Below are 139,090 nucleotides of genomic sequence, written 5' to 3'. Positions count from 1 at the left end.
TGGGCACCTGGTTCCCGGCCTGACATTTCCTCCTCCTTGACAAAGGGGAGTGTAAGAAGTGCACGCCCCCCAGCTCCCAGGACAGAGGGGGATAAAGTGTGGGTACCTGGTGGGGTAGGCCCCAGCTGCACAATGGACATCGGCCTCAATGATTGTGTGTGCGTGTGCGTGTGTGTGTGTGTGTGTGCGTGCGTGTCCGTGTGTGTGTGTGTGTGTGTGTGTGTGTGTGTGTGTCTGTGTCCATGTCCATCCTAGGACTTGAACTCAAGGCCTGGGCATTATCTCTGAGCTTTTGTGCTCAAGGATAGTGCTCTACCACTTGAACCATAGCTCCACATCTGGCTTTTGGCTGGTTAATTGGAGATAAGAGTCTCTTAGATTTTCCTGCCTCAGCTGGCTCTGAACTGCATTCCTCAGGTATCAGCATCCTCCATACAAGGATTATAGGTGTGATCCGCCAGCCCCTGGCTTCACAATGGTTATTATTCTTTCTTTTTTTCTTTTTTTCTGGTAGTGGCTTGAACTCAGGGCCTGGCTGCTGTCCCTGAGATCTCTTATGCTCAAAGCACCAGTCTGAGCTACAGCTCCGCTTCCAGTTTTCTGGTAATTAGTTGGAAATAAGAGTCTCATGGACTTTTCTGCCCAAGCTGGCCTTGAACTGTGATCCTCAGATCTCAGCCTCCTGAGTAGTTGGGATTACAGATGTGAGCCACCACTGCCCAGCTTCACAATCATTTTTATCCCTGTTCCCCAAGCACCACTTGAACCTGAGATTCTGGGGTTCCCTGACCCTGGTCTCCCATTTCTTCCCCAGCAGTCTCCAGGAACTGTTACCTCCTCCCTAGGAATGTTTCTGGAAGTTCTGCCGGCAGGGGACAGCTGCCTGTGCTGTGACCTGCTGCAGGCTGGCCAGAAGCCTGGGGAACTCGGGAACCTGTACCGTGCCCAGCACCTCCTCCCAGGGGCATTGCTCACGGAGCTTCCAGGGGCCCAGGGCTGCCCACTACACCTCAATCTCAGAGCCCAGGAAGCCCTGAGAGCGTCCTGCTGTGTCTTCCTGCAGTGAGATTCAAGTTCCATCCTGTGCCCTCCTCAGTGGCCCAGCCTGCTGCCCAGGCGCCTGCCTGTGTGCACGGGCATATTTCAAGGTTTCAGCTTTATTAAAGGAGTGGCTGTAGCGCTGGAAGCCGCCTGCTCTCCGTGGTCAATTCTGCCTCTGGAGGCGATAAATCTCCAGGCCTATGATTTGTGACTCTGCGCTCCCAATAAATTAAATCTTTCCCCATGAAAAGGTTGGCGCTCCCAGCTCAACTTTAGGTCACTGTGTTTGTGCAAAGAGTGCATGGGAAGCGGGGGCAAAGCCAGCTCCCCCCGCCCCCCCACCCCGCACCCTCCTAGCCGCCCCCCTGCTCCAGCCTGCACCCGAGACTGGCCCAGCGCTGAGGACAGAGGGGACACCTCCGTGGCCACCCAACCCCCGCCAGGTCCACAGCCCACTCTCACCTCCAGTGGAGGTTTGGGTTCTAAGTCTGAAAGTTCCAGAAACCACTGGGGCTGGAGCCAGCATGGGGCTGGAGCCACGCTGTCTGTAGGACAGCCCCAGGACGTGGCCAAAATGTGTGCTTACTGGTGACATCTGTGCTTACTGGTGACATGTGCCAGGAGCTGGGCGTCCTCGCTGAGCCTGGAGCCTTGCTTCCCAACTGTGAATGAATGGAAGACAGAGCTGCTCAGGCAGGCTCCTCGCTGGCTCTGTGGCGGGCCCCGTGGCTGGCACTGAAGCTGCACGGAGGTGAGCGCCAGGGCAGTCAATGCCTGGCTCTGTGAATGGGCTTGGAAACTGGAACATAAGACCATCCAGACCTATGAACAGAGCAGGACCAGCGCCGGTGCTCAGATCTGTAATCCAAACTCCTCAGGAGGCTGCGATCTGAGGACTGCAGGTCGGACACAGCCTGGGCTTGAGGGTCCATGAGACTCTCGTCTCCACAATTAACTACCCCAAAGCCAGAAGGACCATCAGTCCTGGGCAAAAAAGCTAAGGGACGGCACCCAGTCAAGTCCCAGTGTTGGCACCAAAGTAAAAGAGAGCTGAGCGGAGTTTGGAGGAGAATTTCAGACTCCTGGTCTTCCTGCCAGTCTCACTTCCACGCTGCACTGTGGGCATTGCCCAGTAGTGCCCCTTAGGGCTGGGGAGCCAGTGCCCGGCCATGTTCTGGCTTCTGGAGAGGGGCTGGTGGGGGCAACATGGCTGCAGTCACCTTTCATGGAATCACGAATGCTGCTGCGAGTCACCGTCCGGAAGTAAAAGGCACAAAGTCTGCCTTTTGGAACAAAAAGGTTTCTGGCCCTAGTTAACTCTGGATCCCAGGAAGTGCCCGGAAGCCCTGCGCACACAGCAGAAGCTTCAGTCTAAGGAAGCGGAGGTCTGGCCTGGGAGCCAAAGTCAACACACTGCCTCCACCAGCTCGGGTTTCAGGTGCGGACCCGGCCAGGGTGCAGAGCCCACATTCCTGCCGGCCAGGGGCTTAGGCGCTGGCACGGGAGACAAAAGCCTGAACCCCCGCTTCCGCAGACTCAGGTTGCAAAGCCATTACACTGATGAAGCAAATCTTTCCCAAAGCTCTGGAAGCTTTTTGGCTGATTGCATGCAGCAGAGCCCCTCCGGCAGCCCCTGGAAGTCCCATCTATTTTCTCTCTTGAGCTTTGGTCGGGAGGGGTGGGAGGCGGCTCAGGTGAGCCTGGGCTGGGAGGGCAGGGACAGAGGAGGTTGGCAGAGCTGTCCTTGCCAGAGATGGTGGGCATCTGTCCTCACAAGGTCAAAGCACCGGCCATCCTTGTGTACCTCCCCTCCCCCCCCAACACTCTGTGTTGAGTTCGGGGAGGAGAGAGGGCAAGGCCAGGTGAGGGGCTGGGCTCTCCTTGGGTTTGAATTCTAGGGAACTCTAGGGAGTTGCCAGGGTTTGGGGGGGGGGCGGGCAAGGCCCCTGCCTGGCTTCTGCTGCCCTGTCATCTTGCTGGGGGAGAGGTGCCATCGTGTCGTCCGGCCCTCCCACCCCGGCCTGACAGCTGGCATCCCAGCCCTGGGCCAGCTTTGGGGACTTGGTGTGCGCCCCTCTCCTCCCCGCCCCCCACTCCTGCCTCCGCCCTTGCTTTCTCTTTTTCTTTTTTCTTTTCTTTTTTTAATGTCTAAGACCAAGATGGGAACTTGGCACCTGATGTTTTTGTTCATTGGCTGGCGCTTCACTAACTGAGCCACACCTCCAACGAACCCTATCCCCTCCTACCCCTCTCCACCCGCCCCCAAGACCTGGTTCCCTTCTGAAATGCCAGGTTTCGCACCTGCCGTCTTCTCTGCCCACAATTAATTAATTAACTGTGCCAGTACTGGAGCTTGAACTCAGGGCCTGGGCACTGTCCGTTAGCTTTTTCTACTCAAGATTGGCAGTCTACCACTTGAGCCACAGCTCCATTTCTGGCTTTTAACTGGTTAATTGGATTAGAATTTCATCGATTTTCCTATCCAGGCTGGCTTTGAACCGTGATCTTTAGAGCTCAGGCTCCTGGATTGCAGCCAGGGTTACGGGCGTGAGCCGGGTCTGCCACCATCTCAGGGCAGGACTGCCCCGGTACCTCAACCCCCAACAGCTCGCCTAGCTGCAGCCGCAGAGGCCCCTTTTCGAGATAGGGTACAGTTCTGGGGGTCAGGACGTGGGCACGTCTTTTGGGGGTACCATTCCAGCTACAGGTGCGCTGCCTGGTGAGGCTGAGCCTCCCTGCCTCCTCTGCTCCACCTGTGAGACGGAGCAATGTGTGAGTGGTAGGCAGTGCAAGGCGCTGGCGGGCTGCACTGGGGGCTCCAGGGGACCCCGCCTGCCCCCGACAGCCAGAGCATCTCCTGCTGCTCTTCCTGGCTGGTCTCTGCCACAGAGATGCCCTCTGGGTGCCCTGTGCCCTGCTGGAGAGCGCTTCTCATCCTGGGTCCCAGCTGGCTCATCTTCCCCATTCCTCACAAAGTGGCAGACCCTGGACCGCCACCCCAGGTACCACTCGCCCCTCGGGGCCCAGAGCAGGACTCAGGCAGCACCGGGGTGTCCACTCAGGCTCGCAGGCTGAGCCCTGCTCCAACCGTTCACCCCCTTTTCTTTTTTGCTGGCCCTGGGGCTTGAATTCAAGGCCTGGGCGCTGTCCCTGAGCTTTTGTGTTCCAAGCTAGTGCTCTACTACTTGAGCCACAGCTCCACTTCCAGCTTTTTGATAACTGATTGGAGATAAGAGTCTCACGGCCTTTACCTGCCTGGTTTGGCTTTGACCTGCAATCCTCAGCTCTCAGCTCCTGAGCAGCGGGGGTGACAGGCGTGAGCCGCCACGGCCCGCTGCCCCCTCCCCCCCCCCCCCCCGTTCTCGCTGTGCCCGGAGGAGGGGCTTTTGTTCTGCCCATCCACACTGTGCGCGGTGCCACTTCAGAGGCATCGGTCGCTTCCTAGGAAGGACAAAGGCAAAACCCATGTTCCCGCCTCACCTCTGCGCGGTGCCCCCTGCCCGGACCCCAGCGCGGATCCCCACAGTCCTAGCCCCAAGGCCAGCCAGCCCCTCACCCCACACTGCCAGCCTCCTAAGCGACCCTGCTCTGGGGTCCCCTCTTACACTGGGCATACTGGGCTCTTGGCTGTGAGGCCGCCTGCTCCAGTGGGCAGGGTCCGGGCTGCCCCTTCCCCGCCCACAGTCCCGGTGACCCTGCCAACCCCCCCCAAAACAGGCTGCAGAGGGCAGACTCTGGATTCCAGAGGCCCATGCATGCCAAGTACAGAAGGGGGGGGCCCCCCACTCCACCAGGTGGAGCTCATCTGCTTGGTGTCCAATCTGGCCAGGGATGGGTGCTGGGGGGCATGAGGTCCCAGCGGACTCTGCCAGGCCCCTCAGTGCCAGGCCCTGGGCTCAGCACTCCCGCCGCGGGATGGGGAGGCCTCGGGGAGGGGGGGGGCGTGCTCTGGAGCGGCATTGAGTTACCCAGGACCGAAACCAGACTCCAAAGCCTGCCTGTGCCCGGGTGGGGGCAGGGCCATCCCGCGACTTCACTGGAGTACTGTCTGGAGACCCCGGAGGGGGTTACAGCTCCCAGCTCCCAACCCGCTAATGAGTTCAGGCACAGGTGGCAAAGGTGAGCTGGAGGCCGGACTCTGGGCAGCCCCGGCCCCCGCCAGGCTCGAGAGGCTCCCAGGGCTGCACTGCCTGGCAGGGCTGGCGGGGCCCAGGCCCAGCTTGCCGGCGATGCTCACAGCAGCCCGTAGGGCTGGCAGTCCAGGAATGCGGGGCAAAGGGAGATGAGGCCTTGGCGGGCCCCACACTGGACCGGCCACGGTGGGGTGTGGTCCCCAAGGAGGGACCCCCGGCCGAGGACATTCACTCAACTGTGTCTTCTCAAGACACAGAAGCTCTTTTGGTTGCCCAAGCTGGCATAAGACTCCTAAGCTCAAGTGATTGTACCACCTCAGCCTCCCAAGCTGAGACTACAGGAATATGTGCCCAAGCCCAGCTTAGAGGACATTGAAACCGAGGCTCTGATAAAGCAGCATAGCTGCTCCTGTGAAGTCAGAGGAAAGGCGGTCCAGCCAGCAAGCATGGCAAGGCGAAGGTGTGAGGAACTAGACACGCAGAGGGTCAGGGACAGGGGAGGGGGGCGGGGAGGGGGAGAGGGGAGGGGAACAGGGGAGGGGGACAGGGGAGGGGGGCGGGGAGGGGGACAGGGAAAGAGGAACAGAGGAGGGGGAATGGGGGGGAGGGGGGACAGTGGAAGGGGCCCAGAGCAGGGGCATGGACAGGGAGGGGTGGGGCTGCTCTGGGGTAGCAGGCTCTCAGAGTGGAGGAAAGCAGCCGGGTGGGCACGGGGGGTGGTCTGAGCTGAGCAGGCGTAGGTGGGCAAGGTGACTCTGTTCCTGCCTAACGTGGGCATCCGGGGCTCTGTGGAGACGTGTTCAGACTAAAGTAGACTCTGGTTGTTTTTGTCAGGACTGGGGCTTGAACTCAGGGCCTGGGCGCTGTCCCTTAGCTTTTTTGTTCAAGGCTGGCACTCTACCAGCTTGAGCCACAATCCCATTTCTGGCTCTTGGAGATAAACATCTCACCGACTTCCCTGCCCAGGCTGGCTTTGAGCCGTGATCCTCAGGTCTCAGCCTCTCGAATGGCTAGGTTGGCAGGCGACACTGCTTCCCAGAGGAGGAAATCAAAGGTCAGTCAGGTCCCAGGTGGCACAGCTGACGGGGGCCGAGCCGGGTCCAACCTGGGCTGACTTGTCCTGACCACTGCAGCCAAGGCCCACCCCGCCACGGTCCCGCCCCAGCCAGGACCCAGCCAGTGACCCTGCGAGGGCCTCGTGCCAGGCTGGACAGCCTCTGCTGCCCCCTGGCTGCCAACCCGGCCAGGGGACATCAGGCTGACCATCTATTACCTTGAGGCTGTGTCTGGGCCCAACCTGGGAGTTTGCAAACAGGTTCACCAAATTGTCAATTAAGTGAAAATCAATGCCAAGCCATTCATCAAGGGCTGCTGGGGCCGCACACAGGCCGCCATCGACCAGGGCCCCCGGGGAGCGATCGAGGCCAAGTGCAGCCCATCTGCTGTGTCAGGGCAGCCACCATGATCCATCATTTGGAATGGCTGCTGGGGCCACCCACGGGGCCCGGCCTGGCCTGTGGGGAGTGCCCGGGTGGGCACTGGGCCCTGGCCCCCTCAGAGCTCTGGCCCAAAGGGTGGAGCCCCTTGCTCAGCGCTCCGGGACCCCTCACTGGGAACCAGGGCCACCTGGGGCAGGACACACCCCTACAGAGGCTGCCTCACCCCCTCAGCTCCCCTCCTCCCACCTCAACAGTGAACCCCTTCTCCTGGCCACTGTGCACGCTGACCTCCACCTAGCCACGGCCACTGTGCATGCTGACCTCCGTCTGGCCGTGGGCACTGTGCACGCTGACCTCCGCCTGGCTGCGAGCACTGGGCACGCTGACCTCCACCTGGCCGCTGGCCCTGGACGCCCTGACCTCTGTCTGGCCATGGGCACTGTGCGTGCTGACCTCCACCTGGCCATGGGCACTGGACGCCCCTACCTCTGCCTGGTCGAGGGCACTGTGCGTGCTGACCTCCACCTGGCCATGGGCACTGGACGCCCCAACCTCCGCCTGGCCATGGGCACTAGGCGTGCTGACCTCTGTTGCCTTCGACAAGCTCCACCTCCTCCAGCCCAGCCTAGCTCTCTGCGGCCTCCCCTCTGCGGGGACAAAGTCCTGCGTGGCACCTGCTAGAGGCTCTGTCCAGGACAGCAGGCTGGGAACACTTCCCAGAAGTCACAGTGTCTCCACTCAGACCCCCAGGAACTTTGCCCACTGGGGAAACCTGCGGGCCACAAGAACACCCCAATTTCTACACAACATGTAGTCTGCTACCTCTATGCCAAGGGAATAAACTGTCCTGTGCCTCCTGAAGGCGGCCAGGCAGCAGCGCCCTCCCGGGTCTGGGCCAGGCCGCGCACCTGGACCTTCCTGCAGGAAGGCCTCTGGAGCTGTGGCACCGTGGCCTAAAAGGTAACAGGGCCCCTCTGGGCACCGGGCTGGGAGGGGACAGACCCATCGGGTTGACTGGGCACTGCTGGAAGCTCCAGCACTTCTGAGCTCTGAGACCAACAAGGGTGATGATAGCCAGAGCCCCGTCTTCTCACCACCACCCTGCGCCACAGCCCCAAACCTCCAGCTAGACATTGGCCAAGCCCATGGATCAAGGGCCTTTGGCTTACTGACACCCACTGACTCTACAGTTGCACCTCTGAAGGTCAGTGCACAGGCAGCCAGCCCTGACACTCAGCATGGCTGGTACAGTGGACAAGGAAGAGCCATGCACAGGGAGGTGCTATGCACAAGGAAGTACTGCCCACAAGGAGGTACTGTGCACAAGGAGGTACTGTGCATAAGGAGGTACTGTGCACAAGGAGGTACTGTGCACAAGAAAGCAGACAAGACTGCTTACCCTTGCCTCATGGGTTGAGATATCAGCTGCTGTGGAGAAGAGCTTTCTGGGGAGTATCATTTGCTCATTCTTCCATCGAGACACACAGACACACAGACACAGACACAGACACACACACACACACACACACACACACACACACACACTTAGCTGGGCACTGGTAGCTCATGCCTATAATCCTAGCTACTAAGGAGGGTGAGATCTGAGGATTGAGGTTCAAAGCCAGCTAGCAGGGAAAGTCTTTGAGATTCGTATCTCCAATCAGCCACCAAAAAAACTGCAAATGAAGCTATGGCTCAAGTGGTAGCACACTAGCCTTGAGCAAAAAATGCTCAGGGTAGTGCCCAGGCCCAGAGTTCAAGCCCCAGGACTGGCACACACACACACACACACACACACACACACACACACACAAAATGTTTGCTAAAGCTGGTGCCAATGACTCATGCCTATAATCCTAGTTGCTCAGGAAGATCTGAGGATTGAGGTTCAAAGCTAGCCAGCAGGATAGTCCTGGAGATTCTTTTTTTGTTTTCGGGTCCGGTCATGGGGCCTGAACTCTGGGCCTGGGCGCTGTCCCTCAACTCTTCAGCTCAAGGCTGGCGCTTTACCACTTGAGCCACAGCACCACTTCCGGCTTTTTTTCCCCTGCTTATGTGGTGCTGAGGAATCGAACTCAGGGCCTCATGCATGCAAGGCAAGCGCTCTACCACTGAGCCACCTTCCCCCAGCCCCAGTCCTGGAGATTCTTATCTCCACTTTACCACCAAATGCCACAAGTGGAGCTGAGGCTCAAGTAGCAGAATGCCAGCCTTGGGTGGAAAAAGCTAAGCAAGAGCATGAGGCCCTGAGTTCAAGCCCCAGTACTGACACACGCAGGCACGCACACACACATGACTGTAACAATAGAATTCCACAACTGGCAAATGTCTTCCAATAATGAGGGCGGCATGGAAGCGAGAGAATTCTCCACCCCAGATCTAAGAAATGCTGAAAGACTCCTCCAGGCACCAAGAACCCCATGTTAGTGGGAGGGCGCACCTACAAGGAACCAACAACCCTGCAAACAGGGAAATATAAAATGCTGACTTTCCTGCTACATATAAAAAAAAGAATGTTCAAGGAAAAGTAGGCACGGCCATGCGTGTGGCGTGTGATGCATGACACGTGACGCGTGACGGAAGGGGCCGTGTGCATGCTCCGGCGCCGCTTCAGGGGAGGGGTGGACCGGAAAGCTCAAGACGCCGATTCTAAAGCAACCGCTAAAAGCACAGAAGCGGACGAAGAGATGAAGCAAATTCATACAAGTTCTCACTCCCGAAAAGTTAGAGAAAGAGCGAAAGGGAACACACAAGCACAGAACCATAGATAAGCCGAGGAGCCAGGCGCCCGCCTGACCCGCACGGAGCAAGTTGCTGGACCTTGCGGCTCCTCCAGGAGCCTCTTCCAGTCGGGGAACAGCGGATGCAGATGTGAGGAGGGGTGGGGGGGAGCAGGAAAGCAGCTCCTGGGGAGGGTAGGTGGCCCGCGTGGGGTCTGTGGCCGGAAAGACAGCAGGTGGGGGCAGGCTGCTGAGCAGGACCTGCAGGGATTCCAGAGGACACGCAGAGGACAGAGGAGCCATCAAGGGCCTCCTGCCACATCCAATCCACTGAGGACATGCGTGTGTGCGTGCGTAGGGTAGGGTGTCCACGGAGGGGTTGGCAGCCATTAAGAAATGACTCTTGATTCCAACCACGGAACTACTGAGGGGGAGAAAGGATGGGGAGAGGGAGGAGGAAGATGGCAAATAATAGCTAAAGACAGGGCCGTGACATCTGGGCTTGGCAGGAGTCTCAGTGAAAGCCGCTGATCAGCTGGGGGCGGGGAGGGGCGGGCAGGAGGGGGCTGTTGTGAGCAAGGTCTAGCCTGTGCGCATTGGAGCTTCTTGGTACAATTAGCACACCATGGAGAAGATGGACAGAATGCCTAGCAGGCTCTGTGGCGGGAGGGGCTCTGGAGGGTGAGGGGGTGACACGGGGTGCACTCCTTTGCAGACAGGGAAATAGATGAGTGGCATCTGTCTGCTACAACCATTTTTGAACGCGGGGATGGGCTTTTATGGAAAGCCTAAAAACCTCTCTTGTGCAACAACCGTTGCTAATAAACATAATTATTTAGGGCTGGGAAGGTGGCTCAGTGGTAGAGCGCTTGCCTCTCATGCATGAGGCCCTGCGTTCGATTCCTCAACACCACATAAGCAGAAAAAACTGGAAATGGCACTGTGGCTCAAGTGGTGGTAGAGCACTGTCCTTGAGCTGAAGAGCTGAGGGACAGCGCCCAGGCCCAGAGTTCAGCCCCCACAACCAACCAAAAAAAATTATTTTATAAAAAAGAAGGAATAATTCTTTAAAAAGATTACAGCTGGTGCTGATGGCTCACACCTGTAATCCTAGCTACTCAGGAGGCTGAGATCTGAGGATCATAGTTCAAAGCCAGTCTAGGCAGGAAAGTCTGTGAGTTGTTTTTTGTTTTTGTCGGTTATAGGGCTTCAACTCAGAGCCTGGGCACTGTCCCTGAGCTTTATCACTCAAGGCAAGCGCTCTACAACTTTGAGCTACAGCGCTATTTCTGATTTTCTGGGGGTTAATTGGAGATGAGAGTCTCACGGACTTTCCTGCTTGGGCCGGGTTTGAACCTCTATCCTCAGATCTCAGCCTCCTGAGTAGCTAGGATCACAGGCATGAGCCACTGGCGCCCAGCTTGTGAGACGCTCATATCCAAAGAACCACCAGAAAACCAGAAGTGGAGCTGGGTTAAAGTGGTGGAGTACCAGCCTTGAGTAGAAAAGCAGAGAGACAGATCCCAGGCCGTGAGTTCAAGCCCCAGTATGGGCTCACACACGGAGTGAGTACAAAACAGGGAAAAAAGCAACCATGTGGTGTAGCATGATCATAACCCAGAACACATCTGAGTACATGTGTACTACTCATGCTCACACATGACCACACAGCACACCACACACACACACACACACACACCACACCACACATACACAGCACACCACCCCTACACACAGAGCACACCACACACACACACAGAGCATACCACACACACACACCACACACACACACACTCACGCATACTACACACACACACAGAGCACACCACATACACACACCACACACACACACACACACCACACACACACACACTCACACATACTACACACACACACAGAGCACACCACACACACACACCACACACACACACACTCACGCATACTACACACACACACAGAGCACACCACACACACACACCACACACACACACACTCACGCATACTACACACACACACAGAGCACACCACACACACACACCACACACACACACACTCACGCATACTACACACACACACACACTCACACACTCACACACACACACAGAGCACACCACACACACACACACAGAGCACACCACACACACACACACACACACACACTCACGCATACTACACACACACACAGAGCACAACACACACACAGCACACACACACACACACCACACCACACACACACACACACACACACACCACACCACACACACATGCACACACACTACACACACAGCACACCACACACACGTATACACACACGCACACACACCACACATGCACATGCACACACACCACACACACAGCACACCACACACACACACAGAGCATACCACACACACACACAGAGCACACCACACACACACACCACACACACACACACTCACGCATACTACACACACACACAGAGCACAACACACACACAGCACACACACACACACACCACACCACACATACACACACACACACACCACACCACACACACATGCACACACACTACACACAGCACACCACACACACGTATACACACACGCACACACACCACACATGCACATGCACACACACCACACACACAGCACACCACACACACATGCACACACATCCACACCCACACACGCACACACACCACACACACACACTTCTCACCTGCCTTGCAGAAGAGGGCTGGAGACAGGGTGCTTAGGGCTGACACAAGGCTCTGGGGGACCATTCTTTCCTCCCCCCTGTGGGGTGACCCCATCCCAGAGCGGTGGGGGTTGGGACCAACCCTTGGGTCCCCGCTGGGAGTGACGGCCCAGCGCAGACCCCTCCATGACCTCTGGCCTCCGGGGTGCTGGGAGGGGCTGGGCCTCCGCACAGGGCATGTAAACAAAAGGCCTTTGCCCCATGCGTGCAGGGCACACACGCCAACGGTCTCTACCACACCTCCACCCAGGACCCTGCTGTCTCAGGAACAAATTAGAATCTTCCTGGAATGCTCATAAATCTTCCATTCTTGTCAAACCCAGAGGAAGCGGAGGGAGAGGAAGAAGGGGGCGGGGCAGGAGCAAGGTCCCTCGCTAATTCTTCCAAACTGCTGTTTATTGAAATGAGGCACCAGGGATAAACGGGAGCCGGATCGATGAGGGTCTGTCTAATATAATCAGCGTGGCCGCCAGCGCTGCCTTCCAGGGGATGGTGGAGGAGAGGCGGGAAGAGCAGGCTGGGGTCCCCAGCTCCGGAGGGAGCCGGAGCCGTCCCTGCCATCCCTGCACCTGAGGGGACTCCCTGGGCTGGGCGGGGCGGGGGGGGGGGGGAGGGAGGGAGGGAGGGAAGGAGGGGGAAGGGGGAGGGGGGCAGGTGTGCTCTGCACACCAAAGGCTGCCTGGTGGGGGAAGGGGGCTCTCTCTGTCTGCAGGTGTCCCCCTTCTGAGGACCCAAGGTGGTGTCCAGGTTCAGAGACCAGCTGGTGGAGAGAGGCCCAGCCCAGGCCTCTGCCTTCCCCATCTGTGATCTCCAGCTCCAGTGGCTGGGGAGAGTGGAGGCTGGTCTGGGTGTGAGGCTGAGGCTGGGTCTAGGGTAGAGGCTGAGTCTGGAGCGGAGGCTGGGTTTGGAGCAGAGGCTGGGTTTGGAGCGGAGGCTGGGTCTAAAGAGGAGACTGGGATCTGGAATGGAGGCTGGGCTGGGTCTGGAGTAGGGGCTGGCTGGGGTGGAGGCTGGGCTGAGTCTGGAATGGAGGCTGGGTCTGGAGTGGAGGCTGAGTCGGGAGCAGAGGCTGGGCTGGATCTGGAGGAGAGGCTGGGTTTGGAGCGGAGGCTGGGCTGGGTCTGGAGAGGAGGCTGGGATCTGAAACGGAGGCTGGGCTGGGTCTGGAGCGGAGGCTGGCTGTGGCCACACTGTGCGCAGTGCTTTCTGTTCACCCCAGCTTGACTGGGCCATGAGAGGCAGAGGGCTGGGCTGGACCACAGCCTGGCACCAGGAGCAACTACAGCGACTCCACGGAGGTCCCTGCTCCCTGGCTGGGCACCTTTCCTGTACCCACACAGCTTCACCTCCACACTACAGCAGCTAGCCTCCATCCACGGCCAGCCTCCATCCACGGCCAGCCTGCACTCCACAGCCAGCCTCCACTCTACAGCCAGCCTCCATCCACAGCCATTCTGTAACCCACGGCCAGCCTGCACCCCACAGCCAGCCCCCTCCCCCAGCCAGCCTCCACCCCAGCCAGCCCCCTCCCCACAGCCAGCCTCCATCCAAAGCCAGCCCCCACCCCACAGCCAGCCCCCTCCCCCAGCCATCCTCCACCCCAGCCAGCCCCCTCCCCACAGCCAACCTCCACCCCCAGCCAGCTCCCTCCCCCAGCCAGCCTCCACCCCAGCCAGCCCCCTCCCCACAGCCAGCCTCCATCCAAAGCCTGCCCCCACCCCACAGCCAGCCCCCTCCCCCAGCCAGCCTCCACCCCAGCCAGCCCCCTCCCCACAGCCAGCCTCCATCCAAAGCCTGCCCCCACCCCACAGCCAGCCCCCTCCCCCAGCCAGCCCCCACCCACACTGTCACACAGCACCCCGCCGTGTCAGGCCCCTCCACTGCCTCTGTGGGGCAGGACGGCCTTAGCCCCGGGGAGCCCTTGCTGCCATCTGAGGGACCAGGCCTTCCACCACCTGCCCACTGTGGGGAATCACCTGGCAGAGGGTGGAAGTGCAGACGCCCTGGAACTCTGCCCCAGACAGCCAGCCGGCCCTGCCCTGCCTGGCCCTGCCCCACCTCTGAGCCTGGGTGGAGGGAGCAGCGAGGGAGCAAACTAGGGGTGGGAGGAGGTCTCCCTGAATAGATTTGATACTCTTGGATAGGCCCGGCCACCTTGACCTTTGCACTCTATCCAGCACCCCTGGAGGCCGCAACCTTCCAGTGAGGGACACAGGCCACCTGAGCTGCCTCCTCCTCTCCCAGGGGACCTCCCCATCAGGGCGTCCTGGGAGACTTGGGGCTCAGCTTCATGGGGTGATATGTGCCCTGTACAGCCAGAAGGTACCCTGACTTCCTGATGGTCCTGCTTCTGAGCCCTCTTCCTTAGCTTTCAAAGTTGTCTTAAAATAGTGAGAAGGTATCAGCGAGGAATACAGGTTCATAACTGTTGTCCTAGCTACTCAGGAGGCTGAGATCTGAGGATCACGGTTCAAAGCCAGCCCGGGCAGGAAAGGCTATGAGACTTTTATCTCCACTTACTCTCCAGGAAATCAGAAGTGGCACTGTAGCTCACAGTGGTATTGTGCTAGCCTTGAGCAAAAGAGCTCAGGGACAGCACCCACGCCCTGAGTTCAAGCCCCATGACCAAAAAACATTTTTTTAAGTTGTCTAAAAAAAGTTATTTATGGCTGGGAAGGTGGCTCAGTGGCAGAGTGCTTGCCTAGCATGCATGAAGCCCTGGGTTCAACTCCTCAGTACTGCATACACAAAGGTGGAGCTGTGGCTCAAGGGGTAGAGTGCTAGCCTTGAGAAAAGCAGCTCAGGGACAGTGCTCAGGCCCTGAGTTCCAGCCCCAGGACTGCTAGAAAAAAGAAAAAGAAGAAAAAAAAAGAAAAGCTATTTATGAGCAATGGCCACAGCTAGTCCCAAAATATCAGTGTGTGTGTGTGAGAGAGAGAGAGAGAGAGAGAGAGAGAGAGAGAGAGAGAGAGAGGAGGAGGGGGCCCTGCTTTCAGTACCGCTGGGCAGCATTACGGGTGGGCAGGTACGAGGCGCTGGGCGCAGCAATAAAGTGATCTACTATCATAGACACAGCAGCGGAATTCATCAATGTTTTGAAAAATAGGCCCACGTGCTGGCATGTGGCTGAGCGGCGGGAGGCTCAGCCTGGCCCTGTCTTCCTCAGAAAGACTGGGGAAATAGATGTCAGTGCGGCAGCCCTGTGTGCTCCATCCCCGGGGGGAAAACCCGGGGAGGGGAACTTCATCTCGCAGCCGCTGGCCTCCGTCCTGGCCTCCGTCAGGTGACAGGGCACACTGCAGTACGGCGGGCATGCCCACTGCCCCCTGGAAAACAGGGCACGGTCCTCTGGTGTGCACACCGCCCGCTTGGCTGGGGCCCGACCAGGCCCCGCTGCGGGCCTCAGTGCTAAGCAGAAGCAGGTTTCCCACGTCACTGCAGTGACAGGAAGCAGTGGCAGCCACTGAGGCCAGATGCCCGGCGTCCGCCAGCTCCCCTGGCCTTGTCTGTCTCTGCCAGCACCTTGCCCACGCCAGGTCAGGCATGCTGTCCCTCCAGAGCCACCAGCATGGGGACATCAGGACCCACCTGGACGCCCTGGCTCCTGACAGGCACCTCTAGGCCTCTCTGCCCGGGAGCCTGGGCCCTGGAGGCCCCTTTCCCAGCTGCCACCTCCCATCCTGGGAAAAGCCAGGGCTGACTCACAAACAAATCACTGAGCTAGGTCCCCACGGCTCAAGTCTATAATCCCAGCTACTCAGGAAGCTGAGATCTGAGGATTGCGATGCAAAGCCAGCCCTGGCAGGAAAGTACATGAGATTTTTTTTATTTTCAGTTAAATACACACACACACACACACACACACACACACACACAGAGGAAGTGGGAGCTATGATTTAAGTAGTAGCGCCAGACTTGAGTGATAAAACAAAGGGGCTGTGCACAGGGGCTGAGAGTTCAAGCCCAGGACCAGTAAAAAGAGAGAGAGAAAAAAATGGAAGTGGTGCTGTGGCTCAAGTGAGAGTGCTAGCCTTGAGGAGCTGAGGGACAGTGCCCAGGCCCAGAGTTCAAACCCCATGACCGACCAAAAACAAAAACAAAACTCCCCATGGAGTTCCTGTTGTGCCAAGGCTCCGGGGGCACAGCCGGGACCCCGGGGCCCTGTGGCAGTTTGTCTGTCCAGTCGGTCCTGTTTGTAGCCAGCCAGAGGAGGGCAGATGTGGCAGGCCGGGGCCTTGTCAGGACGATGCTGTGAGAAGCTGCTGTGCCTGCAGGTTGCGGGGCGGTGGCAGCAGGACTGGGTCTAAGGCGCCCGGCTGCCTGGTACTCAGGGGAATGTGGCGCTGTCCCTCACGAGCCCACCCCGGCCAGAGTGCTGTGCTGTCCCATGCTGCCACCTTCGGTAGCGCACCCTTGGAGTTGTGCTTCTGTCCCCTCCTGGAGACCCCCGCAGCCTCCGCTCACCCTCCAGGACCCTCTCTGGGCCCAGGGCGCCAGGATTGCACGGCAGGAGAAAGCATTACCCACGTACACAGTGGGGAGGTCGCGGTGCAGCCTGGGACTAACGAGGTATTTGCTCGTATGTCTTGTGAAAAGGCCTAGGCCTTTCCTGGGCTGCAGGGAAGCTCTGGAGGACTGGGAGGCATCGGTCCCGGGACCCCAGCACTGCATGTGCCAGGACCCTCCCCAAGGAGCCCGGGCAGGGCAGCTGGTGGGTGAGGCCCTGGGTGGGCTCCCTGGGGGCCGCCCCCTCCCCCACCGGGAGCCCGAAGAGCGGCCCAGGCCAAGAGGAAATCAAAAGCAAATTATTTTCGGGATTATGGCTCTCGAGCCCCAGCGAGATATTACCCATTTTTCATAGCAGACAAAAACATTTTCTAAAGGATCCATTTTGCCTGGAGACGTCGCCTTCTCTCAAGCCACAATCCATCATATTTCCCCATTTGCAATTTCTTGGTGTCTGAGTGTTTTAAGTTTCCTATGAATTATTTTATAAAGCTTTCTTTCTTCCTGCTGGAATAAAGTGGTTTGTCCTGCAGGGAGGGACTGGACGGACAGCATCGGGCTGTGGCGGGGGGCAGAGGGAGCCTCAGTCGGCATCTGCCCGGTACCGGGGGGCCGAGGGGCCCAGCGGAGACAAAGACAGGCAGCAGGAAGGAGAGAGGGGTCGGGACCGGGGTGCAGTGGGCACCGCCTGGGGGAGGCGGGCACCCAGGAAAGTTCGTGAGGAGATTTATTCCGACGTGCTGCTAAGGCTGAATCATCCTTCAAGAGGTGGTGTGTATAAAAATCCCCGGCCTGGTGATTGGTGTGTCACGGTGATTTGTGGCTTCTCCTGGAGGTAATGGGGAGCAACTGGGCCGGCGTGAGGCAGCCGGACAGATTGCTGAGCCGAGCGGGAGGGAGGCCGGAGCGGCTGAGATTTATTGACCTCGACCCATGGAGGTCTCTTCAGCGCTTTTAATCTGGCTTTCCACTGTCACCAGCGGGAGAGACGCCCCACCGGCTCCTGGGGGCCTGTGATGGGGAGGACTGGGAACAGGGTGCTGGAGCCCCAACCATCTGTCCCCCGGGGCTCTGCCCCCCGGGGGGGGGGGACCCAATCTGGACGGCCCCGGGCTGCCGCTTTACAAAATTAAAAAAAAAATACAGCTTTATTGAGATGTCACTTGTCACACACAGGCCGCCCCTCGACAGTGCAGTTCCAGGCTGGGCAGAGTTCAGGCTGGAGCACGGCTTGGCGTGTGCTGAGCCCTGGCTCCACCCCAGCCACACACACTCCCACAAAAGTGTGCAAGTCAGAATTCACTTCAAAAAAGTTTTAGTATATTCAGGGACTTTCAAAACACCCGCAAGACAGGCGCAGCAGCTCGGCCGGAAGCCACTCAGGAGCCAAGGCTGGAGGAACAGGAGCTCCAAGCCAGAGGGACATCATCGGGAGACTCCTTCTCAAAAGCAGACAAAATGGCCAGGCGCCGGTGGCTCACGCTTGTCATCCTAGCTACTCTGAGGACCGTGGTTCAAAGCCAGCCTGGGCAGGAAAGTCTGTAAGACTCTTACCTCCAATAAACCACTCAGAAAACTAGAAGTGGTGCTGTGGCTCAAGTGGTAGAGTGCGTGCCTTGAGCTGAAGGCTGAGGGACAGTGCCCAGGCCCAGAGTTCAAGCCCCATGATGGACAAAAACAAAACAAAACAGACAAAACAAAACAAAGTTGCCAGGGGCCAGGAGTGCTCGCCTGTAATCCTAGCTAATTGGGAGTCAGGACCACCACTCAAAGCCAGCTCAGGCAGAAAATTCATATGAGCCACCCCAGGTCCACCAAGAGAAAGCGAAGCTGGCGATGCAGGCATGATGTTCCTGCTACGGCAGGAAGCTAAAGCAGAGGCTGGCCTGAGCAAAGATGGAGACCTTAAGGTGGGTGCTTGAGTCTCACACCTAGAATCCCAGCTACTCAGGAGGCTGAGATCCAAAGATCGAGGCTCAAGTCTAGCCTGGGTAGGAAAGTCCCTGAGACTGTTATCTCCAATGAACCAGCAACAAGCTGGACGTGTAGCAGCTGTGGCTCAGTGGTAGAGCACCGGCTTAGTAAATGCGAAGCCTTAAATTCAGACCCCAGGAGGGGAGGGGGGAGGAAAAAAGGAAGGAAAAGAAAAGACAAAAAGGAAAGGAAGAAGAAAAGGAACCAGGAACCAATGGCTGTAATCCTGGCTGCTCTGGAGGCTGAGACCTGGAGGACTGAGGTTTGAAACCAGCCTTAGCAGAAAAGTCCAAGAGATGCCATTCCAATCGACCAGCAAAATACTGGGCTGGAGGCATGGTTCAAGTAATAGTGTACTAAGCTGGGCATTGGTGGCCCAGGCCTGTAATCCTGGCTACTCAGGAGGCTGAGATCTAAGGACTGCAGTTTGAAGCCAGCCCTGGCAGGAAGATCTGTGAGACTTATCTTCAATTAACCATCAAAAAGCCAGAAGTAGAGCTGTGGCTCAAGTGGTAGAGCCTTAGCCTTGAGCAAAACAAAACAGCTAAGAGACAGCGCCCAGAGCCTGAGTTCAAGCCCCAGGACTGGAAAGACAGGAAGTAGTCATGTGCCGGCATGAGAAGAAAACAGCCCTGACGGTTTTGCTGTCACCTGCTCTCCACCCCTCCCACAGGCCATGTTCTGTCCCTGCAGGCTGGCCTCTCTGAGCCTTCTGTAAATGGAGTGGCACAGTGTGTGGCCTTCCACGTTCTCTGTCATCTTTCCCTCACCTTCGTCCTTTCCGTCGCTGGGCATAGTCCGTAGGCTGGCTAGAACAGATTTTTGCAGGGCAGTATTGGGATTTGAATTCAGGGCCTTGTGCTTGCTAATCAAGCGACCCTGCCACTTAACCACGTCCTCAGTGCCTTTTGGTTTTGTTTTTCACTTGCATGTGTGCTTGGCTGGCCTGGACCTCTCTGGACCTTCCTGTTTATACTTCCTGTGTAGCTGAGATGACAGGGTGTGTCATCACATCCAGTCACTGGTTGAGAGGCAGTTCTTCCCAGCTCCCAACTCCTCCATTCCACAGGACAAGATGGTGCTGCGTGCTCAGCACACCTTGGCTTTGCAGCCTCCATCCGACAGGGGCTTCTGCGGGGCTGCTGCGGGCCGCTGAGCCAGGGAGCTGTCCAGGGTCCTGAAGCAGGCAGGGTTCAGAGCCACAGACGCCCTGCTCGCCCCCTTTCAGCAGCCTCTCTGGGCATTTGCCAGGCAGCCCTCGGGATCTGTGCTGGAGACCAGGGAGGGACGCTGGCCCTGCCAGGCCTGACCCCTCAGAATCCTCCTGCGTCCAGGGGCTCTGGCTTTGGGGCAGGCGGCTTGTGGTGGAGGGCGATGTTGGGTGGTATGTGTGGCCCCCACTCCCAGCCTGAGGTCTGACATGCTGTTGCTGGCTCTGAGCCATTTGAAGGGGTCTCTGTGCTGTGTGACCCCTCTTAGCATGAGGAGCGGCCCTATCAGGGTGAGGGCAGTCCTCCCTCCTTCCCTCCCTCCCTTCCTCCCTCCCTCCCTCCTTTCCTTCCTTTCTCCTTCCTACCCTCCCTCCCTCTCATGCCCCCTCTCTCCTTCTTCCTTTCTTTGCAGGTACTGGGTCTTGAACTCAAGGCCTTACCCTCTCATTTGACTTTTCCGATCAAGATTGTCATTCTGCCAGTTGAGCTACACCTTCACTTCCAGACTTTTGCTGTTAATTGGAGGTGAGTCCCTCAGATTGTTCTGTCCAGGCTGGCTTTGAACTGCCATCCTCAGAGCTCAGCCTCCTGAGTAGCTGGGATTACAGGTGTGAGCCACTGGAGCCCAGCAAGTGGCGTTGGTCCTGGTCCCATGCAGAAGTTGAGGGCTGCAGCGCCGACCTGGCCAGGGAGGGGTGGGCAGGGGGGGCCTTTGCTGAGAGCCACAGAACTGCCAAGCCTTTCTACATTTTTTAAATTTTTTATTGTTTTTTCCAGTCCTGGGGGCTTGAACTCGGGGCCTGGGCACTGTCCTAAGCTTCTTTTGCTTAAGACTAGCACTCTACCACTGGAGCCACAGCATCCCTTCTGGCTTTTTCTGTGTATGTGGTGCTGAGGAGTGGAGCCCAGGGCTTCATGTGTGCTAGGCAAGCACTCTACCACGGAGCCACCTTCCCAGCCCAAACTGCCGAGCCTTTGCGTGTTGGTGGTCCGGGGTGAGTGGTGAAGGAGGCTGGCGCTGGCTTGGGGATCGCTGGCGGGAAACTATCCCCCCCCATAGTGCTCTCCAGGCCTCCCTCCGCCTTGCCTCTGTTCTTCCACCCCTGCCTGAAGATAAGCACAGCCAAGCCCTGGTCCCTGCATAGCCTGAGTAGACTGAGCCCTGGTCCCTTCAGAGAGTGATCCATGCTCTCTCCTTCAGACTGGGCCCTGAGCCCAGAGCCTATTCCGGTGTTAAGTCCTGATCCTAGAGGAGGAGGTAGTGTGCAGACTCCCGGCCTAAGCGTGGTCCCTCTGCTTCTGGAACAACGCAAGCCTCTCTCTGGTGTCCTCAAGGCCACTGGTGTCCTTCCCCAGCACCCACTGACGGAGGGCGGTGGGGATGGCATGCCAGGTGGCTGCAGCCGTATTTGGGGAGCCTGGCACCCCAGGCTTTCCGGGAAGGATGGGGGCAATCCGCCCACCTTCATGGTGTTTAAAAATCATTCACAATTCCAGCTAAAGCCGGAGCTGGGCAGCTGGGAGGGAGCAACAGAAAATGTGTGCTTCTTCCCAGCGGCTTTCTAGGGGTTTGCCAGCTTGCAGGGCGCACAGGGGTGCTCACCGCAATCTAAGCTGAGCTGACACCTGGAAATTAAACCTCCTGGAGCCTGGGCTGCAATCTGGGAAAGCTGGGCCTCCCCGCCCGCCCCCCCCCCCCCCCGCCCTGTCCAGCCTCTTTTTAAGTATGCAAATAGTGACACCTTGCTAAGTGGTCAGTAGGATTGATCTGCTGTTAGCGTCGCCTGGGGAAATAAAATTAAAACGGAATCTGGTGCTTACTGGGCAGTCCCCCCCGCAGTGCTCCCCAGAGCCCTGGGCTGGGCTACTTGGCTACTTGGACATGCTCCAGGCAGATGCAGCTCCTGACCCAGACTCACCTCCCTCATTGGAGCAGCCCTGACCTTGAGAACTTCTGGAGAATGCAGGCTTCGGGCTGGGCTGGCAGCTGGGGCGTGCCAGCTGGGTCCTTGTGACCTTGGGGGGCCTCTTGCTCCTCCCAGTACTCCCCCTCCCTCCTCCCCGCCCTCCAGGCTGTCATTCAGCAATAAAGCCAAGGCTCCTGGAGATCCATCCCTCCCAGACTGTCCCCTGCACCCCAGGCTCAGACCAGGGTGACAGGAACGCAGAGCTCTGACAGACCCTGGGGAGGGGGGTTCTGGGCGGCCTGGATTCTCCCTCACTTGCTAAGAGCCCCTGTCCAGGGCATTGGATCACTCATCCCTTTACCGGGGTCCCCACTCTGCCTGCCTAGCTCTGGCTCCCTGGGGCCCTCACATCCTGGGGCTGGGAGAGGGGGAAGAGAGGAGGGGAGGGGCCTGGGAACCCCATGGGACTGGCCTGGTTGGTGGGATTTCAGGTGGGGGATACTTGTGGCCCCAGGGCCACCCTTTGGGATGGGGTACAGTCTCCCCCAAGCCCCCAGGAGGCTCAAGGTGGAGTCCAAACCAGGATACAGCTCCCCAAGGACATCTCAAGGTGTCAGTGGAGGAGACTGCGCACAGGCGCACAGGTCTGCACCCTCGTGGACAAGGCTGGTCTCTCCAAGCCACCTGGTCTCAGCACCCCCCCCCCATCCAGCACCCTGGCGCCGGAAGGCCAGAAACCCCCACCCTCATTTTTTTATTTGAAGCTATAATGTTAATTATGATACTTGATTCTTACCATAATTAAACTGATTCATCCCCAACAATCAAGGCTACACTGCATAATGTATTTAATTAGTCAGCTCTCCTGTGCATGCTGGTCAGACAGTACTGGCAAGTCCTTGGTGTAATACACTTAATTCTGAGATAAATCATTGTTTGGATTGACGTGTGTGGGCTGGCTCTGTGAGGGGGAGCAGGGGTGCCGTGGGGTGGGCCTCCCCATGCCCTCCTAGGGCTCTTAGCCCATCCTTCACAGGGTCCTTCCAGGAATGGAGGAAACGGACTGCCGAGGACCTGAGGGGAGAGGCCAAGGCTAGGCCTGGAAGCTGGGCTGCGCCCTGTGGCTCTTGGTGGGCTGAAGCTGGGTCCTGTGGTCCCCACAGTCGGCACGGCTCCGGGGCCCTATTTTGTGGGGGTGGGTGTTGGGGAGACCCGAGTCCCAGCTCTGCCCTCCCCCTGCGCTGCCCAGCTCCAGCGCCGTGCGCCACCTGCCTCTGTGAGTTGGTGCAGCCAGCACTGGCGGCCATCCTCACTGAGAGCTCCCCTTCCCCGCTACCCAGAGAAGGCCGCCGTCCGCTCCGGACCCCTCAGCGCCCCTGCGGGCTCACCATGCACCCTGGGACTGGCAGGGAGATGGTCGTGTCTTTGGTGGCACAGAGGCAGGTACTGCCGGCGGCCAACAGCGGACAGCAGCGACTGGGAACAGCCCGCTCCCCTCGTGCAGCCTCCCCTGGCCCGGTTCCCTTGCTAGCCCCGTCCCAGCGCTCAGCCAGTGCCCCCTGCCCAGGAGTCTCTCTTGCCACCCTGCCCGGCATCCGAGCTCCACGGGACACGTGCTTGATGGCAGAGCGAAGCAGCCACCGCACTCCAGCCACCTGGGTCTCACAGAGGGGCGAGTGCGGCGCAGGGACCTTCCTGGCCTTGTATCCGGGCTCTTTATCCCTGCAGAGGAATCCCTGGGCCAGGAGGGCTCTGGACTGCACCCTTGGCCTCCGGGGAGAGGGGCAGAGGAAGGGAGGAGCCGCCTGCTGGCTCTGGTTACTGCGGCTCCAACACCATCTGCCGCCCCTGGGTGGCCCAGCCTCCTGCATAATTCAGGCACCTAAGAGAGGCCCTGGGAACGGACTGACAGGCAGAATGGCCGGATCCGGTGTCACGACACTGGACACTGCTGCACGGGACACACGTCCTTTTGCCCTTCTTCCCTGGGGTGGGAGCTGTGTGGGTGGTCTCCTGTCCTGGCCCACAGGGGCTTCGGGAGTGGGTTTCCAAGGAGGGGCCCTGGCGGGGGTGGCCTTGATGGGGTCACCACGCTCCCCACCCTCGGGCCTCGGTCTCCTCATGGGTGAAGGAACCCAGAGCCCTGCTTGTCCCCTTGAGGTGGCATGGGTCTAAAGCGGAAGTGGCCTGTGGAGGCCCAGCGTTGAGGTCAGCTAGGTGGCCCCAACCAGGTTCTTAGAGGAGCGGCGCTGCCCCTCCATCCAAGCGAGGGAAGTGCACACTGCAGAGTCCCTGAGCCGGCGCCTCCCTGGGAGGGTGACAGGAGGGACTTCTGCTGAAGGGCGCCTCAGCCCTCCTCCCCCTCCCCCCAGCCTGAACCTGGGCAGCTGCGGGAGGGGCACCGACCCCTCCCTGCGGGCAAGCAGAGGTCATGTGCCTCCGGACGCTTCCCTCCGCCTGCGTGACACCTGTGGACCGGGAAACCTGAGCCCTCTGCTGTGTGCCTGCGTGGCTGCTTTTTTAAGAAAAGAGGGAGCCCTCTCCATAAATAATTGATGGGCGCCGGCCAGCATTGGACCTGGAGGACATCTGGCAGGTGGAGAGGTTTTGGCTCAGCTGGCAGGGACCCATCCAACCTGCTCCGTGGGTCCCTATCCCTCTGGGTGCGGCTCCCAGTCTGGAGGTGTCTGGAACAGGGGCCTGCACAGCAGGGTGGCCGCTGATGTTAGGGCTCACACCCCCCCCATATGCAGGCAGTTCTGTCCCCAGGCACCCCACACACCACAGATGGACACATGTGCCCACAGACATACACACTCACCACACAGCATACACAGACGTTTGCACACAGTGGACTACGCATGCGCATGGTTGCTTACATGTAAGTGTGTGTGCACACCCCACAGGCTCCCATCATGTACGCAGGCATAAGACGAGTGGGTGGGGCTGGGAAGGTGGCTCAGTGGTAGAGCGCTTGCCTTGCATGCTCGAGGCCCTGGGTTCGATTCCTCAGCACCACATAAGAAAAAAGCTGGAAGTGGTGCTGTGGCTCAAGTGGTAGAGCGCTAGCCTTGAGCTGAAGAGCTGAGGGACAGCGCCCAGGCCCAGAGTTCAGGCCCCACGACCAGAAACCCCCCCCCCAAAAAAAAAAGAAAAAGAAAGACGCGTGGGTGTTCGCATGCCAGACTGCATACACATGCACACACACAAAGGCACACACCACACAGGACTTCCCATGGGAAAGCCCTTCGAGGTAAGGAAGGGGGGAGCCAACAGTGGTGCCCCGCCACGGGGCCCTGGAGCTGCAGAAGCGGCTGCCCTTCCCTGGGGCCTGGGGTGACCCGGCGGGGGCTGCCGGCCACAGTGATGGGGTGCTGCCGACCCCGGGCGGGCAGCCTCACCCACTGGTCCATGGCGGCACAGGGAAATCCCTTCGGCCCAGCGCTGCTTCGGGGCACAGAGCAGACTCCCTCACACCCTCTCTGTTCATTCTACACAGCCTGCCCCAGCTCCATTTCCAGCCGAGCAGGGCGCTGGCCTGCACTGCTGCAAGCTGTCCTCTGCTGCAAGGGGTCCTCTGTGGGCTGCGGGGGGGCTGTGACCCCCCATTTTCCTAGCCATCAGCCATGCACAGTGAGGACCCACGGCCAGCCCGGGCCCCGCGGGCTCCGTAGTCAGTGCGCCAGGCATTGCTCATCCTGGCACGAGCCAGAGGGGTCAGGGTTGTCCAGGCATTCCTCATCCTGGCGCGAGCCAGAGGGGTCAGGGTCACTGCTTTTGTGTAGCCCTTTTGCTGGAATGGCCACCACAGATCTGCCCCAGGGTGGCCGGGATGAGTGCAGCACAGTCAGGAGCAACCCCCCCCCCTCCCTGTGCCTCGGAGTCTGGATGGCCCCCAGAGGTCACCTGGGACAGTAGAGACAGGTAAATGCATCTTAAATCTTTCCAGTTTTACAGCCTGGACTTTACAGGCTTCCAGACGCCCCTCCAGGGGCGGGCGGGGGAGGGTGCTTTATGAGGGAGGGGCAGGCCCCAGGCACGCAGGCCTGCTCACCCCAACCCAAGCCAGAGATCCTTCCACAGCCCCCGGGGAGCCTCTGGCCGTGAGCAATGAGGTTTGGTGGCCCCGGGGACGGCGCCCTCGCACATAGAATAGTGATTGCGGCCCTCCTCATTGATCTCCCTGAGTTTTTAAAGGAAATTTTATTTGTTTGGGTTTTCTAGTCGTTAAGTTAAAACCAGAAAAATAGAGCAAAATCGATAGGAACAGACCAGTCCACATTACCATGTAAAGCAGGCAGAGTGGGGGAGGGTAAGGGCTCACCCTGGGGATGAGGGCAGCGGAGGGACATCTGGGGGTCTCCTCGGCCTCCAGGGAGCAGGGGCCAAGGGTGGGCCGGGGCAGAGGCTGGAGTGTGGAATGGAAACAGAGACCTCAAAGTCCAGCTCTTAGCCGGGCGCCGGTGGCTCACGCCTGTCATCCTAGCTACTCAGGAGGCTGAGATCTGAGGATCGTGGTTCAAAGCCAGCCGGGGCAGGAAGGTCTGTGAGACTCTTATCTCCAATGAACCATCAGGAAACTGGAAGTGGCGCAGTGGCTCCAGTGGTAGAGCACATGCCTTGAGCTGAAGAGCCCAAGGACCATGCCCAGGCCCAGAGTTCAAGTCCCACGACCGACAAAAAAAAAAAAGTCCAGCTCCCAGGTCCACTGTTGTCCCTCAAGTCCTGGCACACTGGAAATCATCTCAGAGTGCGGGGACTCAGCTCTAGGTCAAGGTGGATGATGGGAGCCCACCTCTGCCTCCCAAGTGGAGATACAGGCTCCAGTGGGAGCGGTGGGCCCACCAGCTCCTTCTCCTCCAGAGAGATGAGGTTGTGTCCCTTCCTGGGAGGGAGGACTGGCCCTGGGCTGCAGGCCCATGGTGGGGGAGGGGGGAGGCTGATCATCGCTAGCCCTAGGTAAGAAAGAACCCAGCTCCGGTGGGAACCACTGGGCCTCTTGGCTTGTGCCTCCTGGATGTTCGGTGTGCCCGGGCCCTGCGCTGTGTGCCCGCGTCTGGCTCACTTCCCTGAGCAGAAGCTTCTCAAGTGTCATCCAGTTTTAGCACGAATTTGTGCTCCATTCCCTTTTATGACCAAATACTGTTCGTCTGGGTGGATATGCTGGAAAGCACAGTTGGTGGACCCTTGGTGGTGGGCTCTCTGGTGGGTGTCACTCGAGCTTGCCGGGAGCTCCCTGTGCGGTGTGTGTGCACCTCTGTGCACACGCACACACTCCTTGGATCTGACCATGCGAGATCTCCTTTGTGTTTGAGGAGCCAGCAGATTGTTTTCCAAAGCCCAGCCTCTGATTTTATTTCAAGTTTAGTAATTATTATTGTTGCTGTTAATTATTATTTAGTAGAAGTAGCAGTGAGGCACGACGGAACTTTCCCATGCCACACAGGTGCTCGGCCTGTAAGAAAGAAGGCCTCAACATGTGGCCTAGTCCAGCCTGGGACTCATGAGCCTCCTCCCGCCTCAGCCTCCACAGTGCCAGGACTACAGATGTGTGCTCTCATGCCCAGCTTGTTTTCTATTTTATTTTCTATTTTTATTTTATTTTTGGTGCCAGTTCTGGGGCTTAAACTCAAGAGTCTGGGCGCTGTCCCTGAGCTTCTTTTGCTCAAGGCTAGTGCTCTACCTCTTGAGTCACAGCACCAATTCCAGCCTTTTCTGAGTAGTTTATCAGAGATAAGAGACTTTCCTGCCCAGGCTGGCTCCATCCGTAGATCTCGGCCTCCTGCGTAGCAGGCTCATTTTCTATTTTAAAAGCTGCTTCTGTCATCTTCCTCAATCAAGGAAGAGGTGTTTCCTTGGGGAGAAGGCCGGGACGCCGGTGGCTGTGGGAAGGAGGGCGTGCCTGGTAGTGGAGAACGACTCTGCACCCAGCATTCCCCGGGGTGCTCCCCAGGTGACCTTGGGGAGGGGCCAGCTGAGTGCAATGCCTGCTGCTGCCTGCCCATGCTGGCCGTCCTGGCCACCGAGCACCAGCGTGGCACGGCCAGGCACTCTGCACTCTGGGGACGGCAGAGGGGCCGTGGGAAGCCCCTGGCCGGGCACACGGTGCCCCCTTGCTCCCCTGGCAGCTGGGCAGCCTCGAGCTTTCAGAAAATGACCCACGAAATAAATCCCCACCCCCAGCCTCCCACCTAGCGGCTACCGAGCCCAGAGGTTATCACTGCTGGCCTGTCCATCGGGAAAACCCCGTCCACCCCAGCCCGGCAGCAGCATGAGGGGCCCAGATGCACCTGGAGGGCCTGGAACCCCGCTTCCTCCCACAGGAATGGGTTTGGCCGGGGTGCACACCATGCCGGCAGCACCCACTCAGGACAGCCTCCTTCCCCACCCCAGCCCCCACCACTCACCCGTCACAACATAGAGGTGTTTGGCACTGGAATCCCACGGAAATTAAATCCATTACCCAGTCTAATAAAGAACTCCAGGTTTTTAATTAAACTAAGCTTAATTAAATGGCGAGTGTGCAGCTCTGTCGATGTCCTGATCGGGCCCTGGGGGCTCGGAGCAGCTGAGCGGTCCAGGCTGGCTGCCGGCCGAGGGGATGGATGGGCCTGCGGGGGCCGGGCCTCACAGCCTGTCCCCAACCCTTGAGCCCCGGTGTGGACAGACCCCAGCTCCCCACCAACAGGCAGACAGCGCCGGGCTCCAGGCCACAGAGACGCCGGGAGGGCCTTGAGCATGTTGGGGTCTGGCCTCCCTCCCCTGCAGGAGGAGGAACCTCTGGAGTCTGGTTTCCAGAGTCTACTCCTGTGGTCCTGGCGCAGCCCGGGCTTCAGTTTGCTCTCCGCCCTCAGCACGGTTTCAGTCGTGGTGGGAGAGGTGGAGGCCGAGGTGATGCGTTTTCATAGCGACCTAGCAGGGGCTCTGGAGAGAAACCGTCCACATCCCGCTGGACGCTCACGCTGCCCCGGGGGCTGGGCGGGCAGACTTGCAGGTAGCCCGGCAGCGGGCATTGTCGGGGTGCTCCTGAGAATGGTGAAGGGCTCAGGGGCACTTGACGGGAGAGTCTGGGCAGAGGCCTTGTGCGGGCAGCAAACAGACTGGGTTGGAGTCCTGGTGATTAGGAAACTGCATGGTGTCTGTGCAAACCATTCCACGTAAAATAGCCCTGTCTACCACGTCCAGCCACGTCCTGGTGTGTAAAGAGCTCAGCTGGTGTCCTCGGAGGTGGAAGAAACCCAGGGAAAGCCAGTTAGACCCAGAGCCCTCAGTGGGCCCCCTCCATGGCTGGGCCCCTGCCCTGGTCTGGAATCAGTGAATATCAGAGGCGTGCATCCAGGCCCTTCCTCACTGAAGCCCTAGCTGCGACCCAAGCAGACTCACCACCTCCAGGACCAGGAAAGACTTCAGGCCTCCAGCAGCACCAAAAAGGCAGAATGGCCCCAGCCTGGCAGCCATGGCTCTGCAAGCCATGAGGTTCTGTGTTCCAATGTACAGTGCCCCATGGCTCGCTAGGGGTACCAGTGTGCCACCTAGGGTCTTGTGATGGCCCCCAGTGGGGCCCTAGCCCTTCCCCTGCCCAGTCTCAGACTTGTGGCATCCAAGCAAGAGCTAGACCTAGCTACTCAGGAAGCTGAGATCTGAGGATGGTTTAAAGCCAGCCCAGGTAGGAAAGCCCATGAGACTCTTATCTCTAATTAACCACTAGGAAACTAGAAATGGTCCGATGGCTCCAAATGGTAGTGTTACCCTTGAGCAAAAGAGCTCAGGGACAGCACTCAGGCCCTGAGTTCATGCTCCAGGACCAACAAAAACAAGCAAACAAACAACAACAACAACACACACACACACACACACACACACACACACACACACACACACACACACACAAACAGTTGGTCTGCAGTGTATGGACCTAACCTGATGGGTGTGTGTTAAGGGAAGCCGTGCATCAGGAGCCTCCTGCCCCAGATGTGAGAATCAAATGCATAATAAAAAAAAATAGAACCTTCACTGCGATTGTCTGATCTATATTTATTTCATAACATGCAGAATTAATAAGACACCAGATTTAAGGCTACCATGGCAACCGAATGCAAAGAGGCTTGTCCCAGGAAATAGATGAATTCATAAATAACTCCAAGTGCTGGTAGCAACAGTCGAAGGACCTCTTGCCATGCAAGTCTCCACCCCTTCCCACAGGTCTCCCAGCTTGTGCCAAGCTATGGCTCTGTGCTCCGGGGCTGAGCTCACCGGGAGCCCGCATGCGATGGGCGAGAACAGAGGCTGTCAGATTAGCCTCTGTAGGACCGGATCTGCACACAAGTCACTGCTGGGGACAGAAGGAGGCACACGGTGAGCCCCTTACTGTCAGAGAGTGCCAGCAGCCAGGGGACCAAGCCTTTTGCTTTTCTGCCTTTCTGGGCAGCAGGACAATTCACATAAGGAGGCATTCATTCATGCAGATAGCTACTCATATGACAATTGTCTGACAGCCAGGAGCCAGTGGCTCCCTCCTATAATCCCAGCTCCTCAGAAGGATGAGATCTGAGGATCATGGTTCAAAGCCATCCCAGGCAGGAAAGGCTGTGAGACTCTTATCTCCAATAAACCACTCAGAAAACCAGAAGTGGCGCTGTGGCTGTAGTGGGAAAGTGCTAGCCTTGAGCTAAAGAGCTCAAGGACCACACCCAGGCCCAGAGTTCAAGCCCCTCCACTGGCAAAAAAAGAAAAAAGAAAAGAAAGAAAGAAAGAGGAAAAAAAGAAAAGAAAAAGAAAGCCTCTCAATTTTTTAAAGTGTGCAACGCATTGGATGCCTGTAATCCTAGCTACTCAGGAGGCTGAGATCTGAGGATCACAGTTCAAAGCCAGGCAGGTTAGAAAAGTCCATAAGATTTTATCTCCAATTAACCATCAATAAAGGCCAGAAGTGGAGCTGTGGCTCAAATGTTAGAGTGGCAGCCTTCAGCACAAATGTCAGGGACGTTGCCCAGGTCCTGAGTCTAAGCCCCAGGACTGGAACACACACAAAACCCTTTGCCATTGTCTTGACTTTCTATTATTATTATTTTGGTGGGGGAGGCATTCTTGGGGCATGAACTGAGCTTCTTTTGCTCAAGGCTAGCGATCTACCACTTGAGCCACAGCTCCACTTCCGGCTTTTTGGTGATTAAGTAGAGATGTCTCCCAGATTTTCCTGTCTGGGGTGGCTGTAAACTGTGATTCTCACCTCTCAGCCTCCTGAGTAGCCAGGATTACAGGGGGGAGCCAACAGCACCCGGCTCCTGAAATGTTTTAACTGGGCTATGGACGTCTGAGGCAGATCTACCATGGAGCCACGTGAGCCCCATCTGCCCAGGGGCCTCTGACTTGGGCTGCTCAGCTGGCCAGCTGGGGGTAGAGGTAGCCAGGGTGGGGCTGCCTAAGCCACAGCTGAACCCACAGCTAAACAGTCCTGAGGCTGTGGGAGTCCTGTCCACATTGCCTCCCTCTCCCTCCTCACCCCCCCCCCCACCCCGCCGCTGCCCTGGCGACCTCGGAAGGGACAAAGCACAACCAGCAGAAGGCGGGTCAGCCACACTCATGGAATTAGGGGAGGAGAGGCTCCATGAGACAGCCAGCACATGCTGTCCAAGTGCAGGCCTTGTCCATGCACCGAATTCTGGCTCAATTTCCATCCCCTCACCTGGGGAGAAGGGTCCCCTCCCCCTCTACAACCCCCTCCCCCGACCTTTCCCTCTCGCCCCCTCCCCTCAATTCTCTAAAGTCCCTCCCAGCCTGGGTGCAGTGCACAAAGCCCCTGCCAGCCTGGCGGGGGGGGGGGGGGGGGGGGGAGGGCGAGGAGAGGTCCTCTAGGTGTGTGTTTCTGTAAGAAGTCCTGCAGCCCACACGTGACAGCTCTCTCTCTGTAAACTCAGGGCCTCAAGCTTGCTAGTCAGGCCTCTGGCACTCAAGGGACACCCAGCCCAACAGCTCTCTCGTTTCAGGAGCAGGAGCTAGAGAGGAGTGCCGGACACCCCCCCCCCCCCCCCCACCTACCATCTGCTCGGCTAGCACCAGGGCCGGACCGAATAGCAAGGTCGCCCCCTTGTGGCACCAGTGCAGGGCCATGCCAGCCCCACACACTCACACACAAACACGCACATGTGTGCACATGAGCACAGGGTGGTGGGTCAGGTGCTCTGGGCCTGACAACCCCAGAGCAGGCTGGCTGCAGGGCAGGACACAGAGCTGGTGCTGCCCAGCACACCCTACACCCCACCCCAACACCAGCTCCACCCAGGGACCCCAAGGACGGAGGGGCTCAGTGGTTTGTGGCACACCAACAGTAGGGTTCCTAATGCTTCAAGGGGCTCCTATACCACTATACCCCATCTTTCTGAGGCCCCAGGCCAGGCTTGATGTGTCTGGCAAGAACTGAAGGTCCATTTCATGCTCAGCTGACTCTAGGTGGAAACTAAAACACGTAGAGAACTGGGATGAACAGGAATGACTGGGGTGAGCCAGAGCTGAACTAAGTCAAGCCTTGCTGAGCTTAGCGAGACAGGACGCAGGAGCTGCCTCCATCCACGCAGTCAGGGTGACAGCCACAGCTGCTCAGCTCTCCACAGGATGCATGCATGCACCCGCATCCAACGCAGATGCGTGCCAATCCCAGGCTCAGAGTGCCCCCTGCTGGCCTCCTCATGCACCTGCTGGGCTGCTAAGCCCAGGCCTCCGGTTGTACACGTGAGCGAGTCCCCGGGCAGGGGGTCCCTGAGAGGGTCTCTGGGTGGATCCCTGGGTCTTTGAGTCAGTGTCTCGCTGACTATAAGCTCAGGGCTGCGAGGCCCCTTCCAGGGGTCAGGACACACGCCTCACTGCACAATGGGAGCTGGGAACGTGCTTGTCCCAGGAGCATTTCTCCACCAGGAGTAGAACCAGAGTGGGACTAAAGCGCAGTGACAGGGCAGCACTGGCACCGCTGTCACTCCACCCCAAGGGCCCTGCCGGCTCCGTGCTCTCCTCCATCCTCGGGCCCACCCGGAAGACCCCAGCCCCGACAAGACTTCCTGGCCTCCTCTGCTCACCTGCCCTGGGCTGTGGCGCTGCTCCCTTGCCTGCCCCCACCCCGCCCTCTTTTCTGGGTGTTGCTCCTCCCTGGCCCCTGTGCCCTGGGGTGGCTTCCATACTGACCCCCCACCCACATGTTCCCCTCCTGAGCTGTCCAAGAGGCAGGGCCAGCTCAGCTTCTGTGTCTAGGAGTCCAGCCCTTACAGTGGGGACAAGAGTATTGTCAAGCGCTCCATTCAAATTCTTGAGAGCAAGTCTGGGTGCATCCAATGAGTATGGGAACAGACAGAACCCAGGCCCTGTCAAACAGTGCTCAAGGCCGGCGTCGGTGGCTCACGCCTGTGTTCCCAGCTACCAGAGAGGCTGAGATCTGAGGATTGCAATTCAAAGCCAGGCTGGGCAGAAGTCTGTGAATCTCTTGTTGTTGTTGTTGGTCATGGGGCTTGAACTCTGGGCCTGGGTATGGTCCCTCAGCTCTTCAGCTCAAGGGACTTGAGCTACAGCACTACTTCCAGTTTTCTGCTGGCTAATAGAAGAGTCTCACGGATTTTCCTGCCCGGGCTGGCTTAGAACTGAGATCCTCAGTTCTCAGCCTCCAGAGCAACTAGGATTACAGGCGTGAGTCACCAGCGCCCAGCTTTGTGAAACTCTTATCTCTAATTAACCACCAGAAAACTGAAAGTGGTAGAGTACTAGCCTTGAACAGAAAGTTCAGGGGCAGGGCCCTGAGTTAAAGCCCCAAGACTGGGAAAAAATTAAAAAGAAAGAAAGAAAAGAAAAGGTGCTCATGACCAGTGGATGGAAGAAGGCGAATGGACAGAAAGCTCCCATGCGCCCCGGGGAAATGCAGCGTGTCTGGCCCTCAGGCCACAGGCTTCCTACAGAAGGGCTTGAGCTGAGGTGCAAAGGGTGGGAAGGAGGCGTTGACTGAGGTGCGGGGGAGTGGAAGCCGTGAGCAAGCCTGGAGGCGCTGGGAAGTGTGACTCCTGCTGGCAGCCAGAGGCTGCTTGGTGTCCTGGCATCAGGGTCACGGACAGCAAGCAGGCAGAGCTCACATCTCCAGAGAACAGGGAAGGAGTTGAGTTCCACTGTGGGTTTGGCTTGCTCGGGAGAAGGAGGAGCTGGAGAGTGTCTGGAGGCCTGGGGGTGGCAGGTGGGATATGGGGAGGAGAGCTGCGAACAGCACGCACCTGAGTGGGTGTTTACAGGAGGGTAGGCGGACTGGCCAAGCTGAAGTCTGGCCACGCCGTTGTGGTGTAGTGTCTGCCAGCGGGGACAGTAGCCTCGTCCTGTCTGCTCACCTGGGGAGGCCATGCAGAGGTACAAACAGGTGAGAAAGGTCCACGTGAGGCTCCCACGTACCCCCAGCCCAGCAGGCATCATGGGGAGCCCAGGGCCACCCCCCACCCAGTGAGGAGGCCGCGTTGCTCCTCCAACAGTGCTGTCTGCTTGTCTGCTGCCTGCTTGGAAAGGCCAGCTGAGGGGAAGTCCCTCGGGCTGGCTGGCTCTCTGAATGTCACCTTTGACCTGGGGCGGGGGGCGCAGGGCATGATGGTAGATCTCAGGACAGAACCTGCCTGCCCGGCTGGCCTGTGGGCGGGCAGACATCATCAGGCCCAGCTATGGGCCACAAATACTGGCCGCAGCTCCCGTCAGCCCGGTAGAGCCATCTGGGTCCCCACATCCACCCAGGGCATTATGGGAAAAGGGCACGGCCGCAGGTGTTCGCCCCAGAATTACTTGTAAGGACAAAATGCTGGCCCAGGCTCACATGTCTGGCCGCAGAAGAACAATGAGCTGGAAGAGGGGACTTCCCACAGTGGATACAGGGTGGCCATTTAACATTAGATTCATGAAAGGTGTTCACAGACACAGAACTTGTGCATTCTGTAAAGTTGGGCAGGAGACCCGGGAGAATGCAAACCTAGTTAGGACGGTGGCCCTAGCTGATAATTAATGAAGCCTCTGCTGTCCACCTGCTGCCGTTCAGGCTTGGCCCGGCCCCGTCTGCCTGGGTCCCAGGGCAGCGGGGCACTCGGGGGCTACACATCTCCACCGGCGATTCCACTGAGACCCCCCGCTGGGATGCGGGATGGGGGGAGTGTCCCAGGGCAGAGGGCCAGGCCGAGGCCAGCAGCCCTCACTGAGCTCCTACGTGACTCAACTGCAATCCGCTCCTCTGTCTCTGCCTCTCTCCATCATCTGTCTGTCTGTCTGTCTGTCTGTCTGCTTGTCTTATCCCTTCCTCAAGGTCCAATAATGCCTCTGGTTGAATCTGAATAACTAGGTTTTACCAGAAGAGACCAAACGATCGCCAGCATTGCTCCTACAGTGAGGCTCGTGGCTGCCAGTCTCGTCTGGGGGCTGTTGAACCTTGCTTGGGTGGGGGTGCCCTCTGCATTGGGCTTGGGTGCGGGTTCTCATTGTTCTGGAAAAGGCCAGGAGGAATGGGGCCTCTGTAACCAAGCCAAAGCCAGGCAGCCTTTGTTCCTGACAGGGCCTTTCAGGTCTGGCTGGGTCCCGTGGATGAATGGAGCCCACCCTGCTCCAGGACAGTGGTGGGTGTGGATGGAGGCCATAGCCCAATTACTGGACTCTGTCTCTCGGGGGAGACACAGGTTTCGCCCCCCAGGGGAAAAGGTTTCTGCTGAGAGCAGTGTAGGCCGGGGTTCGAGTCAGCGGCACAGCGTTTGTCAGCCCACACTTGTGACCCCGGGTTTGATCTCCAACACTGCGAACGAAAGAGGAAAACGCTGGTCCCTATGGCCCCTACGCCCTCAGGCTGCCACTCTGGGCCGCAGGACCTGCCTTGGCCGCCCTTGGGGTGCATGTTCGTGGGAATTCATCATTACCCGGCCTGCACATTATTCTGGGGCTGATTAAATTAGCGAATGCAATCACAATCTGAAGCAAGTTAATTGAGAGAATTTATTTGGGCCTGACAGTTTTATGCATGTTTGATTAAGTATTATAAGGTTTGTTTTTGATTTTGCATAATTTAACTTTAAATCCTGCACTGGGGGGGCCCATCAACCATTAACGACCAAAATAAACCTCTTTTAAGATGCATCCATTTATGATTTATTTCTGAATGCAATATCTTCCAGATTTCTTTCCCCCGGTGCTGTTGCCAAAGTGACAAATATGTTTAAAGTAACATTTTGAGGCATCCCATCCACCCTGTAAATCTTCTGGAATGGATACAATTCATTAGAAGTTTTGAAAGAAGTACAAGTTAGCATTTATACTGCAACAAGTGACATATAAATGCCCATGTTTGTCTTCTGAGCATGTCATAAAATACACCCGCCGTGGGCTCCGATCACCCACGCTCCAGGATAATGATGAGCTTGCTCACAAATCCTCACTGCTGTCAAACGCAGAACAGCTCCATCAACAGTTCAGGTTGTCTTTTGTGAAATTAGCACAGCCCAGGCTGGGAAAGAGGACAAAGGCAGCCCTAAGAGCCAGCCCTACCCTCTCAGGTCTGGAGTGCTAGAAGGGCACAACCATCAAGCAGTCAAGGCCCGGGTGCCCTGGAAAAGGCCAGAGCCACCGACATGAAGATGAGCAAGAAGACCCCTTCCCCGTATTAGAAATCAAGGGGCTCCATTCACGAGCCCCATGCATGGCCGGCTCTCAGGGAGCATCTGCTTCCTGGTGGCATTTACTGAGCAGTGATTGTGCCCCAAACCTTGGCTGAGGACTTGAGCAAGCTACCATCCCTCGGAGCCCCTGTAAAGTGGACGCAGGAGCGGCATGTGCCGGTGGGACAGGCGCCCTCCTCCTGTCAAGATGACTGCTGACAAATCAAGGCTGCTGCTAAGCACCCAGCATATGGTGGCTTCAAACAGGAATGCATTGGACTGGGGTGTGGCTCTATGGTACAGGCTGTCTAGAATGTGCAACCCTCTGGTTAGAGGGGGGAAAGGGAAGAAGAAAGGGACAGAAAAGAAGAGGAGGAGGAAAGGAGGGCAGGGCTGGAAGGGGGCTTAGTGGCAGAGTGCTTGCCTAGCATGCATGAAGTTCTGGGTTCGATTCCTCAGTACCACAAAGCAGAAAAAGCCGGAAGTGGCACTGTGGCTCAAGTGGTAGAGAGCTAGCCTTGAGCAAAAGAAGCTCAGGGACAGTGCTCAGGCCCTGAGTTCAAGCCCCAGGAGTTGGGGGTGGGGGTGGCAAGGATGGTTCAAGCCTGCTCAGGCTGCTATAATGAAGCACTCAGACCAAGCAGAAGCAACAGTAGACAGCTACTCTCTCACAGTCTTGGAAGCTCAAGTCTGAGGCCAAGGTATCATGGGACTCTTTTTGTTTTCTGTGTCTTCGTGGGGCATCTTCTGCTTGTGTCTGTGTCCTGACCTCTTCAGCTTGGATTAGGACCTACCCTAGTGAACTACTTTACCTGAGTGGCCTCGTTAAAGATCCTCTCTCCAGTCATGTACTGACATCCTGGGGCCCAAGGGACACGAATCAACCTGACAACAATTCATTTTCCTGCCAGTTTTCTAAGACAAGATCTGAAGAGTGAGCCTTGTCTAGTTTGAGGTCTGGACTAGGGTCCCTCATGAAGCTACCGGCAGGGAATTTGGGGCCATAGGAAGGCTGAGCTGGAGAGCTTGTGGGTGACTCACTGCAGGTCACAAGCTGGGAAGCTTCACGGGACTGCTCCTAAACTTGTAATTTCCCATTCTCTTTTGGTTGGTGGGGGGTGGAGTGGGGGTGGTTGTCATCATGGGGCTTGAACTCAGGGCCTGGGCACTGTCCTGGAGCTCTTTTTGTTTAAGGCTAGTGCTCTACCACTTTGAGCCACAGCACCACTTCCCATTTTTCTGGAGGTTAATTGGAGATAAGAGTCTCACACATTTTCCTGGGTTGGCCTCAAACTGGGATCCTCAGGTCTCAGCCTCCTGAGTAGCTAGAATTACAGGCATGAGCCACTGGCACATGACCATTCTTTTCTTTTCTTTTTTTTTTTGTCAGTCCTGGGGCTTGAACTCTGGGCCTGGGCTCTGTCCCTCAGCTCTTCAGCTCAAAGCTAGTGCTCCACCACTTGAGCCATAGCACCACTTCCAGCTTTTTCTGCTTATGTGGTGCTGAGGTATCGAACCCAGGGCCTCATGCATGTAAGGCAAGCACTCTACCACTGAGCCACCTTCCCAGCACCCCCCCTTTTTTTTGTCAGTCATGGGGCTTGAACTCTGGGCCTGGGTGCTGTCCCTGAGCTCTTCAGCTCAAGGTGAGCACTCTACCATTTGAGCCACAGCACACCTGGCCATTCTTAAGTCTATTAATTCCTGTAAGCCGCAGGCCTACAAAACCTGCTGCAGGGCTGGGAAGGCGGCTCAGTGGTAGAGTGCTTGCCCAGCATGCATGAGGCCCTGGGTTCGATTCCTCAGCACCACATAAACAGAAAAAGCCAGAAGGGGCACTGTGGCCCAAGTCGTAGAGTGTTAGCCTTGAGCAAAAGAAACTGAGGGATAGTGTCCAGGCCGAGTTCAAGGCCCAGGACTGGGAAAGAAACAAAAAACCCAGGGCGGTGTGCCACCTGCAGCTCAGCAGACCCTGACAGTCAGCTGACCACGGGGCACTGGAACTGTATTCACATGGATCCTGGGGTTCTGGCTTCCGATGTGCTCATCTGAGAGAAAGGCCACCTCTGGCCTTGGTTCTGGATGTTGGCCTACACAAAGACCACGAGCATGGCAAGGCACCATTCCCCTCCTGACACCTGACATCACAGGATGGCACGCACCCTGAAGCGGGAAGTCAGTGCTGGGTTCTCAAGCTCACACCTCTGCCTCTGCTCTCCCAAGCAGCCTGAACCTGGGCCGGAGCCAGGGCTGGGCCGATGGATGGTTATGTAGCCTGCACTGTGACATGGAGTGGAGCCTAAAGGTCTGTGTGTCTCCTCAGGACATCGACAAGGGACAGCCAGGTATGGAGTCGTGTGACACGTGACCTGTCCTCCCCGGCCCGGGGAGACTCGGCATCGGCTGCCATGAGAGGCGAGCCGTGAGCTGCGATTCCCGCGTGGTACCGGGGTTCGAACTTAGGGCTCACCACCTGACCACACTCCCAGGCCTCCGCGAAGCTTTCGGCTCCGATGTGAGCCTGTGACGGCCTCACAACCCACAGCTTGGGAAGTGGACAGACGGACGCCAAGGAAGGAAGACACCTGTATCTTCGGGAGCAATTTGCCGCGGAGCGCGGGGCCAGGGGCGCGGGGCGTAGGGGCGCGGGGGCGTAGGGGCGCGGGGGCCGCAGGGCGCGGGGCCGCGGGGCCAGGGGCGCGGGGCCGCGGGGCCAGGGGCGCGGGGGCGCGGGACCAGGGGCGCGGGGCCAGGGGCGCGGGGGCGCAGGGGCCAGGGGCGCGGGGGCGCGGGGCCAGGGGCCGCGGGGCGTAGGGGCGCGGGGCGCAGGGGCGCAGGGGCTTGGAGGCTTGGGGGCGCGGGGCGCAGGGGCGCGGGGCCGGGGGCTTGGGGGCGCGGGGCCGCCCAAAGCGGCTCGGCGGGCTCCCCGCTGCCCTCCTCCACAGGGCCCGGGCCCGGCTGGCCTGCACGGGGTGACGGGCGGAGGGCCAGGGGGACAGCGGGGACAACTGCGAAGAGCCAGCCGCTCCCGGACCCGGCTCTCCTCCCTTCGGTCCTCCAGCCACCGACTTCCTGCTGGAAGCCCGACCTTGACGCCCGGGCCGGGGCGCCCCAGGCCCCCACTTTCTTCTGGGGGTCCGGGCCTGCGGGCGCCCGGCTCTGCACAACGGCTCCCCGTCCCACGGGTCCGCCCCACGGGTCCGCCCCTCCAGCACCCGCACGGGCTCGCAGGTCGTGCCCGGACCGCAGCGCAGCGCCTTCCGGGCGGAGGCCACCCCGCACTCGCCGCGCCGCCCACGCGCGCCGGGCGGGGCAGCCTGCGCCTGCGCGGGCTAGGGCAGGTACCCGAGGTAGCCAGGGCGATGACGTCATGGACGCTCGCAGCGCGCGCACGTACGCGCGCTCGACCCGGGCCGGCGTCGAGTTCCGGTCCGGGCACTGCGAGGCCCGCTCTACGGTGGTCGCGGAGGGACAGCGCTACGGCACCCACGCTGGGCCAAACGCCGCCGCCGGCCGAGCCCCGGCAGCGCCCTCGGCTCCGCGCCGGCCCCGGCCAGCGGGGCGCGAGGCCGCGCCGGGCCCTCCGCTCCTCGGCAGCATGCAGCCGCTCAGCTCTCGCGGCTCCGGGGCACGGAGTCGCCCGCGGGCCGGGCCCCCGGCGCCGCCGGCCCGCCGTGTGGTCCGGGACGCGGGCGCTGCTGCGCAGCGGGCACCGGGTGAGCGGCCGGGGCGGGCGGGGGCCGGCCCGGAAGCGGTGCCCGTGGGCGCCCGGGCCGCGGCCCGGGGCCCGCGCGGCGCGGACAGAGCGGGGGCCCGCGGCCTGCGAGCCGCTCGTGTGAGCGAAGCCGGGCGCCGCGTGCGGAGCGCGGGCGCGGGGACGCGCGGCCCGGGTGACCCGCGCGCGGCCGGCCCGCGGCGCGGCCCCCCGGCCCCGAGCGCCCCCGTGCGGGCCCTGGGTTGACGGGCGCGCGACCCCGGCGCGCAGCCCGCGGCGGCCGGGCCCGGCCGCGCAGGTTCCCTTCCCTCCGAGGCCCCCTGGGCCCCTGGGCCGGCCTTCAGCCGGGCGGGGGAGCTGGCCCGAAGTCCACGGCCGCCGAGCAGCCACGTTCCCCCGCCGGCGACCCGGGCTCCTCCGCCCGCGGACCCGCCCTGAGCCCTCGTCGTTTCCAGCCGCCGGTTATGTGGCAAGCCGAGTAGGGGAAGCGAAATCCACCGCCAGGAGAGAGAAATGGGGGCCGCAGCGCCGCGGTGACACCGCCTAGACCACCCCCTCGCGGTACAGGCAGCCCCAGACAGGTGCTGGTGTTGGCACCCCCTTTTACAGCGGAGGAATGGGAATGGGGGGGTCAGGTAACCCGACAACCCCGGGGTTCTGACCTAGCAGGTCGCCCCGGAGACCCCGGCCTGTGGGCACCCTGCTCTCAACCCTGACCCATTGTGGTCCTTGGATCAGGCATCCGGGGATCCTGGGCAGAGGTGGGCACGGCAAATGAGCCCGTAAGCCTAGAAAAGGCAGCAAGAGGCTACGCGTGGGACGGAGCGGCTTAGGCAGGCTCCACAAGTCCCAGCCCCATTGGCGTTGTCACCGACTGCCCCTGGGAGCCACCCCTTCCCCCGGGGACTCCGGGTGAGGGGCTGCACCTGGCCCAGCCAGCCCCTCTCCCAGCACTGGGGACAGAATGGATATCTCTAGCTTTCACTAGCTTCCTGACAGGTGCGGTGTTGGTCTGGAGTCTTCAACTCAGCCTGGGCACTGGCCTGAGCTATTGTACTCAAGGGTTGGGCTCTACCACTGGAGCCACAGCTCTACTTCCAGCTATTTGGGGCAGCTAATTAAAGAGTCTAGGACTTGCTTACCTGGGCCAGCTTAAATGGGGGTTCATCAGATCTCAGCCTCCTGAATAGTTAGGGTTACAGGTATGAGCCACTAGTGCCCCAACTTTCTGTAGGAAGACTGAGCCCCAGGGTGCAACCCCCCATCTCCCAGGCCTGTTTCAGTCCCGCTGCACCGTCTGATTTCCTGGGAAGAGCACCTCCTTCTAGCTGATTCCCTGGGAAGAGCATCTCCTTCCTGCTGTCCTTGCACTCACCATCCTGTCCTATCCCTTTCCCTACAGGCCCAGGCCTCCCCTGAGGCTCAGCTGCGGGCTCCCAGGCCTAGGAGTCCATGACACCTATGCTGGAGGCCCCACCGCCGCAATTGTCTGGGCCCAATGCCGGTCATGCCCATCCCGCGCCGGGTGCGCTCCTTCCACGGCCCCCACACCACCTGCCTGCACGCAGCCTGCGGGCCCGTGCGCACCTCCCACCTGGCACGCACCAAGTACAACAACTTTGACGTGTACATCAAGACGCGCTGGCTGTACGGCTTCATCCGCTTCCTGCTGTACTTCAGCTGCAGCCTCTTCACGGCCGCTCTGTGGGGAGCACTGGCCGCCCTCTTCTGCCTGCAGTACTTGGGCGTGCGTGTGCTGCTGCGCTTCCAGCTCAAGCTGTCTGTGCTGCTGCTGCTGATGGGCCGCCGGCGCCTGGACTTCCGCCTGCTGAACGAGCTGCTCATCTACGCCATCCATGTGACCATGCTCCTGGTCGGGGGTCTGGGCTGGTGCTTTATGGTCTTCGTGGACATGTGAGGGCATCGGCTTCTATGGGCTTTCACGGTGCCCTGTTCCGGTTCTTCCTGGCTGCCTGGGGCTGGTCTGGGCTTTTTCTGTCCCATCCTGCAGGCGAGGCCTACAGCACATGCTCCCACGAGGGAGCCAAAAGGGCTGAGACTGCTTGCTCATGGGGACCCTGTCCCCTTCCTCCCGCTGGCTCTGTGCTACGGTTCCTGGGTTCCAGTCCAGGCCCAGCAGCCCTCTGGGCCTCCTGCCTATGGTTCTCACGGGCACTTTTCCATGTTGTCCTCTGGGGTGGCCCATCTTCCCAGTCTGCTCCTGAGACCCGTGTCACCCAGATCAGCATTAAGCCCCACCAGCGAAGGGTCCTGGACACAGAGGGGCCTCCTGGCTTCACGGCCCCTCCCCACTCACCACTGTTCCCCCACCCCAGCCTCAGGGACTGGTCAGGGTCCACTAGCAGACACCCCACACTGCCACAGAGCTGTCCTGAGGCTCAAGAGTCGCTTGGGTTGGTTCATGCAGTCCAGCAGTGTGCCAAAGACAACACTGGCAGGTGCCTGGGGCAGGACCCCCGGGAGCAGGCCTGCGTGCCTGCGCCCGCAGACAGCCCCATGCCTTCACTGGGCAGGCGCGCTGAGAACAGCAGGGCAGCCGGGTGGCCTCGTTGGCTTTGGGGCCTTTGATTCTCTTTCTCTGTGGGGTTGGGAGCTGCCTGTCTCCAGCAGAGGGCAGAGGTCTTGCTGGGACCCACCACAGAGAACATAGTACATTGTCTCCTAGACTGGCATGTGCAAAGACTGTCTGTAGGCCGGTAGCGGCTCCTGGTTCCTCCCATGGCTACTAGAGCATGCCAGACGTGACACAGACATGGGCCTAGGAGAGTGTCCAGGAGCACCCAGACCCCTGTTCTGGTCTTTGTGGGGTGTGGAACATGGCACCTGTGTGTGCTGTGGGCCTGAGTGTTAGTGAGATGTGGGAGTGGTGAGGCTGGGAGTCTGTCACTGGGCTGGTCTGAGGATGGTAGTTGGTCAACACTTGCTTCTCCCCAAATTGTCACCCTTACTCCCAAGGCGTGGGTGTGGCCCCTGTGACCCAGCCCTGCCGGGTGAGCCAGTCACTGAGGGTCTGTGAGGACAATGTGCACCTTGAAGAGAAAGTTAGGAAAATCCAAACAGGTAGGGAAAGCAAAAAACACTGGCTGCGAAACAAGCTCTGTAATTCGCAGCCAGCTTCCGTTCACTGGTCTAACAGAAGGGCTCTGTAGAAGACGTCCGTCTGAGTTCCGGGGCGGGCGGGTGAGGAGCCTCCCCAGTAGACCCTGCTTCTTGCTGCAGAGAATCTTTTGCACTAAATCATGCTCTTTCCTCAAAGAAGTTTTGTTCTGTGTTAATTAGCTTGTGATACTCAGCGCTGCCGCAGCCCTTGCTGGATGAAGGTAGTATTTGGGGGCTGGTAGCAGAAGGGATGCCGTGCCGGCATGAATGTGAGCAGCAGGGCAGAGGCGTTGAGACCTTGCTGCACGCCCCGCTGCCCAGTGTCCCGAGTGCCTGTTAAATTCTTTATGAGATGAACCACCTGCATTAAACCTATTTTTTTAAAGTGTTGATGGAGTGATTGCTTAAAGCGCAGAACATAAACTTTTTGTGTTCTTGAGACTGGGAATCAGAACAGCCTCGCACATACAGGCTCACACGTAGGGCAAGCTCTCCAGCTTTTAAAGCTCAGTCTTATTTTTTAAGGACATGATCACCAGCCAAAAGATGCCATAGAAACCATTCTGTAAAATTGGGACAGTTTCTAAAAGCGACCGCTTGTGATGTTGGTTATGGAGTCCTTGAGACCAGCTGTCTCAGGAAGTCATCAGGGAGGGCCTGGTGTCCAGTGTAGTTGGCAGATAAAGATGAGGTACGTCTGATGTCCTGCTGGAGAGGCAGGAGTGGCAGAGTGCTCTGTTGAGGTCTGGGTGCTTGGAGAAGTCAAAGGTTGGTTGGTTGGTTGGTTTTTTGCCAGTCCTAGGGTTTGAACTCAGGGCCTGGGCACTGCCCCTGAGCTTCTTTTGCTCAAGGCTAGCACTCTACCACTTGAGCCCCAGCACCACTTCTGGTTTTTTCTGTGGATGTGGTGCTGAGGAATTGAACCCAGGGTTTCATGCATGCTAGGCAAGCGCCATACCACTAAGCCACCTTCCCAGCCCCTCAAGGCCCTTGTCTAGTCAAAGACAACTTTAAGATACATCACACCTGTTGTTATTTATCACCTTGCTCTAAGGGAGGTCCTTGTTTCCCCATTCCAGGCTGCTGCTCACACTGGAAGACAGCTCAGGCCACTGCCAGGGGAGCTCCCCTCAGCGCAGGTCTCCTGTGTTGCCCCTTGTGGGAGCCACTAGCCCCCGGTGGCCCCCATGCGTGTGGAGCGGTTGTTCCCCAGGCCTCTGGCAGTGGAGGTCCTGTGTGGGGGCTACCTGTGTGTAAGGGCCTCCCTTGGGCTCCAGGCTCCATTCGCTCAACGGGGCTGGGGTTACTCGGGATTGGCCCCTGGCCCTCTGCCCAGTGGTAGACGGGCAGACCAGGCAATGCCACAGGTTCTGGCTAAGGTGTTTGGGGGCAGCGTGGGGACCCCCAACAACAGCTATGTATGCCTCTGCTGTGTGAGGAGACACTTATGGGCCACTTTGCGGGAACTGGCCGTTCTGCAGCAGTGCCTCATTTAGTTCAGGTTTATTTGCTTCTCCATGAAAACATGTTCTAAGCACTCATAGAGCAGGGAAGAGCCAAAGACAGACACAGCCAGCCGGTGTCTGCCCACAGAGGTAACAGGCAGGCCAGCAACTCTGCAGGGAGCTGCAAAGCTACCTGTCCACTGTGCCCAGCGGCTGGTGGGAAAGGAGGGCGGGCATAAAGACCAGAAAGTCTGGGGTTAACATGCTGACCTGCCCAGCCTCCAGAGACAGCACTTGGTCAGTGTTGGTCTGGAGTTAACAGCCCCATCCACCCCTGAGGGACAGCACCTGGGCAGTGGTGGCAGGTGGACAAATCAGTTTGGGAGACAGACAGAAACTGAACTCTGAGCTGCTTCCTGGAGAGAGGAAGAGGGCAGCACAGGCCTGGCTCAGATCACCAAAAAGGAATACCCAAGGCAGAGTGGCCGTACCACAGAGGCTGGGGCGGCGTCTAGAGGAGTCAGAGGGGCTCTGGAAAGGACAGTCCCTGGGCGGGAGAGGGTCAGGACTGGAGCACAGGCACAGGAGGGACAGACAGACGGAGAGCCATCGTGAGCAGAGCACTGGGGGAGGGCGACAGAGCTGCCCACCGCTGAGGCCTCTCCATCTCCAGGTGGACCCTGGGCATGCAGCCATGAGGTCCTGACTCCCCCCTCATCATAGCCCATGCCGCCGCCCCTGACCTTCACCTCCGTGGAAGAGGCGGGCCTCCGTCAGTGACCAGGGAGACCCAGAGCCCCGGAACCAGCAGAGGGCAGGTGACCAGAAGAGCTCATGTTGGGGAATTTCTATAAATGAACCGTGCACTGGAGAGAGGCTCTCTGCTGACTGGTTTCCAATCTCAGATGGACAAGGCCGAGCCAGAGACCCGGACCTGTGCCAGGTACCAGCCACCTGCTTCCGGAGACCCTGGTGGAGGTCCAAAACAGCCAGCACTTGCACCAAGCTATGGTTTCAACAGAGGGTGGGCCAGGGACAGCTGGGACCAAGGGTCCACCGAGAGGGAGGGGTCAGGAAGGGATGCCCCACCCAGCAAGGATAGAAGGGGCAGGCGGGCCAGAGCACGACCCCAGGGCCGGTTCCTGATTCCTCTGATGGTCTGTACCACGTACCACTATTGATGTTCCCTGACCTTGGGAAGGCCCGGCTGGGTCGGCAGCAAGCGCCCCCCCTCCCCCGCCCCGCCCACGCCTCCCAGTGCTGAGTCAGCGATTTCTGGGGAAGCGAGCATGCCCATCAGCAGTGGCCGCTGCGCATTTCTCTTCTCCCTTTTTGGTCATGTTTGGAAAGAAGGGTCCTGCCTGCCCGGCGCCTCCCTGCAGGCCTAGGCTCTGCTCCACACAGCTAGGAAGCTGCAGTTCCAGACTGCAGGGTGACTTTCCAGAAATCCTAGCATCTGCCATGCCTCCCCACAGCTTCCCAAAGAGGGAGCTGCCCCCAGCAGCCTCCTAGCACCGGCAGGGACGTCCAGCCCAGCTGATTCAGCGGCTCTCAGCCTGCACCCCCTCCCCCCAGATCTGGGCAGCATGCCCAGGCCTGCTGGCAGCTGTGTCACACAGGGCCTCTGGCAGGGCTGTGTGGCCGCACTGCGTCTGATGGCAGGGGCGGGGACAGACTGAAGGGTGCAGGCTATCAGCGCCACCTCCCCCCGCCCTGCCCCGCAACGGCTGCTCCCCCCAGCCCTGTGCTTTGCAGCCCCCTGCCAAGGTGTAGCCACGGGAGGGGTGGGGTAGGCATCTGGTTTTAGAGTACTGTCCTGCCAGCTCCTTGTAGATTGCCTTATCTTAAGCCAACAGGCTGTTTGAATCACCACCGCAGCAGCCCCAGGAGCCCAGGTCAGAGGCAGAGGTCCTCTGTCCATCTCTGGTTGGGCCAGCTGTGGCCACTTGCCATCCTGCTGGTAGCCGGGGGCTGAGGGGCCTACCTGAGCCGCAGAGCAGCTGGCCCCGGGCAGTAGCCCTGGAGCCACAGTGCTCTCAGGGCAGTGGGGGACAGTGCAGGGAACGAGCCAGAGCCCCAGGGATCCAGCAGGAGGCAAAGTCTGCCCATGGATTGGGTTTCCAGCTGGGCATGGGGCAACCAGAGGGGGCAGGGGCTGCTGGCCAGGCAGGCTCAGGCCGAGGGGCAGGAAGGTGTCTGCTGTTTGGCAAGTAGCCCTATGAAGGAGGAGTTGATGCAGAACCTGGTAGAGCGGGACTGGCGGTGTGGGAAAGCACCCTGGGCAGGCTGAGAGAGGGTCAGGCTGGGGGAGGAGGCTGCAGCCCCAGGGCGGGGGCAGGGTCAGGCAAAGCCAGCCAGAGGCTGGAGGAGGAAGCTAGGGCTCATCAGGAGGGTGGCCAGTAAGGGCAGGTCCAGGTAATGGGGCAAGCGGGAGCCCCTGGGTCGCTGTGGTCAGTGCTGCCCACCGTGCTTGGCTCAGAGGCTGGTGAGTGGACAGGCTGGCCATCAGCTGCATATCGACTGTCACTTGGTAAGTGAGGACCCGCATTCTTTCCGCTTTCTCAGAATATTAATGACAGTCTTGTGAATGCCACATGAATATTCATGGAGAGATCAATCAAGTCCAGGCTGGCAGTGATCACACCGAGATGCTGGGGACTGGCCAGGTGGTCTGGGATTGTGCATGCCGAGCTGGGTGTGGCTGTGTGCCCCTGCCACTGGCCAGGACTGGACTGGGTGGTGACCTCACCGCTCTGTAGTGGCCACAGTCTGGGGTTGAGGATCCTCCACAGAGGCCCAGAAGAGGCCCCACTCAGGGTTTGCAACTCTCAGTGACCAAGTAGCGCCAGGTGAAGGGACAAGTGGTCAACCCCAAGCTGGCACAACCAGGTGTGCTGGTGACCCTGGCCCTGGGGCTGTGTCTCAGCCTACTGCCCACCCCATCTCTGGCCAGCTGCCAGCCAGCCGCTCCCCTGCGCAGATTCACAGAGCCGAGAGTGCTTTGGGTCTTTCCTGTGGGCACAGCCAGGGGCTGCACTGCTCCGCCTGTCTTGGAGGGGAACACAGGCACTGCCTTAAACCCCTTGAGTCTGCTGGGGGCTTCGGACCCCATTTTCTCCAGGGCTGTGAAGGCTCCTCCAAGCTAACGCCCTTTGCTGCCAAGCTTTGCTCTGATTCCTGCCCGCCCACCCACCCACCCAGGCAGGCCAGCCCTTGGATGGTGCAAACCGGGTACCGGTATGAACTCATTATTTACAGCAGCACCATGACATCACACTAACATGAATTATTTGTGTGTTTTTCAAATTGTTTTGCGATAACCCTGTCAATTTTCTTGGCCCCTGTAATGAACAAAGCGCCCTAAAGAGCACATTATCTCCCTTCACACCCGCTGCAGTCCACAAGCGTTTACCCTGCCTGCGAGGTCAGGGGGCTGCGGCCTCATTTGACCCTTCACCCCGCCTGTGATGGCTGGGCATATGTGCCTGGCACGCATGTGTGCCTGGCACACATGTGTGTGTGTGTGTGTGTTCCTCCTGTCCTGTTTCTCATCTCATCCCTGCCACCTGTGTCCTGTGCCCCCCTCTGGGATTTCTGGAGAGACCCGAGGGGCTCAGGGAAGCCCCCAGGTGGCTAGCCCAGCCTTATTCCTGTGTTCCTTCAGGGGACAAGGTGGGCAGAAAAATGCTGGCAGGCAGCCCCAACCCTTTTAACCTCTGAGCGGCTTGCAGTGTAGCTCCAGGACTGGCTTGTTGTTCAAGTCGCTGGATGCAGCCGCAGCACTGTGGACAGGAGCTGGAGACGATGACAGTAGGCCGCCCAGCATGTAGCCAACCCCTCCCGTGCCAGGCCAGGACTGCAAGATCTGCATGGGCAGAGCCCAGAGGTCCATTACTGGGCCTCCTCAGGGATGCTCTGATAGCCTGTGTCCTAAGGGTCAACCTGCAGGACGCTGGACCTGCTCTTGGAGAACAGACCCTGGAACTCGGTGGCCTGTTTTGAATGGATGGGTGAAGAAATGAATGGACTGTTGTCCCTGTGTCCTTGGCCCAGAGGAAGCTTTCTATGCTCATTTTCTGAATGAGTATGCTGAGGTTCACCTAGGCTTCCTTAGGTCTCCCTCCAGAAGTGTCTGGAAAAGCGGCCCCACCACTTGCCCTGGAAGCCCTTCTTCTATGGTCTTGCTCAGGTAGCTCTAGTTGTTGCTCTAGTCTGGACGCTGGGGAGAGTGCATCCTGCAAAGGGACGGCTGTCCCCGGGCTGCTGTGACCACTGCAGGGACTCGGTTGAGGCCCCGCTGTCCCTCCTGGGGGTGGGGGTGAGTCACTGCCTCGCTCTGCCCCCCCCCCGACCCTCAGAGCTGGAGGCAGCAGCTGCTTAACAGCTGCACAAAGTGGTGAAGGGAAATTTAGGACAAAAAAGGGAAAAGATTAGAGCATCCAATTTAAACCGAGGGGAGGCGTAGGGGAACCGAAACAGTCCTGCCCTAATTCCCCAGCTCAGGGAGCCACGGGCTGCAGATACTGACAAGAAACCAAAATACTCACCCAGTTTTCTTCTGCCGAAGGGCTCCAAACTTGGCTGGCAAGGATCCCACCGCCGTCCTCTGGGCCTGGGGAGTCAGCGGGACCACAGGCTGGGGATCAGGAGCCCCAGAATGTCCCGTGCCCTTGAGCTGCTGCCCTGCCCAGGGCAGCCCTGGAGCTGTGGGTCTGGAAGCCTCCGTGGCCACCGGCGTGGTGGGCCCGGGGCTGAGCATGTGGCAGGGAAGTGGCCAACCTTGGTGCCAGGTAAAACCCCAGCACTGCCCATCCTAGGCCAGGCAGAGCCTAGAGGGCAGGTGCAGCCCTCCCAGCTACAGCCCTGACCGGTAGTGCTGCACCAGCCGCTGAGGGGTGCGGCTGGGCGGGGCAGCGTACTCCTTCAGCTGCCAGTGGAGGCAGAGGCTGCCCACAGGCCAGGCTTCTTGGGAGCCATGGGACCAGAGCAGCAATTCCAAGTTTCCTTTCAGCCGTCAGCCACTTCCAGCTTGAGCTACCCACAGGACTGTAGGAATGAGAGAAACAACAGGGGGCGTGGGGGGGTGGCTGGGGTCCTGGTCTTCCACTCTGCTCTTGGAGGCACAGAGGTGTAGCAGCCAGGGCTGGTCTGCAAGCAGCAAAGGGAGTGATGGAGGTTCTACTGTGCACACGGGGGCCCTCAGCCCCTCAGCACCGGCTGTGTAGGCGCTGAGCTCCTGCCAGGGCCAGTGTACCCGCCATGGTGGTCCAGGGCTGGGCTGGCTGACACCAAGTCAGTGCTACACACAAACAGAGGAGGCTCCAGACCCTTCCCAGTGAGACGGCCCCAGGCAGCACTCTGGGCCTTAGAACAGAGACTAACAATCTCAGTTCTTGGAAGGAAATGTACACCTTGGTCCCATAAATAAGAAAGCGAGTAGGGTCTAAGAGGGTGGACATAGGTGTCCTGTCCTTGTAAACCCACATAATGAAATAAAATGAACACACAGAGGCTGTCTTTGGAAGTGTGATGGCGTGTGAGCTCTGCACTATTAAAGCGGCTGCCTTATTCCACCTGCAATTTAGAGGTACCAGGAGAGACCCCACCCTTGAGATGAGGGACAGTGGTCAGAGCAGGCATCCCCAGGGGCTGTGCGCCAGCCGCACAGATGTTTGCACACCCGGAAGTCCTGGCTGGCTGGGCCTCAGGGCAGCGGTGAGGGCCACACGGACGCCGTCACCCACCGTGCCCCTGGAGTGTGGTCTGGAGCTACCGGTGGGACTGGGCGCTGGGGCTGGCCTGGGTCCTGGAGACATCTCGCTGCCCTCCCTCCTTGGGACACTTTTGGACTTCAGCGCCAGGGCAGCAGTGCGGTGTGGGGAGTTCAGGGGCTTTTTAGTGCAGACCAGTGGACTGGCTCAGTGTCCCTACAGGAGCCCAACAGTGATGGTTGCCTGGCCCTCCACCGCCCACTTTGGATGGGAAGCCAGCATTCCAGGGAGGCCCTCCCCTCCCCGACCTCCACACAGGCTACCTGGCTGCGGGCGGCGGGAGTCTGACACAGTGGTCACAGCGTGATTTGCTCAGCACTCCAGTCCAGGGAAGAGCGGTTGACTGGCCTGACCCCGGCTAAGAGGGGCTGGGGGGTGGGCCTCGACCTGTCCAGGTCCACCGATATTCTCTGCTTAACCCCCGTGAGACCAGCATTGGGCAGGGGCACGGGGAAGCTGCACTGTCACGAGCCACCACGCCTCCTGCTGGCTCTCAGGTGGCCAGAATCCACTTGTCATGGGCTGGGCAAGTGGACTGGCTGGACGTCCAGGCCCGGAGGAAAGGTAGAGGTGGACGGGTGCTCACAGTGGGCCACAGGACTGGGCTTTGTCTGTAGGGCGGCTGAGACCCTGCCCAGCTGCAGGGTGAGGCCTCTGCCTGATGTCTAGGGTGGTTCTCGCCTTTGCCCTTTGGCTCCATGGCTGCCCCCCCCCCCCCCCCCCCCGCAGCTGGCTCTGCCCTGGGACCCTGGATGACTCCTCATCCATGGCAGTGGGCTGCGGGGCCAGGGCAGCTTTGGTGTTAAAAGAGGTCGTGGCCTCAAGCTGGAGGGGGAGTGGGCAAAATCCCAACTGCTAAAACGGAGAGACGGCTGCTGCTGCTGCTGCAGGCCTGGGCCTGGGGCAGGGCACGCGGGCTGCTGCCACTGTCCCTGCCACAACACAGCCTCCCCCCCCTCCCCCCTGGACAGGGGCTCTGCTGCTTTCCTGGTCGGCACAGGGCTGGGTCCTAAAGAGGAGGCACGGTGGGCAACAGGGTCTTTCGGAGCCCAGCCGAGCTCGGGGGCTGGCGGGAGGTGGAGGGCCAGTTTTTTCTCTTACAGCTCACTCACCAGAGACGCCTGCTGTCTCCCCATCAGCCTGCCCAAGGCTGGCAAGCTGGGCCCAGGAGCGGGATGGAGGGGGACCATGCTGGGGGTGGGAGCCAGGTCCTAGCACTCCAGGACAGGCTGTGGGGGATCAGAGTGGGAGGAGACGCGGGGCAGGGGCAGGAGGGGAGCTGGGAGGCCGGGCAGGGCTGCCACACTCCCCTGGAGGAGGGGGGGTGCAGTAGGGTCAGGAGACAGAGAAGGTCTGAGAAGGTCTTAGGACAGACCCCTCAGGACAGAGATGGATTGGATCTCAGGTGTGACAAGATGTCCGAGGAGCGGAGGCTGGGCTGCCAGGGAGCAGAGCTGCCATTTGCTGAAGTGGCGAGGGGGTGGGAGGAGAGGCTCTGGGGAAGCTGCGATTCAGCCAGGAGGGGCTTTGGCTGGAGGAATCAAGCTGCTCCCAGGGCGGAGGCAGCGCGGCCTACAGGCCCACACATCTTGCCAACTCTGCACCACCCTGATGTTCGAACAGAGGCCCCTGGGGCCACGGGCCTCCCAGCAGGAGCCCTTGGAAAATGGGCGACCAGCATTTGGTGCAAAGCTGTTCGGGGTCCCTTGACCCAACTCCGTGGACTCTGACTTTCCCAGCCTGCTGCTCTCTGGAGAAAAGGAGTCATTGGTGCTGAGGCCCCCAACCCCAGGGTAGAACCGTGTCTGAGGTGTATGGAGGCGAACCCAGAGCCTCACACACCACAGGCTATTCCCCACTGCAGAATCATCTCCTCCACTTCACAGCCCCTGGTGACTGAAACCCAAGGCCCTCTCCCCCCAGTCTCCCCCCCTCCCCTCCAGTCCTCCCCACCCCCCACCCCTCACCCCCAAGTCCCCTGCCAGTACCCAGGCTGCGTGTTCTTTTTTTTTTTTTTTTTGGGTCCGGGCTTGGGGCCTGAACTCTGGGCCTAGGCACTGTCCCTCAGCTCTTCAGCTCAAGGATAGCATGCTACCACTTGAGCCAAAGCGCCACTTCTGGCTTTTTCTGCGTATGTGGTGCAGTGGAATGGAACCCAGGGCCTCAAGCATGCTAGGCAAGCGCTCTACCACTGAGCCATCTTCCCAGCCCTGTGTGTTCTTTCTAAACCCAATACTTCTCATCTATTAAACAGGAATCAAGCTGGGCACCAGTGGCTCACGCCTGTCATCCTAGCTACTCAGGAGGCTGAGATCTGAGCATCGTGGTTCAAAGCCAGCCGGAGCAGTAAAGTCTGTGACACTCTTATCTCCAATAAGCCACTCAGAAAATCGGAAGTGGGGGGCTGGGAAGGTGGCTCAGTGGTAGAGTGCTTGCCTTGCATGCCTGAGGCCCTGGGTTCTATTCCTTAGCACCACATAAACAGAAAAAGCCAGAAGTGGTGCTGTGGCTCAAGTGGTAGAGCACTTGCCTTGAGCTAAAGAGCTGAAGGACAGCGGCCAGGCCCAGAGTTCAAGCCCCACGACTGACCAAAAAAAAAAAAAGAAAAGAAAATCGGAAGTGGTGCTTTGGCTCAAGTGGTAGAACACTAGCCTTGAGCTGAAGAGCTGAGGGACAGCGCCTAGGCCCAGAGTTCAAGCCCCACAACTGACAAAAAACAAACAAACAAAAAAACAAACTCAGAACAGGCAGCATAGGGGCTGGGAAGGTGGCTCAGTGGTAGAGCGCTTGCCTTGCATGCATGAGGTCCTGGGTTCGATTCCTCAGCACCACATAAGCAAAATGAAAAAAAGCTGGAAGTGGCGCTGTGGCTCAAGTGGTAGAGCGCTAGCCTTGAGCTGAAGAGCTGAGGGACAGCGCACAGGCCCAGAGTTCAGGCCCCACGACCGGATCCAAAAAAAAAAAAAAAAATAGGGAGCATAGGCCTGAAATATGGTACCCCAGTTTGCAAGTTCAGTGTACAAGCTGTCTGGTGTGTTCACACCTGTGCACACCGAGGGCAGAGGCCCATGGCAAACAGCTTCCTGGATAGCTGTTGTCTTCCAAAACTTGTCAGTGTTCTCCTAATGTCTTCTTTTAAGAAGAATTTCTTGGGCTGGGGGGTAGCTCAGTGGTAGAGCCTCTGCCTAGCACATGGAAAAACCAGATGTCCAGAACCACAAAAAAGAAAAAAGTCTTTAGTGTTCAGAAAATAAGTAATGATGCCAGATGCTGGTGGCTCACACCTGAATCCCGGCTACTTAGGAATCTGAGATTTGAGGACCAAGATTAAAAGCCAGACCAGGAAGGAAAGTCTGTTAAAAATCTTATCTCCAATTGACCAGTAAAAAAGCTGGAAGTGGAGCTGTGAGCTCAAGGGGTAGAGTGCCAGCCTCGAGCAAAAAAGCCGAGAGCCGGAGGCCTTGAGTTCGAGCCCCAGAGGAGGTGGTGCCCTCCTGGAGTGTGCTGAGGGACTACACCCATCTCCACCCTCTTTTCCATACAGGCACCCTGCCTGGGTCACTGGAGTCGGCTGATATTTGTGGCTCACCTCAGGGCTGGAAGCAGCCAAAGGCATCATCTGTTGGTTTCACAGTTCAGCTGAGGTCTTAAGTGATGCTCAGGTGCCATCGGAAATCCTTCCAGCCTGCCTGCCTCCTGCCTGGGCCCTCAGACCGGCTCCAAGCCGCCTCCCCACCTGGAGCGCTTCTGCTCACACCTGTGTGGTGCAGGTGGCACTGAGGAGGCTGCTGCCCGTCCTCGTGGGCCGGGACCACATGTCCGTCCGTGTGACTGCAATCCAAGCCACGTGTGTCCAGTATGCAGCGTGCTCCTTCCCTGGACAGCAGACCAAGTGGCCTAGTCGTGGACTGGGCTGGGCTTAGGGTGGACCCGGCAGAGTTTAGGGCCAAGGGGGTGGTGGGTGAGGCCCGCAGGGAGCTGGGGGTGTCTGGGGTGTTTTCTGCAGCAGAGCTGAAGCTGTATAGAACCCAAAGTTCAGGCCAAGGGCCAGTCTGTGATGGTGGACCGGGCTTAGAGATGGGGGCCAGGGTGCAGACCGGGTCAAGCTTGGGAGACCTTGGCTAGCAGCCTGGAGGGCTTCGGCCCCAGGCTTCGGCTGGGAGCGCCCGGGGCGCAGGCGGGGCCGCTGCTTCTCGGAATCCCCTTCCTCCCGGTGACCTTGCTCCTGACCTCTGGCCCGGAGCCCGCCCCGGCTTCCGGCGAGGACCCGCAGTGGTCCGGGGTCCGAGTGGGCTCTGGCACCGAGGACCGCGGACGCAGGTTTGGGGGCAGCGGCCGCGGGGCGCCTCGGGTCCCCCGGGTTGTGCGGTCGGCGGTTCCCGAGCACGTGGTTGAAGGGGGTCCGGGTCCGCAGGGGCGCGGACCTGCCGGGGCGCGGGCGCCGGGCGGACCCGCGGGGTGACGGGCGCGCCCGGGCCGCGCGGGGCCTGAGCGCCGCTGGGCCTCGTCCGGGCGGCCGGCGCTCCCCGGCCACGGGCGCCCCAAGGGCGTCGCCCGCGGCCGCCCCGGGGTCCCTGCGGCCGGGCCGGGCCGGGCCCGGGGCGCGGAGAGCGGCCGCGTGGGGAGGGGCGCTGGGGACGGGGGCGCCCCGGCGGGCGGGCCCGCGGCCCCGGCCCGGTCCCCCCACAAGCCCGGGCGTCCGCGCCGCCCCCCGCCCCCCTCCGCGCCCCTCCCGCCACCCAGCGCGCGCCCGGCCCCGGCGCGCGGCCCCTTTAAACGGCCCGCGGCGCCGCCCCCGCGCCGCCCGCCCCGCCCCGCCGCGGTGCGGCCGCCGGTGCTGGGCGAGGTCGGAGAAAGTCCGCGGGCGCCGGAGCGGAGCGGGGACGCCGGAGCACTTCCTGCCGCGGGCGGCGCCGCAGCGGCCCAGGCCGGACCGGGCCGGGCGCCCGCAGGTACGGCCGACTCGGCGCCCGCCGCGGGCGGCTCGTCCCGCCGCCGCCCGCACTTCCCGCAAACTCGGGGCGCGGGCCGCCAACTTGCGCGCGCCGCCCTGCCGCAGTACCCGGCCGCCGCGGCGGGGCGCGGCCGGGAGTGGGGGCCCCGGCGGGGCGGGAGCGGGAGCGGGGGGGGGGGGGGGAGCCCGGCGGGGCGGGAGCGGGGGGGGGGGCCCGGCGGGGCGGCGCGGGCCGGCGGCGCGGGAGCGGGAGCAGCGGGGGCGGCGGGGCGGCGCGGGCCGGGATGGGGGGGGCGGCGGCCGCACGGCCCGCGGGGCCCGGCGCAGGGGGCGACACACCCCTCCCCGGCCCGGGGACCCCTCCGCGCGCCGGGCCGCGCTCTGGCGCCGAGGCCGGGGCTCTGCGGGACGCCGCGGGGTCCGCGGGTCCCTGGGCGGCGGTCTGTGGGTCTCCCTCCCGGAGCCCCGGCCTCAGGCCCGCGGCCTCACGGGTCCGTTTCCGGATCGGCCGCGCCGCCCTCCCCGTGCCCGCCCTGCCCGCTGGGGCGCAGGGTTCAGGAGATGCGCCGGGTCCCCCGGCCGGTGGGCTCGGTCCTCCCGCGCACCCGTGCGCACGGGGAGGGGGGGCCGAGGCCCGGTGGCTTCTGGGGAGCGAGGACGGCAATTCCCTCCCGTCCTCCAGGTGGACCCGGCCGGACTCAGCCTTCTCTGGCTCCGGGACCGGGTCGGGGTCTGGGGGTTTGGCTGGGCTTACTGAAGGACAGAAGGGTGCGCGGTCTGCAGGGGGCCAGGCAGTCACCAAGGAAGACTTCCTGAGGCCCACAAGCCACCTGTTCTGGTCCTCCTGCTGTGCCCATCACCAGGAGGCCCCGTGGCCATTCCACCACTGGCTCGTCCGCAGCCCTAGCCAGAGGGGGGAAGCTGGCCCCGCGTGCCCGTTGGCATCGCCACAAGTAGAACAAGATGTCACTTGTCACTCCTCCATGGCCAGGGATCTTTCCTCAGTGGTCACACCCAGGGCTGGTCTGGTGAAGGTTTGTCCACCATGGTAGTCGAGGAGCTGACCGTGAACTTGCAGCCATCGTGGGCTCTGGGCAGACCTCCTGGAGCAGCAGGAGGGCTGCAGGGAGGAGACGCCAGGCTGCACCTGGCCTGCTCTTCCGTATTCTGTCCTGGGACTGCGGGCAGGTGTGGGGGGCGCACAGCGGCCCTCCAGGAGGGGGCTTGTGGGTGACTCTGACAAGTTTGCCAAGGCTCTGGGCTTTGGGCTAGAGCGGGAAGGAGCCCGAGTTATTCCATAAAAGTACAGTGATTTCCGGTGCTGCACTGATGTGCTGAGGGCTGGCATGCCTCCGGCGTCCTTTGTGAAGAGGGTGGGCAGTTTGGTTTCCGAGGCCTTCTCTGGCCTCAGCACAGTGGTCCTCTGTTCTGGGGACTGAGCATAAGAACGATGGTTTTGTCCTGAACAGGATGTGTGCTCAAGGTTCTAGTAGCACCTGCCTCTGAGCTCCGTGCCCAATCCCAAGATGCCAGCCCCAGGCTGCCTTCTTCGGTGAGCCCTCTGCTGTGCCCCCTGCACACTGTCCCAGGCCTGACCCCTGCCTCTCACAGCCTGGAAATGACCCGCTGCCCCTCTCCTGGGTTCTGCAGCTGGCTGGCTGCTGGGGCCATATGATGTCACGAATGGGCTCAGGGTCTGCCAGACCCTTTGCCCATGAACCCATGCAGACCCTACCCTGGGCCTCTGGACCCTGGGCTCCCAGGCTCTGGGTGGGGACCTACTGGGTTGGGGACTGGGCCATAGCAGCCCTCCTTCTCTTGTGAGAGGGGGACTCTCACTGCAGGATACTTGTCCTGCCCACTGGGGCTGGGTTCTCAACCCACGGCTTCAGCTTCTCCACTGCTGCTGGGCTGGGCCTAGACACAGAATCATTTGCCTCCAAGGAGTGAATGCCCTAGGCTGAGGAAGCCTGATTGGCCTTTTATAGAGGAGAACTGAGGCCTGTGGGGATGCCTGTGGGCCGGGCGGGGTGGGGTGGGGTGGGGTGGGGTGGGGTGGGAAGGACCTTCCCTGGGTGAGGGACCAGCGCCACTAGCTGCTGGGACACTGGGTCTGAGCTGCCGCTGGGGAGTGCGCCTGCCCCTTGGTGAAGTCCAGTGGGCATGATGTGACTAGGCGTGTGTTGAAGGCCCCTCACTGGGGCAGCCCTGCATGTGGGGCTCTGGGCTTCCCCAGGTGCCTGCCCTCACATGCCATCCCGTGCCAAGCTGCTCTGGACAGCCCCTGGTCCTGCTGGGCCTGCGCGGGAGCAGTCCGGACCTTGGACACCAGCAGGTGGAGGGGGAACCTGGCAGCCCAGGTCTCTTCTTCATCCTCTCCGGGGTGGGGGTGGGGGTGGGAGGCACCCACGGCCCTCCCCCTTCCCCACCCATCCCAGCTTCCCGCTGGGGACTGCTCCCTGCTCCTCTCCCAGCTGAGGTCCTGGCCACCTCTGTTTCTTTTTTAGCACATTTTCACCCCCCGGCAGGGCTCTCACTTGGATGAGGTCATTTGCAAAATATGCTCCCTGCGGGGCGGAGGGCTCCCAGGTGTCACCGACACCTGCCACCAGCCGGCCTGCAGCTAGCCGCGCCTCCCCTCCGTCCGCCTCCCCTCCGTGCGGGAGTTTGTGAGGACCTGTGTGCCGCTCTGTTCTCCGGTGCAGCCCCTGGGCTGCAGGCTGGTGGAATCCGTGCTGCACCTGGTCTGTTGAGAGAGGGGTGAGGTCTAAGGCTCAGGTGGTGGTGGTGCTGCAACCTGGCCTGGGCCCAGTGCTCTCCAGCTGGGACACCCCGGGGTGGGGGTGGGGGCCAGGACTCAGGTCCCCACATGGAGATCACCCCCCATCCACCCAGGCTGTGTGAGCTCAGGCAAGTAAGCTGCCCTCCCAGGGCCCCATCTTGTTACACAGTCCCTGAGGGTGAGCAGGCTCCCTGCTGGCCAATCCCGGCCTGCCTCAGTGTGGCAGGGTCCCTGGGGGGAAGCAGTGGCCCTTTAAGGGAAGCTCCTCCACCCCCCCCCCCCCCAGGCACTTTCTGAGTCTCTGGAGGAATGTCACCCCTCCCCCTTACACTGGTCAGGGCGTCAGAGGGCAGGCCCAGGGCTGCTGGGGGCTGCTGTCAGTCCAGGCCTACCAGGGCCCAGGCCTCTGCCTGGGAGCCGGGAGCTGGGAGCAGGCGGGAACGGAGGGACCTGAAAGTGCCCATATATAGTCACTGGGGTGAGCGGAGCTGCTCCTCCAGGGCGGTCTGTTCCGAGTGTGGGTGGGGGCCCCTCGCAGTCCAGGGGGAGGGGTGGCAGTGGGGGGCCCAGGGGTCTGGCTCAGGGCATTAGTGGGTGCCGTGGAGTCAGGCCTCAGGGACTGTTGCTTGAGAGTAAATATCTCTCAAGCCCTCTTGTGGGGGCCAAGTACCTCTTGGGAAACACCATTTTTGTTTTTGAAAGTTGGAGTCCGTAATGGCCAGTGGCCAGAGCTGCCCGGCGCTCCTGACTGGGCATTAGAGGCTGGATGCCCCGCACAATGCTGGGACTCTTCTGACAGCCTGGGGGGCCTGCGCCCCGCCGTGCGCCACTGCTGCCCGTGTCTCCTCCCTGCATCTCCGTTCTGGGCACTGGTTGGAGCTGATCTGGTGGTACTGGCTGGGCTCTGGAGGAGGCCCCTGGGGAGGAGCGCCACCTGAGCCCCGGGGGACACTCTGGGCAGGGCGCCCCCCAGGCTTCTGCTCCCAGCCCGTCCTTGGCCTTTGCTGTCCTAGTGTCTCTGTGCCAAGAAGGGAAGAAATAGCTCTTTGCCGAGGCTCTTCCAAATCACAACGCTCACACAGTTTTGTTCATTTAATCTACTTCACAGTGCACTGCTAGGGGCCTTTGTTAAATTTTGTATATTGATACTTTTTGTTGTTGTCAGCAGTTTTTTCCTTCCTTTTTTTTTTTTCCAGATATAGAGCCATTAGGGTGAGAGAAGATTAAAAAGATACATTACAATTAAAATGTTAATGAAATCTTCATCATACAACTTTTGAAACCCTTTAGGCATTAATCTGGCCTGTGTCACGTCCATTAACTTTGGCTATTCTTATTCCATACTGACCCCTGCTGAGAGATTTGTGCTATAATTGGATTTTTTTTTTTTTAATAAAAAAGGGGGAAAAAGCTTTTAAGGAAATAGAGGTTGAGTGGTCCTGCAGGAAGAAAGAGGAAAGCAGGAATGGGAATCATGGTCCTTCCACGCAGGCCCCCTTACCCATAACTTTGGGTGCCTGTTGTACCTCCTGGTTCCGTGGGCTGTGTCTGTCCTGGGGCCAGGACTGGGGGATCTTGGAAGGGGGAGCCTGGTCTCCTCCCCGGGGCTGCTGGACTTCAGGGTGGCATCTGGCCCTGGTGGGAGGGGGGGGTGCCACGGGTGAGGGGCAGGGGTCTGCGATCACCTGGGATCCCTGGTCAGCTCTCACACACGGCCCCAGGCACCGCTGGGTGTGGGGAGCTGGTCAGGTGGTTGGCAGTGGGCTACAGCAGACAGATTTCATGTCTGTGTGTTTTCGCAACACCTTTCTATAAAGGGAAACATAATTTAAAATATGATTACTTAGTGTTGTAACAGCGCCTCTGTCGCTGCGAAGCGACCGAGATCATTATCAAGAGTCTGATATTAACTTGCAGGGAATATTATGCAAATCACCCGCAGCACACGCCCGGATTCTCCTCCTGGGGTGGGGGGGGCAGGCTGGCTCCCCAGGGCTTGGGACCCCTCAGTGTGACATCTCAGACCTCAGTCCTTGCCGCTGAGTCTCCTCCTTTGCCCTCATCCACCTTCCACATCCAGGCTCTCGCGTGTGGCAGGGACACCAGGGGACAGAGGAGAGGCCCGGGACTCAGGTGAGCAGCAGCCCTGTGTGCCAGGCCCAGCCCCAGCCACTGTCCTGTGCCCCGAGGCTAGGCTTGGCTGTCCTAGCAGGTCCTGTGGCTCCTGCACCCTGCTGTATAGCGTGTGTGTCTTGCACTGGACTCACTCTGTTTGGCTCCTGAGGGAGGGACCCGGCCATCCAGGTCTGGCTGCTTCTGGGGGGCTCAGGAAGCTACTAAGGATGCGTGGCATAGGCCAGTGTGCTCTGGCCTGGCTCCCCGCCTCCAGCAGGGCCCCCCACACCTGCCCTTCCTGCTGGTGCTGGTAAGGTGGAGCAAGCGCAGGGCCTGTTTGTGAGTCTCAAACATGTGCCCCCACCATCCCCCACCATGATCATGAAAGCCTAGAACTCCAAGGACACGTGGCTGGCCTCCGCCGTGGTGACGCCCGCCCACGGGTGTACAGGGTGACGGGGAGTGGGGAGCGAGGCCGGCTTTCCCCGGCCCACACAGCACCGTCCTGCACTGGGTGCCAGGAGAGGTGTCCTCACGGGGCCGCTCAGCAGGAGGACAGGGCCCCTGTGGCAGCTGGGGGTGGATAGGATCTTGAGGTGGTTCTGTGGATGCCAACCAGCACTGCCCCTGGCTGAGTGGCTGCTGCCCAAAGACAAGCCAGGTTTTAGAGCCAGCGTCCTCTCGGGATCTGAGTCTGGGCTGTACCGTCCCGGCCTTGGTGTTTCTGTGTGTGAAATAGGAGAAGCGGGCCTGGCTACAGAGGAGCCACTTTGTGTCCTCTCCTGGGAGCGGGGCTCCCTGTGACTTGCCTGCTCTGGGGGCAGTGCTCGCATGTGCGTGTATGCACGTCTGCGCATGCGTGCATGTGCGTGTGGTATTCTGGGGTGGGTGGGTTGTGAATCTGGTGGCCTTGGCACAATGGTCAGACCCCTAGGGCTGCTCACACATATCCCGCAGATGAAGCTGAACCCCTCCTCCAGTCCTAGAGACGGGCCACTGGTCACACTCGGGTGTCTGCGGTCAGGGCCGCTCCGCTCGGCCTCCTGCAGCTCCCCGGGGCCTCGGTGCTGCCTGGCCTCCACCCTGCCACTCTAGAATCAGCCTCCAGAGCACGGGTACTGAGGCCACCCTGGCTCCAGGATGAATTCCCCTGGAGACCTTCGCTAATGGCATCTGCAGTGACCCTGCTCCTGCTGGGTGGAGGCGAGATTTGGGGGGACACTATTCACCCCAGTATGCAGGGGAGCAGAAATGGTCTGTGGCCAGACGCAGGCCAGTCAGGGCGCAGGGCTCTTGGAGGAGCAGAGTCCCGGAGAGGGGTCGAAGGAGGGAAATGGGGCCGCTGTTACATAAGCTTTGGGACAGGACAGACAGGGACCGTGTTAATTATTGTAACCCAGTTTAGCAGGAGTCCATGTCACATGAAGGGCCTGCAAGCCACTAGCACCTGGGTCACAGTGGAGCCCCAGGGGACGTGGTGGCACAGGGCAGTTAGCGTGGCCTGGGCTCTGGCCGCAGCCTCCGGGCTGTGTGGGAGGCGGTGTGGGAGGCTCTGCAGAGGCCGAGGTGATGGGTGTCTGAGGGGAAGGCTGGTGTGGCCTGGGCCCCAGAGCTAGAGCAGGAGCTGTCCAGACCAGCAGATAGCCCATCTGCTCCCAGAGTGAGGCGGCAGCGGTGTGTGTGTGTGTGTGTGTGTGTGTGTGTGTGTGTGTGTGTGTGTGTGTGTGTGTGTGTGTGTGTGTGTGTGTGTGTGTGTGTGTGTGTGTGTGTGTGTGTGTGTCTGTCTGTGTGTCTGTGTGTGTCTGTGTGTGTCTGTGTGTGTGTCCCACCCCTCCCCTCGGTGACATGATAGGACTTAGGCTCTCCTGGGAGCACAGCCGAGCCTTGGGTTTCTTCTCTTCCTGTTCCTTCTGTACAGCACAGATGACCAGTTCTGTGGAGGACACACCCGTTTCCCCAAGGTTGCAAGGGGCTGTCCCGGGGTTATGTCTGGGCTGCTCCCCGACTCCTCATGGCAGGAAGACAAGCCCCCATAGGCACCGTGAGTCGCCCCTGGACGAGGAGGCCTCGGCGTGTGTGGAGGGGCCCTGTCCAGCTCCCGTCCCCTGGTGCGGGGCTCTAGGGGTGGGGGGCAGCGCCCTGCCTGCTGTGTGTTCCGAGGGCTTCACAGAGCCATGCAGCCCAGGGTGGGCGCCCTGCACACACCAAGACAGCCAGAGATCCTGCTGGGGCGAGCACCCCCTGCACACACCAGGACAGACAGCCAGAGATCCTGCTGGGACGGCCTGCACACACCAAGACACACAGCCAGAGATCCTGCCGGTCAGGAGCAAGGCCAGCCAGCTCCTACTCGGCTGGCCTGCCTCCTGCCTCGAGGTGGGGGTCACCCCGCCCTGGGCCGCCCAGTGCGGGTGGGGGCTTAGTTCACATCGAGAGCAGCCACCTCTAGCCACTTCCGCGCACCTCAGTGTGCCCTTCACCCCCACCCTGCCAGCGCCGGGCAGTAACCACACAGGCGCTGCAGGCGGGCGCCACGCCACCAGCTCCTCAGGGATGTCCTTCACGGCAGGATTTCTGGAGCAGAGGCCAGGTGCTGGCTACTTGTTAAATCCTCAGTCTTCACCAGGCCTTGAAGATCATTTTGTCTATTTTTAGTTCACCTGAAGGGTTTCGTTAGAGTGTGTGTGTGTGTGTGTATGAGTGCATGTGTTTGTATTGTGTGTGCACGTGTGTGAGTGCGTGTTTGTAGTGTGTGTGTGTGTATGAGTGCGTGTGTTTGTATTTGTGTGCACGTGTGTGAGTGCGTGTGTTTGTAGTGTGTGTGTGTGTGTATATGAGTGCGTGTGTTTGTAGTGTGTGTGCACGTGTGTGAGTGCGTGTGTTTGTAGTGTGTGTGTGTGTGTGTGTGTGTGTGGTTCAACTCGAGGTCTGGGCGAAACAGTCCTTGAGCTTTTTTTTTTTTTGCTGAGGTCGGCACTCTACCACTTGAGCCACACTTCCACTTCGCTAGATGTTTTTTTTCTGGTTAATGGGAGAGAGGAGTCTCAAGTTTTCTCCCTGGGTTGGCTTTGGACCACAGTCCTCAGCGCTCAGCCTCCAGAATATCTAGGCTTACAGGTGTGAGCCACTGATGTCTGGACTGCACTTCCTGACCTGGTGTTTTTGTCGCTGAGGTGTTCTTTTGTGTGTGTGCTGGGGCTAACCTCCACCTGGGCACTGTCCCTGAGCTTTTTTTACTCAAGGCTGGCACTGTGCCACTTGAGCCACAGCACCACTTCCGGCTTTTTGGTGGTTAATTGGAGACAAGAATCTCATGGATGTTCCTGCCTGGGCTGGCTGTGAATGGAGATCCTCAGATCTCGGCCTCCCAAGTAGCTGGGATTGCAGGTGGGAATTGCTGGGGACTGCGTGTGGCTGTTAATTTTTGTTTTTGTGTTCTAAGTAAGGAGCTTATGCTCCAGCCCAGATTGGCCCAAGCTCTCTCTCTTGCTACCTTAGCCTCCTCCGTGCTGGGATTACCAGTGTCCACCCCAGGTCCAGCACACCTGTGTTCATGGAATCCAGGGGATGGCCTGAGGACACCCAGCTCCCCTCACCTGAGGCCCGGCCGGGCCGGCCCAGGCAGGGGATTCCCCAGGCATCACACCACAGAGGCATTCCCAGGACTCAGGTGCTGGCCTGGGGTGCTCTGTCTGGGCGTGTCCTCTGGTGCCTGCTGGATCGCGCTGGGCACGGTGCCCTCATGGTTCATCCCTGTGGTAGCAGGTGCCAGGATTCCCTTGAGACCGGTGGCATTCTGTCTGTGGGGGGCCGTGCGGTGCTGGCCCGTGCCGGGTGGAGGGGCTCTCCGGGGCGGCCTGTGTGGCTGTGAGTGTGAACGACAGCCAGGAAGCCTTGTGTCTTCAGGGTTCACCGGCCCGGAGCATTCTGAGGTCTCCTGAGCTTTCCTGCGCTTGGCTCTGAGGTCCAGGCTTGTTCAGGTCTGCCTGTGGCTCCTGCCTGGTGTGTACCTCCCATCTTGGGCAGGGACTTGGCAGATGCCAGTGGTCCTGTGCCCACATCTGGAGATGGGTACTGGAGATTTCATGTATGGTCACATGCAGTGGGGGCCGCCCCAGCATGGGTGGGGGAACAGCGGGGGCTGGCACACGGCACCTTGAATGCACGAGAAGGAGCTGGTCACGCCGCAGCTGTCAGTCCCTGGAAAGGATGGCTCAACGGGCCATGAACTGCCCTTGCGTGTAACCTGGGGCCGTGTGGTGGGGACGCCGCTGTGTGGTGCAGGGCTGAGCCAGGCAGGCGCTGCAGTGGCACGCTGCCCTGCCTTCCCTCCTCCTCCACTGTCGGAGCTCACAGGTCACCGGGTGGTGGACCGTGCCCAGCTTTGTCCCCCACTCCTCTCAGCGATGAGTGAGAGTCCTGCCTTGTCGCCGCTCCTCCATCTCCTGTCATTGGAGCTGCCAGGGCCACCTTGGTTCTTGACTGACAATACCCGGCCTTGTCCTCGGCTGCCAGGTCCCAGGTGGTGAGCATGGCCGGTGTGGTCAGGGGAGGGGTTAGTGGGCATCCAGGGGCTGCCGTAGCTAAGGACTGGAAACGGGTATGTGGGGCTGCACTGTTCTCACACAGTTCTGTTGGCCAGAAGTTAGAGGTCAAGGTGTGGTAGGATCCCTGGAGGGTCGGGTGGCTAACTGAGCTGGTAACCTTTGCTGTTTGGCTCCTGTCCATATCACATGACATCACTCTGGGCTGTGCCGCCACACGGCCTTTGTCTCTGTCCACTTTCTGTTGCTGTAACAGGATACCCGAGACTGGGTGGTAGTCAAGAATAGAGGTTCATTGGGCGCACGGGTCTGGAGGCTGGAAGTCTAAGAGTGTGGCGTCTGCATCTGGTTTCCCTTCTGAGGAGAAGAAAGGAAGCAAGCCCTGGGGGTGGGCATGGCCGTGCAGCTCCGAGGGTCTCTGCTGCCCAGGGGCCACTGGGAGGGAATCGGATGAGGGTCCAGGCAGGCTGGCCTTCCGGGGGCTGCAGAGGGGCCTAGGGTTGGGTGTGGGCAGGAGAGGTGCTTTGGCCGTGGGCAGTGGGGACAGCCGTGGGTCTCCACGCAGCTCTGCAGCACCTGCTCAGAGCCTGACTCCTTTGATTGTACAGACTTCTCTGAAGACCCAGTCCCTCCAGGATAAAGCTTAGCCTGGCCCAGGTTGGGGCAGGGACAGGCAGGGAGACAGACAGACAGATAGACAGGCAGGCCTGAGCATCTGAGGCCACACCACTGAGCCAAGGCCATCAAGTGGACAGGGCAGATCTGGCCCTTGAACTTGGTGTGAGGCCTCCCTGTCATCTTGAATTGGGTCCTGGCCTGGCCGCACCCAGTGCACGAAGGGAGGCAGAACAGGGTGGTCCCCTGTGAGCCCTGAGCCCCGGCAGGGCACACCAGGCTTGAGAGGCCTCTCCCCCTCCCCCATCTCACAGAAGGGGAAACAGAGGCCTAGAGAGGTGGGGAGACCGGGCTGTCATATGTAGGGCCGCGTGTTGCAAAGCCAGGCCTGGCGAGGCTTTGTTCTGGAGTGTTTCTTGGCGTTCCACAGGTGCGGCGTGCCGGCCATTGCTGTGGGGGAGGGAGGCAGCGGGAGGACAGTGGGAGTCCAGCAGGCAGTGGCCTGGCCCTTGACCCCCTCCCGGTCCTTTCCATGTCCTGATGTTGCCTGTTCCCTGGGTCTGGAGGGCAGCCACCGCTGTGTCTGAGTAGCACCGGGAAGGACAAGCAAAGAGGGCCTCAGCCTGGGGAACGGGGGCGGGGGGGGGGCAGAGCGCTTCCTCACAGGACTGTGCCTTCCAAGTAATCCTCAGGGGAGCAGCCTAGGAGGCTCTGCATCCAGAGCGACAGAGACAGGGCCCTGGGGGAGGCTGGCGTGGCCGAGGGGGTGTGCTCTGCCCTGTGCCACCGGGGGATGGAGTCCTGGCCTCGGGCACCGGCCCTGCTCCGCGTACGGCTCACATCGTCGTACAGCGTCGTACGGCTCACATCGTCGCCACGCAGGTGGTTTGCTGCAAAGGTGGCAGGGAGGCCCGGGCGTCCCGGAGCCATGGCCCCATTGCACGCACGGGGGTCCTGGATTTCAGGCCGCTCCTGGCTTCACGTCTCACAGAGGTGCCGCGTGGGGGAGGCTGCAGACCCACGCCACTGGCTCGCCCGGAGCCACGTCCTGAGTTCAGGGCGGGGGAGGGGAGCTTGTCCGGCTCCAGGCTGCCTCTCCACGCTGTGGCTGTGTGGACGTGGCCTTCCACGTCGTTCTCACAGGCTGGGTGTGTCCTCAGCGGGCAGCGTGGAGAGCCCGCTGGCCTGGGTCCCGCCCTCAGGCTGCGCTCCAAGACCTCCCTGCGGCCCTGCTGAGAGGTGGGCCTCACCTCTCACCTCTCACCTCTCACCTCTGCGGTGCACCGCTAGCTGCCCTGCTTTGCTGACTGGGCGGTGGCTCCAGGGTTGGGCCTGCATGGGGGCGTGCTCCCCATGCTGGAGGGCAGTGCCCGTTGCACTGGCCACGTGCATGGTGGGCTCAGTGGCCATCCGGCCTCTCCCCACTTGGCTGCGGCCTCTGGTCTCACCAGCCAAGAGGCCACGGTGCTGGCCTGCGGGGGGGTCTTGCCCTGTGGCCCCGGCTTGTGGGGCGGGAGCCTGGGTCTCTCTCGCCAGGGGTTGGGGTGTGTACACACGAGAGTGGTTTCTAGGAGCAGTACTCTAACTGATAGAACATGTGGAGTTTTTTTTAAAGCCGTGATTGAAGTCAAATTAACATATTTACCTTCTGTGCTCCCCTGGGAACCGTGCGGGAATGGGAGAGGTGCGGCAGCGGCGGCAGCGGGTGGTGACAGGGGACGCCGGCTCCCTGGGGACAGGTGCCGTGAAGGGGCCTCCCAGGGGCTTCCTTGGCTGCCTGCTGGGTGGGCCTGGCCAAGGCCAGGAGCCAGACCTTGTGAGCATGGGGTCCCCCTCCCCGGCACAGAGCAGCACCTCAGCGGCCTCTCCCCTGGTCCCGCCCAGCCCCTGGGCTGACCGGGCTCTTCTGTGTCTGCGTCTCACTGTCCCTCTAGGTCTGTGGAGCCAGATGTGGTTCTGCTGTCAGCCAGCCTCAGTCCCCCCCCCCTGTCCCTGTCCCGCCAGCCTCAGTCCCCCCCCTGTCCCGCCAGCCTCAGTCCCCCCCCCCCCGTCCCGCCAGCCTCAGTCCCCCCCCGTCCCGCCAGCCTCAGTCCCCCCCCCCGTCCCACCAGCCTCAGTCCCCCCCCGTCCCGCCAGCCTCAGTCCCCCCCCCGTCCCGCCAGCCTCAGTCCCCCCCCCCCCGTCCCGCCAGCGCCTCAGTCCCCGGTCCGTCCCCCCGTCCCGCCAGCCTCAGTCCCCCCCCCGTCCCGCCAGCCTCAGTCCCCCCCCCCGTCCCGCCAGCCTCAGTTCCCCCCCCGTCCCTGTCCCGCCAGCCTCAGTCCCCCCCCCCGTCCCGCCAGCCTCAGTTCCCCCCCCGTCCCTGTCCCGCCAGCCTCAGTCCCCCCCCGTCCCGCCAGCCTCAGTCCCCCCCCCCCCCGTCCCGCCAGCCTCAGTCCCCCCCCTCCCCGTCCCGCCAGCCTCAGTCCCCGGTCCCCCCCCGTCCCCCCGTCCCGCCAGCCTCAGTCCCCGGTCCCCCCCCGTCCCCCCGTCCCGCCAGCCTCAGTCCCCCCCCCCCCCCCGTCCTGCCAGCCTCAGTCCCCGGTTCCCACCCCCCGTCCCCCCGTCCCCCCAGCCTCAGTCCCCCCCCCGTCCCGCCAGCCTCAGTCCCCCCCCCGTCCCGCCAGCCTCAGTCCCCCCCCCGTCCCGCCAGCCTCAGTCCCCGGTTCCCACCCCCCGTCCCCCCCTCCCGCCAGCCTCAGTCCCCCCCCCGTCCCGCCAGCCTCAGTTCCCCCCCCCCGTCCCGCCAGCCTCAGTCCCCCCCCCGTCCCGCCAGCCTCAGTCCTCCCCCCCCCGTCCCGCCAGCCTCAGTCCCCCCCCCTCCCGCCAGCCTCAGTCCTCCCCCCCCCCCCGTCCCGCCAGCCTCAGTCCCCCCCCCCCCCCCCCCCCCCGTGGGTCTTTCACCTGAGCTTCTAAAGGGAAACTTACGCAGGAGACTGTGCCATAGCCCTGCCCAGCCCAGCCCCTGGCAGCTTCTGTTTCTGTGGCCAGATGAGCAGAGCCCTGTGCAGCTTTCCCTTCTAAGTCAGGCTTCCTCCACAGCATCATGTCTCTGAAGCTCATCCAGGCTGTCGACAAACCAGAACTTGGTGTTTGTGCCTGACTGTATGATTTGGATAGGATTTCAAATCAAAGGGCATTTGAAACCTGGCTGTTTATCATCATTTAAGAAAGTGTCGGGGGCCTGGTGGCGTGGTTCAAACAGTAGAGTGCCTGCTTAGCAAGTCTAAATTCAAGCCCCGGGACTGCAAGCGATTGAGAGGGAGGGAGGAGAGGGCATTGGTGCGGGCGGTCAGGGCCGCGTGCCTGCGTAGCTGCTCCCAGACTTGCCCTGTTCTGTGGGGAGGAGGATCACTGAGTTGGGGGGTGTGTTACTGGGGCAGAATAATTTGATCTTTTGTAGATAGCACCTGGCACAAATCTGCAAGTTACCACATCGTGGGAGCTGGGGGCAGTCCCGTTGAAGGGCCTCCGGCAGAGGCTGGCGCCTCCGGCCCTGCCCTTCCTTCTGAGGTTTGACAGCTCCATGGCCGCGACTCCTCGTGAGGGTAGTCAGTGCAAGCTGAAGACAAGGGCTGCGTGGCCCACTCTTGGAGCCCCCGTGGGCTCCGTGGGTGGCTCGGCCAGTACCTCCCTCTCTGGCTCTTCGGAAGCTCAGAGGTGGGTTGGACCTTGGTTCTCAGGTGTAAGAGTCTCAACACTGGGGAATGGTGATGTGGGGTTCACATACAGGGCTGCGGATGGGGTGTTCCCCGCTCCTCATGTGCTGAGGACATGGCTTTCCTGCTCACTGGCGCTGGGACTCGAGGACGCTGAAGTGTTTGACCGGCAGCCTCGCCGGGGCCTCCGTCACCCGAGCCTACCCCGTCCTACCCCCACAGGGAAGAGCCACGTCACCACGAAGGGTGGCGAGGTCCAGAGAGGCCTGGGGAGGCCCGCCGCACAGAGCCCTGGGCCTGCGCGCTTGGCTGGCTTCGTGGGGTGCCGGGATGGCTGGTCCAGGCACCGGGCGGCTTGTGACTTCCACCTCCTCCGGCTGGCTCTGCTGAAAGCATTCAGGCTGGACTAGCAGGCACCCGGAGGCCCCGTCCCTTCCATGGGGCTGTGACAGGCGTCTAACACCAGGCCAGCGGGTGCTGACCAGCAGCACCTCAGCTGGAGCGCTCTGCCTTCCCCAGGCTGAGCCCACATCAGGCCTGCAGGTTCGAGGAAGCGGCAGCAGCCACCTGTGGCCCACGTGGCTGAGTTGTGGATGTCCACACCTACGTGTCCCGCCTGGGGTCTGCTGCCACGCTGCCTCTGCGTGGCCTCACCGCAGTCTAGGGAGGCCCAGCCGGCCGTCGCTGGCCGGGTCCCATGCATGCAAGGCAAGTTCTATTCCACTGAGCCACCTTCCCAGCCCCCGTCAGAGAGCATTCTACTTGCACGTGAATATAATGATCCAGCCCAGGAGCACTGGGGTGCAGACACACCCCTCTGAGCATATCGCCCTGAAATGTCAGCACACAGCGCTCTTTGGACTTGCTTATGCACAGGTATTATGGACCAAGGCAAGCAAGGCACTCTGCACACCGCCTGCAATTTTCCATTCATCTGTGTGAGTCTCTCATCTCCTGTGTGCTGGCTTACTCTAGAGCAGTCACTGTCACCGGGGACAAAGCACTGCCTCCCGTGAGCACAAAGCTGTGCTCTGATGTGCTTCCCCAGGGTCACCTTCCTGTCCCCGCGTCTCCTGCTGGGTCCCTGTTTCATTCTGTATCACCTTTTAACTACTGAACTGACCCCTCTTCCTCTCTCGCTCTCTCGCTCTCTCGCTCTCGCTCCCTCTCTTTCTCTCTCTTTCTCCCTCTCCTCCCCCCTCTCTGAGAAGGGGCTGAAGGAAACTACAAAGGTGATGGGACCAGCTGTCTGGCACGCCTGGTGACCAGGAGCATACTGTCCTGTTTAACGTGTGTGCACACCCACAGATGTTCGCATGCATATGCGTGGACACATGCACAACAGTACACACATGGCACGGACACAACATGCCACCTACATGAGACACACAAGTCTGTCCACATGCTCTATCCATACCCACAAACATACTTCACATGTGTGTAATGAGACATGTACAGCATCATACATATGACACACACCACAAACACAACACACAATATACTTCATGCATGCATGTGATACATGAACACATGCACAACATAGGTACCTCAAACATGACGTATGTGTGCCTGCCTGTCTCACATGCACATATATGACACAGGCACATACACACAGCATACATGTACTTGACACCATGCACACGTGAGGCATGAACGTACTTGCCAGGATATCTCAGTATACATGCAGAAGACATGTGAACACATACACCATAACTCGTGTATAAATGGACATGTGTGCACCTGCATATGCCAGAAGTTACACAATCCTTCATGCCTCATATGGGTGCATGTGCCCAACACACTTGTAACACAACATGACATACATGGTTTCCACATGCTGCACACATGTGCAGAATACAGGACATGCATTGCATGCACACAGGGCACATATACAAACATGTATACCATACATATTGCCTGTGTATGCAGATGTGTGCATACATGTCACACAACCTCACATGGCACATTGCACAATGTGCCATATACATGCACTGTGCATGTACAGCTGTATACCACACGTGTGTGCACATGACACATCACAGTACATTCAACAGACAGGCATGAACACATGCCATGCCACACACCACACGTGAGGTCATGCAGGCCGCAGGCTCACAATGTATACATGCCGTACTCACGTACGCATGCCCGCAGATGCATGCCAGAGCTGTCTGGATCAGGCCTTCTTTTCCTGTAGCTGTCTTGTGCTAAAGCCTCACTCACACATGAGGCGAGAGCACTACCACCGAGCATGCCACCAGCACAGATGGTAAGTGTTAGAATCATCTTGTTGCTACTGAAATCCTTGCTGGAATTGCTCTAGAAGCCCTGATAGACCCGTATGTCCGAACTGGCATGTCCCTCTGTCTGTTTGGGTCTTGATCTCTTCTACCTGTGTGTCGCAGTTTTCAACATGGACATGTTTCCTTTGCTTTACACAAGGTCCTTGCTTTCTTTCCAATGATTGTCAGTGGTATGCTGTTGCTCAGTTTTGTCGTGCTAGAATATAATGCAATTGTTTATCTTGTGTCCTGTGACCTTGATATGATCTTGTTGGTTGTCGGGGTTTATCGTTGAGTCTGGGAATTGCCTGTGTACGATTTGTGACTGCTTTGGTTCTCCACTTTGTTCCAGTCTTTGCATTGCTTTGCAGTAGTCTTTATCTAGTCTTTCCATCATCTGTTGTAGAAGAGAAAGTCTTGGCCATGTACTGCCCTGGCTGGTCTCAAACTTCTGAGCTTACGCAACTTCTCAAGTAGCTGGGATTACCGGCATGCACCGCAAACCCGGGCTCTCACCTCATTTGCACTTGAGTTTTTATCCTGAATGGATGGTACATTTGGTCAGATATTATTTTGCATTACATAATGTGTTTTTATGGTTTAAAAAAAATTCTCTGGCCTGAAACTGGGTGGTTTCATTGGTAGCTTCTTAGTTGGTCTTGGTATATGATTCTTTAAAAATACTTCCCTATTAATATTTTGTGTAGGGGCTGGGAAGGTGGCTCAGTGGTAGAGCGCTTGCCTTGCATGCATGAGGCCCTGGGTTTGATTCCTTAGCACTACATAAGCAGAAAAAGCTGGAAGTGGCACTGTGGCTCAAGTGGTAGAGTGCTAGCCTTGAGCTGAAGAGCTGAGGGACAGTGCCCAGGCCCAGAGTTCAGGCCCCAGGACCGACCAAAAACAAAATTACGTAATATTTTTGTGTCTACATGAAAGATGATCTGTAATTTTCATTTTGCTGTAAGTGGTCTTTGTCAATCTTTTTAAATATTCCATAGAATTCTCCAGGGAAGCTATTTGAATGTAGAAGTGAGTGTGTGAGTGTGTGTGTGTGTGTGTGTGTGTGTGTGTGTGTGTGTGCATGCATATGCATGCATACATGTATGCACCAGTCCTTGGGCTTGAACTCAAGGCCTAGGCTCTATCCTTGGGCTTTTTTGGTAGCACTCTACCATTTAAGCCAGAGCTCTACTTACAACTTTTTTTCCCTTCTCCTTTTTGTAGTTAATTGGAGCTAAAAGTCTCATGGACTTTCCTGCCTGTGGTGTCTTTGAACCTTGTTCCTTAGAGATCAGCCTCCTGAAGAGCTAGGATTACAGGTGTGGGCCTGGCTTAAATTTAGAGATTTCTTTTTGAGGACTTCAAAATTAAAGATTCAATTTCCTTGTTGTTACATCTTTTGAATGCTCCTTTTCATTCCAGGTGGATTACAGTAGGACTGACGCTGCTCCAGTTGATTTAGGTTGTTAAGCGTGGAATTGGTGGTGCTGGTTTTTTTTTGTTGGTGGTGGGGCTTGAACTCTGTCCCTGCACTCTTCAGCTCAAGGCAAGCACTCTACTGCTTGAGCCACAGGGACTCTTCTGGCTTTCTGGTGGTTTATTGAAGATAAGAGTCTCACCGAGTTTCCTGCCTGGGCTGGCTTTAAACCACCATCCTCAGATCTCAGCCTCCTGAGTAGCTAGGATGACAGGCGTGAGCCACCGGCGCCCAGCTTGTTGGTGCTGTTTTATATCGAATCCTTTGACATCCGCAGGCTCTGGAGTAATGTCCTTGTTTCATTCCTGACTGATAGAATTCGTATCTTCTACATTCTTATTTTCTTTGTCAGTCTTGCTAGTGACTTTTCACTTCTACTTTGGTTTGATTTTTTTTTTTTTGTCAGTTGTGGGGCTTGAACTCTGGGCCTGGGCGCTGTCCCTCAGCTCTTCAGCTCAAGGCTAGCATTCTACCACTTGAGCCACAGCGCCACTTCTGGTCCTCTAGTGGTTTATTGGAGATAAGAGTTTCACAGACTTTCCTGCCCGGGCTGGCTTTGAGCTGGGATCCTCAGATCTCAGCCTCCTGAGTAGCTAGGATTACAGGCGTGAGCCACCGGTGCTCATTTCTACTTTTCTGAACAGCAAACAAACAAAAACATCTGGTTCATTGACTCCCCCCTCCCCCACTATTTTTCTAATTTTAATTTCATTGATGACTTTGTTTTCAATTTTGATATTGCTCTTTTATTTCCTTCTTTCTGCTTGCGTTGAATGTACCCCCCCCCCCCCCCCACCTTTGGTTCTTGAGATGGGAGCTTACATGGTTAATTTCAGATAACTTTTCCCTCGGGCAGCTCCTCTTCTTGTGACCTTTCTTTTTCTCTGAGCTCTGTTTGTTGGCTTTCTCCTCTTTACGGTGGGTTAGTCAAGGCTTGCTTATTTCTGTTTGGGGAGATTCCCTTGCTGCTGCTCTGTTGTGATTTCTAGGTTCGTTCCATGATTTCTGCATGATTGATTTCAAGGCTTTTTTATTTTTTGGTGGGTTGTGGGTCTTGAGCTCAGGGACTGGACACTGTCCTTGAGCTTTTGTGTTCAGGGTGAGCTTGCTACCACGTTAGTCACAACTCCACTTCCAGTTTTCTGGTGGCTAATTGGAGGTAAAAGTCTCATGGACTTTCCTGTCTGGGCTGGCTCAGATCTCAGCCTGGATTACAGGTGTGAGCCTCAAGCCTGACAAATCTGCCATTTTATTTTGTTGTTTTGGCTCCTACTTGCTGTCTTTAGTTTGTTTTTTGTTTTTTTTCCTTGTATTTGAGTTTTCCTTGAGTTTTCAAAGTTTTCACTTGTGTTTACCTGCAGTTATTGTTTTTTAATCTGTAATGTGTTTGTTTTCTTTCTTTCTTTTTTTTTTTTTTTTTTTGGGGTTTAATCATGGGGCCTGAACTCTGGGCCTGGATGCTGTCCCTCAGCTCTTCAGCGCAAGGCTAGCACTCACCACTTGAGCCACAGCGCCACTTCCGGCTTCTTTTTGCTTATGTGGTGCTGAGGAATCGAACCCAGGGCCTCATGCATGCAAGGCAAGTGCCCTACTACTGAGCCACCTTTCCAGCCCTGTTTCTTTCTTTTTAAGACATCTTACTCACATACCATAAATTGGTCCATACTGGCATAATTCATTGAGTGTTTTGTAATATTCAGAGTTGTGCAACCACCATGAAAGCAAGGCCATATTCTTTCTCAGGCCCCCCCTTTCCTTGGCCCTCCTTTCCTTTCCCCGCGGCCCCGGCTCTCGGCCACCACTCATCTTTTATGTCTCAGTGACCTGGTCTGACATTTTCCAAAAATGGAGCTCTGCTCTATCTGGTTGGTGACTGCCTTTTTTCCTGATGTTTGTGACGCTCACCCACAATGCCGGGTGTGTTGGGGCTCACTCCTCTTCATTGCAGGTGGTATGCATTGCCTAGCGAGTCCACATTTTATTTACTGCTGGCTAGTTGATGGACATTTGGGTTATTTTCACTTTTTGACTACTGTAAATCATGTTTCTAGGAATGCACCATTAGTTTTTGTGTGGATCTGTGTTTCCATTTGTCTTGGCTGCTTGCCTAGGGGTGGGATTGCTGGGTCATATGGTAATGCTGTTTGCCCAAAGTAGCTGCACCGTTGAATGTTCCAGCTCTTTGTTATCTGTTTTTCTGTCCCTCTCCCAACACCCTCCCCCCTCTATGGCACCCTGGGACTGGTTCTGTGCACCTTACTCAGTCTGCCACTGAACTGTGTTCCTGTTGCTCATGCTGGTTTTGACTTTCAATGTTCTCTTTCTTTCTCTCTCTCTCTCCCCTTCCCTCCCTCCCTCCCTCCCTCCCTCCTTCCCTCCTTCCCTCCTTCCTTCCTTCTTTCCTTCCTTCCTTCCTTCCTTCCCTCCCTCCCTCCCTCCCCCCTCCCTTCCTTCCCTCCCCCCCTCCCTCCCTCCCTCCCTCCCTCCCTCTCTGTTGTGGGGCTTAAACTCTGGGCCTGGGCACTGTCCCTCAGCTCTTCAGTTCAAGGCTAGCACTCAACCATTTGAGCCACAGCACCACTTCTGGTTTTCTGGTGGTTCATTGGAGATAAGAGTCTCACGGACTTTCTTGCCCAGGCTGACTTTGGACTACGATCCTCAGGTCCTCTGAGTGGCTAGGATTGCAGGGGTGAGCACTGGTGCCACTCACTTCTCACTGTTTCATGGGGTGATTGAAGTCATCCATTTCCAGGCACGTTGTTTGGAGAGTGCACTTTGCTTTGTCATTGACATTGACGTTGTCTTTGTTAGTGTTGATAGAGCTGCATGCAAACCACACCAGAAATAAGATGAGTATATTCTTCCTTAGACCTCAGTTTCTTTTTAGCCTTTTCTTTCCTTTCTTTCCTGTTATTGGGGTTTGCACACAGGGCCCCATGCGTGCTGGGCTGGCACTCCATCATGTGAGCCACACCTCCAGGCCAGCTTTTTGCTAGTCATTTTGGAGATAGAATCTCCCAGACTTTCTGTAAACGTTGGGCCACCGTCCTCTGGCTTTCAGCTCTTGTGAATTCAGTCGATTGTAGACACATGGGTTGAGTTATCAGTTCCCTTCTCTTCCACTGGTCTTGGTCCGTGTGACTGGCTGACTGCTTGTTGGTACTGGGGTTTGAACTCAGGGCCTCACATTTGCTAGACAGGTGCTCTACCACTTGAATCAATCTGCCAGCCCTTTTTGGGTTTTGTTATTTTTGAGGTAGGGTCTGACATTACTGTAGCCTGAGCAGGCCTTGACTCTGTTCTCCTTTGTGTGTACTTTGTTGCTTGAATAAGCATATAATATACCACTGTGTCTGCTCTCGACAAATGTTGAGAGTCCCAAGAACTCTTTCTATGCAGGCTGGCCTCGAATCTCTATCCCCTGGTCTCTGCCTCCCAAGTTAGCGAGGATGGCGGACGTGAGCCGCCTTGCCTGGCTCTAAGCCTGCTTCTGTATGAGCAGCACTTGGGATAGCTGAGACTAGGTGTGTGAGTAGTGGCCTTGCTCCCCCTGCTAGGTGCGGGGCTGGTTTGCACCTTCCTGGCGGTGGGGCTGGGCCGAGCAGGAGGCTGGGCTAGAGAGCCTGGAGAGCAGTGCCGGCCAACCATGGACTCCCGCGGACTCCCGCGGACAGCGCGGCCTTCCCTTCCACTCTTCCGTCTACTTATTTCAACCGTTTTACCATTTTCAGGGTTTATACGTTTTATACTTCCATTGTGTTCCGTTAAATCCTAAGGACGCTGTCCGTTCTGGTGTCAGTATTCATGGACTTGTTGGGTTAATTTCACCCTCACGGGCGCCCGGCTGTGTTTTTTTACGCACCGTGTGGACCTCACATTCTGCAGCCTTGCTGCGCTCGCTCGTCTGTAGTTCCAGTAGTTTTTAGTGGACTCCTTAGGATTTTCTGAGTGTGGGGTCGCTTGTCTACGCATAGTGCCGCTTTCTTCCCACTCGTGTGCTTCTGTTTGTTTTCTGTACTGACTGCCGGGGCTGTGGCGTGACTTGGGGGCATGCGGTCTTCCCAGGAGGCCGTGCCAGGGGCTGGGGGTGGGGGGCGGCTCGGAGGGGGCACTTTCCTGCCCCCCACCCACGAAAAGCAAAAGACAATTGGCCCTGAGGCCCAGGGCTGCGGGGACGCCTCTGCCTCCTTCCGAGTTGGCCGCGTCCTCGTGAGCGGGCTCTCCCTTTGCTGTTCAGCACAGACTTCAGCATGAGTGGGGTGAAGGGGTGTGCCAGCGGGCAGGCCTGGTGTGGGGGGAGCGGGCTGGCCTGGCGTGGAGGGAGCGGGCTGGCCCGGCGTGGAGGGAGCGGGCAGGCCTGGCGTGGAGGGAGCGGGCAGGCCTGGCGTGGAGGGAGTGGTGGCCTGGCGTGGAGGGAGCGGGCAGGCCCGGCGTGGAGGGAGCGGGCAGGCCTGGCGTGGAGGGAGCGGGTGGCCCGGCGTGGAGGGAGTAGGGTGGCCCGGCGTGGAGGGAGCAGGCAGGTCCGGCGTGGAGGGAGCAGGCAGGTCCGGCGTGGAGGGAGCGGGCAGGCCTGGCGTGGGGGGAGCGGGTGGCCTGGCGTGGGGGGAGCGGGCAGGCCTGGCGTGGAGGGAGCGGGTGGCCTGGCGTGGAGGGAGTGGTGGCCTGGTGTGGGGGGAGCAGGTAGGCCTGGCGTGGGGGGAGCGGGTGGCCTGGCGTGGGGGGAGCGGGCAGGCCTGGCATGGGGGGAGCGGGTGGCCTGGCGTGGGGGGAGCGAGGAGGCCTGGCGTGGAGGGAGCGGGTGGCCTGGCGTGGAGGGAGTGGTGGCCTGGTGTGGGGGGAGCAGGTAGGCCTGGCGTGGGGGGAGCGGGTGGCCTGGCGTGGGGGGAGCGGGCAGGCCTGGCATGGGGGGAGCGGGTGGCCTGGCGTGGGGGGAGCGGGTGGCCTGGCGTGGAGGGAGTGGTGGCCTGGCGTGGGGGGAGTAGGTAGGCCTGGCGTGGGGGGGAGCGGGGAGACCTGGGGTGGAGGGAGCAGGTGGCCGCAGGGTTTGAACCCATGCCCTGCACGTGGCAGGCAGGCACTTCCACCTCTTAGCCGCACTTCCCACCCATGGTAGTAGTCTTAAAAACTCTTCATTAAGCCAGGTGCCATCGGCGCATGCCGACAAGCTTAGCTGCTCAGGAGGCTGAGATCTGAGAACTGAGGCTCAACCCCAGCCTGGGCAGACAAAATTATAACATCCTTATCTTCAGTAAACCAGCAAAAAGCCAGAACTGGAGGCATAGTTTAAGTGGGAGAGTGCCACCGGTTAAGCAGAAAAGGCCAAGTGAAAGTGTGGTTCCTGAGTTTCAGACCAGTACTAGTATCAAAAAGCAAAAGCCAATGCAGTTATCTACTTGCCAACCAGAAGCCAGCTCTTTGAAGAGATTTTGTATCTAGTGAGAATACCCTCCCAAGAAAGGGAAGAGGGGGTGAGGGGGGCGGCTGTCTCTGCTCCACGTGGCTCTGTTCTAGGTCTCTTCCACATGTCTCTGATCCAGGACTCTGTTCCACGTGGCTCTGTTCTAGGACTCTTCCACATGCCTCTGTTCTAGCTCTGCTCCACATGTCTCTGTTCTAGGTCTCTGGCCCACGTGTCTGTTCTAGCTCTCTGTTCCATATGTCTCTGATCTAGATCTCTGTTCCACATGCCTCTGTTCTAGGTCTCTCTTCCACATGTCTCTGATCTAGGTCTCTTCCACGTGTCTCTGATCTAGGTCTCTGCTCCACGTGTCTCTGCTGTAGGTGTGTGGGGCACCGGAGCTGCAGGTCAGGTCAGAGGTAATGGGAAGCAGCCCAGCTCCCGGCAGGGGCAGGGGGCTTGCCTTCTGCATTGGAAGTCCAGTGTCAGGGACTGTCCTGGGCCCCTCTTCCCAGACTCTGCCTCCTGGCTCACAGATGGCAGGACACTGGTACTGAGGTGTGGCAGGGTGGAGCCATGGTTTCACAGCTGGCCATCAACCAGAAACAAAAACAGCCTCAGAAAGAAAATAAGCCATAGTAAGGTGGACAGGGAGGGCTGGGGATAGCCCAGGACGTGGCTGGCCTGGGCTGGGTGTCCACGGGCAGGAGGGCAGCCTGCCTTCTGTGCACTGCTTTGCAGACAAGGCCCTCTGGACGCCCACCCACAGCGGGTGTTGAGAACGTTGTGGTGCCAGCCTGGCCGGGCCACACACACCTGCCGCTTAGCTCCGCAGGAGGCCTGCATTGTGGCCAGGAGGTTAAGACAAAGACTTGTGCAAATATAATGTGCGTGTGCACGGGATAGGGTGCACAGGGAAGTTGCTGGTGGGCAGCGTCCTGGGTGGGAGCCCCGGCACTGAGAATACACGGACGCGGGCCGCCTCCGCCTGCAGGAGATTCTGCAGCAAAGCCACACGTGAACGTGGATGTTTGTGAGCAGACGGACAGCCCGAGTGTATAACAAGCCAGATCATCCCGGAGACCGTGCTTCGTGGCTGGCTGGCCCCTGGTGTGAGGGGAGGGGCCCACTCTTCCTGCACCCTGGACTGCTTTTGTTGTTGCTTTCATTGGACTTTATTGTGTATCCTAAGCTGGCCTTGATCTCCCAATCCTCCCACCTTAGCCTCATCAGTGCTGAGATTACAGGTGGGTGCCATCATGGCTGGCTGGCTCATCATCATTTTTTGTTGTTGTTGTTGTTGGTTCTGGGCCTAAACTCTGGGTCTGGGCACTGTCCCTCAGCTCTTCAGCTCAAAGCAAGCATTCTACCACTTGAGCCATAGCACCACTTCTGTCTTTTTCTGCTTCATGTGGTGCTGAGGAATCGAACCCAGGGCCTCATGCATGCAAGGCATGCCTACCACTGAGCCACCTTCCCAGCCCCCTCATCATCAATTTTTAAGTTTTTTTTTTTTTTGTTGTTGTTGTTGTTTTTGTTGGTCATGGGGCTTGAACTCTGGGCCTGGGCACTGTCCCTAAGCTCTTCAGCTCAAGGCGAGCGCTCTACCATTTGAGCCATAGCACCACTTCCAATTTTTAAGTTTTTTTTTTTGGGGGGGTCCATTCGTGGGGCCTGAACTCTGGGCCTGGGCGCTGTCCCTCAGCTCTTCAGCTCAAGGCTAGCGCTCTACCACTTGAGCCACAGCGCCACTTCTGGCTTTTTTCTTTTTGCTTATGTGGTACTGAGGAATCGAACCCAGGGCCTCATGGGCCTCATGCATGCAAGGCAAGCGTTCTACCACTGAGCCACCTTCCCAGCCCCCTCATCATCAATTTTTCAATTTTTTTGTTGTTGTTGTTTTTGTTGATCATTGGGCTTGAACTCGGCCTGGGCACTGTCCCTAAGCTCTTCAGCTCAAGGCGAGCACTCTACCACTTGAGCCATAGCACCATTTCCAATTTTTAAGTATTTTTTTAAAGAACAGTTTGCCAGCTGGGCACCAGTGGCTCACACCTATAACCCTAGCTACTCAGGAGGCTGAGATTCAAGGACCAGAGTTCAAAGCCAGCCAAGGCAGGAAAGCCCATGAGACTATTATCTCTCTTACCTCTAAACCAGAAGTGGTACTGTGTCTCAAAGCATTATCCTTGAGCAAAAGAGCTCAGGGACAGCACTCAGGCCCTGAGTTCAAGCCCCATGACCTCTACTAACAAAAAATTTGGTTTTGTATGTCCCAGGCCCTCCTCTTGCCTTCCTCTCTGTTTGTCTGTGCTGGGCTCGTCTAGCCGGAAGAGTGTCCCTCTTACCCTGTCCCTGTCCCCGTCCCTGTGTGGGTACGGCTGGGGTTAAGCTGGAACCTCCTCTCCTAGCCTCGTGACCAGCTGCCCAGCTCTGATCCCTTCTCCTCCCTTTCTCTGCTCTTGTGGACTCCACTCTTCTCTACCTCCTGCCGAGTGCCAGGGACCCTCCACGCTCTGAGCAGGCCAGGAGTGTGGTTCTGCAGGGTGCACAGGACGGGGGACACTGGAGAGCCGTGCCCCTGCATGGTGGTCACGGAGAGCACGGTGGTCAGTGGTGACCAGAGGTCCGGGGGTGTGCTTGTGAGAGACTCTTGAGGTGCCCTGGCCTGGGGCGTCGGGAGCCCTTGCCTCCCCTCTGGCTGGCAGGAGGCCACTCTGGCATCTGGAAGAATGTGAACCCTTGGGTCCCTGACCCTGGGAGCCCTGGGGGACTCAGGAGAGAAGCGAGGTGGGCCGGGCCTGCGCAGGAGAAGAGCCACGGCACTCCCCTCGTCCCACCCCATGACATGTGACATGTGGCCACAGGCCAGGGGACGCCCCTTCTGTGTGTAGACGCCTTTTGTGTGTAGACTGTTCCCTCGCTGAGTCTCAGAGTCAGCTGAGAGGCTGGGGAGCATGTTGTGGTGAAGGGCAGTAGGCATCTGAATGGCTGGTACTGGCAGGGGGGATGGTCAGGGGAAGGCTGGGTCTGGGCCTGTGGTAGTGAATCCCTGCTTCAGGCCTGAGGATCTTCTGGGTACTCAGTGCCCGCTTGTGGTGTTCCCAAAAGTGACCCATGTCCTTTGATGTGACAGCTGTGAGTGTCGTGGAGGGCCAGGGTCCCTGGAGGGCCCTGGCTTTGGGAGCCAGCAGGCTTGGGTCTGATTCTTTGACACCCCCCCCCCATACCATGGTCGATCTTTAGTCGTGGGGCTGGGTGCTGTCCCTGAGCTCTTCAGCTCAAGGCGAGCCTCTACTGCTTGAACCAGTGTCACTTCTGGTTTTCTGGTGGTTCATTGGAGATAAGAGTCTCATGGGCTTTCCTGCCCAGGTTGGCTTTGAACCGTGACCCTCAGATCTCTGCCTCCTGAATAGCTGGGATGATAGGCAGGAGCCACTGGTGCCCGGCCCCCAGATCTTTTTAAGTCTTGGTCACGACTTCCTGCACTCTCGCTGTCACCGTGAGTGGCTGGTGAAGGCTCTGTCCACACCTGCTGGAATATGGCCATAGACGCGAGGGAAGCTGGGGACCGAGCCCGAGGGAGGGCAGTGAGGGGGGCTTGCCTTCCGGAAGGAGTCGCTGGCTGCCACTGTTTGCTAAGGGAATTCCCCAGACCATAAAGTTGTGAAAGCCCTGGTTTGATTTAAGGTCTTTATTTTTCATATCAGTAATTAGCTTTTACGGGGCTAGCTTACAGCAGGTCCAGGGTGGGGCCGGCTGCTCCCCTTGCTGCCGGGGAGGGGGCAGGACTCCCCCCCCCCCCCCCCCCCCCGATCTGCAGGAGAGCTCCTGGAGACCGGGGTTTGCGGTTAATACTCCTGCACTGGAGCTCGAGGACCGTTACGTGCAGCTTTTATTCGGCCCCCAGGATTCGTGCTGCGTTATCCGTATTTCCTTTAATTTGTGGGATTTCTAGTAAATGGGCTTAAAAATAGTTCTGGGCGTGCTGCCAGGGCAGATGCGGGCAGCGGCATCTCCGAGCCTCCCGCCCCAGCAGTGAGGCGGGTAACCCCGCATCACTGAGGCCCGTGCCTCCCACAGGTACCCCAGAGAAGCAGGGTGCAGCACCCCACTCCTGGACCCGGGATCGGGTTAGATCGTAGTCCTAGCTGAGGAACAGAAGCAGGATCAGCCGGGACGTGTGCCTGGTGCCCAGGGGTTGGGGAGCAGGGGCTTGCTGGAGGCAAGGCCGGGCGGAGGGCAGAGGGCGGAGGGCCGAGGAGGCCCCACACAACACGGAGGCCCCGGGCCTGTGGCTGTGCTTGGTGGGAGGAGGGACACGCTTCTCCCCCATTATCTAAGAGGTCTCAACAAGCGCTTGCTCCTAAGTATCTGGGCCATGCCCCGAACGGCCAGGATACCTGCAGCCATCGGGTCCCTCCGGGCCTGGCTTCCTGGCCGGCGCCGGCTCCTCTTGCGCTGCTCTTTCTCCGCAGCTCCACCTGTGTCTGAGGCCTCTTCTGCACCAGTTGTGCCTTTGTTGGCTGACCTGGAGTGTCCTCTGGCACTTGCTCCAGACAGGCCTGGATAGGAGTCCAACACGCATTGTGGTCTCTTGTCCAGCCCCAGGCCTCTGGCTCAGCCTGCCGGCCAGGGGTAGGCGTGGACGCGGCTGAGGCCCCCAGGGTGAGCTCCGCGGAGCCCCGGGTGAGCTGCTATTCACTGGACCTGGGGCTGGCTGTGGCAGCTCTGTGCAGGGGTCTGCGGAGCAGCCCCACCGCTGGTCTCTGCTCTGTTCCCGTCCAGAGCCTTCCATCCTGTTAGGCCCCTGTGCTGTGTCGCCCGCAGAGCCGCTTTCTTAGGGGAGCAGGTCTTCAGGGCTGAGGCAGACCCCAGACCTTGTCCTGCCCCAGGCCCCTCTCCTGGGCTTGGAGTGCCACCTGGGCCTCCTCTATCTCGCTTATTTTCTGTCACAGAGCAGACTCGGGCACTGCCCTGGAAAGAGCAGGGGGCAGAATTCTAGAATCTTCCCTGCCATGGAAATCAAATCCTGATGGTGGAGGAAGTCAAAGTCCGGGTGTGCATGTCCCCAGAGTTAAGTGCCCAGATCCCCCTCTGATAGAGGTGTCTGCTGCTCCCAGCTGGGCCCCCCAGGTCTGGCCCCGAGGGGGGCTGGGGTGGCATCCAGGCAGGGGGAGCCCATGAGAGCAGGGGCAGGCAGGACAGAGGCCAGGTGGCCCTCAAGTTCACCCCGTGGTGCCCAGTAGGCTTTGGCTCCTGGGGTGAGCGTCAGGGAGGTTGATGTCCCTGAGATCTAGTGGCTCCTCTGGGTCACTGTCAGCAGCAGCCACCTCACGGGGGCGTGGGGGTTGGGGGGGGGGGGTCCGCTTTGCCTCCCTTTCCTGCCGGCAGCTGATTTAGTGCTTCTGTGTCGGCCTGATTTACATTAGAGTTTTAAGCATAATTAGAAATGCAGGGGATCTTTGTGTCTTACCTCGCCTCCGACTATTTATGGCATGATATGCAGATGAGGAGAGCTATGAATATTAACGATCGTGTGCGGGGAAGTGGCTGTCTGTAATGAGTGGGTGACCCACTGCCCAGCACGCACCTGCTGCGTGTCTCCCCACCCCCTGCCCGCGGCCGGACCGGCACCCACGCATGCCCAGGGTCAAGGTGGCAGGCTGCTTTGGGACCTCTGGCAGGCCCGAGAAGGACAGGACACGGGGTGAGGGCCGGCTGCCCCTACCCGGGGCTGGGAGCCGGGCACCCGGGCTTCAGAAGGGGAGGGTGGAGGGGCCGGCGTGCGCGGGAGCTGGTGCTAGCTTTTTAAGTTATTAAATGATGCCCAAGGGAGACACTCTTCAAGCGTACATTATTTAAATTACAAATACGGGTGAGGGAGACTGTCGGCTCTTCTCAAAACAGTGCTGTGTTCTTCGGAAGCCTTCTGGAAGTGTTGGGCGGCTTGTGGAGCGTTGCAGAGTGCTGGGACGTGGCGGGTCTGCAGGGCGGAGATGGGGGGGGTGGGGGGGTCATCTCTGCTTCCTGCCTTCCCCGTCCTGCCAGTGCTGCTCTGAGCTCTGCCGCCTGCTTGCCGTGGTCCCCAGTGGGTGGCCTCGCCGGGGTCACAGACCTTGAACTGGACACTTGGCAGCACTGACCTCCAGGTGCGGAGCTGCTGGAGGGGTGGCCTGTGGGGGGGAGGAGCTGCCGGACGCCTCGCCCGGCCCCACCCCACCTGGTGGTCCCAGGCTGCTGGGTCGGGTTGCCAGTGTCGTCCTCGGCTGTGGGGATAAATCAGGATGCGGTTGGGGGACCCACACCATCATGCCATCTCCCTACCGCTGTTGTCCCCTCTCTCTGAGGACCGATGCAGGCCAGCAAGGGGGTTAGATGGATGGGCAAGTTTTAAATGTGCAGATTCTGGCACACTGCCCTTCCCCTAGAAAGAAGAGAGAGAGAGACAGAGCGCTTCCAGGCAAACATTTGTTAGTGCAGTTAAAACCAGCTTTTATGGTTGATGATGTCCACGCCTGTGGCGGGTGGAGGCTGCCCAGGGCCCCTAGAAGGAAAGGCCCTTGCCAGGACTCAAACCAGCAGTCCAGCTCCTCCCACTCCTCCTCTGGGTGATCTCAGGGTGCTTAGCAGGGTGGGCTCACACCATGACCTGACACTGGGGGGGGGGTAAGGTGGTCTGCCCTCTGCAGCTGAGCCCTGGGACCACGGGCCCTGGGCCTGTTCTGATCCAGTGGCTTCCAGCACTGAAATTAGCCTCGGTGGGGGTGGGGGGATAGGGAGGGGCCTCTGTACCTCAGAATCCTCAGTCATACTACCCAGAAGATAGTGGGTGCCCTGGCAGTGGGCCTCACCCTGCAGCTTTTATCTGTTTGCCCCGCTCCTTGCAGGCGGCTAGCTAGTGATCCCATTAGCAGCAAGGCCTGGGCTGCCCAGAGCGCCCGATGGTGTCTTAAAAGTTTAATGCGAACCTCGGGGCCAAACCTGAGGCCTCGCCCGGCTCCCTGGGGACTAGAGCTCTCCCAGCTAGCAGCCTGCACCTTGGAAGAGTTAGCCTGTAGGCCCTGCTTGCTCCACTGTCTCGGGACAAAACTTAGTGTGTTGAAGGGGGCAGGGGCAGGGGCAGGGGCAGACCGGGACCTGTGCCATGATTGAAAGCCGTTGCCCTGCCCACGCAAGCCCCCGCTCCGCTCTGCTCCTGGAGCCCTACACTCCTGTGTGTGCCTGGCGGCCTGGGGCACATCATGCCCTGGGCTCCACACCTCATGAGCATGCACGCGGGGAGGCTGCCTTGCAGACCACTATGTTCTCTGTGAGCCAGCCGGGCTCAGGGCTACCCCTGGGCGGGGCTGCCTCAGGAATGGGCTGTCTCCCACAGGGTGTCTTCCTCCTTCCTCTGCAGCTGTGGTGATGGCTGTGCGTTTACCAAGGCCCAGAGCCTCTTATTAGATTGGTAAAATTAAATCCTGCAAAATAATTTTACTTAATTTAATTTATCTCTCCTCTCTTTCTCTTGCCGCTAGCAGCAATCCTGCGGATGCTGAATGCCACCCTCCTTGCTTAGTGCCAAGAGCAGGGGGAGTTCAGGATTGGCAATGGGGGGAGGTTCTTCCCGACCCTGGACCCAAGATGCCCTGGAGGTCTGGGCTGTGTGGCTCTTCCTTTGGCCACCTCAGGGACGCCCTTGGGAGGACCCTGTATATGCTCAGCGCAGCTACCTGTGTCTCCCTGTGGAAGTAGAGTGTTGGGACCAGGTGTGCCCAGATTGCCATGCGGCTGGTGGGCATCTGTGCTTGAGCCCTGCCTCTGCATGCAAGCCAGCTTGTCGCACTACCCCCCATTTCCTCCCATCCCCCTCCACAAGGCCCCCCCCAACCACCTGGAGATAATGCTGCTCCCCGGGGGGGCCATGGGACCCAGCCCCCCTGGGCTGCTGACAAAGACTCCCCAAATTCTCATATCCGTCCTTCCTTATCCTGGGATGGTCCCTGGTGGTAGGCGTGGCGGTAGGTGTGAGGTGGGTTTGTTCTGTTCTTAAGGGCCTCCGGAGGGCAGCTTCCTCCCTGCCGTGCAGGTGCTGGGCGGATGGCTGGGGTAAACAAGCTAAGAAGTCTTCCATTTGCAGTCCCACCAGCAGGTGGGTGGGATACAGGAAGCACAACCACGGAGGGAACAATGGGTGGCTTTGTTTGGAGAGCAAAAAGGGGGAAACTGAGTCACAGTAGGGTGTGGAGGTCACTGAGCAGGTGAGACAGCCCCCAGGCCGTCCGCTGGGTCCCAGCGCCGGCCCACCGAGGCCCACAGCCCGCCCAGCCTGAGGTCAGCCTCTGCTCGCCCTGCTTTCCCAGCCCTGGGAGCGAACGCCAAACCTTTATTTTATTCTTTTCTCCTAAAGTTCAGCTTTGTTCTCGCCCCAGCCGAGGCTTCTAAGAAAGCAACCTAACACCAGCTCCGGTCCTGTTCTCTCGGGCCGCTGCGGGCCGGCCGTGCCAGCACAGGTGGCCTGAGGACAAGGTGGCAAAGGCACCGGCTTGTCCTGGGTCCCAGGGGACGCACTCCGCCCTGCCGCCTTCTGGGGAATAAAGGCTCCTTCTCTGGCTGAGCTGCTCGGGCCTTGCCGTGGGCACCTGTGCCCCCACCCCCGCCCCCCACCAGCTCACAGCCAGTCACAGACACCTCCCATCAATGCCGTGGGCTGGAGCCAGGCATTACAGACACCTCTGCGTTCTGTCTCGGGAGCGGTGATGGGCGTGGAGGAGAGGCTGGAACTGCAGTGTGGCCCGCAGGCTGCGGCTGCCATGTCGGGAGGGACAGGCTGTGGGATCCTCACCCTGTCCCCTAGCCTGGCTGCAGGCCAGCCTTGTCCCCCCGCACCCAGGCCCCTGGGGCCAGAGTGCTTTGGCTGGTTTTTACTCCCTCTGGCCAGATCAGGTCACACATCCTGGCAGGAGAGCGCCCGGCCTGCCTGCTGAGGCCCACCTGACCCTGGGCTAAGGCCGTCTTGCAGAAGAAGCCAGTGGCTATTTGGGAGTGTCCCTGTGTAGAGCTGCACATCCGTGAAGGGGACTTTGAGGTCCCTCCCTCCCTCTGTGCTGCATGTCCCTGAACAGCACCACCCCTCCCCCACTCGGGCCCTGGGCACACTGGGCCTTGCTGAGTGTCTGAGGGCCACCTGGCGGGCCTCCGGGAGGAAGCGGGAACCAGCACGCTCACGAGGGTGGGGGCCTGAAGGTGATCCAGCCCTGCCTCTCCCCCACGCCCGAGAGACCCTATAAGGGCGAGACGCTGGAACCCTGAGGCTGGGCCCCCTTACTGAGAAGTTGGTCCGTTGAGAGGCGCTGCCTGGCAGAGATGGGAGGGTGAGGGTGGTGTGGGGAAACTTCTGGAACTGGCCTTGCTGGCCTGGAACCCCGGCCTGCAGGGAACCTGGCCCCAGGCCCCATGGGGAAGGGAGGAGGGTCAGCTCGCTGGCTCTTTCCTGTCCGCTCGTCTCTCCGCCCACTTGGTGCTCCACCTGTGCTCGCTTGCTCCCTTCCTCGCTTTGCTGCCCACTGTCCATCCCGCGGCCCCCGGCCCCGCGCCCTGGCCCCCCTGCCCAGCCTCCAGTCCCCTGGAAGAGTTAGGCTGGCGGCAGCTCTGTGCCCGGCAGACTGTTTGGAATAGTTTAAATGCTTTGACACCGGTCTGAGCGGGATGGAAGGCAGGCAGTTTACTGGGTAATTCATATGCAAAACTGCACTATAAATTTCCAGGCTGTCTCAGTTGCTGTGGCTCCGCGAAGCGTTTCTCCGCGTACAGTACAGTATTTCTGCCATCTTTGTTTGCATTGCAGTGAGTCATCAAAAGTCTGTCTTGCACCAACACCCGGAGCCGTGCATTCCTCTGGCACCAACGCGCCACTGTTTTTAAAGCCGGGGCTGGGAGCTGGCATTTACTTCAGCTCCCAAATCAAAGGCGGCTATTCATTCCCCAGAGCTGCCTGAATGTTTGTCTGCATCCGGCCGCTTCATTGAGATGCTGTGCGCTGCCCGGGAGCGCCGGCCTGGGTGCAGCTGAGCTGCGGCCGCCTAGCCCAGCGCCCGGCCCCCCCCCTCGCCCAGCTCCTCAGCCCTCCCACCCTGGGGCTCCTGCTCCTTGCTGCATTCCCGGAGCAGCGGGCTGGCGTGCGGAGAGTCTGCCCTGCCAGGCTGCGCGGGCGGTGTCGGCGGCCCGCCGGCCACCGCCGCGGAAGGTAGGTCTTCCTAGCGGGCTGGCGCCTCCGGGCCAGGCCGGCAACTTCTCTGCAGCGGGGGGCACTGCAGGCCAGGCCTCTCCAGCGCTGCGCCCACCTTCCCAACTCCCGCTGCGGGCTGGCTCCGCCCTCCTCCGCGGCGGCCCGCGCCTGCACTTTCCTCCCGCGGGACACAGCGGCCCTTTGTGCAGCCTGCAGAGTTGGGCCAGTGCCTTCTGCCCCCCCCCCCCCCTGCCCCCAAGCAGAGTCTGTACCTGATAGATAAACAGTGCCGCCCGCCCCACCCGCCGGCCGGCCTCCTGAAACCCCTGCAGCTACCTGGGGTGGGATCCTGCCAACAGGGGTTAATCTGTGTTTGGGAGTGGGGGGCGCGGGAGAGCGTCCTGTGAAGGGCTGCAGGCTGCGCCAGGCTCCAGCTCCAACTCCTGTTCTGCCGAGTGTCCCTGAGGACGCAGACCTGGGTCTGGGCTGCCCCTGCGGGGGGTGGGGGGGGTGGGCAGAGGGGCCGGCAGCACCCCAGTCGCTCTGCATGGTGGGCGGTCCCTCCCCAGCAGGAAAGAGTGGAAGAGGTACGGTGTCCTGAAAGCCATGCCCCTAGCCCCGGAGGCTCCAGGCTGGGCAGGGAACGCAGGAGGGGAGCAGGGGACTGCTGGGACAGCTGCTCAGAGGAGATCAGGAGAACCAACCGGAAACTGAGCACTTCCCAGAGACCTCCTGGCCCTGGGATGGCCCCTCCCCCAGAAGGCATCCATGTGAGGGGACGGTTTCCCTTTTTCCTGCCTTGGTCCGGTCTTGACTTCTGAGGGGGGTGGGGCTTGGGCCATGCCAGCTGGGGGCGGGGGATGGTCTCAGAGCAGCCCGGCTCTGCAAGGGGGTACTCCTGCCCTGGTCCTCAGCCGGGTTCAGATTCTGGGACCTCCCTGGTCTGGACATACCCTTGGCAGGAAGATGTTCTCTGCTCCTTGCAGAGGGCAGGGGAGGGGACGGCCCTTGGAGACTGTCCACTGGGCCGGAGCATTTGTCCATCAGTGGCTGATGAGCTGTCCCCTTACAGATGTGCCCCACCCGATCCGCCCCCCGCTGAGTCTGAGGCCCGCCCGCCACGCCGCCCGCCATGTCTCAGATGCTGCACATCGAGATCCCCAACTTCGGGAACACAGTCCTCGGCTGCCTCAACGAGCAGCGTCTCCTGGGCCTCTACTGCGATGTGTCCATTGTGGTCAAGGGCCAGGCCTTCAAGGCCCACCGGGCCGTCCTGGCCGCCAGCAGTCTCTACTTCCGTGACCTGTTCAGCGGCAACAGCAAGAGTGCGTTCGAGCTGCCCGGCACGGTGCCGCCGGCCTGCTTCCAGCAGATCCTGTCCTTCTGCTACACGGGCAAGCTCACCATGGCAGCCAGCGAGCAGCTCGTGGTCATGTACACGGCGGGCTTCCTGCAGATCCAGCACATTGTGGAGCGGGGCACAGACCTCATGTTCAAGGTGAGCTCGCCCCACTGTGACTCCCAGACTGCCATGATTGAGGATGCCAGCTCCGAGCCCCAGAGCCCCTGCACCCAGCCGCAGCCAGCCGCCACCGCTGCCGCCTACATCGCATCCCCGTCCGTGCCCATCCCGCTGCTGACCCGGGTCAAGCATGAAGCCATGGAGCTGCCTCCGGCTACCGGCCCAGGCCTGGCTCCCAAGCGCCCACTGGAGACAGGGCCCCGGGACGGCGTGCCCATGGCTCTGGGGGCCACAGGGGCAGCCGGCACAGCCCCTCTCAAGCTGCCCCGAGTCTCGTATTACGGGGTGCCCAGCCTGGCCACCCTGGTCCCCAGCATCCAGCAGGTGCCCTACCCCCAGGGGGAGCGGACCAGTCCAGGGGCCAGCAGCCTGCCCACCACCGACAGCCCCACCTCCTATCACAATGAGGAGGACGAGGAGGACGACGAGGCCTATGACACCATGGTGGAGGAGCAGTACGGCCAGATGTACATCAAGGCCACGGGCAGCTATGCAGGTAATCAGAGCCAGGGCCTGGCCCCGTGCTGCTCACCGCACAGCTGCAGCCGCGGGGCTGGCGGGGGGGAGTTGGTGGGAATGGAGACATGATGAGCAGGATGTCCATCACCCAGCTTGCACCTGACATGGTGTGAGATGATGGGTCACGAGTCCTGTGGTCTGCAGCCTGTGCCCCGTCTGGCACTGGGCAGATGAGGAAAGCGAGGATCTCAGTGAACCAGTGCTCACCAGCGGTCACTCCTTGCTGGGGACCTCACGTTCCCTGTCTCGGAAGAGCCTATTTCTATGTGCATGGTGTTCCTTCCCTTCATCTTCAGTCTTCTTCCAGGATACCCTCTGCACAGCCCCTCCCCCCTCCAGCATGACCTTGGCCAGGGCTGTCAGCCTGGTCGGAGTTGGGCAGTGTCAGGTCTTCTGGGGGCGGGTGGCGTCCGGTGGCTTGTATAATACTCCTGCCCCTTGGTGCTGGGACACTGAAGCCCCTCCTGCCCTGGGCAGGCTTTTCGCAGGGCTGGGGTGGGGTAGTGGCCATGAGGAGGCTCTGTGGCGCCGACCCGTACAGCCAAGGTGGCCGTGCGGCGCTGAGCCCTCCATGGAGGTGCGCGGGCCGGCTCCCCAGTGCCCGGACAGCACCCCCCGAGCCCTGCCTGGTCCTGCCCATCCCTGCCCACCTTCAGGGGCTATACTGATGGTGCTGAGACACTGGAAAGGGACCACGGCCGCCCCGGTCTGCTCGCTGTGTGACTGTCTGGGTTTTCTTGCGGTTTTGCTCTTCAGCAAGCCCATAAGTGGGGCAGAGCAGGGGGTGTGTGGTTTCTTGGTTAGAATCTAGGTTGTTGGCAGCGATGTCGTGGTGTTGCTGGGTGTGCTAGGGGAAGGAGGCCATGGGGGGCAGCACCCAGTGCAGAGCTGCCCCGGGTCCTTTTGTGCTGGCCTGGCCTCATGGAAGGTCTCTCTCTGCCTCTCGGTCTGTCTCTGTCTCCTCAGTCTCCCTCCCTCCTTCTCCTCCTAGAAGCCCTTCCAGAGAGCCCTCTGCTGGATTCCCTGGAGGTGGGCAGGGTGCCCATCTCTGCGCTGGTACAGTCTCGTGTTCTTAGTTGCTTTTTCAATCAGCTCCCCTCTGGCACTATTTCCCACTTCAGCGAGGACAGGCCAGTGACCTCGGGTGTGAGCAATGACAGAGCAGCCCCCACCGAGGGACCACTTACAGAGGGTCAAGCATATCCAGCAAGTCAGAACCCCACCCCTGCTCTGCCTCTGCCATCCCACACCTCCGGGTCCCAGGCAGGATCCTCTGGCTTTGTGGCCAGAGCAGTGCCCTGCCTCTTTCTCCTTTCCTTCACCCTGCCCAACCCCCAGGATGTAGTGTAGGGCCAGGCTCCTTCTGGGCTGCCTGAGATCTCAAGGCTTCATGCTGGGTGGCGTCTGCCTGTCCACTGGCAAACCCAGCAGTCCAGTCACTGGCCTGGTGGTATAGTGTGGGACGTCAGCGTGGCCACCGTGGGGTGGGTGGGGATGGAACGCAGCTGCGTCAGGGTCTGCTCCCGAGGTCTACACCGTCTCCAGGCTCCTCCGGCACACCCGGTCCTCCAGACCCATTCATGGGGGCTGAGCTGAACATGGTTGGCGCAACAGACCGTAGAGGGACCTTGAGCAGTTAACAAGTGATGTTGGGGTGCTGTGACCACAGCCAGGCAGGCCCACTTGCAGGACTAGGCAGGGCGATGGGGCTCGTGGTCCATGTCCCCACACCCTGCCACCTGCTCTCTGCCCTAGCAGGTAGATGCTTGCAGCTGCCAGCCCTTGCTCTCTGGAGGTCTGAGGCAAAGGTCCTGCTGAGATTGTTAGCAGCTACACTTCCACGTGTAGCCACGTCACCGACAACGGCCAAGTGCTGCTCCCTTGCTCCCCGTCCCTTCCCCCTGGGAGACACGGCCCTGGCTCTGCCCTCTGTGCCCTGTACACTGCTCTCTGGGTCAGGAGAGGTGGCAGAGGCTGTGAGGACTGCCTGGGAGTAGGGGTGGTACTGACATGGGGCTGGGTGCTGGCAGAGTGCATGCAGGAGTGGGCCCAGCATGTGGGCATGGCACTCCCTACGCTGCCTGCCACGGCCCCTGGTGTTCACGGTGGGAGCCCCCACAGATACCTACCCCAGGTCTTCCTCACTCAGACTTGGCCGCCCCAGCACCACCCTCTCTCACAGGTGAGCGGGCCAGGCTGAGGGCCCAGGCCTGTAGAGAACACTGCAGCAGCAGGACTCCGTTTGTGGTAGTCTCACTCACAGCCCTCCACCCCTGGCAGCATGATTCAGTGGTTCTTACACCCAGCAGCTCCCTCTGCCCGTGGACACCAGCCCTGTGGGAGGCTGCTCCTGACAGTGGTCAGTTGGTGTTCTCAGAGAAGGGAGAAGGGCTGGACATGTCTGGGCAAATCCCCCTCTATCTTGTGGGCAGGGTCAGTATCACAGAATCAGGGCCCAGCCTACCTCCCCATGGGGCCCAGGGAGCAGCAGGTACCATTGTCTGGTCTAGGTAGAGGAGGCCCAAGAAATCCAAGCACTGGTGGGGGTAGTGCTGGCTGCTGGTGTGAGGGGTTCCCTCCTTTTAGAGAGCCAGCACCTTGTGATCGGGGCAAGGGCAAAGAAGGTGCCAGCCCCGGGATCCCTCCAGTGGTGTCTACCTACCTCAGCTTCTACTTGAGCAGGTGCAGGGCAGGACTCTGCTGCAGCCTCCAGGGGGCAAGGGAGCTTGCCCAAGCTGTGTACACCCTGAGTTTTCTTCTAGTGAAGCCAGCTTTGTTGAGATGTGATCCATCTACAATAAAATACACACACTTGAATCTCTCAGAGGCACTTCTGCCACCCCTGGTAGAGTCTTGGACCTTCCGCTTGCTCAGGTGGCTGCCGTGTGTGCTGTCAGCAGGATAGGAGTTGGCACTGTGCATGGGTCTCACTCCAGCGCCACGCTGTCCACATTGCTCTCTCCTCCTCCTTTTTGTGTCTATTGACAGTAAATGCTAAGTTCAAGTGCACTGGTCCATGACTTTGGTGCAACTTCAAGACAAGGAGCAGGTGTTTCCCCGGAAATGATACCTGGGTCCTCCTAGCCCCCACTTTGGTCTCAGGCAGCCACCAACCTGCTTTCTGTCTCCACGTTCGTAGAGTCTGTGATTGGGACTGTTGGGTCCAGAGACCACATGAGCTCACCATGTAAGGACATTACTTCATGGTCTGAATCCTTTCTTGTCATTCTCCCTTGGTGTGGACAGCCCCCCACCCCCTTTAGGGTTGTCACTTGTACACCCCTGAGCATACCACATGCAGGTCCCTTCCTACGGGGATAGGTCTGTTTCTTGTGGATAAGTAGCTGGGAGTGGAATTGCTGAGCGACACTCTGGTATGACTGAACTTCAGTTTGCCTCCCTCCCTCCCTGCTCCAGGCTCCTATCCTCAAAGCCCTGCACCTTGTGTGTGACTGGGTTTGATTCTAACCTACCTGGGGTGTAGTTCCTACTTGAGTTCCCTGGCGGCTGGGACTGTGAAGGATGGTTGAAAAAGTAACTTTCATTGTGATGCATTTCTTCAAATCTTTCACCTATTTTTTCAAAAGCGAGTTTTCAGAATTCCTAATCTAATTTACAAGTAAGTCTTTGGTCAAACATATGTATTACAAGTATTTCCTTCTAGTCCAGTGTGTTTTTCTTATTAATGGTGTCTTTCAAGGACCTGGAGTTTTAAATGTTGATGACCAATTAATGTTTTGTTTTTATGGCCAGTGCTTTTTGTGGTTGGAGGAAATATATGTCTCCCCAACAGTCAAACCTCTGTGTGTGTGTGTGTGTGTGTGTGTGTGTGTGTGTGTGTGTGTGTGTGTGTGTTTTGTAATAACCAGTGGGGGCCTTGCGCTGATGTCATTGCCCTGTGGGCTGGGTCACTCTCCCTACTCTGGTCTAGAAACAGTCAGGCAGGGCCAGTGGGAGGAGAGGTTGGGCAGGGGGTGACTTGAGGCAGGGCCAATAGGAGGAATAGCTATGGGAGTGGGGGCAGGGGCATAGCCTATAGGTAGGAAGGATGGTGGTAGTGGAGAAGACAGAAGAGGACAGAAGAGAGATGCGGGTGAAGAAAGAAGAGCGAGAGTGGCAAGAGGCCTACGGGAAGGTGAGAAGCCTTCGGAGAGGCCTTCAGAGAGGCCTGTGGTGAGGCCTGCACAGAAGGAAGAAGGGAGGAATAAAGATCAAGGTTGCCCCTTTGGAGATTTGGAGGTTTGCAGACCGACTAATAGGAGGTTTGCAGACTGATGAATAGGTTTGCGAATAAAGGTTGAGGCTGTCCTTGGAGCTTGGTCTAGCCTGCTGGTGGTTCTGGGTAGCTAGCCCAGGGCAAGGTGGTTGCAGGCCCTTTCTAGCGTAAATAAAATTCTTTTGTCATCTTTAACTGTGCCTCCATGGATTGTCTCGCTCCCAGGTCATAACATTTGGAGGCCCGAGTGAGATAATCCATCTGGACTGCATCAGGCCTTGGACCCCGGGAAACTCCCTCGTAGGTGAGTGCGTTGGCCCGCAGGGGACAGCTGCTGAGAGGTGATTCTCAGCCTTGAGGTTCCCAGAGCCTCCCTCGAGTGTCTGTTTCCCGAGGACCAACGTGGACAGGAGTCATTTGGAAACCCTCCAGGGGTGAGTCTGGGCAGGCCTGCCAGCCTGCATCTGGGAAGACTCAGTGAGGATGCAGTGTAAGTCTCCAGCCAGGATGAGTCGTTGCCTGCACCTCCTGGGGCTTCCTTGAGAGGCCATCTGGGACTTCTTCGAGAGGTTATCTGGACCTCCTCAGGAGGTCATCTGGGGCATTTGGGACATTAAGTATCTGTGGCTACTTGTCTGTGTGTGTTTGTCACTATTTCTATCTTTGTCCTGTATATACCTCTCCTTACTCCTTTTTTCCAGAATGGGAAAACAATGTCCTAAAGTTCTTTTTTTTTTTATTTGGGTCCGGTCGTGGGGCCTGAACTCTGGGCTTGGGCGCTGTCCCTCAGCTCTTCAGCTCAAGGCTAGCGCTCTACCACTTGAGCCACAACACCACTTCCGGCTTTTTTCTTTTTGCTTATGTGGTGCTGAGGAATTGAACCTAGGGCCTCAGGCATGCAAGGCAAGTGCTCTACCACTGAGCCACCTTTCCAGCCCCTGTCCTAAAGTTCTTGTAAGTGAAACTGTAACAGGAAAATCTCCCCAGTGTTACGGGATCCCTTGGGGCAAGACCCGCCTGTGTACTTTCCCCCTTATTCTGTGCCATCAGCGCCTCCCCCATACCAGAAGTTGTTCTTGTACCAGCCTGAGGTGGTAGGGGGTGGAACTGTCCCCTTACGACCCTTGAGACAGGAGCACGGGCGAGCCTCCTTTCTAGTGCACGTTCCCTTTACAACTAGGGACCTATATAACTGGAAACAGCAAAATCCATCCTTTTCTGAAAAACCTAGGGGCTCATCTCATTATCAGAGATGATATTTTTCATACACCAGCCCACCTGGGATGATTGCCAGCAACTTTTTTTTAAAAATAATTTTTTATTGAGATTAAGTGATTATATAAAGTTCACAAATTTCACAGTATTGTGAGATAGTGATACTTAAAGTCACAAACCCATTTAAACCTTCACAAGGCAAATTGTCATCATTGTGGTCTAAAAAGTTTGTGAATTCTATGAGCTTTGACAATACAGCTCTTTCTTCCACATGAGGTGATGTTCTTTCCTTTTGCTTAGTGTCAGCTGTTCCCTCCCTCCCATCGCGGCCCTTGAGTTGCTTAGTTGGTTTCCATCAATGTCGAGTGCAGCTGATGGACCCTTCTGTTGTATGTTTTCCCGTTTCCCTCTGATTCTGTGCGCTCCTCCTAGTTTCCCTCGGATGTGCATATATATATATATATACCATATATGTGGTCGAGAACATGGAGTCATTTAGTAATGATACGACAGGATGAGTGGAGGTCCTTTATATTTCTTGAGTCCTGTTTACTTTGTTATTTCTCCTTGCATTTTAGATTTAACATCCACATATCAGGGAGACCATGTGTCGTTTGTCTCTTTGCTCTTGGCTGACCTCACTCAACATGATTTCCCTGCAAATGCCATTATTTTGTCCTTTCTAATGGCTGCACAATATTCCATTGTATATAGGCATCACAGTTTTTGGATCCATTCATCTGTGGTGGGGCCTCTGGGTTGTTTCCATAGCCTGGCTATTGTGAACAGTGCTGCAGTGAACATGGAGGTGCATGTGTCCTTGTATCCTGGTTGCTGTTGTTCAGGAACAACATAGATGCCTAGGAGTGGTATGGCTGGGTCATAGGGGAGGTCAATAGTTAGCTTTCTGAGGACCCTCCAGACTGCTTTCCAAAGTGGATGTATAAGTGTACATTTCCACCAGCAGTGTAATAGGGTTCCTCTTTCTCCACATCCCCACCAGCATTTGTCGTTGGCTGACTTTAGGATGTGGGCCATTCTGACTGGGGTAAGGTGGTATCTCAGGGTTGTCTTTATTTGCATTTCCTTCACAAGCAGGGATGGTGAACATTTCCTCATGTGTTTCTTTGCTATTTTTATCTCTTCTTCTGAGAAGTCTCTCTTTAGTTCCCTTGCCCATTTACTAACTGATTTGTTGGGTTTGGGAGGGGTTAGTTTCTTGAGTTCCCTGCATATACTGGATATTAGGCCTGTGCAGATTTTTTTTTTTTCGGTTGTGGCTTGAACTCTGATCCTGGGTGCTAGCTCTCTACCACTTGAGCCACAGCACCACTGATATTAGGCCTTTATCTGATAGATTCCTGGTAAATATTTTTTCCCAACTAGCTGGCTCTTTCTAATTTGGTTGCTATGTCTTTAGCTGTGCAGCTTTTTATTTTAAGATAGTCCCATTTGTCAAGCCTCTCTCCATTTGTTGCGACCCTTGAACTCTGTTCAGGAAGTTCCTGCCTGTGCCTATAAGTTCAAGTGTCTCTGCTACTCTGTCCTTCAGTAGTTTCAGGTTTGATGTTAAGGTCTTTAATCCATTTTGAGTTGACGTTAGTGCATGGTGACAGGCTGGGATCCACTTTAATTTTATGCATGGGGCCACACAGTTTTCCCAGCACCAGTAGTTGAAGAGGCTGTGCTTCTTCCACTGTATGTCTTTGGCTCCTTTGTCAAATATCAGTATGTGATTTTATTTCTGAATCTTCTAATCTGTTCCATTGGTTTTCGGGTCTGTTTTTGTGCCAATACCAAGCTGTCTTTGTTATTATGGCTCTATAGTAGAGCTTGAAATCTGGTATCATGATCCCTCCTGCGTTGTTTCTTTTGTCTAGAATTGCTTTGGCTATTCTAGGTCTTTTGTTGTTCCATATGAATTTTTGGATTGTTTTCTCTATTTCAGTAAAGAACACCATTGGGATTTTGATGGGAATTGAATTTGAATTTGTATATTATTTTTGGCAGTATGGCCATTTTCACTATATTAATTCTGCCTATCCAAGAGCATGGAAGGTCTTTCCATTTCCAGGTGTCTATGATTTCTTTATAGTTTTCACTAAATAGTTCCTTTACATCTTTGGTTAGGTTAATTCCTATATATGTATATATACGTATACACACACACACACACACACACACACACACACACACACACAAAATGGGGTTGTTTCCTTGATTTCTCTTTCTTCTTGTACATGATTGTCAGCAACTTTTACAGGTGCTTTTCACTGGGAGGAAAGGGGGTGCATCCCGTGCGGTGCCTGGACGGCCGCCCTTGAACCAGGTGGTTCCCCACTGATGACCCAGTGGGTTCGGAGCGAGTCTTTCCCCTGACTCGCTCAAGCTGGGACTAGAACAGCGTTCGAGGTCAGGAGGCGCTCACCAGTGATGGCCAGACTCTGTTAGCAGGACACGGGCACGGATAGGAAGCCAACTCACTTATCTACGGTGAGTGAGACTGTGCAGCTCCCCAGTGAGTCCCCCGCTGCTTTTCTAGAAGTCTCTTTGAGGCCTGTAGGACTTACACGCCTGTAGATCCTGAGGATCAAAGAGCCCTAAATATGGCCTTTGTTACCCAGTCAGCTCCAGATATTAGAAAAAAGCTTCAAAGGTTGGAAGGTTTTGAGAGAAAGGCGTTATCTGAGCTGGTAGTGCTGAGCTGCCCAATGCGTGTTTGATAACAGAGATACCCTGGAAGAAAAAGAGTTAAAAAGGGCCGTTCAAGTTTTAGTAACAGCATAAGGACAGGGATCAAGAAACCCTCAGTGAAGATGGTATAACTCATTTGTAGATGCAGTGAGGAGCCTCTAGGACCAGACCAGTGTGCTGCTAGCAAACAAAATGGACATTGGAAAAAGGAATGTCCATGGAGGAGAAAGATGGGAAATGACGGTTAAGCAAGCACGTTAGTGACCTGGAGACTGTGTTCATATCTCCTGAGAAACATGGAAAAGAGCTCAGGGCTCTGAAATCCAACCTTGTTGAACTTAAAAATCAGCTCTCTGAACTTAGCAAAAAAGGTGGCAAAGAAAAAAAATCACACACTCCTGCTGAAGATGCAGACTTGAAGAAGACTGAACCTCCAGTACATGCCCGTCAAACCCACAGAGAGGTTAAAAGCGCACTGAACAGCACGCTGGGGAAAACTAAGAGAATTATCGGACAGGAAGAAAAGATTTGAAGACATAAATCAGGAACTTGAAAGAGTCAAACATGAGAACAAAATCCTCAACAGAAACCTGGAAAACAATCAAATGAAAGCCGAGTACATCAGCCTGGATGAGCATGGGGGAAAGCTGGGAGCCATGGGTCAGAGGCTGAGGGAGGCACAGGACGCCATCACTGCCGTCCTGGCTGACTACAGGCGAGGCCAGGAGGAGATCCTGACGCTGCACACGGACATCAAGGCCCTGAAGAAGGAACTGGACATGATACAAGAATGTATTAGGCTGAAGTACACACTGATCATCAGCTTTGCAGAGTGTGAGTGGAAATTCAAAGCAAGAGAGAAAGAGCTGAAAGAGCAGCTAGCGGAGCAGACACAGAAGTGCCAGGTCAGGGAAGCGGCCAAGAAAAGGGAGCAGGAAAACCGGCTGAAGAAGGAGATCGTCATTCTCCAGAGAGAGTTAAAGGACACGCATGCTCAGATGGGGAATGCCAGGGAAATGAGAAGAGCATTAGCCAGGAAAACGGAAGCACTATACAAGCAGTGGAAAGATCCGTCACAAAAATACGCTGAAGTGAAGGACGAGAAAGAGAAGCTACTAGAGGAAAAGGCCAGAGAGACTGCAGAGATCCTTGCTGCACAGAGTCTAATGCAGAAGCAGTGTGTCCCAGAGGAACTGGCGGAGGTGCGGAAAAAGTCACCAGCACCATTGAGAACTTGAAGGAGAGCTGAAGAGCAAGCAAAGGTGCTGTGAGAAGGAGCAGCTGGCTGCAGCGGCCGGTGGACAATTAAAGGAACTCTTCGGTTACCCTGGCAGTACACTTGCAGGTTAAGGAGTCTTTGTTGTTGTTGTTGTTGTTGTTGTTGTTGGCCATGGGTCTTGAACTCTGGGCACTGTCCCTCAGTTCTTCAGCTCAAGGCGAGCACTCTACAACTTGAGCCACAGTGCCACTTCCGGTTTTCTGGTGGTTTATTGGAGATAAGAGTCTCACCAACTTTCCTGCCTGGGCTGGCTTTGAACCATGATCCTCAGATCTCAGCCTCCTGAGTAGCTAGGTTTACAGTTGTGAGCCACCGGCACCTGGCTAAGGAGACCTTTGAGAAGGAGATTGGGAATGAAAGCAAGCTTGAGAGACAAGGAGGAGGAAAGCCAAAGTAAAATGAAAGTTTCCAAGCTCCAGACTGAGCTGCAGAGTACTAAACAGGTGTTAAAGAAATTAGAGCCCCTAAGGTTCAGGGGAGCAACTGAGCTGATCAGGTAGCTCAGGAGGCTGCCCTAAAATCAGTGGGGCCTCTAGAGCTACTAGTCGTTAAGATTAAAGGAAGAAGCATGAAAAACTGTGGTAGCAAATGTGTAAATGTGGAGACTGCACTTGTGAAAAATGGTTACAGGCTCAAGCCTTCTGTCTGTGTATATCTGGTTATTTGTCACCCTGGTAAATTGCCCCGGGCCACTGCCTAAAACTATTTGAAAACCAGTAGGACCTCAGCCTGCCAAGCCTATGTAACGTATGTGGAAAGTCGCCAACAGGTAAATGCTAGAAAGCCAGAACATGTGGAGAGGGCGGGTGTGCAAGGAACCTCACCTGGTGAATTTTGGGAAGTGGACTTTTGAGGTAAAGCTGGAAAGTGTGGGTTTCGGTATCTGTTAGTATGAGTAGACACTTTTTCAGGATGGAGTGAGGCAAAAACTGAACCTGTTCAGGTAACAGTTAATTCCTGGATTTGACTTACCCTGAGTGGTCCAACATTGGCCTGGCCTTCACAGCCTACGTTACTCAATTATTAGCTAAGGCCCTAGGAATAAATTGGAAATTACATGGTATTTATAGACCTCAGGGTTCAGGACAGATGGAAAGAATGAATAGGATCTTAAAGGAAACTTTAAATAAATTCCAGAGGCTGACCATGACTGGGTAGGCCTGCTCTTCTCTGCTCTCCTTCGAGCAAGATGCAGCCCTTCTGTTAGAACCCCCTTTGGTTCCTAAACTTGGGGAAGCTATTTTAACAGAAGTGTCTGATGACAATCTTGTACAGTCCCTGCCGGCTTTGCAACATGCTCTTTTGCGTGCCTATCCTTTGGTAGCCGAGGCCCATTGGCCTCCTGAGAAAAACTGCACCCATTCTTTCCTGCCTGGACAGCTATGTGGATAAAAAGGCATCACACTCCTGAACTGGGACCCAAGTGGCAATAACCTTACTCGTTAGCTGACTGCACCGTCGGCTATTAAATTGCCAGAAAACAGCACTGGGTCCATTCCCCTCAAGTGAAACAGGCAGAGGAACAGTATCCAGAGATGGCTGCAAGGATGGACTGCCCAGAGGCACTCAGAGCATCCCCTAAGATAAGACTCACCAGGTGTTAATAGTGTGTTTCTATAGTTATTCCTCCTTATACTTCATGAGTTATTATGGGGAGAGCTTTTCTGCCCACACCTGTTATTACCTGTTAGCATTTTAAGCCTGTTCAGTGAGGGGGCAGCTAGGATTTACCTCAAAGGGAGGATGCAAAAATCAGTGATTTGATGGGACATGAAAACCGGCGGGGAATGTAATAACCAGCGGGCGCCAAAGACACCCCCACCTCCTCACCCCGGGCTTCTTCAGTAGATGGGGCCGCTTCCAGCCTTCGCCAGACAGGAACTGCTTCCAGCAGGGCCACTTCCGGCCTTCCATAGATGAGGGTTATTTGCACACGGCAGCTTTATTAAGACAGGAACCCATGCCACCAGGGTCACTCGCGGAAGTGTAGCCGTCACCAAAGTCAATCTTAGAACATTTTTCTCATTTACCAAAGAAATTCCATACAGCTGACAGCCCCCCCCCCCCCCCCCCGCCGCTCCCCCAGGGCTGAGGCTAGTTTGGGCCTTGGAGGTGTTTCTGCCTTTGGACTATTCTAAGTTAATGTACGATGAGTTTTTGGGGGTCTGACTGTGTAGGTAGGAATGGAATGGCTGGTGTCACATTAATTTCCTTTTCTCATAGTTTGGGGCGGGGGGTGTGCGCGCACGTGTGCGTGTGCACACTGGTACTGACGCTTGCTTAAGTTGGGCTTGGGGAACTGTCCCTCATCTTCTTTCACCCAAGGCTGACACCATTTGAGCCACACTTCACTTCCCACTTTACTTGATGGTTAATTGCAGATCTGAGCCTCACAGACCTTCCTGCCTGAGCTGGCTTTGAATCATGATCCTCAGATCTCAGCCTCCGGAGTCGCTAGGCTGACAGGCGTGAGCTGCCAGCGCTCCTCCGGCCAGTGCTTTTGTGAATTGCATTGCTTCTCGTTTCATTTTCAGTCGTTTGCTGGTAGCATGCAAGTCTATGCCTGTTGCTCCTACACACTGTCCCCTGTGGGCTCCTTGGGATACCTGCCCACCAGGCGGGATGTGTGAGTGAGGCTGTGGGGGGTGAGGCCGTGGTACCACTTTCCAGTGGAAGGCTTTCACTTCCACTCCAGGTTGGATGGGGAGGGCAGAAAGACTGGGCCGTGGCCTGGGGAGCAAAGCACTGCCCTCTCTCCACCGAGGGGCTGACAGGGTCTGTCCTCTATGGACGCAGCCTTCTCCAAGGCCCAGGTGTGGGGTTTTTTCCCGTTTTCCCCGCTGTGGCGGTCTGCAGTCGTTACTGTGTGCGTGTTCCTGGGATGAACCTGCGTGGCTTTTCTGTAACAAGTTTACCCTTTGCCAGCTTGTCTGCTTGAGTTTCCTCAGGGAATTTTGCCTCTGTGTTCATGAAAGTCACTGACTGTGCCAGTTTTCTTTTATGTGTTGCCTGGTATCGGGTCAGGGTAATGCAAGCCTATCTTCCTTTGTCCTTTATTTTCTGAAAGAGTTCATGTTAAGTTTGATGTTATTTCTTAAGTGTCCGATGGGTTGGTTCACCAGTGAAACCACTCGAGCCGGGAGTTTGTTGTTGTTAATTGCGGGGAGGTTTTGAATTTCCAATTTATTTTAATTGCCAGTATTATTACCAATTACAATCTACTTTAATTACCAATATTACTTTAGATATAGAACTGTTCAGATTTTCTCTTTCATCTTGCTCCAGTCATAGTAATTTGTGTCTTTCATGGAATTTATCCATTGCTGAAGTCTAATCCGATGTTAGCCATGCCACTCAGACTTGCTTCCCCTCCTTCCTTTTCTTTCCTCTCTTCCATCCTTCCTTCCCTCCTTTCACATCCCTTCCTCTCTCCTTCTACTGAGAATGAAACCCAAGGCCTCCAACATGCAGAACTCTACTCCCAGCCTCCAGCTTGCTTGCTTGCTTGCTTCCTCCCTCCCTCCCTCCCTCCCTCCCTCCCTTTCCCCCTCTTTCTTTCCTTCCTTTCTTTCTTTCTTCTTTCTCTCTCTCTTTCTCTGTCCTCTTTTTTCTTTTTTCTCTCTTCTCTCTCTCCTTTCCTTTCTTTTTTTCTTTTTTTCCCTCTTCTATGCTGGTACTTGGTCTTGAACTCAGTGCCTTGCACTCTCCTTTAGCTTTATTATATGATGCTGATGCTCTACCACTTGAGCCACACCTCCACCTCTAGCTTTTTGGTGGCTAATTGAAGCGAAGCGTCTCATGGACTTTTCCTGCCCAGGCTGGCTTTGAATCACAACCCTCAGATCTCAGCCTCCTGAGAGGCTAGGATGACAGGCGTGTGCCACCGGCACCCAGCTCACCCTCACTTCTTTGGGTGAGGATTTCTCTGGAGTTTGACAACTGGTCTTTGCTGCTCTGCCCCTCCTGTACAACCAGACTCCCAGAGCAGAGTTCCTCCTTGGCCTTTGTGGCTCTCCAGTCCTTTGTCCTAACATTTACGCGTAGTTTTACTTCTTCATATACAGTGAGCCTTATGGTAGTTTTTGTTTTTTACTTTAACAGTCCACTATCAGTTCCCTTTGCCCCACCTTTACTTCTCGGACTCTGCGTTCCCTGAAAGCTGTTCACTGCAGCATGGCTCTGAGTGAGTCAGAGGCCACAAGTGACTCGCCCTCCCCAGGGAGACCTGGGGTGGTCCCACCACCCCCTGCCCCTCCCCCTAACTCTTGGCAACCACAGGTCTGTTTTCTGTCACAAATGGGAGGACAAGCAGCTCTGTGCCCTTAGCCTCTTGGGCCCGTGGGATCCATCCACACTGCGTTGTGTGTTTCACTGTGCTCACGGCTGTGCAAGCAGCGTCCTGGCGTGTGGTGAGCATGCGTGTGTGCGGCCCTCTCCCTCCGGAGCCCTCCTACTCCCCCCCTTGTCAGCACTTGCTGAGTCTTCCCTTTAAAGCCATTCTAGTAGGTCTAGCAGTATTTCATTGTGGTTTTAATTTGTATTTCTCTAATGTTTAATGATATAGAACGTCTCTCAATTTGTGTTTACATCTATATTTCTCTTTATGGCTTTAGGTTAAAAATCTGGGTCTCACTCATTTTGAGTCAATTTTTTTTTTGCGGGGTTGGGTGGCGCGGGGGAGTTGGTCGAGTGGGCCTGAACTCTGGGCCTGGGCGCTGTCTCTCAGCTCTTCAACTCAAGGCAAGTGCTCCACCACTTGAGCCACAGCGCCACTTCCAGTTTTCTCTTGGTTAATTGGAGATAAGAGTCTCATGGAGGAAGTACAAGTCGTTATGTCAAAAACGAACTTTACAACTTTGGTGGGGGGGCGGGGGGGGGGGGAGGATGGGAAGGGATGGGAAGGGGAAACAAAGGAGGAGGCTACAATGCTTGATAATAAATGTACTCATTATCTTGCTCATGTAATTGTAACCCCTCTGTACAGTATTTTCACAATAAAAAATAAATAAAAATTTAAAAAAAAAAGAATCTCATGGAGGGCTGGGAAGGTGGCTCAGTGGTAGAGTGCTTGCCTTGCATGCTTGAGGCCCTGGGTTCAATTCCTTAGCACCACATAAGCAAAAAGAAAAAAGCCAGAAGTGGCATTGTGGCTCAAGTGGTAGAGGGCTAGCCTTGAGCTGAAGAGCTGAGGGACAGCGCCCAGACCTAGAGTTCAGGCCCCACGAACGGACCCCCCCCCCCAAAAAAAAAAAGAGTGATGGACAGTTACATAAGTAAGGTAAAGAGTACATCTCTTGTCAAACATTGTTACCCACTCCCTCATTTTCCCCCATTTCCATAAAAACTTGTCTCCAGTTAACCAGGAGAAGAAATGGAGCTATGGCTCAAGTGGTAGAGCGCTAGCCTGGAGCTGAAGAGCTGAGGGAAAGCGCCCAGGCCCAGAGTTCAGGCCCACAACCAGACCCCCCCCCCCAAAAAAAAAAAATAATAAAAGAGTCTCATGGACTTTCCTGCCTAGGCTGGCTTTGAACTGTGATCCTCAGATCTCAGCCTCCTGAGTAGTTAGGATTACAGGCGTGAGCTACCAGTGCCTTGTTCACACCTCAGTTTTAAGAAGCTGAGCACGGTGGCTGTCTCGGCTGTGGTGGTTGGGTATCTGCCATGGTTGTCTCTCACAGTGATGTCAATCTACATTTTAATGATGTGATGAACTGAAATTCAATTCATGAACAGGCATCCATTTGGTATTCTCGGTAAAGTGCTTTTCTTTGTTTCTCATGGTGCCGAGGGTCAGATGCAGGGTCTCAAGTGTCCTGGTCAAGTGCTCCATCACTGAGCTCTCCATCACTGAGCTCCAGCCTAGGCCTGTCCCACTTGGTTTCTTTTCCGTGCTGGTCCTGGGGCTTGAACTCAGGGCCTGAGCGCTGACCCTGAGCTTTTGCTTAAGACTAGCATTCTACCTCTTGAGCCACAGCTCCACTTATGTCCCTTTTGGTGCTTAATTGGAGATAAATATGTCACAGACTTTTCCTGCGCAGGCTGGCTTTGAACTGAGATTCTCAGATCTCAGCCTCCTGAGGAGCTAGGATGACAGGCGTGAGCCACCAGCACCTGGCTACCTGTCCCATTCTTTTGTAGCGGGAGTTGTTCTTTTCCCAGAACTAAGTAGCTGTTCAATTTGCTTTGAAATTGGCTTTATCAGAAGCATGCTGTAAAAATCTATAGCTTAACTTCTTTCCCAGGGCTTGCCCCCCCCCCCCCCCCCCCCCCGCGTTGTGCTCTGCCTGGCCTCTCATCCAGGCAGTGCTCTGCCAGACCATGAGCTGCCTCTCCAGCTCTCGTAACCTACTTGTGACGAGTTCTTATAATGATTCCAGCTTCTATATCTTACTAGAAGAAATCTTTCCCCACCTGGAGCTCGGCAGGATGTCCCTGACGTGCCTGTGGAAACAGGACATGCCTCACCTCGTTTAAAGTCACAGAAACGCGCCTGCACAGCCCTGCAGCGGTGCTGCCGCGCCGTCACCTGCCTGCCGCCCTCACACGGAAGCTCTCCTCAACCCTTTGGGAGTCAGTGTCAGACACCATGTCCCAAAAAAGGGCGCTGTCTTACATAATCACAGTTCACATTCTTGTTTTATCTTGCTACAGCTCCACCATAGAGTCTGCACTTGTATCCTCAGTGTCTGCCTTCTGCTGCCCTGGGCATGATGCCCTCCCCTCCGTCCTGGAGGCCACTGCCCCCCCCTCCATCCTGGAGACCACTGTACCTTGGGCTGTTCACTTGAGTCCCCTCCTTGCCGGCTGGCCGCTCCGCCCATGTGGAGATGCTGACCTGACAGGGAGCCATCCTGTTGGAGGCCAGCCCTCGGGGGTCCCTGGGTTTCAGCTCCGGACTGGGGCTGGCTGTGGTCGTACAGATCTGTGTGTGTCCTTAATTCAAAAGAAGCACAGAGCAGTCAGCGTGACTCGGTGTGGATGTCCTCTTGGCAAGGTGGTCTTTTCCAGGTGAAGATTGCACTGTGTTGTTGGGCAGCCTCGGCCAGTGGTGTGGTGTTGGGGTGCATGTGAATTGATGGCTGTTCTGATGTGGCGTGTACTTTGTGCCCGGACTCGGGTCCATTGGGTAGCAGTCTTCTGGAGGGGGGGTCCCCACCAATCTCACCCTCATTTATTTTGTTTCTTGGTCTGCTGCTATAATTTACTCACCATAAGTAGGGAGTTTGGGTATTTTGTTTTGTTATTTTTGTGCCAGTTCTGGGACTTGATGCTGGGCAAGGTCCCTGAGCTTTTGTGCTCAAAGGTAGCACTCCACCACTTGAGCCATAGTGCCACTTCCAGTTTTCTAGTGGTTTATTGAAGAGAAGAGTCTCATGGACTTTCCTGCCCTGGCTGGCTTCGAACCACAATCCTCAGATCTCAGCCTCCTGAGTAGCTAGGATTATAGGCGGGAGCCACCAGCACCCGCTGAGCCCTCCATCTGTAATCCTAACTACTCAAGAGACTGAGATCTGAGGTTTGCAATTCAAAGCCAGCCTGGACAGAAGTCTGTGAAACTTTTTTTTGTTGTTGTTGTTGTTGGTCATGGGGCTTGAACTCTGGGCCTGGGCACTGTCCCTCAACTCTTCAGCTCAAGGCAAGTGCTCTACCACTTGAGCCACAGCGCCACTTCTGGTTTTCTGGTGGTTTATTGGAAATAAGAGTCTCACGGACTTTCCTGCCCAGGCTGGCTTTGAACCGCGATCCTCAGATCTCAGCCTCCTGGGTAGCTAGAATTATAGGTGTGAGCCACCAGTGCTCCACTTTAATGTTTTTAAAAAGCATTTTCTTAATATCTTGTTGAGCAAAACATTCCAGACTTAATTTATATCCCCAAATCAGTTATTTTTCCTTTCAGCAGGGACTGGCAGGTGCTCTACTTATTTTAATTAATTAATTAATTAATTTAGTGATGCCGGGGATTGATGGTAGGTTCTCAGGAATGCCAGACTTACCCCAGAGCTACTCGTAGCCCAAGTAGTATTTAGAACAAGATCTCAGTTCTGGGTTTGTTCATTGCTACTAGAGTATTTTTATTCCTATAATCTTTTAGGGCCCAGAGCTAGAGATTTGTATATTGAGAAATCGAGAGTTCAGAGTCAGGCCAGGTGGTCCCAGCACACAGGAGGCTGAGATAGGAAGATAACTTCAGCTTGGGAATTTAGAGCCTGCTGGCAACATAGTGAGACCCGGGCACCAAAGCAAAACAAATCACCAGTTCACACTGGTGTCTCCCAAGCCAAACTCCAGTGTCCCCCGGCCTTCCGCGCGGTAAGATTCCGCCTCCTTCTGTGCACCTCTTCCAGGTGTTGGGGTGTGATGATCTCTTCCGGTGTTTAGCTTCCTCTTACAGGTGTCCAGGCATGGTGTATGTCTACACTGCCCTGTGAGCGTGGGGGTTCTGGGGCTAGGGTTCTTCCTTTGCTCATGGGGCTCGCCCGTCATCCTGCTGATGCCATTGGGAGAGGCCCCTGGTGCCACACATGCCTGCGTCCTCCTCGCTGTATGCAGGGTGTCTGTGCGGCCTACGAGCTTGTAGCTGAGCTCTGTGTCTCGTTTATCCCTATACCAGTACATGTTTTCTCTATAGCATAAATCTGTTTTTTCTTCTTTATGATCACCTTGCACTTTGGAATTGTGTCGTCGGGTGTCTCGTTTTCACTGAGGTCTTTTTCAGTTTTTCTTAGAAATATTTCATAATATTCTTCAAAAACTTAGTTAATTTTATTCCTAAAACTTTATATTTTGAGGCCAGGCTTCGGTGGCTCACGCCTGTCATTCTAGCTACTCAGGAGGCTGAGTCTGAGGGTCACAGTTCAAAGCCAGCTTAGGCAAAAAAAAGGCCTTGAGACTCTAAAAGAGCTGGAAGTGGAACTATGGTTCAAGTGGTAGAGCACTAGCTTTGAGTGAGAAGTTCAGGGTCAGTGCGTAGGCCCTGAGTTCAAGCCCCAGGACTGGCGCGCGCATGCGCGCGCACTTTTTTTTTTTTTTTTTTTGGTCGGTCATGGAGCTTGAACTCTGGCCTGGGCGCTGTCCCTCAGCTCTTCGGCTCAAGGCGAGCGCTCTACCACTTGAGCCACAGCGCCACTTCCGGTTTTCTGGTGGTTTATTGGAGATCAGAGTCTCATGGACTTTCCTGCTTGAGCTGGCTTTGAACCGCAATCCTCAGATCTCAGCCTCCTGAGTAGCTGGGCTGACAGGCGGGAGCCACCAGCATCTGGCTATACTTTGTTTTAATCACATGGCATGTAAGTTTTTTGAAAAGAAGTGTTGCTAATGTATAGAAATAACTGGATTGTTTTAAAAATTGGGTTACCTTGGCAAATTTACTGTAGTGTTTCCTCACAGATTTATTTGGGTTTTCTGGATCTGTCTAATAAGAATAGCAGACATCCAGACAGCCGTCCAACCAGCCCCACGCTCCACCGCTGAACATATGCCCAAGCTAACCATTTTCTGGTTTCGTTTTGATTTGTTTGAGCTGGGCTCTGTTATGCAACCCTGGCTGGTCTTAACCCTGGCTCTTCTCACCTTAGCGTTCAGGGTGCTGGGACTATAGGTGTGTGCTGCCACACCTGGGCAGTAATTCTCTCCCTCCCCTCCCATTCCATGCTCTCTCCCCTCCCGCCTCCCTCTCTCCCTTGATCTTGATTTTTGGTGATACTGAGGATTGAACCCAGGGCCTTGTGCATCACCTGAGCTATGGCTAGCCCCTTTGGTTTTTGTTTTGGATCTGGATAACTTTGTCTGGGCTGGTCTTGCTTTCCAATTCCTTCCCTCTGAGTGAAATTACAGGTGCACACTACTACTCTTTATTTCCTCTCTTTCCTCATGGGGCTGGCCAAAACTAACACACCCCCTCTCATTTCCAAAGTCAGGAAAACCATTTTTGTTGGTGGTGGTCTTGGGGCTTGAACTCAGGGCCTGGGTGCCGTCCCTGAGCTCTTTTTGTTCAAGGCCAGCCCTCTACCACTTGAGCCACAGCTCCACTTCCCAGAAAAACCTTTTGATCTCTCAAAGTCACTCGTAAGTGGTGCTGTGGCTCAAGTGGTAGAGTGCCAGCCTCGAGCTGAAGAGCTGAGGGACAGCGCCCAGGCCCAGAGTTCAAGTCCCATGACCTACAAAAATCAAAACAAAAAAAAACCCCACAAAACTTTTAAAAGTAGTTTTCCTTTTCAGCCATGCTTCTCCACCATGCTTGGCGGGGGCAGCAGTTTGGTAAATAAACATCTCTTGCCTGAAAAAAAAAAAAAGTCACACGTATATTTGCTGTAGGCTTTATTGTGATACATTGGATCATATTAGAGGAATGTAATTGTTTTCCTAGGTTAAGACGTCTCCCCTCTGGGAAGATGGCTCAGTGGTAGAGTGCCTGCCTCGCATGCATGTAGCCCTGGGTTCCATTCCTCAGTACCACATACACAGAAAAAGCCGGAAGTGGTGCTGTGGCTCAGGTGGTAGAGTGCTAGCCTTGAGCAAAAAGAAGCTCAGGGACGGTGCCCAGGCCCTGAGTTCAAGCTCTGGGACTGGCAAAAAGAAAAAGGTTTCCCCTCCGTTTAAGTTCAATTTTGGCAAAAGTTTAATTCTAGAATGTAGTCCTGCGTCTCTTGTGCCGGGGTGCGTTAGACGATGTCGCTATGACATGAGCCCTGTGGAGCATTTCCTAAAGCAGCATGGTTGCACCATTCCTGGGCAGCGCATCTCTCGGGACCCATGTGCCCCATGTGTGGTCTCCCCTCGACTGAACCCGGGGAGCCCGCACAGGCTGTGCCTGACGATCACGTGACTTTCCTCTTGTGCCGTTAACCTGCTCAGTCCCATCTGTTCCTTTCTCAAGCGCGGACCGCCTTGCCTCACTCATTGTGACATAGTGGTGTCCACTTTGTGGTTTCTGCTCGCTCTGCATTGGCCTCGTGTGAAGGGACTGCGGCAGAAGAGGCAGTGTGGCGCAGGGGTCCCCGGCCGCCACACGGGGAGAGGCCACCCAGACCCCGAGGCCTGGCCTCCGGGCCAGCTGCTCCCGTGACAAGCTTTCTTCCGGCCCGTGGTCTCCATCATCCTCTGCCTCCTGTCATTCTTATCTTGTCCTTCTTTTCCTTCTTCCATCTGGGTGTTTTGTACCAAATTATTTTCCAGTTCACAAATCTCATCCGCTCTGTTTAATTTCTCCCCAAACCGTGCTTTGAAGTTCATAATTTCAGTGACTGTGATTTCCTTACTTCCCGGCACTGGTCCTTGTTGATTCTGGTTTGCAGTGAGGCACTCCATCTTGTTACCTACGTTTTCTGCTCATATTCCCAGCAGTTATTTTAAAGTGGGCATCTGTTAATTGTCTGATCTAATGTCTTTTCTGTAAATTGCTTTTTTATCATTTGGTCTATGGGTCTGGATCTAATGTCTTTTGTAAATTGGTTTTTTTTGCTCACTCGGTGCTGGTTTCTGGGCCTCCTGGCCGTGTGTGACTGAGCGTCAGGCATGGTCTGCAAGTGTTTCGGAAGCACTAAGCAGCCTTGGCCCAGACAGGCCTCGGCGCTGGTCTCAAGGCTGCAGAGAGGGGAGCCTTGAGGGGGGAGGCCTGGGTGGGTGCTGCTCCCCACTCCTGGGCTGTGGAGATTCTGGGGCCTGGCCAGGAGCCTCTCAGCAGACCCTAGAACCTAGTTTTGTGTTCCCCAATTCTAGACTGCATTGTTTTTTGTTTCTTGGCAGATGCCTTCTGCATCCTGTCCTGTACTCACTGCCGAGCAAGAGCTGCAGCATCCCCCTGAGCCTGTCCTGGAGTCCTGACCCTCCAGTTCCAGGCATCCCGAGCCCCAGGGGCTGCCACCTCCTCTCTGGCTCCCTCCCCTCAGGGTCTCAACCCCCAAGGCCTGGAAACTGCTCTTTCCACCCTCTCAGGGTTCTGGATGAAGAGGTCGGCCTGCAGTGCTCTGGTGGATGTCTCTGAGGTGTCTTACGAGTTAAATATGTTTGTTTTTCATAACTAATGGTGTAAAGACAGCGGGGAGGTCACAGGTGAACAGCTTCCCCCCCCCCCCCCCCCCACACGGTGTGTGGGTCTGTGTGTCTGTGTACGTGCGCATGGTCCCTTTCCCATCTCCTCACTACCTTCCTGTCTGGTGGTGTTCCTGCCATGGAGGCACAGCCTCCAGGAAGTAGGCGTGACTGAGTCAAAATGGGCGTGGTCGCACCAGCAAGTTCTTTCCATTCTCCTGGAAGAAGGTTGGGCTCTCTGAGCAGTGGGTGCCAGACCCTGCGGCACTGACAAGCCCCGCTGCTCCCTCCTGGCCGGTCCTGCTGCAAGTGCCCTGGCGTCTAGGAAGTGCCTAGCACACGTAAGGGCGGAAGCAGAAGGGCGCCTCCACCGAGCACAATTGCCAGAGCTGGGTTTATGCCAGCCTGGAAGCTGCCGGGGGATCCCCTGCTTGAGGTGTCTGAGACCATCTGGAGCTGAGCAGCCACGGGCCAGAGAGGGGGGCTGCTGCATCTCCCCCTACAGGTGATCACCATGCCCCAGGGCCCGCCACACTGCCCCTCAATAGCCATCCACGCCCCGCTGCCCTGCTGGTGGCCTGAGATCCGCTCTGTCTCAAGCAGCTGATAGTCATCCAGGTTGTGTATCGATAGTTTGTTCCCTTTTATTGCGGAGCGATAAGCCATGGTGGGCTGAGATGGCGTGTGGGGATGGAGTCCAGTGTGGGCACCTGCGAGCCCGGCTGGAGTCGCTCCTGTCTTTCAGGTAAGTAACTAGGTCTGGCATCGTGGTGTGCGTTCGCCGGGCCGCTCTCCAGAGTGGCTGTCACTTGTTACCCACGGGCCAGAGTGCTTGCACTCCACGCCTCCCTGGCACTGGTGTTGTCTGTGGCCCTGGGCGCCGTCCCAGGCGCTCCAGGAAAGCACTCTACTGCTTGAGCCACAGCACCACTTCAGGTTTTCTACTGGTTTATTGGAGATAAGAGTCTCACGGACTTTTCTGCCCAGGCTGGCCTCAGATCTCAGCCTCCTGAGTAGCTAGGATGACAGGCGTGAGCCACCGGCGCGAGGCTTGTCTGTGTTGTGAGGCCCGCCATCCTAGTGACAGCAAGAGGAATCCATCGTGGTTGCCGCTGTCCTTCCTGGAAGGGCTAGTGACGTAGCACGGCTTTTCCCGAGCTGATTCCCATCTGCGCATCTGTCCGCCTTCCTGAACTGGCGGTTTTCTTTCTGTACAGTTCGGAGTGTCCTTCACTTTTTCAGATGTGTGATTTGCAGATGTTTTCTTCCAGGCTGTAGAGAGCTTGTTTTGCAATTGTCTCTTCCAGAACAGAAGATTTTCATTTTGATAACCCGCTTTATCAGTTGATTCTCTTAGGAACCCCTAGACATCAAGCCGTGTCTAAGCTTTTAGCTTAATCCAAGATCACAAGAGTCTCTAGTTTTATTCTAACAATTTTATTTTTTACGTTTAAATCTGATTAACGTCTGTGCCTTTTCCCGTAAGGTGTGAGGTTAGCATGAAGATTGTTTGGGATTTGCTTTTTCTACGCAGATGACCAGTTATTGGGAGAGCCTGCGTCGTCTCTGCTGGACATCCCGAACCCTTTGCCCAAAACCAGCTGAGCGTGTGCATGTGGGTCTGCTTGTGGCTTCCATTCTGTGCGGTGGAGCTGCCTGTCTGTGCCACGTGGTCTGATCACTCTGGCTTTCTTGGGAGTCAGGAAGTCAGAGTGTGAGTCAGCGTTTTCCTATCGTGTGGGGTTTACGCTGTGCCTTTCTCTATAATTAAAGATTGGCATCCATTTTCTTCTGCGCTTGTAGGAATGGTATATCTTCTCCACGCTCCTTGGACACTCATCTCTGAACAGGGTTCCTTGTGGGGCTTCCAGGCAGGGGTGGGGCCGCTGGCGCCGCCCCTGGGTGAAGACTCTGTCTTGCTTCAGGACAGGATCAGGGCTCCCTGCCCGGGGCAGCATCTGATGGCAGGCCCTCCCCTCAGGAGACCCTGAGCCCTTCAGATCGCCAATCAGAGACAGGGAAACTGAGGACAGTCAAGGTCCAGGCTGTGGACCCCACCTACTCCCTCCATGCCCGTACCCCCTCCTTCTTCCCTTCATTTATTCTGTGTATTCATTCATTCTTTTACTGGATGCTAAACATTGAGACCAGGGTCTTTTTTTTTTTTTTTTTTTTTTTGGGTCGGTCGTGGGGTTTGAACTCTGGGCCTGGGCACTGTCCCTCAGATCTTCAGCTCAAGGCGAGCGCTCTACCACTTGAGCTGCAGCGCCACTTCCGGTTTTCTGGTGGTTTATTGGAGATAGGAGTCTCACGGTCTCTCCTGCCCGGGCTGGCTTTGAACCGCAATCTTCAGATCTCAGCCTCCTGAGTATCTAGGATTACAGGCATGAGCCACCAGCGCCCGGCTTGAGACCAGGGTCTTATACAAGCTCTCAGCATTAAAAAAAATCATATAAAACAATTCTTTTATTGTGGCAAAGTATACAGACTGTAAGATCGATGGTGAATCATTTTTATGCACACGGTTCAGTTTGGTAGCACTGAGCACACTCACTGTTGTCGGTCCACAAAACTTTGCCAAATCTCCCCGTCCTGATGCTTGTCCCGTTAAACTTCTTCCCCCTCCCTGGCCCGCACCCACCTTCTTCCTGCCTCTGATGAGTGTGGTGAGGACCCTGGCATAGGCGAACCCCGAGGATTTGTCCTTTGGTGTCTGGCTCGTCTTCCTGAGCACGATGCCCTTGGGGCCGGAGTCCTTCGCTGAGAGTCAGTGCCTGTGGTGTCTCTGCCCAGGCTGGGCACCGTGAGGCCTCCAGGGCCCAGCGGGGTTCCCCGGTGCCTGTGTCTGGAGCACGGAAGGGTCCCGTCTGCTCAGTGACAAGAGGACACGATATGTTTGCTTTGACCATTCTGACCCATTTGCCTTCCCCGACTGCCCAGGGGAGCTGCTGTTCTAGATCTTTCTGCCTGGACTCCCCTTTGGGGAGAATAGTTAGTCACTTCTTCCTGCAGATGGCTGACTGAGTCCTCACATGCCTCCCCCTGAGCACACGGTTCTGGAAATGGGAGCCTCGTGGCCCGTGCCTTTGGACGGGAAGGCAGCGGCACTGCCCCGGGTCAGGCAGTGCCGCGGGGCTTGTGCCCTGCTCACGGCCCCCTGCGGGGCCTCCCACCCTTGCCAGAGGAGAGCACTGGCCTTAATACCTGGTCCTCTGAGGGCCAGGTGAGGGCCTCCGCGGGTCCTTTGCCTCTGGAAGCCAGCCTCCCAGCTTCTCCTGTAACCTGTAGTGATAACTCATCCCTCAGTGCTCAGGGTAGTGACCGCAGCTCCTTTAGTCCTCCAGCTGGGGGCCCAGGGAAGGGACAAGCCCATGAACGCATCAGGAGTGCAGGATGCACAGGTTGAGCACCTTTGCAGCTGAACTGCAGCTCCGTGCTGGGTATTTTTAGCCATGGCTTCCAGCACTCGGCAGGGCAGAAATAGAAGCAGTTTTTTGGGGCTCTGTGCTGACAGTCTCTGGCTGTTGGGGAGCCAGGATGGAGCTAGGGAGGGGTGTGTGTGTGTGTGCGTGCGTGCACAGCGCAAACAACTTCTGCTGTTGAGAAAAACATCTCAAGACGAGGTGGTTGTGGATGGGGAATTATTTCTGTTGGTGAACACTCTTTATGTAAATGCCACGGCACAGCAAAGTTGCTGCTCGTTTGCATGTGTAATCACAGCAGGCTGGGGCTGGGGGGGGGGGAGTAATTATGTTTTAAAATATCATCCGGATTGTTTTCCATGTGTTCTGTGAGCCCCTGAGTAATTCCGTGCGGTAACGATTCTCCATTGCTTGCCCAATGGGAAATGCCATCTCACCCCCTCCACTGGTGCCCCCACCATTGGCACGAGCCATAGCACTGCAGCCATGGCTGCAGCCAGCCGCCTTACCGGCTCTGCCCCATCTTACGGTATTTGCCGACTTTCGAAGACTCCCTCCTCCACCCTGAATCCAGCCACCGGTGGGTGGAAGGTCATTCCTTCCTTGTGTCTCCTGAGCTGTGGTAAAGCCCTCTATCCCCCCCCCCCCAGGGGGGCCTGAAGCCAGGCCAGGATGGGGTAGAGAGGCCTGACAGCCTGGGGACAATGGTTCTATGACGTGCTGAGGTTGAGCCTGGGCTGCCAGTGGTCCCGTCCTCAGGTCTCCAGTGACTTGCCGGTGGTTTCAGTGTGGGAGCAGTCATCTTCTTCCTCTTAGGATCTTGGTACAACGGTTTCCTGCAGTGAGCTGCTGGGACACCCTCTTCCTCCCCTGCCATTTGCCTTCCTGGGCCGCACAGCAGCCCCTGCTGACCTTGACCCCTGTTCTGGGGTCAGGGCAAGCATGGAGGGACCCAGTGTGCCTCCCTCCCGCTACTTCTGAGGCTGAGCAAGGACTCTGGACTGGCAGGCTCTGGGGGTCCAACCAGCAGGGCTTAAAGCCACCCCAGGCAAGGGAAGGTGACATTGACCAAAAAGAAATGTACTCTGTACCTGACCTATGTAACGGTAACCCTTCTATCCATCAACTTCATAATAACAAAAACACTCATGAAAATCAAACAGGCCACTCCAGCTGGCTGAGGTTGCTAAGTGAGCTGCCACTGCTAGAAGAGGATGGCATCGCACCCCAGAGGGAGGGGCTGGGCCTTCAGGTCCTTCACATGCTAGGCCCTTTTGCTGTGGAGGGAAATAACGTGCATGGAGCAGGTGGGATCTTGGTAAGGATCACTGACAGGAGCAGGTGGGGTCTTGGTGGGGATCATGACTGACAGGAGCAGGTGGGGTCTTGGTGAGGATCATGACTGACAGGAGCAGGTGGGATCTTGGTGAGGATCACTGACAGGAGCAGGTGGGATCTTGGTGAGGATCACTGACAGGAGCAGGTGGGATCTTGGTGAGGATCACTGACTGACAGGAGCAGGTGGGGTCTTGGTGAGGATCACTGACAGGAGCAGGTGGGATCTTGGTGAGGATCACTGACAGGAGCAGATGGGATCTTGGTGAGGATCACTGACAGGAGCAGGTGGGGTCTTGGTGAGGATCACTGACAGGAGCAGGTGGGGTCTTGGTGGGGATCACTGACAGGAGCAGGTGGGGTCTTGGTGGGGATCATGACTGACAGGAGCAGGTGGGGTCTTGGTGGGGATCACTGATAGGAGCAGGTGGGATCTTGGTGAGGATCACTGACAGGAGCAGATGGGATCTTGGTGAGGATCACTGACAGGAGCAGGTGGGATCTTGGTGAGGATCACTGACAGGAGCAGGTGGGGTCTTGGTGAGGATCACTGACAGGAGCAGGTGGGATCTTGGTGGGGATCACTGATAGGAGCAGGTGGGGTCTTGGTGAGGATCATGACTGACAGGAGCAGGTGGGGTCTTGGTGAGGATCACTGACAGGAGCAGGTGGGGTCTTGGTGAGGATCACTGACAGGAGCAGGTGGGATCTTGGTGGGGATCACTGATAGGAGCAGGTGGGATCTTGGTGGGGATCATGACTGACAGGAGCAGGTGGGGTCTTGGTGAGGATCACTGACAGGAGCAGATGGGATCTTGGTGAGGATCACTGACAGGAGCAGGTGGGGTCTTGGTGAGGATCACTGACTGACAGGAGCAGGTGGGATCTTGGTGGGGATCATGACTGACAGGAGCAGGTGGGGTCTTGGTGAGGATCACTGACAGGAGCAGATGGGATCTTGGTGAGGATCACTGACAGGAGCAGGTGGGGTCTTGGTGAGGATCACTGACTGACAGGTGGGGTCTTGGTGGGGATCATGACTGACAGGAGCAGGTGGGATCTTGGTGAGGATCACTGACTGACAGGAGCAGGTGGGATCTTGGTGAGGATCACTGATAGGAGCAGGTGGGATCTTGGTGGGGATCATGACTGACAGGAGCAGGTGGGATCTTGGTGAGGATCATGACTGACTGGCAGGTGGAGCGCTCTCTGTTTTTGCATGGTGGCTTGTTTGCAGACTTGGTGTGGTGTGCCTGCTTGGCAGTTGTGGTGGCCTGTGGGAGTTTGGAGGGGCTGCTTAGGTCACTGGTCCTGCTGGCTTTCCTGAGGCCTGGCCGTTTCAAGGGGAAAGGCTCCAGACAATGCTGGGCAGTATTTGGGGACAGCTGTGTCCACATAGAGTTGATGGGGGCCTCAGCAAGGCCTTGTTCCCCTTGCCCAGGCTGTGGTGCCTGGGCATTCTTAGGGAGGAGCCTATGGCTCAGGGCTATCTGGGGGTCATGTCTGCCAGGCACTGCCTCAGAACTGCAGGTGCAGTGGCTTCTGGACTAAACTGTCACTACCAGAAGCAATTTGTCCAAAACATTTTTGTCGGCAGGAGGCTAGGGCCACCTTGCCTGGTTCTATTTGTAAGAAATATTGTGGAGGGCTGGGATTGTGGCTTAGGGTAGAGTGCCTGCCTAGCATGCATGCAACCCTAGGTTCCATTCCTCAGCACCACATAAACAGAAAAAGCTGGAAGTGGCGCTGTGGCTGAAGTGGTAGCATGCTAGCCTTGAGCAAAAGAATGTCAGGGATCATGCCCAGGTCCTGAGTTCAAGCCCCAAGACTGGCAAAAAAAATAAATAAAAAATAAGAGGACACTGTTCAAGAGGAAATATACTCATTACCAGACTCATGTCATTGTAATTCCTCTCTCTATCGCCTCTAGAACAATAAATTACTTAAGAAAAAAGAAAGAAATATTTAGGAGCAGCTTCGTGCCAGGCTGACCCAGTGCAAGGGCTGTGTCCTCACCGAGCCAGGCCCATGACCCCCTTCCACTGCCCTGTCCCCAGGCGGGCCTGGCGAGGCTGCCTCTTAGATGAAGCCATGCAAGGAGATCCTGGCGTCCAGTCCCTGGGACCTAGGCCCAACTCCACCTGTGCGGTGTGCCTTCCATGGCTTTCCTGATGGCAGAGCTAGTCACTCTGACTGGCTAGATGGTGTGGGTCCCTGGACCTCAGCCTTGCCTGCAGCTCTGAGGCCTCTGGCCGGCGCTCCCGCGCCCTGTTCCCAACATAGCCTTGCCTTCTGCTGCTTTTCTGCTCCCTTTTCTGGAGTTTCCTTCTAGAGCAGGGTTGGCCAACAGGAGAGGGGAGTATGCAGCAGGGGTGTGCAGGGCAAGAGTAGTGGGCCTGATCTCAGCCCCTGGCTGGCATAGAGCAGTTCAGTCTGGGCTTCAGAGTTGTGCATAGTGGGCAGAGGAGAACAGCCATACCCACCTCACCAGCTCTGTGCGTGTTGCAGTCCAAGAGAAGCCGGAGCCCGTGCCGCTGGAGAGCCGCTCATGTGTCCTCATCCGCCGTGACCTGGTGGCCCTGCCTGCCAGCCTCATCAGCCAGATCGGGTACCGCTGTCATCCCAAGCTCTACTCGGAGGGTGATCCCGGAGAGAAGCTGGAGCTCGTGGCAGGTGAGCCCCGCCCGTCCATGGCAGGCGGATGTCCGGACCTATGAACGCTGTGTGCTCGTCGTCAGTTGGTTAAAAAAAGAGAGAATGTCTGATTTCCCTGTCAGAAAGAGGAGTTATTCAATTGAATTAATTTGGTATTTTAATTGAGTCCCCTGGGCTGACCATGTTCCTGATTGGCAGGCTGGCGGTGATGATGAATTTCAGTGTAGGTCACCGAGAGAACTGAGTGGCAAACTAAACAGTACAGCACCTGCCTAGCTAGTGTGAGACTGAGGTCATGCCCCGTACCCCCAAACCAGCAAAGAACCAAGCTGCTCAGGGTTTTCCAGCTTCCTCTCCAGCTTGAGCTCCCAGCTGGAGCTGGGAATAGCAGAGCCTTGTCCGAAGTGGAATGCTGCAGACAGACAGCACCACCAGGCCCGGGGCCCTTCTGCCTGGTGCCTTTGTCAGGAATGTTAGTCTTTGCGTGCTGGGTCCCTCTGGCCTCTTAGGAAAGGACAAAACTTGATAGCACGATGTCTCATTTGGCTTGGAGCCATTATCTAGTAAAAATTTCTTTCTGTGCCAAGAAAGCCTCAGGCGGGCTGGGCAGGCCCCTCGGCCCCAGCCCGCCTCTTCCCGGCCACCCCGTCTTCCTCTCTGGCACCTACCTCACTTGCCTTGCCTTCAGATCCCTCCTTCAGCGGAGCAGGAGCTCCGGGTTCTGTACCTCGTCACAGCTGGCCGTGTGTGGTGTGTGAGGGTGCTTCCCCGGCCACAGGGGGCTGTGGGCACGGACTTCCTCCAAGGAGCGGGTAGGGGGCTGGGATGGCTGATGAGGACCAGAAGGCTCCCGCTCCAGGCGGCCCAAGGCATCCCCGAGTGTGTTCCCCAGAGGCAACAGCTGGGCTGCAAGGCGGGCCCCTCAGCTCAGCCAGCCCCAGCTCTGGGAAGGGGGGACATTCACCCTAAGCAAGACCCAGTTCCTCCTCTGGTCCTTTCACTAAAATCTGAAAGCCCTCTGAGGAAGGATGGCCACCTCTGCTCTTTTTCTGATGGAAGGGGCAGATGGGAAGATTCAGGATCTGTAATCCTGCATTTCAGGCCAGCCTGAGCTACAGACAGAGACCCTGTCTCAAAACAGACAAAAGAGCATTCAGTCCATGCTCCATAATAAATCAGATCACAGCGTCCCAGCAAGATAGTGATGGGAGCAGCTTCTGCACACCCCACCCTGCCCGCCCCGCCCCGCCCCGCCCCGCCCCGCCCCGGCCTTTCCCCGTGGTGCTGGTGTCCTGCAGGCCCAGGCCTCTGTTGACTCAGCCCTCTGCTTACCACACTGTGCTGGGGCTCTTGGGACACAGCCCAGGCCTCCTGGTCACAGGACATTCCTCTGCCCTGGCTGGATTCTCCTGGACATGCTTAGCATTGGTGCTGAACCCCATGGAACCCTGTGAACCTTCTGTCCACCTTCTGCCTGTCTGCTTGAGGCTCGGTGGTTGCTGGGACCCAGAACTGGAGCCGCCCTCCCCGCTGCGCCCAGACCATCTTTCTAGGGAGCTGACCAAGGCTGGCTGCCAATAGCACCTCAGCAGAGCAGGGGAATCTGGGAGTTGGGGACATCTGGGGAGCTGTGGGGCACCAGGGCTTGCCCCAGCCCCAGCTGAACCCAGCCATGGCTCCTAGAACAGGGCCAGCGTGGCCTGGCTGCACCATTGTCAAGACCAGCAGGTGGGGGTGGAGATTGGGCCTGTCAAAGCAGGGGTCCTAAGAGGCCTCAGCCCCTCTCTACCTCCAACACCTGTCCCAGGCTTCTCTGCCAACCCGTTCCACCCCAGAGTCTCCTGGGGAGGAGGGGGCACGGGGTTGCAAGCCCTAGTTTCAGGGTGAAGGGCCTCACATCCCTTTGCTGCCTACAGGCTCTGGTGTCTACATCACACGGGGCCAGCTCATGAACTGCCACCTCTGCGCAGGGGTGAAGCACAAGGTCTTGCTGCGGCGGCTGCTGGCCACTTTCTTTGACAGGTAGGTGGCAGGGGCAGGGGGCAGCTGCAGAAAGTTCTGGAGTAGCCGGGCGCCGGTGGCTCATGCTTGTAATCCTAGCTACTGAGGAGGCTAAGATCTGAGGATCATGGTTCAAAGCCAGCCCAGGCAGAAAAGTCCGTGAGACTCTTATCTCCAATAAACCACTAGAAAACCAGAAGTGGTACTGTGGCTCAAGTGGTAGAGCACTCACCTTGTGCTGAAGAGCTGAGGGACAGCGCCCAGGCCCATGACCTACAAAAAAAAAAGAAAGAAAGAAAGAAAGTTCTGGAGTGTCCTTTAGCTGTCCGGTCATGAAGGTTTGGGCATTTGAAGCCCTCTGCCTTTCCCCAACTTCTGAAAATGGCTTGTCAGTCCATGGTGGGGAAAGCTCCGGGAAGGTGGTCCCTCAGACCAGGCTCTTGGGAGGGGTTGGGGGGGCCCTGGAGTCCCAGAAAGCCCCAGAGGGCTCAAGTCCCCACAAGCAGGAGCAGACGGCCCGGACCCCTGTGCTCACAGATGAGCCGGTCAGCAGAGCCCTACCCCACGGTGAAGCAACCCACAGTTTCTGTGGACCGGGCTTGCTCCACAGAACCCCTCAAGCAGAGGCTTTGCCTTTGCCCTGTCCTTTAGAGAAAGGCTGGTCCTAACTCCAGTGGGCCACGTCCACCTGGCGGGGGGGGGGGGGGGCGGGGGGAGTTGCTGGGTGGAGGAGTCTGCGGTGTGGAGAGGAAGGGCTTGCTCCTTGGGTCACTTCTGGGCCAGTGGCCTCACCGGCCTTTGCTCATCTCTCCACCAGGAACACGCTGGCCAACAGCTGTGGCACAGGCATCCGCTCGTCCACCAGCGACCCAAGCCGTAAGCCGCTGGACAGCCGAGTCCTAAATGCTGTGAAACGTGAGTAGGCCATGGTCTCTGTGGGGCAGGGCTGGGGGGGGGGGGGGAGGGTCCTGGGAAGTCCAGGAAGTCCCTGTGGGGTTCAGATCTGAGTTGGAGGAAGTCTGGGGGGGCCTCGAGGCTGCCTCTCTCAGTACCGCCATCGGCCCATGGCACTGGGGAGAGAGAGAAAAGAGCAGCCAGCGGAGCGCAGTCTGGAGGTGCTAACGTCCTTGGTAGGTTTCCAAGCGTGATGAATTCAGCTGCGAAACTATTTTAATATGTGAAATAGATCTAATTTTCCTTTTTGAACAAAACCCCTTATTTACATGTTGAGGTTATTTTGAGCCTTTGCCATCTGTTCGGCCGGCTTCTGCCTCCCGCTCCTGGGTGCTGGGCGGGGCCCAGTTGTCTGGGTGGCAGGCCGTGCCCGGCCCCCAGCTAGGGAGAGGCCTCGCTGCCTGGCACGTGCCGGGCTGGCCAAGAGCACAGCTTCCTGAGGCCATTGGCCCACGAAACGCTGTCTTCTCTTCTTGCTTAAAAAAAATAAAAAATAAAAATATATATATATATCCCTTCTGAGGCTAATTCTGTTTTGCCATAGAAGGACCTTAGCAGTTAGTAATTACATTCCCAGAATGCAGGTTGACAGCTGAGACCCAGGAAGATGCCGGAAAGGGGGCGGGGGGGCGCATGCTCAGAGGCAGGGCATGGCTCCCGAGGGGATGGGGACTTGCTCCTAGTTCTGTGCCCTTTGAGACCAGAGACCTGGCTTGGCCTGTTGCTCAGTGCTCTCTGGGACCCAATGCCTGGCTTTGGTCTATGACTCCTGGTGGAGAAAGCCAGAGGATTTTTGTTGTGGTTGTCTTTGTCTCTTGTTCACGGGGCCTGGGATGAGGAAGGTTCTGGACAAGCTGAGCTTTTGCTCGTGTTCCCATGTGAGGTGGGCCCTCTGGCCAGTCCTGATTTGCAGTAGAGGTTGGGAGACCCAGAGGGCTTAGACATGGACCTCAGTATGATGGGCGGCCAGGATCTGCCCCGACCGGCCGGCCCTGCCCTCCGTACCACATCAAGGGCCAAGTACTGAGAAGGTGACTGCCGGTGTGGCAGATCCCTCAGTTCAGGCTGAGGGATCCCCGAGGCCACATGGTCTCTGGTGTCCGTGCAGCACAGACAGTCCCAGAGTGTCCCTGGCGGTGGCGCTGCGGCTTGGTGGCACTCGGGCCCCGAGTTTGTGCAGGGCTTCTCAGATCTGTGGCCGCATGGCCGGTGGGGGCCCCCTGACGCCCCGGCACACGTGTCCTTGCAGTGTACTGTCAGAACTTCGCCCCCAGCTTCAAGGAGAGCGAGATGAATGTGATCGCCGCGGACATGTGCACCAACGCCCGCCGCGTCCGCAAGCGCTGGCTGCCCAAGATCAAGTCCATGCTGCCGGAGGGCGTGGAGATGTACCGCACGGTCATGGGCGCCTCGGCCGCCGGCCTGCCCCTCGACCCCGAGTTCCCGCCCGCTGCCGCGCAGGTGTTTGAGCAGCGCATCTACGCCGAGCGCAGGAGCGACGCCGCCACCATTGTGGCTCTGAGAACGGACGCGGTGAACGTGGATCTCAGCGCCGCCGCCAGCTCCGCCTTCGAGGCCAGCGAGGAGGCCGAGGGGGCTGGCTCGGTCATCCAGGAGGTGGCCGCCCCAGAGCCGCTGGCCACCACCGGCCAGAGCCCCTCACAGCCCTTCGAGCAGGGCAGTGCCAGCTCCAGCAGGCCCCAGACGCCAGCAGCCGTGGCGACAAGAAGGCCGGAGGGCACCTACGCAGGGACTTTGTAAGGGGCTGGGGTGGCCAGCCCGAGAGGGACCTAGTACTAAAGCTGCTTGCATGCGTTACTAATACAAACCAATGTGATCAAGCCACTTACCTACTGAACTGCTACTGCTGCCTGACAGAAATGTGATTTTATTCTGCCTGTATTTAAAATGGATGAAGGAAACACATGCATTCATTATACTGTAAAGTTAGGCCGCTGGCCACCCGCTGGCCACCGGCTGGGAGGGTGTCCCAGGCTCCTTTCCGAAACTCCCAGGTCAGCCTCCTGGTGTAGCGGCCCCTTCCCCTCCCTGGGAAGGGGGAGGGGTGGGAGGCCACTTGGGCCCGGGTGCCCAGGCCAGCCCCTGCCTCACCTGCCCTTCCTGTTCCACCTGCCCTGGAAGAGGAAGCCGGGGACAGGTGGGACTGGGGTGCATGACACTCCATTTCTTACCCGTGGGGACCCCCCTGGGTCAGGGGGCAGTGCTGGGCCCCCAGAGGCCAAACTCCTTATTTTTCCTTCTTCCTGAGATGCCACGTATGTGTGTGAGCGTGAATGTGTGAGTGTGAGTGAGTGAAGAGACCGGTGGCCATGCCGTACCCATAGCTGTTGCGGGCACCTGTGGGTGGAGGACCCCAGTTCTCTATCCATGTCCACGTTCTTGCTCTGCCCCACCCATCCCTCAGCCCTGCAGCCCCTCAGTCAGCCTGGAGACCCGGGGCCTGGCCTGCCGGCTCCCAGGAGACCCCCGGCGCCTGGTCTGCTGGCTCCCAGGTCTCCTGTGGCCCTCACCCGGCTGCCCCTCCCCGTGGAGTGGGGCGTCTTGAACCTACCGAATGCGCAGCTCCGCCTCACGTCCTCTGCCTCCCACCCACCCAGGCTTTGCTTCTCTGGTATTTTCGTTTTGTTCGGATGTGTTTCATATATTGTTTGGAAACTTTCAGACCCAATAGAGCAAAAAATCGGGGCGGGACGGGCGTCCCTGTCTCAGCTTACCACATATTGGGGTGCGTGCATGCCCACACCCCCATCCTGCGCCAGCGCCATGCTCCTCCTGTTGGAGGCTGGGCCCAGCAAAGGGCAGCCCAGATGTGCAGACCCCAAGCGTAGAGGTCGGAGGCTGTGCTGGACAGGATGCCCCCCGGTCTGGGCCAGGGCAGGGTTGCCCCTTGAACTTGACCCCTCATTCACGCTATGGGCACGGCACCTCTGTGGTGCCCAGGGCTCCTGGGGCTAGGCCACAGGGCCAGCTTGGCTGGGGTTACAGGTACTAACTCCAGTGGGGACCCAAGGGGTTAGAAAGCACGGAGGAGGGCGGCCGCAGCGCCCGCCTTGAAGTTGTCTGTAAGTGTTGTTCATGGCTGTGGGACTGTGTTCCTAGGGCCATGCCCAGTGTCTCTTCCTGGGCTGGGGACTGTACTGCCCGCAGGACCCAGGCAGCTCTTGGGAAGGCCAAGGACAACCTCGTTCCAAGACTTGAAGAGTCTGTTGCTGCCCCGTCCTCCCTCCGCCCTGATGGCTTCGTGTGCACACAGCTGCGCAGGTGCGCCCCCGCTGGAGGGCCAGAGTCTGGCCGGGGAGCCTGGGACACCTGCGGGCACTGCCTGCCACGTGGAGAGGCCTTGGGGACCCCACAGGAGACCCTCCCCCACTGCGCCCAGCCACGCGTGTGCCTGCCCTCCGGAAAGAGGTACCTCGAGACTAGCCAGCCCCTCCACTCGCCCCTGGGGGGCTTCAGGAGGCTGCAGCCAGCACGGAGGGCATACAGCAGCCCAGGCCTGAGCCCCCCTGCTTGAGGTGGGCCTCTCCCTGCTCCCCACCCCAACCTGAAGCCAGGTGGGTTGGAGACCCAGGGCGGCTGGTGCTAGGAAGAGGCTGTGGAGCGGGGAGGCGGGGCAGCGTTGGACCCCAGTCCCTCTGACCCGAGTTTTCCTTCATCTGTTTCTCCACCCAAATTTGCACTTTAATTTGACCATCCCTGGGGACCTTTGGGGGCGTGAGCCTGCTGTCCTGGCTGCTGACGGAGGGCTTTGTTTCCCCCACTCCACTCCAAGTGGCCTGCCCCCCCCCCATTCCTGGGCTAGCACAGGGAGGGCACCACTGGCCACTGGAGGAGGCCACAGTGGCCGCACAGAACGCCTGGCCGCCGCTCGGGCTAGCACAATGTCCCCGTGACCTCTGCCCCTCCCTCGTTTGTAATCACGTGTCTTTTGTTCTTCTGGGTAAGGAAGGCAAGAACTCTAGGTAAAACTTAAATAATGATGATTAAATGTGAATGGATCTGAGCTCCCCCTGCGCCCTGTGGGCCAGGCCGAGCGTTTTGCACTAATGTGTCCTGCAGTGGACGTGGTAGGGAGCATTTGCAGACGTGCGTGGCAGGTGACCGCACCCGCCTGGGGGGGGGGGGCTCCTTCCGCATCCTGAATGTACCGTGGGGCGGGTGGGCGGCGGGCCTGGGCTCGGGGGGCCTTCCAGAGTGCCTTAGCATCTTTTGATCATTTTTCCCAAGGAAAACCAATTAAGAAAACCGGACCCTTCCCCTCCTTTGTTTACAATGACGAATTCCAGAAATCGGGGCTGTCGTGTCCTGCCAGCGCGACCCTGGCTCGTCCTGACCCTGAGGACGGGAGACGAGCCACTCAGTATTTATGAGATGTCTGCACCTTTATTCCTAAGCTTGACTACTAGCAATACGCATCTACTATATAGAGTCTATTATAGAACTAAGTTATATCGGCGCCTTTCCCTGGAGGATGGTTGGGACTGGACCGTTTTGGAGCGCTGAGGTGGGTGGCTGACCTGGGGTCTGGCTCCCACTCCACCTTCCCTTGCCCTCACAGAAGGGATGGGAGCCCCCTGCCCCCCCCCCCCGGGGCTGCTGGAACAAACGCAGAAGGTCCAGAGGAGAGGACCAGAGACGGGACAGATCTGTGAGCTCAGAGGAGCCGCCCGCTACTCGGCGGCTCAGTACTTGAATTCTGTCTTGTTTTCAGCACCGGGTCTGCCACCCGAGTTCTCTGTGGTTGCTTACGGTTGCATCCGATTTGGTGTCTTACTTTGCCCCTGAATGTGGACGCAGCTGTGTGTGTGAAGCAAGGAGGGGGAGAAGACCCTGGCCCCCTGACCCCGGCATGTCCGTGTGGGGTGCTGGCCGGGCCGGCGGGCGTGGAACGCTGGCTGTGTGGTCTTGTCTTCCGTGGGAAGTCCTTGGTGTTGGCGTTTAAAGCTGAGGGGAGGGCAGAGGAGGGGCCTGGCCAGGATCTGCCCTCCAGCGCACAGGCGTGCTGGGGTTCATTTTCTAGGCCCAGCACCACCCTAGTCCCGCCCTGCCCGGCCATGCTCAGTTTGTGTTCCCCGCAGGCTGATTGTTAGGCAAGTCTGGTTGCTGGGGTGAGAAGGGCTGGTGCCAGTGGAAAACTCACCGAGTTTGCCCGCCTCTCCGGCAGGCCGTGAACCCTTTGTAGGCCGGGAGCTTGTGGGGGTCTCAGCTTTAATTACTGCTGCCACTTTGGCGGCTTCATTCCTCGTGAGGTCAGCCTGTGGCCCCCGCCCCCAGGGAGTGAGGGAGTGTCTAAAATGGCAAAGGTGTTTTGCTTCCGTTTGTTTTTGTCTTGTTTTCTTGAAAATGACCAGGAAAATTATGCAGAACCTAACGCACTCAAGTTGGACAACCTGCTTGTGTTCTGGTAGTCGCCTCCATTGTAAAGTGAGAGTTTTGCACACGATTGTGATTTTTATGTCAAAAGAAGCCAAAACTTGCAATACTATTTTTAGCAGACAAAAAAGAACTAAGTATAAAATGTATAAATATTTTTGACTTGAACATTTGGGTGGCACTGGGTACAAATAGAACATTCATTCCTTCGACAGGATGTTTGGAGAAAGAGAGACTTACAAGGCAATGGTTGCTTTAAAGGGTGTGTCTAGGGGTTAAAGTAGTACTGTAACTCACGACTGTTAAAAAAATGTTAATAAAATAAACTTCCTGTGCGACCAAGGAGGGCTTCGCAGAACCGCTGAGTTCGATTCCGCCAGTGCTGGCTTTTTCTGTTGTGGTTTTGTGTTTTGTTTTGTTTTGTTTTGCAAGGAGGAGGAAGCCTTTGTTTTGTCCTTCCTGTGTCCTCACTCTCTTTCCGTGCTGTGACCCCTTAGAGATAAGACTATTACTTTGTAGCCATGGCTGACAACTTGTATCAATAACCAAGACAGCAACAACATCCGAAGTGACCAGGGAAACCGGCCTTGAGCGCCTGCTCAGAGCTGTTTTGTAAGGTGGAAGTCCACGACACACAAAAGGATGTCACCATTAATTGTAAAGCGCTTTGTAAAATTCACATTTACAGAATAATAAAGTCAATTCAAACCCATGTTTCCTGGACTTTGCTTGCCTAGCTAGGTCGGCGGGAATGAGGAGAAGTCAGGCTGGACTGTGGGACTGTGGGGGGCTGGGGCACCACAGAACCTCTGTTTTGGGATCCAGGACTGTTGGAGTCCCTGGGAGCCAGGGCGGGGGCACTCCTGGGGCCCACAGCCCCCACAGAGGAGCAGGATCTGGGCACTGGGTGCCTGACACCCTGTTGTACACGAGGGGGCCATCCTTACAAATAATGCTGAGCCCACGGGGCAGAAGGGGAGCTCGCCTGGTTTGGGGGTCTTGGGTTTTGTCTTATTCTGGGGCTGAGCTCAAGGTCTTGGCAGCGCCCCTTAGCTTTTGTGCTCATGGTGACCCCCTTCCACTTGAACCACAGCTCCACTAACAGCTTTTAGGTGGTTAATCCATGGTCTACCCTAGATAGGATCATAGCGGTGGGCCGGCAGCACCCAGCTAGGCCCTGCCACCCACAAGGAGCACCTCCTCCCTCCCTCCTGTCCAGGCTCAGCCCCACTGGCCTCCAACTTTCCTTGGCCACCACCTGGGCCAGGCTTCTGGGGTCCGGGGTGAAGGCCATCGTCCTCCCACTCCACGTGGTTCCCGTTCTGGACTCCCCCTGAGCAGGTGGGGCTGCATTCATCACAAAGCCACTCCTGTGGCATCCTGCTCTGGGACGGTCCGCGGGTGCCTACCACATCTACATGGAGGGCTCCACATTCCTGCAAGCCGGAGTCCCTGCGGGGGTCACCTCGGGTTATCTGGGAGGCACTTGATCCACCTCTGGCTCCACGTCCCCCCCTCTTTATTTTTGTGCTGGTCCTGGGGCTTGAACTTAGGCCTGGGTGTTATTCATGAGTGGCTTTTGCTCAAGGCTAGCGCTCTACCACTGAAGCTATAGCTCCACTTCTGGCTTTTTTGGTAGTTTATTGGGAGATAAGTGTCTCACGAAGCCAGGCACCAGGGGCTCACACCCATCATCCTAGCTGCTCGGGAGGCTGAGATTTGAGGACCGCAGTTCCAAGCCAGGCCAGGCAGAAAAATCCCATGAGCCTCATCTCCAATTAACCATTCAGAAACCTGAAGTGGCGTGTTGCTTAAAGGCTGGTGGAGTGCTAGCCTTGAACAAATATGCTCAGGGACATTACCCAGGCTCTGAGTTCAAACCCCACAAGCAACCAAGAAAGAAAAGTCTCATGGACTTTGCTGTGCAGGCTGGCTTTGAACCATGCTCCTCAGATCTCATCCTCCTGTGTAGCTGGGATGACAGGTGTGCGCCCTGGCAGGGACTCTGGCCCCCTCTCGGGTCTCTCCAGTTCTGCCCCGCGGGGAGGGGAGCTGGATTTATTTGCTCACCTGTTTGTTGCGCTGGGGCCCCACTAGAGGGTGCATGGCCGCAGTGTGGGCACGTGCATCCTAACGGGGCTCATGGCGGATGAGGGACTGATTTGGGGCCATCCACGCCACCCCACCCTGTGGCTACGCCCCCACCACATGTGTCCATGGGAACCTGGTCCCAGCAGAAATGGGGATGACCAAGCCTGCCCCTTCCACCCCACTGCCCAGCCCAGCTCCAAGGACCTGCACGACACCTGCACACCCGTCCCCCTCAAAACCCTCTTCCTTCCTCCCTGCTCGCCTCTGCCACTGCTGGCAGCACCTGTGCTGGCCGTACCAGCCCACTAGAGCACTCTAGGGGCTGCTGGATATGTTCACTTGAGCCCCTGCCCAGGGGGGTCCCGGCTCCCTGCAGATAGGACAGCAGAGACTCTGGCAACCTAGATGTATGGAGGTGGGGGCTGCCACAAGGGTCAGAAGCCAGGAACTGGCTCTTCCCAGCCCTTCCCAGTGCTAAGCCTCCCTGGGTTTTCAAGAAGCAAGGAGCTTAGCAGTTGTAGGCAGGGCTGCGTCCCCAGCCTGTGCTCTTCTCTAAGCCCTGTGCCTTTGAAGCCTCAGACAGAGCAGCTGAGGCCTCAGAACCTCAGAGCTGCGGTGGGCCCGCAGCCCACACCGACCCTGCTGCGGGGAGGGGCTGCAGTGCCCGCAGGACCCAGGGCCTTCGTCCTGGCTCCTGGTGCTCCTGCACAGAGCCAGGAGCCCTGGGAGGGCAGAGTGGATTCCCTCAGGCAGGGCACAAAGGCTTCCTGGTGGGCCGGGAAGTAGAGGAGGCTGGGGGCCATGCTGAACACCTGGCCAGCCCCTCACCTTGCTGGACCCATGTCTGAGTCACATGCTCTCCCACCGCCCATAGGAAGGAGGAGCGACTCGGCAAGCCAGGCTCCTGGGGAGGCGTTGCTGGAAACGACCCCACAGCCTGGTGGAAGGGGCTCCGGGCCTGCGTCTGTCATCAAAGCGGGGTCCTGGGGTCTGTGACAGCCCTGCCCCGTGCTCGGGCCAGCGTCAGCAGGACAGGCCACAGGCCACTTGTCAAGGGTCCGTGGCAGCAGTTCTCAGCAAAGGGGAGGAGAGTGAAGGCGCCAGAGCCAGGGCTAGCCGTCCGAGTGATTAGAAGCAGTGCTTTTAGGACTGGGTTCAGACTTCCCTGAGTCTCAGGATTGAAAGGTTGTCTGAGTCAGATGGCAGAGGCTCAGGCCTGTCATCCTAGCTACTCAGGAGGCTGAGATCTGATGGTTCTGGTGTGAAGCCAGCCTGGGCAAAGTCCGTGAAACTCCTATGTCTAATGAGCCACTGAAAAGCCAGAAAGAGAGCTGTGGCTCAAGTGGTAGAGCACTAGCCTTAAGTGGAAAAGCTAAGGGACAACCCAGGCCCTGAGTTCAAATCCCAGGACTAAAAAAAAAAAGAAGAAGAAAAGAAAGGGAGGAAGGAAGAAGAAAGAAAAGAAAGAGGAAAGAAAGGTTCCATGCCTCACAACTTATCTCCAGTTTACCAGAACGCCAGAAGTGGTTCTGGTTCAAAGTGGTGATCCTCGAGCAAAATAAAGCTCAGGGGCAGTGCTGAGGCCCCAAGTTCAAATCCCACAATTGGCAAAAAATAAAAGGAGGGCTGGGAAGGTGGCTCAGTGGTAGAGTGCTTGCCTTGCATGCATGAGGCCCTGGGTTCAATTCCTCAGCACCACATAAGCAGAAAAAGCCAGATGTGGTGCTGTGGCTAAGTGGTAGAGCGCCTGGCTGAAGAGTTGAGGGACAGCGCCCAGGCCCAGAGTTCAGGCCCCACCAGTGGCAAAATAAAAAAAAAAAAGGAGACAGTGGCAGAAGTGAGAGCTTCTGTGTCTTGGACACAATGTAGTAAGAAATAAGGTGCCCAGAAGTTACCTGCATGGGGCACCCTGGGGCCAGCAGGGCGGGGCCGTGGCCGCTACTCAGTGTGGCCCCGGCCCACGGCGGGAGGCCTCCCCGGGGCTCCTCCACGCAAACCTGGCTCCCCGGTAGAGTTTTGCTGCATGGAGATCGCACGGCCCAGTGCAGGCCATTCCCACAATCACGGGAACCGGTTCCGACAGCAAGCCCAGCGCCCGGTTCCCCACCCCCACCCCTGTTGCGGGCCTGGGTGTCTTGGGTGTCACTAGGGCAAGTTAACCCCCGCCCTGCCACAGGCGGTGAGCCCCACGTCCTCGAGGCCTGCACAGCCGAGTCTCACGCCTGCTCCGCCTGGCCGGCGTCCCTGGAGCCCTGCCCGTTCCCTGCGAGGCCTCGAGAGGGTCCCCCTTCTCTCCACAGTCTGCTTTCCAAACAGCTGCCCTCGTTTTTTGGGAGATGGCCCTGAGCGATGGAGACCTCCCACCCCACCGGCGCACCAGCCAGCCCAGGCCCAGACCAGGTTCTCCTAGGGCTGTACAGACCCGGCCCAGAGAAGATGGCCCTGTGCTCTGGCGTGTGGATTCCACTCTCTCCTGTGAAGAGGGGATGCGCATGCGCTGCGCGAGCGGCCTCCTGTGGTACCTGAGTGCAATTTCTCAGGATGTGGCCCTGTTTACAGGGCGCATGGCGCCTCATGGGGTGCGTAGTGAGCCCTGCGTGGTAGGATGTTGGCATGGTGGTTCTCGCACCTTTGCTTGGCTTAGCTCTTCCGGTCGCTGGCTGGCAGGAGTGCCTTCGGGGAGGGGCGGGCTCTGACCCACCCTCTTACCCACGCTGGGGATTAGCAGTGGGTTCACTTTCTGCCAAGTTGATGGGGAAAAATAAAATCAGAGCTCGAGGATAGCTCAGGGGTAGCACTTCCCAGCGTGTGGAACACAGGTCCATCTCCAGCACTTCCAAAGAAATCACACTCTAAATGTGCTTTTTAGACTATCTCCATCCTAGGCTCCCTTGGCAGCACACGTAATAAAACGGGAAGGATGCAGAGAAGACGGGCCGGGCCCCTGTGCAAGCACAACACGGACATTTGTGGAACAGCGTAGTAATAAATTCTCTTACTCCACAAACAAAAGAGATCTCCATCCATTGGCCAACTTGCAGGCCCACAGGTCATCTGATCATTGAGCAAAGTGTCTCAGTGTCGTTTTTCTCTTTCTTACTTTCCTCCATCCATCTTCCTCTCCCTGAACTGATGTTTGAACTCATGGCCTCAGCTCTAACACAAGTCACCCTCCCATATACACACGATATATATATAGATAGAGATAGAGATAGATAGATAGATAGGTAGATAGATAGAATCTTTGTTTTGTTTTGCTTCTAGTTATTTTTTCAGGTAGGGTTTTGGGTTTTCCTCCACAGTTGACCTAAAATTGATCTTCCTATCTATCTTCTCCTACATAGCTAACATCACAGGTGCACACTACCACAACCAGCCAACTTGCTGAAATGGGGTCTTGCTAACATTTTGGCCTGGGATTAACCCTGAACCCCAGTCCTGTCAGTCCCTCCTCCCAGAAGGGTGTGATTGGGATAAATGTTTTTCTGATAGCAAAGGCCCTGTGTCCTCAGAGCCCTCTGCTTAGAGGCCCCTTGGCTCTCCATGGCTTCCCATGTCTTTTTTTTTTTTTTTTTGTCAGTCATGGGGCCTGAACTCTGGGCCTGGGCGCTGTCCCTCAGCTCTTCAGCTTAAGGCTAGCACTCTACCACTTGAGCCACAGCACCACTTCTGGTTTTCTGGTGGTTCATTGGAGATAAGAGTCTCACAGGGACTTTCCTGCCCTGGCTGGCTTTGAACCATGATCCTCAGATCTCAGCCTCCTGAGTAGCTAGCATTACAGGTGTGAGCCACAGGTGCCCGGCTCCCATATCCACTTTTTTTTTTTTGTCAGTCATAAGGCTTGAACTTGGGGCCTGGGCTCGGTCCCTCAGCTGTTCAGCTCAAGGCTAGCACCCTACCACTTGAGCCACAGCACCACTTCCAGCTTTATTCTGCTGATGTAGTGCTGAGGCAAGCACACTACCACTGAGCCACCTTCCCAGCCTTCCCAGATCCCTTTGACTTTTGTTTTGCTGTGGGCACTGGTCAAACAGAAGTCTGAGGTTATCATATGTGCTCTAACATCTTCTTCCGCCCTGGACAGCAGAAACACAGTCTGCGTCTTCCCCTGGGCCTCCTAGGGCTGGGGAGGCCCCACCCCCTGGGCTCATCCAGGACAGGCTGGCATGACCCCAGGCACAAGACTCTTCCAGCCTTGATTTTGGGGTCAGTCTTGAAGCTGTGGACCCTGGCAGGAATGGCAGGGACTGTAGAGGTGCTTTCTGTCCTGGCTCCTTCCTGATTGGGGAGTAGGGGTTCCCTGATAGCCAAGAACAGTGTCCCTCCTCCGTCAGACCAGCGGCTGCCTGAACAGGTTGGAATTCCGGAGCTAAAGGAGGAACTGGGGACAGCACTCGCTGCCTAGTCTGGCAGCAGGGCTAGTGGCCATGGTCCTACAGCACCAGATGTCGGGGGGTCCCGGCGGCTCCCCTGTGTTCTCCGGGGCTGGGCTGCCAGGCTTGTTGCACGGTGAACGGTGCGGATGCGCCTGGCCCTTGGGGCGCTGGGCTGCGGGAGCCCCGGCCGCTGGTGGAGACTCCGCATTGGTTACAAGCACGGGACATGGTGAAGCTGTCCTGGGCAGGACGTGGACAGACCTGGCTGGCCCACAAGGCGCCCTGCCCTGCTGCCTCGGGCGGGAGCGGTCCCCTGTTCACACTCCACCCATAGCCACTGCAGAGTCCCGAGGCACCCAGCGCCCTGCCAGCCAGCAGCAGCGCCAGGGTGGGCCCCCCCCAACCCTGGATGTCCAGCCCCAGCTCCCTGCGGCTCCGGGCAGCCGCACGTTACTCCAGCCTGAACATGTCGCAGGGCAGGTGGCCATACCCTGGAGACCAGCGCGTCTGAGGCAGCCCTGGGGTTGGGTTGGCTCTGGCTGAGGGGCCAGGGGCTGCTGGAGGGGATCATGAAAGGGACCCAGAGGGGACCCTGTGTCTCCTCATAGTCTGGACCCCAGCCGTCAGCTGCAGGATCAGAGCAGACCCAGAGCAGCCTGGGCTGGGGTCCTCACACGGGCCCCGGGAGGGCCCCAGCCTGCAGAACACGGGTGGGACACGCAGGGTCCGGCAGAGGAAGGCCTGGGCTGGGGTGTGCCAGAGGGTGGGGCCTCTCGGGGTGGGGTGGGAAGGAACGAGGTCTCCACCCCCCCCCAGGCAGATAAGGCCTCGTGCCCCCCCCCCCCCCCGGGGTGGGAATGCATACATTATTAGGCCTAAAAGCCCAGGCCATTTAGCTTTCACTCAGTTGGCCGAGGCCCACGGTGCCCTCCACATTTTCTTGTTGGATTTACGTCTGTGCCGAGCGCCAACAGCTCAAAATACCCTTCCTGGAACGGAGGCGGACGCTGCGCCCGCCGAGTGAAAATCAATTTGATTAGAGAGTGGTCAATTACCGCGCAGACCATGGCTGCGATCCGGGCAGAGAACCAGCCCCGCAGCCATGTGTAAAAGTTTCCGAGGAGTCGCCCCGTGGAGAGGACCTGGGGAGGGAGAGGCGCCAAGCTCCCCCCGCCCCCAGCAGCCCGGGCTTCCCAGAGACCAGCCCCACCCCCGGCTCAGCCCTGCCTCAGGCTGGCGGGCAGGGAAGGGCCTGGCCGCCTGTCCTCCTCCCCGTCCTGCCTCCCACGTCCCTTCTCTTTCTCCTCTGTAAACTGAGGTTATACCAATGCCTCTGGTGTTGGATTTGGGGATCCGAGTGGCAGTTTTGTCTGATGTTGCCCTGGTGTCTTCTGCGCCCTCAGTGAATGACTTGTGGTCTGCTCCAGCCGGGCCCAAAGTCCAGGTGCCCCAACATAGGCACTCTAGGACCCGTGAAGGGTTTCTGGGTGCTTCTGTTCTGTCCCTAGGATCTCAGGAAAGCTAGATAGATTGGCCATGGATGGCTGCTGGAGAAGGAGGAGGAAGGAGAAGGAGGGAGAGGGGGAGGAAGAAGAGGGGGAAGATAAGGTTTCCTCGGAGCTGTGCTGTGAGTCTTGCCTTCAGTCTTTCCCTGTACGCAGAAGAAATGCCACCTTCCACTTCTCGAGCGAGCCACGGTCCCAGTGCCTTCCCCTTCGTGCTGCCTGTGCTGACGGGGAGAACGTGGGCTCATCCCCAGCACCCCTGGCACACAGGGACCGACACTGCTGCCTTCCCCCTCACCACTCTCTGGCCTCCACCCATCTTCCATGAGGTGAGCGGTGCCCGTGTTGGTGCCGCAGGAAGTGTCGACAGCCCCAGAGCAGGCCCAGCGGCCCTGGGCCAGCAGGGTCCGCCAGCCCGCCACCCCAGCCCGGTGCCCTACCAGAACCAGTGCCTAGGCACACAGTGAGGGCAGAGACCACAGGCTCCACATGGAGCCGAGAGCCCCCGCGCAGTGAAGCATGCACGCACATGCGGGACCCAGCGGGCAGGAGCCAGGTGGCCAGAGCCAGGTGGCCAGTTCCAGCCCGGCTCTGTCTCCTGGATGGTGGCTTTCGACATCACCTCAGCTGAGATTTTGTAAATGAGGACCACAGTGGCTGGAGGTGTGGCTCAAGTGGCTGAGCCCCGGCCTAGAGGATAGCAATTGCTTCCTTACAAGGGGTATTAGGGAAATTAGAACTCACACATCCATTCAGTATTTATTGAGCACCTACAATGAGTGTTGAACTCATTGGGACAGGGAATATCAGCTTCTCCAGATAGAGGCTCTTATTCGTTGGTCACCTTAAGGACCAGTCTGCCAGGAGCTCCAGAACAAGAGGGGCTTCTGACCCCTCCCAACCCCCAGCCCACGCTGCCGCCGGCTGGACCGCTTGGGCCTTCCAGGCCGTGTGGCATCTGCTCCACCCTCCAATCCAGGGATGTGACCAACCACAGCCACACACGGCATACCAGGCGAGGTGGACACGCTGCTTCCCCTGCTCCTCCTCGCAGGGCCTAGAGACTTCCAGCAGCTGGAGAAATCACTCCCATCTAACAGATGGGAAAACCAAGGCTCTGAGAGGCCTGCTCCATCTTGTGAGCTGATGTGGCCATCACAGGGGCAGCTCCTGGGCTGCAGCCAGGGCCCCCTGGGGGTCCTCGGAGGGGGATCACCTTGTGCCCCAGAAGCTCCACTGGGGACTGGACCAGGGGGAACTAAAGACAGGGTTTAGCGGCCTGTGCACAAGACGCAAGAGTCCACTGATGGAGGACAGCCTGCGGGTGGGCCCACCACACGGGCTACAGCCATTCGCCAAACGAGGACACGCTGGCACGCACCACCAGACCCCGCCCACTGCATGATTCCACATGAGGAAAGAGCCAGAACAAGCAAAGCCCAGGGGAGAAAGGGAAGATCAGAGCCGCAAGGGATGGCCGGGTGGAGGAGAAACCGGTCTCCTTTTGTCTGGAAGGCTTTGGGACTAGATGGCGGTGCACACCTTCATACGAAACTGAAGTGGACCAGGGTGACATGTTAAAGCTTAGGTTCTGTAAGTTTTCATGACACAAAGTAATGAAACCAAAAAATGCCTGTGGACTAGTGAATGGTAGAGCTGAGGTAGGACACCAGGCTGTCCCTCTAGCAGGCCTGACCCCCAACCAGGCCTGCCCCCCCAGGCCTGTCCCTCTAGCAGGCCTCCCCCCCCACCAGGCCTGCCCCCCCAGGCTTGCCCCCCCCAGGCCTGTCCCTCTAGCAGACCTGACCCCCAACCAGGCCTGCCTCCCCACCAGGCCTGCCTCCCCACCAGGCCTGCCCCCCACCAGGCCTGCCCGCCCCACCAGGCCTGCCCCCCAACCAGGCCTGCCTTCCCACCAGGCCTGCCTCCACCAGGCCTGCCCCCCCCACCAGGCCTGTCCTCCCCCACCAAGCCTGGCCCCCCCCACCAGGCCTGACCCCCCCCACCAGGCCTGCCCTCCCACCAGGCCTGCCCCCCAACCAGGCCTGCCCCCCACCAGGTCTGCCCCCTCCCACCAGGCCTGCCCCCTCCCACCAGGCCTGCCCCCACCAGGCCTACCCCCCCACCAGGCCTGCCCCCCCCCCCAGGCCTGCCCTCCCACCAGGCCTGCTCTCCTGAGCATGTCCTGCCCCCTTGTGAGGACAGGAGCTATCTCTACCCTCAGAGAAGCCTCTCACTGGTTCAGGCCCCATGGGGCCCAGGGTGAACTCCAGAGGAAGGGACTGCTGGTCTTCCTGGCCTGTCCACGGAGGGAGACGGCTCAGGGAAGACACAGGGTGTGGTGTGGCCGCCAGGGCTCTGAAGGAGGAAGCAGCTGAGTTCCCGCTCACCACATTTATAGTTCCAGAGAAGCTGCCGAGAGGAAAGGGACACTTTAAATTAAGGGCTCCACATGCACATTAAATTTAGATTTAATAAGACAGCAATGGTGTAGACATTAAAGTCCCATCGATGATTTTTGAATACTGAAGTCTGGCAGTTCCTTCCCATCAACACCATGGACCGGGGAGTGAGGGGAGGGGGGCCAGGAGAGCAGTGGCCCCAATACCTGGCCCGGCCCGGGGCTGCCTGCTGCAGCCCTCCCCCGCCCCCCCCCTTCTCCCTTCTCCTCTCCTTTTCCTTCCCCTCCCCATCTTTCCCTCTACCTCCTCTTCCCCATCTTCTCCCTCCTCCCTCTCCTCCTCCTCCTCTTCCCTCTCCTCCCCTCTCTCCCTCCACTCCTCCTACTGTATCATCTCTTTCTCTTTTTCTTCTCTGCATCCCCTTTTCTCCTTCCTCTTCCCCCTCCTTCCTCTTTTCCCCTCCCCTCCCACTCTGCCCCATGGCTAGGGAGGTGACATCAGTTTCTGGTGGCCAGGGAGTGGCTGGGTAGAAGCTGGGTCCTGGTGGCTGGGTAGAGGCCAGGTAGAGGCAGGGTAGAGGCTAGGTCCTGGTGACTGGGTGGAGGCCAGGTCCTTCAAGAGCAGGCACTGTCTGTTGGCCTGGGAAGGTTGCAGGAAAGAAAACCGAGGCTCAGATAGAAGGCAGCCCTTGGCCCCTGGCACTGGGGGGATGGGGCAGAAGGCCCAGCCTTTGGGAGTTGCTGGCCTAGAGGGAGCCTGGTGGGTACAAGGGGACAGGAATCCTTGAGGACAATCTGAGTCTCAGTCCCAGCACCCACGTGGGACTTCATCCCTCCCCGGCAGGAAGTGCTGACTGAGGTGGGTAGAGCAGGAAGGGGGCTTCCTGGCCGCCCCCTCCCCCAGCGCTGGCCTCCCCCAGCCTCTCCCCACTCCCAGGAGCGCCTGCCATGGGAGAAGGAGCGGATCCCGGACCCAGTGTCCCCACTGCCCCGCCGTCCTCCCCCGGATTCTCTTCCGCTCATTTTGCCCTTCCAGAAAGGGGGGAGGG

The 139,090-nt window shown here is 57.9% G+C and overlaps 2 protein-coding genes across 3 annotated transcripts; both read left to right on the top strand.

The window, feature by feature from the left end:
- The first annotated feature begins 40,001 nt into the window (after positions 1-40,001).
- On the top strand, positions 40,002-43,526 carry Tmem250 (transmembrane protein 250). Of its 2 annotated transcripts, none has more exons than XM_042681239.1 (2): positions 40,002-40,022; positions 41,424-43,526. In XM_042681239.1, the coding sequence occupies exon 2, from the start codon at positions 41,520-41,522 to the stop codon at positions 41,937-41,939; it is 420 nt and encodes a 139-aa protein (XP_042537173.1). In that variant the 5' UTR covers positions 40,002-40,022; positions 41,424-41,519; the 3' UTR covers positions 41,940-43,526. The 2 variants fall into 2 exon arrangements, with proteins under 2 accessions (XP_042537173.1, XP_042537172.1); XM_042681238.1 differs by lacking the exon at positions 40,002-40,022 and adding an exon at positions 40,354-40,602.
- An 11,684-nt stretch (positions 43,527-55,210) lies between these two features.
- Nacc2 (NACC family member 2) lies at positions 55,211-128,380 on the top strand. The gene is made up of 6 exons (XM_042681165.1): positions 55,211-55,309; positions 89,505-90,450; positions 119,173-119,337; positions 121,236-121,341; positions 122,138-122,235; positions 123,524-128,380. The coding sequence occupies exons 2-6, from the start codon at positions 89,565-89,567 to the stop codon at positions 124,033-124,035; spliced, it is 1,767 nt and encodes a 588-aa protein (XP_042537099.1). The 5' UTR covers positions 55,211-55,309; positions 89,505-89,564; the 3' UTR covers positions 124,036-128,380.
- The last annotated feature ends 10,710 nt before the right edge of the window (positions 128,381-139,090 follow it).

This window comes from Dipodomys spectabilis, unplaced genomic scaffold (genome assembly GCF_019054845.1).
Source record: "Dipodomys spectabilis isolate Male_0828 unplaced genomic scaffold, ASM1905484v1 ptg000067l, whole genome shotgun sequence".
Lineage (NCBI taxonomy): Eukaryota > Metazoa > Chordata > Mammalia > Rodentia > Heteromyidae > Dipodomys > Dipodomys spectabilis.
The sequence above is the reverse complement of the archived record's forward strand: the minus strand, read 5'-3'. Positions and strand labels throughout refer to the sequence as shown.

Coding starts and splice junctions, on each gene's coding strand:
- Tmem250 (XM_042681239.1), top strand. CDS start 41,520: ATGCCGGTCATGCCCATCCCGCGCCGGGTGCGCTCCTTCCACGGCCCC.
- Nacc2 (XM_042681165.1), top strand. CDS start 89,565: ATGTCTCAGATGCTGCACATCGAGATCCCCAACTTCGGGAACACAGTC. Junction 90,451..119,172: donor GGCCACGGGCAGCTATGCAG/GTAATCAGAGCC, acceptor TGCGTGTTGCAG/TCCAAGAGAAGCCGGAGCCC. Junction 119,338..121,235: donor GAAGCTGGAGCTCGTGGCAG/GTGAGCCCCGCC, acceptor TGCTGCCTACAG/GCTCTGGTGTCTACATCACA.